The sequence below is a fragment of the Gambusia affinis genome, linkage group LG21, assembly GCF_019740435.1.
Source record: "Gambusia affinis linkage group LG21, SWU_Gaff_1.0, whole genome shotgun sequence".
Taxonomy (NCBI): domain Eukaryota; kingdom Metazoa; phylum Chordata; class Actinopteri; order Cyprinodontiformes; family Poeciliidae; genus Gambusia; species Gambusia affinis.
This window is the reverse complement of record NC_057888.1, coordinates 22,763,302-22,907,480: the sequence shown is the minus strand read 5'-3', so window position 1 is coordinate 22,907,480 and position 144,179 is coordinate 22,763,302. Positions and strand designations below refer to the sequence as shown.

General features: G+C 38.4%; 3 long non-coding RNA genes across 4 annotated transcripts; 2 read left to right on the top strand and 1 right to left on the bottom strand.

Annotated features, from left to right (window-relative positions):
* The first annotated feature begins 26,133 nt into the window (after nucleotides 1-26,133).
* LOC122824217 lies at nucleotides 26,134-26,777 on the top strand. 2 transcript variants are annotated; one of them, XR_006369462.1, is made up of 3 exons: nucleotides 26,134-26,329; nucleotides 26,409-26,597; nucleotides 26,689-26,777. It is a non-coding gene; the product is annotated as an uncharacterized LOC122824217 (long non-coding RNA). The 2 variants fall into 2 exon arrangements; XR_006369461.1 differs by having other exon boundaries at nucleotides 26,134-26,597.
* Nucleotides 26,778-58,636: 31,859 nt separating this feature from the next.
* On the bottom strand, nucleotides 58,637-67,268 carry LOC122824357. Its single transcript, XR_006369484.1, has 3 exons — nucleotides 64,913-67,268; nucleotides 59,422-59,519; nucleotides 58,637-59,347 (listed from the first exon to the last, which is right to left on the bottom strand). It is a non-coding gene; the product is annotated as an uncharacterized LOC122824357 (long non-coding RNA).
* Nucleotides 67,269-98,265: 30,997 nt separating this feature from the next.
* LOC122824304 lies at nucleotides 98,266-105,560 on the top strand. Its single transcript, XR_006369477.1, has 3 exons — nucleotides 98,266-98,351; nucleotides 104,681-104,773; nucleotides 104,905-105,560. It is a non-coding gene; the product is annotated as an uncharacterized LOC122824304 (long non-coding RNA).
* The last annotated feature ends 38,619 nt before the right edge of the window (nucleotides 105,561-144,179 follow it).

The following is a 144,179-nucleotide window of genomic DNA, read 5'->3' as shown; positions in this document are numbered from 1 at the left end:
GCATTCTCTTGTCCATTTCAACACATCAGGTGAAAAAAGAGCTATGGAAGATCAAGGTGTGGAAGGCTCCAAGTCCAGATGGCATCAACCTCAGGCTCCTGAAGTGCTGCACACTTCAAATGTGGCATCCTGGGATACATGTTCAACCAGAGACTGAAGCTGGGGAAAGTAGTTAAATAGTAGCTCATGTGGGGTACTGATTAGTTACTAAGGGGTGTCAAACTCCAGTTCTGGAAGGCCACTGTCCTGCAACATTTAGATGTGCCTCTGCTGCAGCACACCTGAATGGAATAATTAGGTCATTAAGGAGCTGGAGAACTTATCTACACAAGGTGGAGGTAATTCAGCCATTTCATCACAGTGTTTTGTACCTGTGGCACATCTAAAACCTGCAGGACAGTGACCCTCCAGGACTGGAGTTTGACACCTGTGGATTAGTACATCTAATGGACTTCAGCCAGTGGTTTGTAGCTGCAGGCTCTTCCTCCTCAGCAGACAGAATCTGTTCTGACCCTTTCTATAAAAACCATCAGCAATGTAAATCCACTCCAGTTTATTGTCCAGGTGGAAATCCAGGTATTTAAGAAAGCCTATTACTTCAATATCCGCTCCCTGGATGTTCACTGATGTCACTGAGGTGGGTCTCACCAACCTCAGCGGTGAGACCCGCTGAGGTGGGTCTCACCAACCTCAGCGGTGAGACCCGCTGAGGTGGGTCTCACCAACCTCAGCGGTGAGACCCGCTGAGGTGGGTCTCACCAACCTCAGCGGTGAGACCCGCTGAGGTGGGTCTCACCAACCTCAGCGGTGAGACCCGCTGAGGTGGGTCTCACCAACCTCAGCGGTGAGACCCGCTGAGGTGGGTCTCACCAACCTCAGCGGTGAGACCCGCTGAGGTGGGTCTCACCAACCTCAGCGGTGAGACCCGCTGAGGTGGGTCTCACCAACCTCAGCGGTGAGACCCGCTGGGGTGGGTCTCACCAACCTCAGCGGTGAGACCCGCTGGGGTGGGTCTCACCAACCTCAGCGGTGAGACCCGCTGGGGTGGGTCTCACCAACCTCAGCGGTGAGACCCGCTGGGGTGGGTCTCACCAACCTCAGCGGTGAGACCCGCTGAGGTGGGTCTCACCAACCTCAGCGGTGAGACCCGCTGAGGTGGGTCTCACCAACCTCAGCGGTGAGACCCGCTGAGGTGGGTCTCACCAACCTCAGCGGTGAGACCCGCTGAGGTGGGTCTCACCAACCTCAGCGCTGAGACCCGCTGAGGTGGGTCTCACCAACCTCAGCGCTGAGACCCGCTGAGGTGGGTCTCACCAACCTCAGCGGTGAGACCCGCTGGGGTGGGTCTCACCAACCTGAGCGGTGAGACCCGCTGAGGTGGGTCTCACCAACCTGAGCGCTGAGACCCGCTGAGGTGGGTCTCACCAACCTGAGCGCTGAGACCCGCTGAGGTGGGTCTCACCAACCTGAGCGCTGAGACCCGCTGAGGTGGGTCTCACCAACCTCAGCGCTGAGACCCGCTGAGGTGGGTCTCACCAACCTCAGCGCTGAGACCCGCTGAGTTGGGTCTCACCCACCTCAGCGCTGAGACCCGCTGAGGTGGGTGAGACCCACCTCAGCGCTGAGACCCGCTGAGGTGGGTCTCACCAACCTAACCTCAGCGGTGAGACCCGCTGAGGTGGGTCTCACCAACCTCACCGGTGAGATCCGCTGAGGTGGGTCTCACCAACCTCAGCGGTGAGACCCGCTGAGGTGGGTCTCACCAACCTCAGCGGTGAGACCCGCTGAGGTGGGTGACACTAAAGTTCTCATTTTAAAAATGTCTCTAAAATCTCTGATTTGTGAAACAGGTCCATAAAAGTCCAGAGGTGGAGAGGGCACATGATGACCCCAGGGTGATGACTTCACACCGCCAACACCACCAGCTCCTTTATATATCTGGAATATAAGTGAAAAAAACTAACAGTTTTAATCTACATAAGATAAAAAGAACAAAAGCTATTACGAGTTAATGCCGCAAAGTTGAAAATATGTCATTTAAGTACAAAGCTGACATTAAACAAAAAGTTTAGTCTTTTAATGAAAAAAGTAAAATGTCCATGAAATGAAGCAGAAGCATCCCTTTGTCGCTGAGAAACATCTGACTGATCTCAGAACAAACTTCTAGATAAAGGTGCAGTTGATCACATAAGCAGTGAGTAGACAGTGGATAGCTGGCCTTTCAGCTGGGAGATAATCACAAACATTTTACTCGACCAATTAGGTGTATTTAGAAATAGCTAACATGTAAGTAAAGCGCTAATGAGCCCACTGTGTTTAGACTCTCTGCCCTCTCTTTCTGTCCACCAGCAGGATAAACTGAAGTCCTAATTTGACAGATAAATATGTACTGCTGAAGTGACATTTAAACTTCAGAACAGACTCAGCTGGCCTGTTATTGCTGTTGTTTGAATGATCTCTCCTCTTCACTGCTGACCTAATTTAGCAATCAAACAACAGTAAAGATGAGGCAAAAATCTGTTCACACACTTGAATCAACACTTGGACATTTGGAAACTTTAGAGAAACAGCCTGACTAACCATTATTTTCACACATGAGTGGTCGAGGATTTGGATAGTATATCATAAAGCAGAAAAATCATCAGCCAACAGAGTTTTCACGCTCTGTTGTGAAGTACTGTTGACTCCAAGCAAGGCTGTTAGAAAAAATGGGTTTGTGGAATTAATTGGTAAGAAAGAGCTTATGTTAGAAAAACCTATTGCAAAATGCTATGTAGTGCAAACCTAATTGGTCATTTAAAAGTACTCAACATTCCCTTTAAATCCTGCCATATGTAGCATGACGACATCAAAATAAAATTAAAATTGGCAAAAATTAAACAATTCAAACTTTAACATACATAAAACTGCCCTTACAAAAAAGTCCCATGAAAATCATATGTGACTTTCACATTTCTTTCCAAGGCTCAAACAGCCCATCTCAGGATCTTTTTGTTCTAACTAATAGGTTTGATTCTTGTTGAGTGAAGTATATAAACTAGATGCTCCTGTTCTGGGTTGTTGGATAAGTATAAGTATTCCATAATTTATAAGCTAGAAGGAGTTTCTCTGAATAATAAACTAAGAAGTATAATAAACTAGACAGACAGGGCAAAGAAATGACACATCAGGAAAAATAAGCACATGTATCAAGTTTTGAGTACAAGCAATACAAGTTTTGAGAAGAAAGACATGAAGTCCTGCTTTCAAACTGAAAATGTGTGCTCTTGACTTAAAATTTCTCCACAGCAATTCAGTTAATATGTGGGACATTGAAAAAAAATACATTGTTTAAATAAAACACAAGAATTGCCTGATAGAACTTATCAGAGTAGGGAATACTTTTCAATGTTACCGCTGCCTACAGTCCTCAGACATCTGCAATGGCACCTTCAGTTGGTTTTTGTATTTGTGCTCAGGCATGAGTGCCATCAAACTCACGCCTGACAGTTTGAGTTTGGTTTTTCATCGGTCTGGACTAGGCAGAGTGAAATTAGAAGCTTCTTAGTTGTGTTTCACACAGATTCTGGAACAGAAACTTCTTGGATTATTTCTTCCATGACTGCGGTGCCTGAGCCTGCAGTCTAGTGGCCTGCATCACTCCCTGTACTTGCTTGGCCTGGCAGCTGCTGTTCCTGTGAGAACCTACCTCCACTTTGGTCAAACTAGGAAATTTTCACAGTTATGCACCTCAAGTTGATGTATTTGCACTAACTTCTATTCCACACACGCACAGCCACGCATGGCTAATGGCTAGAGTCGCCATTTCACCTAACATTGGTAGAAAATCAGAGTAAAGGACAAGAACAGCACCCATAAACAACAATGGCTGGGATTCAAACCCAGGACTTTCTCTCTGTTAGCCAAAAGTGAGAACAACTGCTATGCCCAGCAGCCACAGCAAAACTACAAAGTCACAAAACTTGCAAGAGGTCATTTCCAACCCAGCTAGAGAGGATGCCTTCCCATTTTAAAAAATCTTCAAGAAATGATGTATTCAGTAAATGTAACAACTGCACATTTCTAAATTATTTAGTAAATGTTTTAGATACAACTAAATCATTTCCCAAACCACTACGAGGTTTTTTTTTTCCATGTTCACCATGGTGAATTATTTAGATGTAATACACAGGAGTGGATCTTAAGATGTGCATTTGGGCATGAGTGGTGGTGTATTTGTGCTTAAATAGATGTGAGCTCCCCTCTGCGTATACAGCTCATCTAATTCCTCATCGTGTTTCATACAATAAAGGCTCGTGTTTTGTTCTATCATCTGGGCTTTGTGAAGGTTACTTACGCCTACGTACCTCCTGAACTTCATATCCCTTAGAAACAAACCTAATTAGTAGGAAGTGATGTTTGCAGTATGAGCTGTACTGAGCTGTTGAGGGGGGTTAGAAAGCTGGCAAACAGATGCTGATTATCACATTATATTTTTATAATGATTAAAGGGGGAGGAGTTGGGTATGAATTGCTAACAGATAACACTGTGCATGCCAAAAGTCACTTTTTCAAATGGATTATATTCATACATGACCTCAAGGCTATTATTATTAAAAGTAGCAAAGAAACTTCAATAACTTGTAGGACTTTACTATTCCTAAATGAACTAAAGACAAGTGAACATACCAGGAGTGGCAAATTACCTTCAGTGACAAAGCTTACAGATGCTTTCAAAAGTATTTATACGCCTTAAATCTTTTTATATTTTGTCACATTGCAACCACAAGTGAAGAGAGAGCTGAGCCAAAAAGCGAAGCTCTCGATTTACCGGTCGATCTACGTTCCCACCCTCATCTATGGTCATGAGCTTTGGGTCATGACCGAAAGAACGAGATCGCGGATACAAGCGGCCGAAATGGGTTTTCTCCGTAGGGTGGCTGGGCTCTCCCTTAGAAATAGGGTGAGAAGCTCAGTCATCCGGGAGGGACTCAGAGTAGAGCCGCTGCTCCTTCACGTCGAGAGGGGCCAGTTGAGGTGGCTCGGGCATCTGGTCAGGATGCCTCCTGGACACCTCCCTGGTGAGGTGTTCCGGGCACGTCCCACCGGGAGGAGGCCCTGGGGAAAACCCAGGACACGCTGAAGGGACTATGTCTCTCATCTGGCCTGGGAACGCTTTGGGATTCCTCCGGAGGAGCTGGAAGAAGTGGCTGGTCAGAGGGAAGTCTGGGCCTCCCTTCTTAAGCTGCTACCCCCGCTACCCGACCCCGGATAAGCGGAAGAAGATGGATGGATGGATGGATGGATGGATGGATGGATGGATGGATGGATGGATGGCCAACCACAAACTGAATATATTTTATTGGAATTTATGTAAAAGACCACACCATACTTTTCACACTACACTTTTCAGTTTTTTATTTGCAAAAAAATGTATCGGATTATGTAAAATTGTCTTTATACTTCACAATAGTATAAAGACAATTTATACAATTGTCTTTATACAATTGTATAAATTGTACAATTTATACAATTGTACAATTGTATAAATTTTAAAGATACCACAGAGTGTTTTAATGATACACTCTGTGGTATCTTCAACATAAAATTCACATAAAATGGAAAACAGACATTTGCAAGTCACTGTAAGTGTTTGTGACCATCACAAAGTTTAAGTGAGTTCCTTTTCTCTAGTCTAATTCTTTAAACTTTTGAATTCTGGAAGAGTTCACATATTTAATACTGGAGGATTCTCTCCAGATGGAGATGGTGAGCCTGTGCCCAGAGAAGAGCTAACAACTCATTGAAGAACTTCCATATTTTCTCTAGTGTCAAAACAGTGGTAAAAAACAGACCAATGGATGAGAAAAGGAAATGGATAAAAAAACAAACATCGGTTAAGGTGCGGTTTGGCCACTCCATGCGTTACACCATGTAGTGAGTTTTTAGCAGCTGTGGTCAACCCTCTGCTGAGGTTGCCAAATACTCAGCAAAAAAAACCTCGAACTTTTGATTCTGAAGCAGTTAAAAGATGTAAACCAATAGCCACACATGAACATTAGTATTTTTTTTATACTCTTTAACAGTTTTCATTACAATGAAAAATTCCTGGATTCCGCGTCTCTTCAGCTCGTTGTAGGCTTCCCGAGCGCTGGAATATGTGCGGGTTCCTGATTCCCAGTGGATCCTTATGTTGGTAAATGATGTTTGAAAGCCTATGCCCTTTACCTTCAGAGCTTTCTTGATAGGATATATTCTCTGCGCTTCTTCACTATCTTAGGTGCATAATCCTGATCAAAGTGTATATTTGAAGAGCCACCAGGATCTTGCCTTTTTTCCACACTTCTCTTAAGATCTTTTCTTTTGTGGAAAATTCCAGAAAGTTGACAATAATGCATCTTACCAAGATCCACCCACAACCGACCTAGAAAATGTGGCCTCGAGTCTCACAAACAAAGCCCATTGTTTCGATGTAAACATGGCGTCTTCCACTTCGACTGATTCTCTGCAGTGTATTTCTGACTGGATTAGTGCATCATTTCTACTGTATTTTTACAATATATCAGCTACTACAATGAACAGAGGAACTAAGAAGTTCATGTCATCCTTTTTGGATGAGATCAAGGTGTTTGAGCCACGTGATGCCTTCAATATTGTGCATGTCACAGCAAAATGCTTTTGCTCGATGAGGAAAACGGCAGATCCGCACACCTCTACATCAGTGGTGGGCACTCCTGGTCCTGGAGGGCCGGTCTCCTGCAACTTTTAGATGTATCTCTACTTCAACACACCTGAGTCAAATAATGAGATCATTAGCAGGACTCAGGAGAACCTGATTGCACTTGGGAGGTGATTCAGGTTGTTGGACCAGGGAGACATCTAAGAGTTGCAGGACACCGGCCCTCCAGGACCAGGAGTGTCCACCCCTGTTGTAAGGTATTTTCTCAATTCTTGTCTAAAATTCATTTAGATATTCATTTGATTACTTTCATTTATGACTTACTGTTTAGCAGATAGTATGCATACATGGAGTTATTAGGATTGTAGTGGTACATCTATTCATATAGCTGGTACAGCCCTGATGTTTCCGCATGTACATGCACCAAACAAGTACAAACTGAATATCAATATAGCTGTGGACAAGATTGCTGATGACTGTTGTTCTTGCAAGGCTGGGTAAGTCGGGCATTCATTGCTTTGCAGGTTACTTTTGAAATCAGTGAGTGATTTCTGTGGTTTGTTGGCAAATGTTTGAGTGTGCCTAGGCCAAATACATTGTACTTGGTGCTAGAGTAGCTAACACAAGGAACAGTTTAGTCCAATGCCTTTTCTTGTAAAATAAAATCTTTAGTGCATGTCAGATACAGTACACATTGCATATTGATCTGTTTAGCTAACATAAGACTGTGTAGCAGACAGGCTTCAAGGTGTAGTAGTTGTATCAGTGCTGCTATTATGCTGTACTTAACTAACAGGAAGCGTGTGCTTATAAGACGGCCACACACGTGACCACGTAGAAAGGGCATCAGCCAATGAAAAGCGGCCCCTATGGTAAGGTCCATAGCCCTCGGTGGTGAGTTGGGGGGTTTACTTGCCAGAGTCCGATGTGCTCGCTGTATTTACAAGTCAAGGTCTCTGATAGTTGTAGCCGGCTTTTCAAAGCGTCTCAATATACTGTGCAGTGGAGTTCCCCTCCTGACCTTTAGGCACCCCAAAGACACGTACATCGTTTGTTCTGGAACGGGACTCCAAATCAAACACTTTAAGCTGTGTTTTCCTCTGTTGTTCAGTGCAGAACCACAACGCCTCAGTTGCCTCCTTTGCCCAGTTCTCCAACTGATGAACGCGGGCCTCCGCCTCATCAACCCGCTCTGCCAGGCCCTGTACCTCAGTGGCAATACTGTCCAGCTAACCGTTGAGCTCATGTCCCAAATGGTCAATATTTTGTTGTAGCTTTGCATTATCCCCCTTCAAGACAATCTACAAATCGTCTATAGCCTTAAGGATTCCTACTGAGTCCATGTTCGTTTCAGTGCTCTCAGCTCCTGAACTAGCCACGTTGTCACTAGCTTGATTCAGACATGTTCTAGTTTTTGCACCCGGGGCACATTTATCCTGAGCTTCGGGCATCTTTATCAATTTTTTTTTTATGACTCAACGTGTTTCTCCTCCCGTTCATAAGTTATTTTGTCTAAACAGTAAATAGATTAGCAGGTTTTCAAGGGGATTTTCTTTTATTAAGGTGGGAGAGAGGCTCTGACACAACAGCCTACTCCATTTGCTTCCGGAAGTCCCAAACGTTGTATTTTTAATCCAAATTAAAAAATAAAATTCACATCACAAGCTAATATTATGTAGTTCCGGTGTTTCACAACTTCAGCTCACCTTCATGAGGGCGTAGTGTGCAATGCTGCAAGCTATAAGGGCTTGAATTGACGTACAGGTGTTGTGCCAAACTACTGTAGTTATCCCTGAGAGAATATGTTTGGCACAACAGACCCTGTTTTCCCTTGTAAGTGAGGAGGGAGTTAAGATATGGTCATGTACTCTTGGAGATTAGATTTGTTAGATTAAGATCTGTGGGTTGTGTTGGGATTAAGTTGAGAATGTGTCTCATGGGATGTGCTGTGGTGGCGCAGGGGTTAAGCACAACCCACATAAGGAGGCCTTAGTCCTCGACGCGGCCATCGCAGGTTCGATTCCCTGCCTGGCGACCTTTGCCGCATGTCTTCCCCCTTCTCTCATTACCCACTTTCCTGTCAATTAACTATCAAATAAAGGCCAATAAACCCTTACAAAAAAAGAAAAAAAAAAAGAATGTGTCTCATGGTTTATGAGACTGATGGTGTGTTCTGTTAATATTCCGTTACGCTGTATGGTGAGTCTTACTTTTATTAGGGGCATTGTTTTTATATTTTATACTCATGATTTGCCACTCTGATGGTCACTTGGTTTGTCACCTCCTTTTTGTCCCAGAAGGACCTCAAGAAAAGTCTACTTAATAAAAACAGCTTTCCTCAGCAATAACATTTTAATCATTCCAAGCCGATCAGTCAACTTGATGGGCTTGGTCAACTTTTAAGCGCTTTGTGGACAACTGTTGGCACAGCATTTGTTTTTAGCTTGTAAAGGTAACAGTCAGCTGTTAGAGTCTTTGTCATTTTTTTTGTATAAATGAGTCAAAGTCTTCTGGAGAGAAATGTTAACAGCACAAATGTAGGTCCTTCAGGTGTTCAGGTCTCTCTCTCTGCGTTCTTTTTTTTATGTGGGTTCTAAATTACAGTCGACAGTGTGGAATTATTTACAATTACACCACTCAAATGCAATATAATAAAAGAACAACTGAGATAAAGTTAACCTTTTTGTGTTTATTCTGTAGATTGCAGTACAAAACGAACCCATATGTGTTAACACAGCAGGTAAAAAATGGCGACTTCCATGAGTGAAAAATATAACAAAAGATATAAACTTTTTGAAGTGATTGAGTTTTGGCATATCACAAACAGCATGTTTTAGTTAACAAAAAAAACTACAGCAAATTTAGACCAATATGTTAAATGAATCTTGGATCCCTTCATAATGAATGGAAATCTGATGAATTTGGTTGACGTTTATAGTGTCATAGCAAAGGTTGCGAGTAGTTTTACCTATTAAGTTATTTTTGATTGTAAATTTAGAAAAATGTCAGAAAACATTATTATTTGCAATGAGCTATTCTGTGGCAGTTAAAAAGAGGAGAACTAGTTTTAGACATTGGCCTAAAAGTAACAAAAACCCATAAGAGCAAATAGGTGTATTGTATGTACTTTCTGGTGTCACTGTAGCTTTACACAGCCTTTATACTTTACGCCTAACTATGCGGTATCCTTTAAAAAAACAACTTCTCTTTAAATGCAAGAATATCAGTACTGTTATAACTAAACACACTCGAGAACAGAAGCATATTACCTTGTATAAGTCATAAACAGATGGAATTCACAAACGCTCCTTTCGGGAAGAATTTGGCCAGTCCTGTGCTGTTTCTTGTTAAAAGTAAATAGCATCAGTGGGGCCTGGAGGTGAAATTACACTATATCATGGTTGAGAGCTCATTAAAAATGGATATGAGTGGTTGACTAACAGTGGCTCCCAGGCTAGAAACTGTCAATGGACCCGCCACTTTCCTTCCATGTTGTAAAAAATTCAAGCTGATGTGACACAGCGGGCACGTTGGTGCCAGACATTCACCATGATTTATGCTTCTCATTTCCAGCTGAGAACATTTTAAGTGAAAACAGAGGGAATTTGGCAGTTTTATACCATGGCACTGCAAAAGAAAAAGTGGAACATTGTCTGCTAAAAGAGATTCTTAGCACTGGTAGCATAAAGAGAGAGATGGCTGTATGGGGCATAAAAGCAAAACACCAAGAGGATAATATGGAGCCATCTGTGTTGAATGCGCTGCAACACAAGAAACATGATAAAATACTATTGGGTGAACAGAACTTACTGCAGTCATCATTGTGATCACAATGCTGCTTTTTAATCCATCATTGTGATCACTAAACTGGGATTCATTTGTCAAAAATGTATGCAAGTTTGGATTTCAGAATTTTTTATAAAACTAGAAAGTGTGCATTTCCTATGAAAATGCAAGAGTGACTGCTGAATGCTTTTGGTAAAAATGGCATAAAGTGTTTGAAGCCGAGATGTTAAAATATTAATGATAGCATCGCGGCTACCAATATGTTGAATCACAGTAAAATATTCCATGCAATGTAAAAGCTAAAATTAGATAAAACGTTAAGCTAGCTAAGAAATTTATGCTAGCATCTAGGCTACCTCTAGCATGTTGACCTACAGTGACTTAATCCATGTTGAGTGAAAAAATCCATGTAAAAGCTAAAACTAACAGTAAAACCCAAACAGTTTATATTGAAATTCTCAACTCTACCACAGGAGGGAGCTGTTCCTGTTTTTCCATTAGTTTCTACGGGGATGAAAAATTCATAAAAAGCTGAATATTATATGGCGCAAACAAAGAGGGGGACAAACGCAGCAGTCAGCTTAGTCCATCCTCTCTGTAAATAGACAGTGGTGAGGAGAGTGCATTGCAAAAAAACATACATACAAGTTATACCTGTAAGAGAAACAGTATCTGGCTAAAGATTAAAGATACTTTACAATTATAAATTATTATGGATCCTTTCGGTAGATTTGTCTGTTAACATTGCTAACACTAAGCCCTCTACCTCTTTGAGTGCTGCAATACATTGCAAGCAGGCAGAACCTAACATACATACATATCATACCAACATTCTATTGTCTGGAAAAATGACTTTTTTTTTAGGGCTTTACACTATAGACATAAAAATCAGTAAAATGTATAATTTTGGACAAATTTCATTTAATTTTAGTTAAATTAAAATAGTTAATTTCAGGGTAATTAACTGTTAACAATATTACATTATTTTTCTATGAATTTCACAATTTCTGAGATTTTCACAATAAATTTACGTTTTCTACATTTCATCACTGTAAATATTACATGATATGTATGTTTCTTGAGTTATGGTAATCTGATATTATACGGTAATATAATGTTTGGATGTTACAGTCTGTAACTGTTTGTATTTATCTTTTTTTTTTTTACATAAATTTTTCAGATATGTTTTACAGTGTATTCTGTGGAATAAACTCTCCCAGCACAATAGCCAACATTGAAAAATTCACTTTTATTGATTGGTTTTTTCTCTTGACTAAAGCGTCAAACTGACAACTCTGCAGCTGCTGTTTTGTTTAGTTTTTTTATTATTATTTCTAATAACAGTTGATTCAGAAATTTCACTTTTTTTATTGTTCATTGAGTCTCAGTAGAATTTTTGTTTCAGTTCTGTCTGGTCTTATTCTGCATGCCAGACGTTCAGGGCAGCACTGTGGAGAACCCTCTCATACCTTTTAGAATGAACAGTTAAAGGGTAACAGTCAGTTAGACAGCTGATTAAAATGTTCTTCCATCTTAAGCCTAAATCAGGAAACAGTGCCCTTTTCTGGTTTCCTCAATGTCTACTCATTTAGCCACTGCACCAGCAAATAATTTGCATATCAGTCAAAGCTCAGGCTGACATTTAAAAAGCTTGTAAAAGCACAGGTTGGAAGTTATAGACAATAAGAATTGAGCCAACATTTTCACATTAAAATATACGAATATTTTAAGACGACGTGGCATCTTAAATATCCTAACTTCATTTACACAACTTGAACAAAAAAGGTTGTGTGTTTGAGTTATTAACACTGTAGTGAGGTCTTCATTCTGTTTTCCAACCACCAGATGCTGCTTGTTTGCCTCTGGATGGTTGAAAAACAACATGATGCCACACTTTGTCACTGAATTCAGATTTATTGCTTTCATAATGCCTTTATTTTGTTTGTGCCATTTCCTCTAAAGCTTTTACTTTTCAACCTTCTCGTCTCTTGTTTGTCACCTGGGGAGAATGTGTCTGCCTTTTTAAACACCAATAAAAAAATGGGTCTTCATTCTTTTTTTTTTTTTTTGGTCTTTTCTCGGTTAAAATTATGCTGAAATGTTGTTTTTTTTATCAATAAAAAGGTGTTTGACACCTTTTTATTGGTTTAAAACATCAATAAAACAGTAGACACATGACCTATGCAAGTAAAAATGAAAGACTAAAAAAGATTCTACCTGAAAGGTGGAAAAAGTCCTTTAACAAAGAATCTTAGTTTCCTTGCTGCTTATAGGTCTACAGATTGATTACACAACTGTGTGACGTAAAGTCCTAATGCTTTGTAGTTTATAAGGTATAGATAGCTAAGAACATTTCTACACCAATTGGATACAAAAATCAACTTAAATATCCACTGGGAAGTTGATGGCAGAAATGAAGTTGATGAAATAATTCTACTATTAAAGATTTTCCAAGTGTTTGTTGGTAAGACCACAAGAATATTAATATGCTGATTGTTGACTTATTCCAGTTGAGCTGCTGTCTACGTAAGCTCCTTTTCTGCTTTTATCCAGTCTGACAGGATCTGTCAGCATCCTTGTTGTGACGTTCTATGACACGGATCATGTACATGACCTTTCTACCTATTTGTTGGATGTTATTGTCTACTTGGCAAAGAGAGGTCTGGTTTGTCTAAAAGAATTTCCCCTTGGGGAGAATAAAGTCTAAAAGTTTGACCTGTTTACTACCTCACATATTGTAGATCTGTTATTTCCTATCATTCTCTGTATCATTTGGTTTGTAAAACAACTGGCTGCTATTCACGTCTCTAATTTTGCTTATAATCATTGATTTTTGTTGTTTACGCTGTCGCCTTGCCAACATCCTAGTTGCTTTTGGTCATAAATCATAATGACTTTGTTTCATAAATCTTGCTCTCTTCTCAATTTCTTTCCTAAGGATCTCATTGATTTCCTTTTTTATTTTTTCCATTTGTCTCAGGATTGATTGGCTTCCTGTTTGTTTGGTTTGCAATCTTCCTCAAGGCAGGTTTTCTGGTTTAATTTATATCTGGTAATTCTAACATGATTTTCCGACGTTGTAAGAGCAATTAAGCTCTTACAATTTCTCAATGGAAAAAAAAAGAGTAATTGTGCTGGAGCCTCTCCTGTTCCAGCGGTCGTCTTACAAAATGTCTCAGTAAACAGCAAATGGAAAGTATCTAATTGTATTTCATGTTATTTTGCTCAATTAGAACAACACGGCACACATCCAGAACAACCGCTTATCAACTTGTAATAGTAGACTTTACTGGTGCTGAATGATAGTTCATGGCTCATGCATCTCTTCCAAAAGATGGTGCTTGCTGATTGAAATTTGATTTATGGACTGGGGCATTTTATATAGGTGGTCCACAGACAAAAAAACTACCACCTGCACTGGGACAAGAAATAGCTAATTTATAGACTTTAATTAAAAACCGGGAAAACACAGCGGGACAGTGAATTCTTAATTAAAACAAAATCAAAATTTGATAAAAGTGCAGCAAACATTAACTAACTTGTTCAAAAGAAAATACAGTGATGCCGAAGATACAAAATTACTGCAGCTGCTACAAGATAAAATTCCTCATAAACATGCCAGCAGAGACGGAAAGAGCACAAAAATTAGGCTACTATAGTTCTTCCCAGGACTTGCAATCTGATGTGTTTTTGTGCTTAGCCTGTCAACCTCTTTCCCATGTTGCACACATGATGCAATGCACAATACTGTCATTTGTACGTACATTAATTTTTTCATTTATGGGAAAACCAAATCCTTTATCATGCATTATTGATAATCTCATCCCAAATGTAAGTACTCAAAAGATTAATATTTACAATTACAGCTTTCTCATTATACCATTTGACCTTCAAGCTGAGCCTCTTTCTATCGATCGTGCTAACCACTGCTGACACTGACCTTTCAATGGAGATTGCTCACCACCACCCAAATAAGAAAATTAAGCAAATTTAGCATAGTTAGAACACAATCATCCTTAGAACGATGCCAGAGGAATAGTCTGAGGTCTGACAGGTTGCAATGTCAGTGTTTCCCAGAGAGACTTGATTTTGGGGGAGTTGGGAGGAGGGGTTGTTTTTAGGATGCATCGATTTATCGCCTCAGCTTTCTTTAATTTTGGGTGATCGATGGTCGGGCAATACTTGCATGGGAAAGTGATCTCACTTACCCAATTTTTTCTACAACCACAATGGTCCACAAGGATTATGCGCTTAACAATACTCAGCCTACTGTTGCCAACAAATTGGAACAAGCCAAAATCAGTCAGGCTTTTTAAATATTGGAGATTCAATAGCAAACTGAAATTGGTGAACCCTTACTTTCTTTTAATGACAGCAGTCAGTCTGTAAAGTGACCAGTTAAAGGAAAGTGACCTGTTAAGGTCAGATTACAGGAGACTTTATTTTAGACACGGTGTTGCCACAAGGTTAATTTCACTGATTTCACTCGTGTGTTTGAGGAGGAAAAACAAAAACTTCCACAGCGCTCCGATGTAAAGATGTAAAACAAAAAGATTTATTCCACAGTTTCTTGTGTTATCCTTTACAAGAGCAGTCAAATCTTAAATAACCTCCACAAAACAAACTACGGTTGAAAAACCGTGTGGCTCTGTCGATTCTCACTTGCAGCGACCTCGCTTCCTAACCTCTCTCTCCCCTCCGTTAACACTCAGGCTGCTCACCTCATTTGCATAAATTGCAAAGTGGCCAATGAAGTTATAAGGCATACAAACTTAAAATAAAACACTTAAAACATTATGAATTTAGCTACATGCAATAGAATAATGCTTCCTAAACCTCAACAAATCCACTTATTAAATTATTAATTAAACAAATAAATTTTTACAGTAACTGAATATTTTCTACATTAACTTGGCCTCCACAGACACTTTTTGGAGGGACTACTGCATGAGCAGTTTCATGTTATTGTTTTGACATTTTCAGGTGTATATTTTGCATTGGCAGTGAGTGTGAGCTACCACAATATCCATACACACTAGTAACAAGAGAAAGCCTCCCTTTCATACGAAATTCTTTGTGCTCACTTTGAGGCCTTTACATTTCAACCAACTTCTAAGTTGTTTTACACTGGGATGCCATCATTTTTTCAAGATTATTGGTATTGTAGATGCTGCTATTTTAAGTTTGTACTCCGTTTGTCTTTCATCTGTGCTTATGAATATTATTGGAGTTAATGTGTTAACTTAAGTCCAGAAGTAGGGCGACACCCCAAATCACACCTCTAATTTTCCATATAGCCTATTTATACCCAGCTCGTCTATTCATTTCGGTCTGTTACAGAGAAAACTATCAGCCCATGTACCTCTTTACAGTTCTTGGGCATCACTCTCCATTCTTCATCCTTCCAAGCACCTCTACCACCCAAGAAAATTAATCAAATCGCCTTACTACTGTCGAACATCCTGCTCACCAACAAATGTTCCAAACAGCAGCTGCTTACTCTTCTTGGCCATTTGAATTACGCCATTTGGATCAATCCTCAGGGCAAATCTTTCATTTCTAATCTTCTGTCAAAAGTAGCCAGCACCCCTTCTCTTCATGGTTCTATCATCCTCAATCGCTCCTGCAAGACAGAAATGTGTCTCTGGCATATTTTTTTTTTCTTCTTGGAATGGTATATTTTTTCTTTTGCAATGACTTTCTCACTCATCCTGACAACATTCAACTTTACACAGATGCGCTCCCTCTGTCGGTTACATAGGCAAGTGGTTTGCAGTCATGTGGCCTGAAGAATTTGAGTCTATTCAGAACAAATTGATCACACCTTCATCTGCACTTTTTGAACTTTACCCCATCATCATTGCAGCAATCCTTTGGGACACGAATGGTCAAAAAAGTCTATTGTCATCTACTCAGACAATATGGCAGTTGTGGAAATTATCAATAAAGGTCAATCTCGCTCCCCAGAAATCATGCAGTTCATTCGCAGACTTACTTTAGTCTCTCTCCAACACAAGTTTTTGTTACAAGCAGCTCATATTCCGGGACCTCAAAAAAACATTATTAATGCTCTTTTTGCTTTTAATTTCAAAAATTCAGACACTTGGCTTCAGACTCAGAAGCTCATCCTACTCCAGTTCTTTCATGTTCTTCAACGATATTCAACCAACTTCCTAGTTATTTGACCTCCTCAGTGTTTCTCAGAAACTATTCCTCAATAGCTCAGCTCCTCGCGCCCTTTTGGAATCGCTTTAGATATTTTCATATAGCCTATCAACTCCAATTTTTGTCTTTTGATGCCTAATCATTACGCACTTTCATTCAGTCCTAAAGATTATTACTTCTACTATCCAGATTTACCTGTCTGGTATTAATTATTTCTTTAAGCTTTTAATGTGTCCCTCTATTTCTCACAGCTTCCCAAGCTTCTCAAAGGGTGCAAGAGGCAAGAACCTACAGGCATTACTCAGCGAATGCTACTTACAGCAGGTCTCCTCTGCAGATTCATCCTCACTTTGCGCTCCAGTTATTTATCCACCTATATAGATCAGACTTTAGAATCCATGTTCCTTTTAGCCTTCTTTGGCTTTCTTTGTTGTTAAGAATTTGCTCCAACTTCATCCAAGCATAATCCTTTCATTCATCCATGTCTTTCTGACATCTCCATCCACAGACACGACATCCTGATTTTCACTCTCCGAAGAAGTAAAATGATCAGTTTGCCATCTCTTGTCCTATTTATCTTTTCCGTCTTAATTTCTTATCCTCATCCTTTGAATCAATAAATCTTTAAATCTATATCTTTGTGGCATGGTCCTTGCTACTGAAATGAGTAGATGTGATGTCATTCATATAAAAGAGATACTATTGTCTGATCCCAGCACACTGACAATCATCTACAGGAACATTCATCCTGACCCATGGAAGTTATCACTGACACTAACTCCTTTGTGTCATACTACATGCTTTTGAATAATGACATATAATGGAGTCAGTGTTTGTGTGTCTCATGGTGCAGGTTAAAAAGGTAATCAGAGTACTGCTTACTGCCAGAGTGCTTGAGAGCTTTATGTTGTTGCATAGTAAATGCTAATTAAATGAAATGTCAAACCCAGTTCACATGTTATTTATGATCATGTGCATATAGAAGTGTGAATATGATTCAGTGCCTTTGACTCCAGTGGTGTCTTGTCTTTATTTTTCCAGAAACACAGGTATGACCTTCTGAAAAGCTACAAAGGAATGACAGCACTTGGACGTCCAGCTGAATGGCGGTGCAGTAAGTTGTGTCTTGGCGTGCTCCTGCGGGGTTAGCTGTTTTTTGTTCGATTATTACCTGGCATTTTTCTTGACTTCCACTTCAAGCAATACGTAATCTATACAGTGAACACTATCTTTCTTTTTTGGATACTAAAATACCACCAAAGCCTGTTAAAGGAATGACAGCACTTACATTTGAATCTGTTATTAAAGAAGCAAATAAAGTCTTGTTTTTCTTCAAATAGTGTCAGTGGAAATGGTGAATGTTCAAATAGCACCACACTCTTCAAAATCAACTTTGGTAAAAACAGTGCTACCCCATAAATCATAAATCATGACTTCAATCAGTAGTGAGCTTTTTTTATGTTTGCATGGCACAAATATTTACTTGATAACCTGAGAAACATGTTTCTAAAGCTTTTCTTGTTTAAACTGGAAAAAAGAGGGTAATTGATCTTGTTGGTCAGACCCTGCGGTCAGTGATATCAGTAACGCGTTAATGACATCAGACCTCTTTTTTCAGTAACGAGTAATCTAACACGTTGCTATTTCAAATCCAGTAGTCAGACTACAGTTACTTATCAAAATCATTTTTGCGCTACTGTCTTCTTTTGTTATTTAATCGTATTTCCTCTACTCGTCTTGTCGAGTGACCGACGTCTCTATGCAACAGAAATGTAAACAATGGAGGGAGATGCACATTTTGTTGGTTGAAAAACTGGAACTATGTGGGGGCTTTAAAATCCTTCTTAGAGTTTTCCAGACAACAGTGGACCACACAAATTTCTCACATTTTTTATTTACAATTTCCTCTTCAGTTCAACCTTATCAGTGGAGACACATTGTTGATGTTACCATTATAAAATAGCTGACAATTAAGTATTGACAAAGGTCAATGTGATTTTCACAGGAGGCGGAGCGTTGTTGTTAGCAGCTGCTGAAAGTAACTCAAAAGTTACTTTTAATGTAACTTAGTTACTTTCCAAATCAAGTAGTCAGTAATCTAAATAAGTTACTTTTTCAAGGAGTAATCAGTAGTCCGATTAAAGTTACTTTTTCAAAGTAACTATGCCATCACTGCCTACAGTACACTTAAACACTTCTGTTCTTCTGGACAATACAGTAGGAGCTGTTCCACTGTTATTATTATTCTTTGACAGTTTATTTCTATAGCACATTAAAGAGGTACTTTAGTGGAATACAGAAGTACACATTCATTAAATCAAGAATTATTACTCACTTTAACATGGTGTTACGTCCAAAATGGGCACAACATATTTGAGGACACAGAGGCAAAAACGAGGGTTCAAAAATGATTTTACTTTAAAATTCTCTTGAACTTTTTTTTTTTGGTTCAGCTGCTTTGATTTTCGGTGAAGAAAAAAGATAGAGTAAAATAACATCAGTCACCCATGTCCCAAAAAGGAGAGGAAAAAAACCACAGAAAAAAAACGAGGCAAAAGTATTAATGTCATGTTACGTGTTTTTCTGTGTATTTATTTCGTGTTTCTGTGTCTCTGAGTCTCCGTGTTGTCCTGTCTCCCCTTGATTGTTCCCAGGTGTTTCTCGTTTCCGTGATTATTTAACCCCACCTGTGTCCTTTGTTCCTCATCGGGTCCTTGTCTTAGCTCTTTACGTGTCTGATGTTTCCAAGTCCATTCGTTTACCAGTTGCTACCAGAGAGGGAAGTCTGGGCCTCCGTTCTGAAGCTGCTGCCCCCGCGACCCGACCCTGGATAAGTGGAGGAAGGAAGGATGGAGGGATGGATGGATGGACAGACACAGACTTTTTTAAACATTAGCACATATTATATCACAGAGCTAACTAAATCAATCAATCAATCAATCAAAAAAGAGATTTCTGCTTCAACATAATTTCTGATGGGGAGCTGAAAGTGAGTTGTTGGCCTGTAGAGGATTTGGAGAGAGTGACTACAGGTCATAGACTGATGCAGCTCAACTTCTGGAGTTTTTATGGGATCAGAAAACCCTTTGTTCAGTGAGTCTTGACTTTTGATCAGACTTCTTATGGCACAATGTGGGTTTTCTGTTCAGCTTGATCAGACTGAATAGTATTTAATAAAAACAATAGTAAACTGCAATTGATTATATGTTTATATCATTATTTTGGAAATCAATATGTAAAAGTAGATTATGATGGGAATTTTTCTTTTATCCTGTCAGTCAAAATAACAGAAATCAAAAATGTTCAGAGCAACATATGCTGGACACCCATGCTCTAGTACAGTGTTTCCCAACCCTGGTCCTCAAGGCACACTGCCCTGCATGTTTTAGGTATTTCCTTGCTTCAGTGCAGCTGATTTCAATTGATGACTGATTAACAGGTTGAATCAGGCACATTAAAGCAGGGAAACCTCTAAAACATGTAGGACAGTGTGCCTTGAGGACCAGGGTTGGGAAACACTGCTCTAGTAAGTCAACATTATATAGTTGTTGATATTTTATGGTGACATAAGTAAAATCTTCCATAATATCCATAAAACCACTGAAGCACTACATTGTGTTGCAGATATGGAGATATGTCCCTCTTGAAGACCTCAATGGGGTTTTACCTTGTTAAATAAAGGAAATAAAAATAAAGGAAAAAATCAATGCAACCACAACAAACATACACACACATGGCCATCATGTGTGTGTATGTTTGTGTATTTAATAACCAATGAAGGAGGAGAATTAAAACGGGACTAAACTCTTAAATATATAGGTAAAGAAATAACAGACAGAGACTCAGTTCTGCTGATAGGCCATGGCGAGTTGGGAGATTAATTACACACTTCCACCGATTCGTCTTACAGCTTGATCAGTACAAAAACCAAAAATCTCCCGGTTTTCTTAACATCACCTTTTTTTATACAATCTCATCTGTAATGATGTGAGTTGGAAAGTTTTGACCAATAGCAACACTGCCCGTGATTTACGTAAGGGTAGACTGACCATACTCAGTCTGGCACCCCCTAGACTGAGTATGTGTTGGACTTCCTCGAAAATATTCCGGCCCTCTTGATCTCAACATCTACTCCATTTCAGAATTGCCAAATAAGCCAATTCAGTACAGGTTGTTATTCTTATCCCTCCCAAGTCATATTTGGTCCAACTTTGCGCTTCACAGGCAAGAAAAGGGAGGGTGTCAGGTCAGTTTGACCCAAAGAGGTGCCAAGAATTCTTCCACAAAAACAACTCCATAAATAGTATTTCCTCTCTTACACCAACAGCAAGCAGTTTATTGTCCAGGCTACAGAAAACTTTCTCTGTTTTGTGCAAGTATAACTTTATTTCACATCAATCAGTGGAATCCTCCCTCCTTTCCTCTTACTGTTGTTAGAATCCATTTGAACAGCACTGACATACTGTCATACAGTTGTCCAGGGTATGCAAGTGAAGCTACTTCTCCAGGGAAACAGAAGAAGCTGCATTCCCACTGGGCCTTAATAATTATGGTAAATTTGTTCACCTTACTCCAAGGCGACCTCACATTTACAGTAATAATTTTGAAACACCAGTTCTATAGATGATGCCCTTTCCTTTCAGCCCTGAATCCCTGGAGTTTAAGCCTCGTCCCCAGTTGCAGTGTAGGACAACTTAGAGCAATCACCTAAGGGACATGCTCCTGGTCCTCTAAAGTCAGAAGTAATCCAAGTAATCTGAAAATTGACAGAAAAGCTCTGTAACAAGATGCAAGTCACAGAGAAGTGCAAGTAGAAAGCGAAAAAGCAGGAAAAACAGGCTAAATTTTTAATAACAGAAAATAGAAGAAACAAAAGCATTACTCAGAGTAGGACTGTTGTAAATAATTATTTTATTAATCAAATATTATATTGATTATTCTAACAATTAATCAAGTAACCAGATAAAAACTTGATACAATAAAATATTGGTAAATAATTCCATACCAGCAATATTACTATAAAATATCAACATAGGCTTAAATTTTCAGATATTTGTTCTTCCATGCAATCATTTATCTATAGTTTAGAAAATTAACTTGTAAGAATAATAGCTCACATTTTAAGTTAACCTGGACAAAAATTATCCAAAAATCTTAAATTATACTCAATTTAATAATAAAAAGGCACTCTCACAAAGACACTTCTGTCCAAATGTCTATACTCCAGTCTTTAGTTTAAGCATTCATCTTCAGTCAATTTAGTAGATGAACTCTAACCTCATCCAGCAATGAATGGCTTTTTGTCCATGTTCACGACTGGATTTGGTTCCTAAGTTATAGACAGAAACACGTTTACCAGATATATACTGCCACAATGCACTCCGCCACCACTTTGTTGAGACAAGGATGGTGGTAAATCAGTTTTGTGGTTTGTCCGTAAAGCTACACTTATGCTAAGCATCAACTACAGAACAGCAATCCACAATGTTGTTTGACCACACACATATACAAATACACCCATCACACTCTTCCCTACTGTTCGCTCTTCACCGCCACCAGGCAGCAACTCTAAGAGGAGAATGGCTGTCATACTCCAGGCATCACACCAGTCAATTTAAGGACACCTATTGGTCCCAAAAAAATTCTAAAAATCTGGACATTATCATAACTCAATAAAATTCCCCCAGACTGAACTTGATTATTGGACGTTATGCTGCTAGCACTTAGCTTTTGTCAACAACTCATATGCAGAAGAGCGCTGCAAAACAAATTATCACCCAGCTGGGACACAATGCACTAAATAATAAAACATAATTTAACAAAGACTGCCACAAAGTTAATAAAGCATTTACATATACTATATTTTACTTGGCATGTTAGTTCAAATCTAAGGAAGAGGAGTAGGGCCACCGGGAAAAAAATAAAAATAAAAATTCTGACTTTAAAGTCAGAAATCTGACTTTAATCTCAGATTTCTGACTTTAATCTCAGAATTCTTTTTTTTGTTTTTCGGTGGCCCTAATCCTCTTCCGTACAAATCTTTTTGATCACACAGTTGTATTTTTACAGTGAGATGATTTTCAGAGAGCATTTATTTAATACAGAAATCATCTGTTAATTGTTAGGACTAAATAATTGTGTGTTTTACTCTATCTCTTTTAGCTGCTTGCATGCTCAGGGACACACATATGCCTACGCATCAGGCAGTGCCCTCTTTAGGGCGGAGCTTTGACAGAGGCCTAGAAAAGGAATCAGAATCTGTTAGGCGCCATTTTCTGTTTCCCATGAGGAAGCCTGGCGATGGACCAGTGCTGAAACGGTGAGCTATTACTCTGTTGTTCCAAAACAATGTTATCACTTAATTGATTTCAAAATATTGGGCTGATGATTTTAACTCTATTTTCAAGGTCATTTGAGACGATCCCTCCCACAAAAGAGTCTGGGGCAACAAATGAAGTTGACTCCATGCTTTTTTTACCCACAGTAGTCTGATGTTAGCTGGCATATCCAACATTTTTAGCCAAACAGAAGTGTCCCTTACACTACGCTCTTTCTACTGTATTTTGACTGCAGTCTGCAATTTGTTTTTACAAACACCAGAGGGAACTCCTCTCCTTACTTAACATGAGCTAGATGTAGAATTTGTGTGGAAGTAGAACACATGACACAGTTGCACTATTGAGTCTTTAGAAGTTACAGCTAATTAGAATAAGTTATTTTATAAACTTATGGAGAAATCTGCAAAGAAAAACATACTTTAAATCTTCAAAAGAATCTATAGATTAAATCTGTCAGTGGTGACATGATTAAAGTTTTTTAGTAGTTTCTTTGCACAATTGGACAAGTGAGAATGACTTATCTCAGATGTTTAATGATAAATAAGTACAATACTTTTCAAGTTGGTATTTGATAAGTTTTCAATTATATTTGTCATAATGTCTGCATCACCACTAAAAAAGTGCAATGTTTGATTAAATTCATCTTTTAATCCATCATATTACATGCATAAGGGCATTTTGTGCTATGATGTCACAGTAGACGGTCTTCTGCATTTTAGAGATGCTGAGTTGGCAAGCCTACATCCATCAGAAATCTGTTCACAGTAGGTGTGGTACCTTTGCAGTAATAATTATGTCAGGATCGGTGGTTTGTTTTGTTTTTTCTTTTTTGTTGTTGTTGTTTTGGAAGCCTGCCGCTTCCCACTTCCTCCACCAGATGCCGCCTAGGAGCAGAGCCCTTGGAGAAGCGTGTGGTCGAACCCGGAGACACACCTGTGGCGCATTTGCTGACTGAGGCTGGGGATATTTAAGAAGCGGCGAGCTGACACTTCCTTGCCTGAGTGTTTGTTTACCTTGGTAACAAATCGTTCCAGAGTAAGGCCCTCTGCGCATCTTCCCAAGATAATCGCCTCCTTTGTTTGTTCCTTCTCGTCAGGTCTACCTGGATTCCTCCGGAGTTTTCTCGAGAAGAAAAGTTCTGTGGATCGTTTGTTCCGGACCACGACCAGCCGCCAGCTCGCTCCCCACTCAGTCTGTCTTACCTGTCTGCCCTCCAACGGTTCACTACCTCTCCACGCCACCCTGGATCTGTCGCTGCTCCCAAGAGAACTTCCATCTGCTCCTAGTAAGCCTTTCCCTCCCCTACATATATATATTTATATGTTCATCCACCTCCCTGGATTTGTTGAGTCTTAACCGCTTCCTCTCGTTGACAGTGGCTGAACTGGTTATCCCTTCCTGACTTCGGGAGTTGTTGGCGATAAAGCTCGCCTTGGAAGAGTGGCGTCACTGGCTGGAGGGAGCTGAACATCCTGTAGTTGTCTGGACTGATCATAAGAACCTTTCATACTTGCAATCCGCTAAACAGAACAATCCCCGACAGTCCCGCTGGTCAGTATTCTTCTCCCGGTTTAACCTGTCTATTTCCTACCGCCCAGGATCCAAGAACGTCAAGCCGGATGCCCTTTCCAGACTCTACACGCCTGATGACTCAGACGAGGGCCCAGCACCGTTGTTACCCCCTAGTTGCACTGTAGGGGTTGTGACATGGGAAGTAGAGGATATAATCCGTGAGGCCCAACGCCTGGAGCCTCCACCTGAGTCCTGTCCCCAAGGGAGGATCTATGTTCCCACCTCCGTCCGATTCCGCTTCCTAAAGTGGATACACTCATCCAAATTCTCCGGGCACCCAGGTATAAGTCGCACTATCGGTCTAATTAATCGAAGGTTTTGGTGGGACTCTGTTCACAAGGATGCTAAGGAGTTTGTTCTCGCCTGCCCCGTCTGCTCGAGAAATAAGTCATCCCACCAGCCTCCCACAGGTTTGTTACAGCCCCTTCCTACCCCCAAAAGACCCTGGTCACACATCGCCATAGACTTCGTTACTGGACTACCCCCGTCTAAAGGTATGACCACTATTTTTCCTGTCATTGACCGTTTTTCGAAATCTTGCCATCTTATTCCTCTCCGCAAGCTTCCCACCTCTGCTCAGACCGCCCAGTTATTGATTAAGCATGTCTTCAAGCTGCATGGCATGCCTCAGGAGATCCTGTCAGATCGGGGCCCCCAGTTCACATCACAGGTTTGGAAACAGTTCTGTTCTGCATTAGGTGCCAAGACAGCTCTCTCTTCCGGTTATCATCCCCAGACCAACGGGCAAACCGAGAGAATGAACCAGGAGATGGAGGCTACCCTACGCTGCATCTCCTCCTCCAACCCCGAAGACTGGGCTCAGCATCTCCCTTGGGTCGAGTACGCCCACAATAGCCACATCTCTTCTGCTACTGGGTTGTCTCCATTCGAGGTCTCCCTGGGGTATCAACCACCTTTATTATCCGTTGATGAAGGCGCGATTTCTGTCACCTCAGTTCAGCATCATATCCGCCGTTGCCATAAGATCTGGAAGGAGACTGTAACCGCACTCAACCACACAGCCGCACGAAACAAACGTCTGGCCGACCGCAAGAGGACACCGGCCCCGGTCTATACAGCTGGTCAAAAGGTTTGGCTGTCCACTAAGGATATTCCCCTAAAGTCCTTGTCCAGGAAGTTATCACCTAAATTTATTGGCCCATTTGAGATTTTGTCGGTGGTCAGTCCGACAGTTCTACGTCTTTGTCTGCCATCCTCCCTACGTATTCATGCCACCTTCCATGTCTCCCAGGTCAAACCAGTCCGGTCAAGCCCCCTTTGCCCTCCAGCCGAACCCCCTCCTCCCGCCCGTGATGTTGATGGTCACCCGGCATACTCTGTCCGCCGGATTGTGGACTCCCGTCGGCGAGGTTGTGGTTTTCAGTACCTCATCAACTGGGAGGGCTACGGCCCGGAGGAACGTTCCTGGGTTCCCCGTTCCTGGGTTCCCCGTTCCTGGGTTCCCCGTTCCTGGGTTCCCCGTTCTTTTATTCTTGACCCCTCTTTGATAAGGGACTACACCGCCTCTCTGCCATCCACCTCTTCTCGGCCGCCAGGGGGCGTCCGTTGAGGGGGGGGGGGGGGTACTGTCAGGATCTGTGGTTTCTTTTGTTTTTTCTTTTTTGTTGTTGTTGTTTTGGAAGCCTGCCGCTTCCCACTTCCTCCACCAGATGCCGCCTAGGAGCAGAGCCCTTGGAGAAGCGTGTGGTCGAACCCGGAGACACACCTGTGGCGCATTTGCTGACTGAGGCTGGGGATATTTAAGAAGCGGCGAGCTGACACTTCCTTGCCTGAGTGTTTGTTTACCTTGGTAACAAATCGTTCCAGAGTAAGGCCCTCTGCGCATCTTCCCAAGATAATCGCCTCCTTTGTTTGTTCCTTCTCGTCAGGTCTACCTGGATTCCTCCGGAGTTTTCTCGAGAAGAAAAGTTCTGTGGATCGTTTGTTCCGGACCACGACCAGCCGCCAGCTCGCTCCCCACTCAGTTTGTCTTACCTGTCCGCCCTCCAACGGTTCACTACCTCTCCACGCCGCCCTGGATCTGTCGCTGCTCCCAAGAGAACTTCCATCTGCTCCTAGTAAGCCTTTCCCTCCCCTACATATATATATTTATATGTTCATCCACCTCCCTGGATTCGATGAGTCTTAACCGCTTCCTCTCGTTGACAGTGGCTGAACTGGTTATCCCTTCCTGACTTCTGCTCCGTGTTTTTCTCCCCAACCCTGTCCCCTCTGTTCAATAAACTTTATTATTGTTTGCATACGCGTCTCCTGATTGTGTTCGTGCATGTGGGTTCGTAAACTGGAACCAAACATGACAAATTAGTGGTCATAAATAACTTTAAATGTTTTGGGTAATTTTATTGTGCTTAGATCTGCATCCAAATGGACCATGCCAGGCGTACTATCGTCAAAGCTAACTATTGTTTACATTTTCTCCAGAAAACATAAACACTTTGTTCCTAAACAAAAGCATCCTTTAAGGACTTTAGAGCCAAATACAAAAAAGTTCAATTTCATACACCACCCACTGACTAATGAAGGAAAAACCTTTAATGTCCAGAAGCATTCCCACATGGTGACGGTCTCCAACCAGACGGTCTGGAGGACGATGGTGAAGGAGGTGAAACCCCTGGTGAGTGCCTGGCGGGCATTGATGACGAACGAACCTGAGAGAGAGTGGTAAAACCAGCCCATGGAGAATATATATATGAAATCCCCTGAGAGGATTCACCTGACGGCAGCGGATGACTTGAATTCCGTGGAACAGAGCAGGTCTGAAGAGCTGCCAATGGTGGTTCCTCTGGAGATCATCCTGATCTCTGGATTGGAGCTGCTGAGGGAGAGCGATCGGCTCAGGCACGCCACAGATGGAGTGGCCGTGTCGGCTGATGGCTGTGGAGAGCCGGTAAGGAGGTCAGGTAGGCTCAGGGACTCGGAACAACTGGCAGTTAATTCTGGGGGGCTTGGAGACTCTCTAGAAACAGATGGCCGTATAGAGCCAGAAAGAAGCTCTGGGGGTCTCGGAGACTCGGGAGAAGCAGCAGTAAGCTCTGGGGGGTTCGAAGGAGGGTGCAGCGAGGGAAGGTTTCATGGAGCCAGCAGAGGCGATGGAGCAGTGAGGCGTTGTGGCGCATCAGATGGCAAACCGCCAGCAAAGTTCCAACTGGGGAACTTCTCCTTCTACACTTGGAGAAGTTCCTTCAAGTCTGGAAGGAACATGAAGTCCTCTCGTTGCTAGCAGGAGGAATGCAAGGTGACGCGGACGTTCCACCAATCTTGCTGGAAGCGGAGAGGCCCAGTCCCAGGCATGGGCAACACCAATCTCATTTCCGCCAAGATCACCTGGGGCTCTGCACAGTCTCCTGGGCCCGGCATTCATTACCTTCCGCCAAATGGGCGGCGTATTGGAAGAGGGTAATTACATATTCGCCTGCTGCTTTCTTCCCCATATGGGCGGATTCTTCTGTCAGGAAATGGTTTGCAGATAGGGAAGAAACCAGTTTGAGCAGGTAAAGTTGTCATTTAATAGGCAAAACTCTCTATTTTCGCCTTTTAAATAAATAAACCCTCTTAATAACACCACCAGCTCAATCCTGAGCCATTGATAAAAGGCAGGATGGGCCTAAAAAAATATAGGCTTTCTGCAATGAAACTGGGGAGATTGTATTTTCGTATTTGAGACTATCTGACCATTTCTAGATTTAAAACTAATCACAACAAATTCCAACTTCTGGTTTTTAACAACCAGAACAGAAAGGAATGACTAAAATAAATCAGTAAAATGCCAAACTGAATGACATCCATGCTAAGGATGAGTATATGCAAGACAAGGCAGTGGATTTGTCATTTAAGAAATTACAAATGGAGTTTCCTCTGCCCTAAGTTACAAAGGATAGGACTGCTCAAAGTTTTCATGCAAATAAAAAAATATATATATTGAATATGTCAGTTTTATTAAAGAGATGGAAAGCTACCCCATGAATGCTGCAAACAAATTATCTTTGTCTCAGTATTCAATTCAACATTTTTTTTTAACATGGCAGTTATATCTAATATCAGATGAAGCAATATTAACTGAATTGCTACTTATGTGAATGATAATGAGTTTCCTACTTAAATCCAATTTTAAGAGCCTCTAATGGCTCCGTAATGTTGGCTCACTCTGCAAATTAACAGTCACACATGGCACTGTGGTGCAAATAGAGACACTTTTCTCACTAAACTTGATGATTTTCTTCTCTCAAGAAATATTAAAAGCCAAAGGGTTTGGAGATAATGGAGATCGGAGTAAATGCTAAAGAAAGGTGCTATTATGGTTCCTATTTTTCCACAAGCTTTTAGGTTTACTACAACTGGCAATATATATTTGTCAAACCCTTAGGAGTGGTGTCGGGTATACTGTAAATCATTACTACCAGACTTGCTCCCTACTACTCAGATTTAAAAATGTCTACCTGTGTTTCCTTAAAATATATTAAAAAAATACTGGTGAACAGAACTTTATAAAAAAAGTTAAAGGTATAGCAGCCTTTACCTTTTCACTCTCAGAACTCACTCAGTACTAATTCTTGTGGTGGTGGAAAGGGGAGACAAATTACTAATACATTGTATGTTTTTTTTGTTTCTTTTTTTGGACTACATACTGCTGCTCTGGGAAATTATAGATAAAACCATAAAAGTCAGTGGTCAATGATTTAATCAATAAAGTCATCCAAGGACATCAGAAGATGTGTCATACTGATAAAAGAAAAGAAATTAAAGAGGACATAAAAACAAATCCATGATTTTTGCCCTGAAATCCGTTTTTTGTTATGTATGGATGTACACATCCATACATCATCCATACAATGTATGGATGGAGAGAGTAGTAACACCATTGTGATGCATTTTGTCATCATCCATATTTCTCTGGGTGTTTTTGGTTTGTTATGTTTCATTATGAGATTCACCTGTTCCTCATTTCCTTGATTTCCCCTGCATGTATTTAAGTTCACTTATGTCTTCTGTTCGGAGCTGGATTCTTAGTTGTGTTTGCTCTATCTCCTTCTTGCCTTGTAGATCTTCTGTTGACACTTGTCACTTTTGAGTTCACCTTTTTGAACTTTGTCCACATTAAAGAAAGAGAAACTTACCTCACTCAGGGCTCCAACACTAAGTCTCCTCAACAAATTTACATTTCATGACACATTTATTTGAATGTGTGGTTCTGCAGGTTCATTAGGTTTTATAATATGAGGTTTTTGTAAGCTTTTCACATGTGAAACATCTAAAGTTTTGTATCTTTTTCTACAAAGGATAGGATAGAAATGCACCACAAACAAAAGCAAAACAGGCCAAACATGGGCTTTCCATCTCTTTCCATCCCTTTCAAATCATAGACAGAAACGTACAAGGAAAGAAAGAAAAAATATATTAATAAATTTGCAAAGTGTTTGGACTAATTTTTACAGGGTAATGAAGTCCTCTGAAAGCTTTGATTGTGTCTTTTTTGTGTCTTGGTAGTCCCATTTCTACCTTACACAAACAAACATGAACTATAAATAAACCAGTTTCTGCACCAAATAGTGAAGAATATATAAACATGTTTTCACTGAGCATCTTTAAATGTCAATTTGTGCAAATTTTATCTGATATTTGTGATTTTATACAAAATAGACCAGGCAAGGCAATTTTATTTATATAGCACCTTTCAGCCAGAGACAGTTCAAAGTGCGGACACTTTGCATTGTATATTTGTATATTTATTAGGGGGGAGGATATACGGCAAAGGTCGTCCAGACCAGGAGTCGAACCCGCGATGTCCGGGTCGAGGACTAAGACCTCCAAATGTGGGGTGTGCTGACCCGCTCCGCCCCATGATTCACATCATTCACATGAAAAAAAAGGGGTGTGAACCATATGTGTTTTCATGTGGTCACATGGGATTTTTTTTGTAAGAATATATATATATATATATATATATATATATATATATATATATATATTTTTTTCATAGATATCATAAAATATCTATGATGTTGTAATTATTGTGAGGCACTTTGGTCAGTTAGGATTATTATAAATGCAATAAATAAACTTTGGTATACTTTTAGTCTGGTCAAGTCAGTTTGTATCCTGTTTTTATTGTAACTTTATGTTTGTCTTTTGCATAAAATAGGTCATGTTTGTATTGTTGTCTGCCTTAGGAAAACTGATCAAAATTATCTTTTGTGCCAACTCTTTCATATCAACATCGATTTTTATTTCTGACATGTTGTTTAATATGCATTGTCCAATTTTTAAAAATTATTTCAATGTAAAAAAAGAGAATTACATTACAGATGGATGTCAGTGTTAACTAGTCAGATGTACTCCATTGTTGACATATAACATTTCAAAAATATGAATATATGTTGAACATTCATTAAATATATCTTAACTGTATAACTATAATAACACCTTCAATATTTTTGTAATATGGTTATGACAGGCAATGTAATGAAAAATGTGACCCACGTTTGCACATGTGAAAACGTGATTATTTTCGTGGATTATGTGAATCACATGTGGCTACTTGTTTACATGTGATTGTCTACACACCTTGATGACCTTAAAATAATCAAACCTGACCTGGTTGTAGTTAATTTGCTGATCCAACTCCGTTTTCTTTTTCAGTGAGAATGAAAGTGTCCAACTGATGATATGCATTTCATGCTCTTGGGGACACAGATCAATGCACAGTTAAATCTTTATGTGACAAAAACTGAGGCCATTTAATATTTACATTAGAGTGAGGTTTTCCCATCCTTTTATTTTTATTTTGTGTGTTTTATGTTATTGTCATGGTGGGTATGCTGAGCTTTGAAGCAAACAACATTCTGCCATTTTGTTCTATCCACGCTTCAATCAGCCTGACTCTTGCTGTTCCTAACAGGAAATTGAGGTTTAAAATATGTATTATGGTTTGTTTAAACCATAAGCTGTCAACAACCATGGAAGACAATTTAAAAAGACCAATGTCAAATTGTTTTCAAAATGTTCCAACAGTCCTACCAAGGTTATTCAAATGACAAAGCTTATGAAAGCTATTTTTTTTTCTCTTTTTTTTAGTTTCTGAAACGTCTGCCATCTCTCCAGGTTCATTTTTATTAACTTCATGTCTTGATAATCTTGCAAGTTTTTACTGACAGTATGGATTACTTTCTCTGCTTATAGGAAGTATGTTATTTTATCCAGTACTATTCAAAATAATGGAAGTGGTTTTTGTTTCATGAAAGTTTCAAATCATAAAGATAGCTGAGTAAAAATAAAAGCACTTCTAAAATTATTCATTTATTAAGGGAGAAACACTGTGCCAACCAATCTGAGTCTTTGTGAAAACATAACTTCCCCTAAATCTAGCTGCCATCTATATTAAGCATAAAAACAGTACTAAACAGATGAAATGGTCTAAGGCAGTGTTTCCCAATTCCAGTCCTCAGGGATTTCAACAATATTTATTTAGTCTAGTTCTTCAATTCCATATGAATTTTGTAAAGTGCCTTAAGATAAAAAATTGTTGCGAATTAAAAACTAATCAAACGCATTTACTCACTTTTTGTGCTGTCAAATTCATATAGACTATACATAAACTTAACTGCAATACAGCAGTTAAGATTCCTAAAAGTGGCATTACAATGTCAAAGCAGAAATTGGCCAAACAAACACACATTCCAACTTTTTGACCAAAAGTAGATCATATGAGTTTTTTTTAAGTGTTAATAATGAGTCAGTCTGGTTTTATTAGGGGAGTTCTACCTGTTCCTCAATTTCTTCACTATTTCATCTGAAACAGAGATTGTTCAAGCTTTACCTCTTCAGTCCCCCACAACTTGAAGCAGCATTCCCCCACATCTCCATTAGAGGTGTCTCTTTAGAGTAGCTCTGCTATTTACCGACACATGGTCTAGAACTTTCACTTATCCAGACTGAGTATGGTTAAGGGCCATGGTGTGATCCTCATTACAAAGTTCTTTGATTGTGGGCAGAGGTCATTTATTTTTTCAAACACTACTCTCCAGCACTGGTCACAAAGATTGTATCTGTTTGTTGCTATACAGCTGTATGCAATATATAAACTACCCATGGAAATCACACACACCACAACTAAAATCCTATATGGGGTTTATCTGAGCAGGTCTCTAAGTACATGTGTGAAGTCTCTTCACATTGCTCCACACACACAGATATTCACAGATTAGCTGAAGTCACACACAGCCCTGAGCACCGAGAAGAGGTTAATGAGGCCTGTCAGCACCTCGCTCTGTCCCAGGTTTATGTGCTGCCACCAGCAGTGTTGTTCTGATACTCGTACTATGACACACACTGACGTTCATTTTGAGATTTGGTAATTAGACTGCTCTGATACACACAAACACTCGGCTGTATTGCCATGTATCAATTAAGGCATCTAGCAGTTTGGTAATTGGATACAACATCAGGAGGAATATACTTGTCAGAGGAAAAGAGAACATTAAGAAGCTGTAGGAATGAGGATGTATTGAGCCCCAATAAAAATATGTGTGTGTGTGGGTGTGTGTGTGTGTGTGTGTGTGTGTGCGTGTGTGTGTGTGTGTGCGTGTGTGTGTGTGTGTGTGTGTGTGTGTGCGTGTGCCCCAAAGACCATTAGCTCTAATTAACAACTATACTTGTTTAGAGGTTGTTCTGCTTCTGTAAAATAATGAACAATCAAATGCTAATTATCCCATTTCTCCTCAAGGAATCTGTCCTAACAGTCTTCTTATAGATAAAGCAAAGACAATGCATTGCGAATATTTTATTTGGTCAACGTTGTGAACCAAACAAAATATGTAGATCATCCCAGAAAAGATAGCTTAGAAAACAGCTGACTCCAGCTAGCCATTTTGATGCTATCAGAAATATTGTGAACATGCTCTCCATACAAAATACACAAATGCTTTTACATTGATGGGAATATAACAAATACCAACAAGAGCAGCTCTGTTTTTCACCAGCAGTGAATTTACGCTCCAATAATTAAAACTGCAATACTTAATATAAAAGAAAAGAACTCCTCTAATTCCTTCATAGGTTTATTATCGTATTCTTCTAATACTGAAAACTCCTAGATTCTCTGGTGTAGTGTGTGTAGTCTGAGCTGCGCACCCTGTGAGCACTGTCTGTGGAAGTTGAGACTCCAGTCAGACTACAAGATTTCATAGTCGAGTGAACTCACTTTCTGCGCTTCTGAAATATGTTTAATCTTCCACAATTAGCTCAACCTTGAGTCATCTTTACCCATGGTCTGAGCTATTTCCTCTCATGTTTGTTTGTTCATTTTGGTTGGATCGGTTAATGTACTGGTGTTGGGTTGGAGGGTCAGGTTTAACTAGTCTAAAAATTTCAGTCTCTTGTTTTTTGTTTCAGTTAGGTATCCAAACCAGTGTTGTAAATGGCCTCAGAATTTTCGAAAAATATGTGTTAAACATAACTATTTGCTTTCTTACTTCAATATTAGAGTAAGAAAGCAAAGACACCTTGTGTCAAGTCTGATACTTCCCAAAACAACTTGAATAGTCTACCTCTTAGAGGAGTTTTTGAGTGTAGTTTAAAAAATATATTTCAAATAAATATTTTCAAGTTTTAGGTTATTTTTATTTTTGTGAGATAGATTTAGTTCACATATCTCTTTAGAAGAGACGTTTCATCACATTTTGCCTGCAGAGAAACCCAAACCAACCTTTTAAAAGAAACCCCAGAGGTTTTAAACCCATGCACAATATGCAATATTAAAAAAGGTGGATGTTTCTGGAGTTTCAAAAAGAATATGTGTGTCTAGTGTCAGGGTATACTTCCTCCTTCCTGTAGACATTAGTAAGTTTATCTTTATCTCGCCTTCCAAAGATGAAGAGAGAGCTTGCAAAAATCTGAAGAAGCCCCACTCCCTGCACAAAATAAAGAATAATATGGCTTCTGTTTACTCAGGTATAAGCTAGAATTCACACCCCCATCTTCACTCATCTCAACTGCATAAGCTGCAAGAATAATATGCAACAGTATATTAGACGGATGCCTGGCACTTACAAATGTCATGAGATTAGGAACGACTGGTTTCATATGAGATGGGGAAGAAGAAGAAAAAGAAAGACTAAATAAAAGGAAAAGTTTTACTGACAATACAGACATGCAAGCTCTGCAAGTAAACTGCTATTTCATTGGTTGAAATAGATGGAGATATTTTGAAATAAAGTGAAAACTATTTGTGTTTTCCTATTTATTTATATTAACAGGTGGCAGTTGACTAGAACTAGTTTTCATGTGGAAACTTTCTCAGTCTGTCTGCCCATTGAACCTGTTATCAGGCTCATGACATCTGTAGAAGCATAAAGCAACTGAAAACTGTAACAGTATTTTGGAGAATATCTTAATCCCTTTAGAAATATTATTTGTTGTCTTTCTGAAATGTGATGTGAAGTTTGTGCCATCTGGTGTTCAGGTTAATGTGGTGGCAATGGTAGCCTAATGATGAATAGTCATACTTTGTCGTTTAACTGTACATTTAAAACATACATATTGTGCAAAATTTTGTTGTACAATAATAATAAGTTTAATAAATAAGTAAATAAATAATAATAAAAAGTTTCAATTATATATACAATAAAAAGATAAATGTGAGTTTAGTAGTCTTAAGGTATGAAGCTGTTATGGAACCTGGTTGCTCTGCATTTGAAGCTGCTGAACTTTTATCCAGAACAGACCATGCTGAAGGTGGAAGGATCTTTGTGACTGGCCGAGCTCTTTGTCAAGATATCTCAGGATCCTCCCATTTTTCCCATGTTGGCCATCTTAGTTTAACAGTAACAAAACCTGAAATTGCCTTTGTGCTAATGAAATATTTAGCATAAAGTAAACCCTACAAGATGTGGTGGATATTCAATTAATGTGTTGCCTCAAAGTTCTCTCATATGTGTAAGTAATCGTGCTTGACTTTGAAGAAAGAAGCTGGTTTTGACCCATTGTTTTAACCAATATAAATAGAAAAGAAAAGAACATTATCTTTGTGACTTGTAACCCAAGTCACAAAATTTTAACCTGGGAAAATTCCAAGAGCATGTTGTGAAAACGAGGAGGGCAACTGTTAATGGGTGTTGTCCATGGGAGCTAATTTCACTCCAGTCACTCGTAAATTATCCCATGGAAGGAAGCAAGGCAAGCCATATGAACACACTGAGAGAGCAGACTATTTAAACAGTCTGGAAGGTTCCTTGGCCTTTTCCCTGACCTTTCCAAAAACATAGGGGTGTTTTTTTCTAAAACAGGAACATTTGTAGTTGTTTTAACTCCAGTGACCACGTGGAAATAACATTTTAGTCGACCCTAAACATCATTTTTCAAACTGGTTCAAAAGAGAAAGTGTCACCCTCCTGTATTCATGTGAACAATGAAAACACTGACATACAAGTCCAACCTCTAACCTGACCTTTAACCCCAAACACGTCACATTTGTGATGCTGCAGCAGATAGTCTACAGAAGACTCAACTCGTGCCAACGACACCTGGATAGGCAGTGACTGTGAGCTGCCTGGGCACAGCTGTGAGCTATGTCAAGGAAGGAAGGAATCTCAGTCCTAATGATTCAGTCCTCACCACTCTCTCTATATATCGCCAGTTAGATGTGTTGCATGTTTCAAACTGTACAGATATGCTGCAGGTCAGTATGCTCTCTATTTTTCCTCTGCAGGAAAGGTGAGGATGGGAGGAAGGAATTGAATGTAAAAAGTGAGCTCTATTCACCAGACCAGAACTTAGGAGGGACCAGGTCAAAGTGTCTGACCTGTAGCCCCAGGAATTTAATGCCGGAATTTACCGGCTCTACTGCAGCACCATTGATGAGGAGAGGGTGTGATTTGGTTGATTTTTGTTTTTAAATAGCAATTTCTTTGTTGACATTTAGACTTGGATTGTCAGCTTATGCAACATTTTGGAATCCAGAGAATGCCTCTTTTATCACCACTAAATTCTAATCCTCTATTTCCACCTTCACTTATTGATAGGACTTTTTCAGTGTGGAAAAGCCATGGCCTTTTTTCTACGAAAGATCTATGCTTAGATGGTACCTTTGCCTCATTTGCTTAATTGTCTTCAAATTTTAACTTACCGGCTGCCCACTTTTTTAGATTTCTACAAGTTAGAGACTTTATTTCTCATTGTTTCCCAGGCTTTCCAATAATTCCTGCCTCCAATATGGCTGATCACCTGTTAGAAATTATCCCCACTCCAAAGGGTACAATATCAAAGATATACAACCTCTTAATGTCCAACCTGACTTCTGGGCTTGGCCATCTTCAAGCTACTTGGTCTGATGATCTTAACACAGAGATTGATAATGAAATGTGGCAAACTATTCTAGAACACATTCACACCTCATCAATTTGTGCCCGACAGAATTGTTCAGTGTAAAGTCGTCCATAGAGTACACTGGTCCTAAAGCAAACTGGCACAAATCTTTCAGGACGTGGATTCAAGTTGTGTAAAGTGTGGTTTGGAGCCAGCCACTCAGCCATATGTTTTGGACCTGTTCCTCCTTATCTCAATTTTGGAAATCTGTTTTTGACTCACTTCAATCAATCAATCAATCAAATTTTATTTGTATAGCACATTTCAGCATCAAGGCATTTCAAAGTGCTTTACATCAAATCAAACACAAAAACACAATGCAACATAGAATCAACAATCAAAACACAACATCAAGTCAGATTCCGTCAATAAATTTGCAATTGATCACATTTCAAATAAAACTCTAAGCAAGTGGGGTTTAGTTGAGATTTAAAGGAAGTCAGTGTTTCAGCTGTTTTACAGTTTTCTGGAAGTTTGTTCCAGATTTGTGGTGCATAGATGCTGAATGCTGCTTCTCCTCGTTTGGTTCTGGTTCTGGAGATGCAGAGCAGAACCAGAACCAGAAGACCTGAGAGTTCTGGAAGGTTGATACAACAGCAGCAGATCTTTAATATATTGTGGTGCTAAACCATTCAGTGATTTATAAACTAACAACAGTATTTTAAAGTATATTCTTTGAGCGACAGGGAGCCGGTGGAGGGACTTTAAAACTGGTGTTATGTGCTCGATCTTCCTGGTTTTAGTCAAAACTCCAGCAGCAGCATTCTGGATCAGCTGCAGCTGTTTGATTGGTTTGTTGGACAGACCTGTGAAGACGCTGTTGCAATAGTCAATACGACTGAAGATAAACACATGGATGAGTTTCTATAGATCTGGCTGAGACATTAGTCTTTTAATCCTGGAAATGTTCTTCAGGTGATAGAAGGCCGACTTTGTAACTGTCTTTATGTGGCTCTGGATGTTCAGGTCAGAGTTCATCACTACTCCCAGGTTTCGGGCTGATCGCTGGTTTTTAGTTGTAATAACTGATTTTGTAATAAATCACTTTCTGTAATCACCTTGACCACAGTACACCCTTCTCCACTCACTGTTGTATTTGGGGTCCTCCCCAAAAACCAATTGTCACCCCATCATGCTGACCTTATGGCCTTCCTCACGCTACCGGCTAGACTTATTATACTGATGCATTAGAAACTGGAAACAATTAGGCATACTCTCAAAGGCTCTGAAATCACATTTTCAAAAATCTGGTCACACTTTCTGGACCATGTTATGTCTTTGACACTTGATGTGACCCCATGAGTGGTGCTCTCCTTACTTCTCAGTTGTAATGGTATACACCCTTTTAGTCTTATAGCAATTTTAGTAGCAAAGGATACATTAAGGCCTTTAGGTGCCCTATTTGAATTGTTTTCTGTCTAATTTAGATTGTATTTACTTTCTCTTACCTCTGTTTGTTTATTCTTTATTTATCTACTTCTTATCCACATATTTGTGGTTTTGTTTTAATTTTGATTCTTGTTTTGTCATTTATTAGTTAGTGCTTATTGTCCAAAGTACTGTCTAATGTGTGACTTGAATGTCTCTGTATGATGGTCATTGTTTTGTAAAAGGTCAGAAATAAATTTGAAAAAAAAAATACTTTACTTTTTTTTTTGTAAAAAATTTTTACACGTTTAAAAAAGTGAAAAATCAAAAATATTTCAAACATGAAATAATTCTTGTGTGGAATAAAATATAGCAGAAAGTTTTATTCAAAACCTTATTTTGAAACAAAATGACAAAAGTAGCATAAAAACACTTTGATTCTAACATATCTCCACTTACCGAAAACTGTATGGTCAGTCACTCTTTCATCAGAGGGTTAATGATGGGATTTGTACTGAACCTTATACCAACTCTGACAGACTGAGGTCTTTGTGTCAGGAAATTCAGCAGGTAGGTCAACAATATTGTTGTATAAGCTAAATTAATGAAAAAGCAGTGTTTCAATAGACATAACTAGGAGCGAGCTAGAGCATAGATGTCAAACTCCAGTCCTAGAGGGCCACTACTCTGCAACTTTTAGATGTGCCTCTGCTTCACCACCTGATTAAAATAATTAGGTCATTAAGGCTTTGGAGAACTGATCTACACAGGAATGAGGCAATTAAGCCATTTCTTTCCAGTGTTTTGTACCTATGGCACATCTAAAAACTGCAGGACAGCGGCCCTTGAGGACTGGAGTTCGACACCTGTGATCTAGAGTCAACACACAGCTTCAGTTATTACAGCTAGAAACTTGAGATCAGTTTCTAGCTACACCCAGCTGTTAAATCTGGGTGTAGTGATGGACTTTGTTACTGACTTTATATGTCTCTGAATTTTCAGATCAAAGTCAGCCTTCTATCACATTTCCAGGATTAGAGAACCAGGATCTAGTGAAACTCATCTATGCATTTGTATACTTAAAATATCAAAGATCACTTAACAGCTTAGCACCACAATACATTTAAGATCTACTGTTGTTGCATCAACCTTCTACATCTCTCTTCTGGTTCTGGTCTGCTGTGCATCCCCAGATACTAAACATGGAGAAACAGCATTCAGCTTCTATGCACCACAAATCTGGAGTAAACTTCCAGAAAACTGCAAAACAGCTGAAACACTTAGTTCATTTAAATCTAGAATAAAACCCAGCTGTTTAGAGTTACATTCGAAACATAAAAATTGGAACATTAACCAAGTGATGATTTTGATTATGGCACTCATCAAAATATAATGTTTGTTTGTGGTTTTCTCAATTTTTGACTTAATGTGTGCTCTATGACTTTGTATTTTTGTGTTTTTATGATGTAAAGCACTTTGAACTCCCTCATTGCAGAAATATGCTGTACAAATAAACTTGACTGATTGCACTATTTGAAAAGTGATTTTTCTTTTTTTTTAAGCAAGATGTCCTGTTTTTCACAAACCTGGGACCTGCAACATTGATGCTTTCACACAGTTTCTACAGAAACACTTTACTTGTATAATTTTAGCTTTTGTCTGAAGATGTCTCTTTGCATATCTGAGTTAGCAAATTTATTTAAAAAGCAATCTTGCTCTGTGCTGATTAAAGACAGATATGCAATTAATTAAGGATCATTAGCAGCAGTGTTTTAAGGAGTAGCACAAAAATTTAGATCCATTGTTTCACTAGTGTCTTGCGACAGACTGGCGACCTGTCCAGGGTGACCCCGCCTCTCGCCCGGGACGCAGCTGGAGAGGAACCAGCAACCCTCCCGACCCCATTAGGGACGAAGGGTGTTCAGAAAATGGATGGATGGATGGATGTTTCACTAGTGAACACTGTGCTTCATGAGTTGGAAGAAAGGATGTTAAAATTTACAAGATTTAAGTTCTCCTAACTCCCTGAGTCTTTTGACCTTTTAAGCATATTTTGCTCTTGTTGTCTTTAGGTGTGTGGGTAATAAAGGATCTCTCAGGAATACCTTCTCTAATCTAATCAATATGAAACAGGGAGAGTTGTACCAGAGACATAAAAGACCAGAATATGAGCTGTGGGACTTTATACACACTCTTGTTAGGTCTCTGAAAAGGGCATCATCTAATAACCCAGCTGTAGGTACCTATCATGGAATGTGAAAATCCGCTTTAAATTTTATGGTTTTGAAAGCTGCAGTATGTAACTTTTATTTAAAAGAAAACGTCAAAAAAATATTTTTCACATATTTGCTAATACTGTCACTATAGAATGGCAGTTTTGTTTGAAACAAAATGAGCTCCTCTGTCTTCTCCCAGTCCTAACTACAGAAATACACCGCTCATTCAGTAACAACCAATGAGAGCCATGAGGAGGGTCTTAGTGCTGTCAATCTGGCTTGTGTACATGCTGCTCACAACCTCCCCCTTGCTCTCTGCTATGCTACACAGCATTCATGGCTTCATATACCTGAAGCGATGAATCCTCAAGCTAGTTAGGTGTGAGCCAGTCTATTACGGCTCTGATCCTTTCTGGGTCTGATCTAACTTGCCCACCTTCAAGGATGTAACCTAGGAAGCTGATTGATGATTTATGAAACTCGCATTTCTCAGCCTTGCTCTCGGGTGGAGCAGGCAGGGTGAGGTGCAGGCACCCTCTGGTGGAAGACTGGCAGCAGAATGGTGACAAGATCCCAACAGCCTGATGAGAGTGATGAGTTTACTATTAAGATCAGATAATTTGCAATGATAGGTAGGATTTTTTTTAAAAAGAAATATGAGGGTAGGATATCCAGACAGCAGGAAGTTGAGCTTTGCAATAAGACAAAGGATAGATGGATGAATACCAATACAAAGACTTCCATTCTGTTGACCATTAACTTCTCTCACAGCCTACTTTCATATATGGCCACTGTCACATAAAGGCCACTGCAGCTGCTGGAAAAACCCAGAAAAACAAATATGTAGAATGTTGGGTTTTGGTCCACATTTTTAAATTCAAACAATGTTAGGAAAATTTCTGTCTTTTAGTCAGATCTAACTTCAAGACGAAGAGCATTATAGCTGCTGCATGTTACTTTTATTTAAAAAAATGTTTTTTATATATCTATTAATATTGTCCCTATGTTGTGACAGTGTTGTGTGAGACAGATAAACAATAAAAAATATATATATTTAAAAATTTGATGTTGCTACTTTTGCCATTTTTAGAAATGAAATGCTCCCAGTCAGAAACAACCAATCAGAGTCACAAGGAGCATCTTAATGTTGTCAATCATCCATGTGCACATGCTCTTAAATGTAGTAATGAGTGAGAACTCACTGTTCCAGGAAAATTGTTTATCTGCCATCAGCTAACTCATAAGCTGATGAGTTAGCTGATGGCTGAAAAGATATTTTCAGTATGGGAGGATTTATATTGGGACAATAAGGAGTATTTCTAATGGGATATTTGGAAGGATCTAACATGGGACAATTGGGAGCATTTACCATGAGACATTTTGCAGGATTTAATATGGCACATTTGGGAGGATTTATTATTGGGACATTTTTTTTATGTTCTCATTTTAGACCTTCTCTCAGAGGTGTTGGTCTGCTTAATCAGTTTTTGTTATGTGTTACATAGAAGACTGTTGCCATTCTTACATGTTTTGGTTATAAAAGCGTGCAGCAGTGTGCATGTGAGCAGATAAGAGATATAGGGGAAAGATATAGCAACTTTTTATACATAACACTGGTGTATAATGCCACATGTCCCCACTGAGTTAGCCTAAAAACGACATACAAACTCAAAAATGTCTCAAAAATGTGCTGCACAATTTTTCCTTCAGTACAACACCTAGATCCATTTACCTATTCCAAAACCTGACCAAAACTACTCTGAGTCATTACCCTCAGAAATAATTAGATTTGGTTACGTATAAAACATGCTTTAATGTTGAAAAAATATCAAATGTTACAAGTCAAACAAATGGAACAGAATTCACCATCCAGCACTGAACTTCACTCAGCTCACTTTAGTGTTGACAACAAATGAGGCATAAATATTAGAGCGAGTTTAGCTTTTATTCTTCTCATTCTCTTGCAACCCTGAAGGGTAGTGTAATCAGTTTCACTACTGTTTGTTACTACGCAATAGCCAGCAATACTACGCGCCCTTTCCTCTCAATTCCTCGGGGCTGACTACTGACCAGTTCTCTGTCTAACAGGTCCGGAAAATCTCTTAAGACCTGGGTCTTACCCTGAACAAGATCTTTGAGATAATCTGTTTAAACTGGTGGCGAAAGAAATTCGTCCAGCACTCACTACCTTCGATCCAGAAGTTATGGCCTTCTTCAGTTAATAAATAATCAGCGGAGTAGCCCAGACAGCTGCATAATTCAAATAACCACTTCTGTTAACGGCAGTGTTCTTTCTAAAATGTAACAAGTACTTGTTAACGGCTGGATAATCTTTAGTGACTAGGATGAATCAAGTCCCAAGGCCATGATTTTAAACTCACCAAAGGAAAGTCTGAAGCCACCACATTACTAGAATCATGTATACTAGTTTTACTATAAATAGAAGAACTTTGATTCAAATGACTCAATTAATTTCAAGGTCCACAACCTGATTAGAATTTTATATTATATGCATTTATTAAGCAAGCTTTAGCAGGGTAAATGACAGGCATACAGAATTCACTTGAGATTAACATACAAAGAAAATCAATAAAATTTAGATCAATTTAACTATTTCCTAATAACCTCCCTACACTGTCATCTTTCTATCAAATAAGGCTTTGAGGTGCAGCAAACTCATACCCATCCATGGAATTGGATCTCGGCAACGGAAGTCCTTGGTTAGAATCCTTCCACTTGTGACCGTGAAAAATTAATCCTTTTTGGAAATGAAACAAAATTAACTGTCTGTTATATCCAACTGAACAGCTCTTGATCGGAATCTTTATCTTTAAAAAAGTAAATCCTTCCTCGGAATTGAAATAAGGTGAACTGTCTGTTATATCCAACCGAACAGCTCTTGATCGGAATCTTTATCTTTAAAAAAGTAAATCCTTCCTCGGAATTGAAATAAGGTGAACTGTCTGTTATATCCAACCGAACAGCTCTTGATCGATCCTGTGACTTTTGTTCAATTCCCCAAGTCTGTGCGATGTATTTTGAGATCGCTGGGTCGAGTGCAGAGTAGGGAAATCCAATGAGGAACCAAGGCAGTGGGTCGATGGATCTTCGTCCTATTAATCCAGAGTGAGGTGAGTCTCGCTTTCCTTGGTTCCATCGGCGTAATCCTCTGCTGGTCTTCTTGCCGCTCTTGTGTTGAGCCTCAGCTCCGGAGACGAAAGAACGCCGTGTTCCTTCAGTCTCGTGGCTTTATACCTTCCTTTTCTCTCTCTCCAAGACAAAGAACATCTGCGCACGCAACCCATGATGGCCCAACCAGGCCCCCACCTTTAGACCTCATGAACTTGTGACATGAACTTTGTCTTCTTTTCCACGTGGGCGGTTAACTTGTAACATACACCTGGGCTCTTTCCATGTGGGTGGTCGACTTGCGCAAGCGGGAAGCTCACCACATGGCTTCATCCTCCATCTCACCTCTGCGATCCGAGAGCTGCTAACTTCACACCTCCGCCCTAACCTTTCTCTGATCTTATCAGGCAGCTGCATTCTCCAACCCCATAAAAGTCACATTTAACTTATTTTACTTTTCTAATTTATCAATCATTTACAATGTTATGATAACTATAATTTATCAGCTACTCTAATCTTAATGTGTTATTACAAATGTTTTCTGAAAAGAAACCAAGAATAATACATGATCCAAATTACTTGACATCAAAGTTACAGCTACTTGCTTTAATACAAGTATTATGTTTATTACCAGCAACCCAATATTAATAAAAGCATTTCACTTTGAATCTGATAAGATTCATTCTTTGCAACTTTCATGCTTGGAAATACTAGCTTTAACTATCAAAATCTGCAGCTGGAAACAAATTATTTATTTTATTCCTTTAAGTCTACTGTTGGGTCTAGATTTCTCTTAAGTAATTCATTTTAAAGATAACTTTATTTACTAAAATAACTAAAACCTCCACCTCTTCTTGACATTTCCTTGACTCATGACAGTTTGTAACTATTTTAAAAACTTTCCGAGTCTGCAGCTGCAAGCAGCTCTCAGCTCTCATCGGCAGCTCTGACATTCTAAACACTTCCTGTCGCTGCAACACAGCCCTATTTCTTCTCCTGTGTAAAACTTCAATTCCTTACATTTTACCAACCATAGATTATTTGATTTTGGTTCATCGTTACAAAGAACATACTAAACACAGGGATTACACCTTAAGAAATCATTATTACTCAACACAGTAGTCTGTGGCAGTCTCCTAGGCATCTTATGATCGTTTGTTCTGCTTGGGCCTGGACAGATCTCACACACCCCAGATTTCTTGACACTACCCTTCAGGTAGTGAAACATTACATTGTTTATGTAATGATTACATAAACAATGTAATCATTGTTTATGATTACATTATCAATGTAATCATATCATAGGATATGGTTATGATTAGGCAGTATCAGTATGTGTGTGTAAACAGATAAGAGAGATAGAGGAAATCACAGAATCATTTTATTCAAAACATATTACTTTTCTTTTCAGTTATGCCATTTTATATAAAACTAAATGGGGTCCTGTAATGTAAATCAACAAAAACGTAAGAAACTGTAAGAAAATCACAGGTGTTGAAAAAGTAGTCTGTTGGTATGGGTATACCAGACAGGATCATCTACACTGTGTAAACAATTCTAACAAAAGAGTTAGTATTGAGGATTCATTTTATTGTTGGATGACTGCAGCGCTCTCGGTCAGTCCAAAATTTTAATAACCTCTCAAACCTGAATATTTAAGTAAGTATAAGTGAGATTTTGGCTTTCTCAGGACAATATTTATGCGTTCACAATTATTAGGCAACTATTAGTGTGCAGAATTATTATACCACTGAATTAAAACTGAAAATGTTCCCATCTCACTTGTTATTCGTTACAGTGAGAATAATAAACATGCAACTCAAATCACTGACCGGTATTGCCACCCTTCTTTTCAGCAACAGTTATAAGCTTTCCGTTCATGGATCCTGTCAGTTGTTGATCTATTGACGATCAATTTTTTTCTGCAGCAGCAACCACAGCCTCCCAGACATTGGTCAGAAACATGTACCGCTTTCCTTCACCTTAAATCTCCCATTTAAGAAGAGCCCACAAGTTGTCCATGGGCTTTTAGACTGGTGAAGAAGGGGGCCACTTATCATTCTTTCATCTTCAAGGCCTTTACTGGCTAGCCACCTAACGGAGTACCGTACTTTGTTACATTCGATGAAGCATTGTCCTGCATAAAAATCATGGTCTTCTGTAAAGATGCAGACTTTTTCCTGTACCACTACTTGAAAAAACAGTCTTCTAAAAACTGGCTGTAGGTTTTGGAGTTTATTTTGAGTCAATCTTCAATTCGACAGTGTCCAATTAGCTCATCTTTAATAACAGCAGCCTGTACCAGTACCCCGTGTCCACCTTGCAGGCGTTGGATGTGAAGTGGAGCTCTGTGCCTGTTACTGATCCAGCTATGTGCCCATCCATTATCAATAACATCTGGCCTGTCAAGAGTCACTATCATCTCAGCAGTCCATAAAACCTTTAAAAAAACATTCTTCAGATATATCTTGGTCCAGTCTTTCAGTTTATATTTCTTGTTCAGTGGTGGTTGGGTTTCTTCCATGCCTTGACCAGGTCTCTGAGCTCTGAACACTTTCATACTTCTGGGCACTCCAGGTAGGTTGCAGTTCTGGAATATGACAGTAACAGAAGAAAATGGTAACTTCACTTTTGATTCTTCTCAAATCTTTGCCAGTTAATTTACTTCTTTTTTTTCTCAACATATTTCTTGTGACCCTGTTCATTATTTGCAGTAAAACATTTGATGGTTCTGTGATCACACTCCAATATTTTAGTAATTTCAACAGTGCTGCATCTCTCTGGATAACATTTTATAGTTTTGCACCTCTCAGTCACTTAAATCTTTTTTGTCCCCTTTGGTCTGAGGAAAAGAAGCTGCCTAATAATTTTGCACACCTTCATATTGGGTGTTAATCTTTATAAGCCCCTCCCTCCCTCATTAAATAAATACAAATTAGCTGATATGTTTATATTCAATAAACATTCAAGTTTATACAGCTTGGAGTTTTAAAATATGCATAGAAATAATAATATGGTTCAAAACTAAAACTTGCCTAATTGTGCACACAGTCTAAATGACCACAGAATTACTGTTTTCCAGCATTGTAAACTAAAAAATGCAATGTATTTCTTTAAATGTAGACAGAGGACAAATGTAATGTTGTTATGTTAAGATCTTCATCTTAACAAAAAAATTGATTAATGAAAACACAGAAGAACAAAACAATTTACTTCTGACCTTTTTACGTTACATTTTATTCTTATTTCTTTTTCCAAGTACTGCCTTCAAATTCCTCTTTAAATTAATTTCTTATATTTTGCTACAAAAAATACCAAAGTGTGTTTCTAGATCCTGGATTGATCTCAAAGTAGCCTGTTTTTCAACCACTCCATAGTCTGAAAGGCTTCTTTAGGCCCCTTTGTATTGTTAAGTGCAGTGTGTGAAAAAGCGTTGTGTGTGAATGAGCCATTAAAATTCCTGGCCCAACCTGCTGTGGTGCTGTTGAGCATCTACTCGACACACACTCACACCAACGCACTTTATAAACACATATTCTAAATCTGTGTGTTCTTAGGTCTCTAAGGTTAGAATAACCAGTGAACCTAACAAGCACGTTTTTGGACTGCCATAGTACCCAGAGAGAATCCATGCATGCTCATGCAAGCTCTATGATTCATAACCAGGACTATCTTGCTGCAGGCTAACAATGCTAACTGTACCACTGTGCAGCCCACTCAAAGGTCAGACAGCTCAAAACTCTTGGAATATTTTTGTAAACCCAAGAACTTCATTTCATACACTCCAGGCCACACTTAAAAAGCTAGATATAAAATTTTATGACAGCATAACTGGAATTGTAAGGTTTGCAAAGCTGCATTTGTAATACTCAATATTTCTGAACAGTGTCCCAACACAATATCAGTCCAACCCCTTCTCAATAGCTACAAGGCCTGATGGTTTGGTTTGAGCTTGTTTTATGACAGCAACAAATGGACACATTTTAAATCAACCATACACTGATCTCCCTAGTTTAATATTCTAAATTTAAATGTAAAGCCAAATGTTTGACAGAGATTGCTTAGAACATTATCTTAAAAGTCAACAGCCCAGAGTTCAACATTATGGCTACATGCCAATCTAATTAAAATATTTGCAGTCCAGATTCAGATATTGACGTATTCACAGAAATCACATAAGGAGAACTATAATTTCAAATTACCCTTACAAGTTTCAAAATGAGAGAAGCCTCTGTTGAGGGAAGTTAATACATAGTTGTTAATATTGGTAAAAACATTTACATATCTCTACTGTGCTGGCAGAGAGAATCAATTCAGCTGTACTGAACTTCTACTCCCCACTCATCCTACAACTGCAAAATTGTTTTTAACTACAAGTTTTATCAAAGTTTTAAACCTAGTGTGATGTTGCTACAAAGCATTTCCCTCACTAAGGTACCTGGTGAAAAATAAATATACTAAGTATGTTAAAATTTAGCATACTTGAAGCCAGACTAATCATCAGTGTACTTGAAGTGTGTTACTTTAGAACAACTAATTTTGTACTTAGTGTATTTTATAAGTAATTAAATTGTAGAAAATCACAAGTGTGCTAAGTGTACTATCATATGCTGTTTTAGAACAACTAAAGTTATACTTTGTATACTTTAGTTATACAGCTTTTTGTGTGATGTAAATGTGCTTAATTAGGATATATTAGGGGTATTATTTTTGTGATCAAATTACATTTAAAATATATTTAGAATGTCTTCCAAGTACATAAGCATTACATATTTTAAATTCTTTAGTATTTTAAAGACTGTATGCTCCAATTCCACTTTTGGTTTATTATAATTGTAATGAAGTACACTTTTCAGTTACTTAATGTCTTTTATTAATCTGCTTTCCCACATTGTACATTACATGCTTCTTACACACTACAGTACTGCAAACACATCAGGTACCAGAACAAAGAAGGATCAATTACAACACACTTTCCAGGTGAAATAAATTACATTGTGTATTCAATATATTCACATTTTTCAAGAGGACATTGCCAATATACTATCATAGAATTGTACAAATTGACAGTATATTCAAAGTTTATAAACAACATGCTTATGAAAATCAACACAATAAAATAATAGGTTCAGCTTGGAGGAAATGTGAAAAATATTTCACCAAGGACAGAGTATTATTTTAATACAATGTCTCAGTATTCCAGTGTTAGTCCAGACAAACTGACATTTCTCCATCCTAAGAACATTGAGGATCAACAACAGAACATTCCCATGAACTGCACCACTGCACTTTACAGAAACCTACAAAAAAGACCAATAGAGCAATTAAACAGAGAAAGCACTTGCATTTTAGAGTACAGAAAAATGGCAGAGGAAAAAGTATGACTTACCATTTTAGGATGTTGTGGACTTCCTGTGCATGTGGCATCATCAGAACTGATAATGATTGGGACCGGATGGCTGGGATGAAAAAAACATTTCTGAGTGTCCTCTTTGCCTGTTTATGTTAGAAGTAGAAAATCAGTTGATGCTGGCATTAACTATGAAGATGTTTTAAGTGTGGACTTAAGGGAGACAAACTACTTTAAAAGCTTTCCATCCATGATCTGAACGCTGACAGGGTGGTGAGGGGAGCTGGTGGTGCCCATCTCCAGCAGTGTGGTGTAGTAATCTTGTGGAGTCAGAGCCTCTTCTGAGACAGGAAAGTCTTCAGGTTTTCAAACACCTGATCTCTGGCTTCCTCTTTCATCTCAAAGAAAGATGCAAAAATATGTTGATAAAAACAATGATGGTCGAGTTATAACAATAGCCTACATTCTTTGAATTTTGACCCAGTCAAGTCAATGGTTTGTGATATTTCTACAATATACTGCTACACTGTTGTTTATGTCACAACCATTATTTAGGTCTTTTATATTACTTGGAATATAAGACGTGAGCTGTAAACTTGAGGTCCTGAGTAAAACTCTTCTTACATTTTAGACTTGAGTAAAACTATTCCAGTGTGTTTTTAAATGTTCTCCACACCTTACAGTCAATCAGACTGTAATGACTGGATGTGTTCGGCATGGATGAACACCACAATCAGGGGAGGCGTTTACTCTGTATGTATTTCCTCGACTGCAGACATTTTCAAGTTACGCTTGCCAAATCAAAAGGCATGGGAAAATTACAGTTTTCTTATTTTGTTGTATTAATAATGTAATTAGCAGAGTGAAAACTAAAGATAAATCCCTCTTGATACTGATAGAGATTGCTGAAGCACTCACTGAAAACTATTAAAGCACTCCTGTGTTATCTTGAAGGTTCTATGCATTCCTTTACAGTTTAAAGGGAAATATTAAATTATGGTATTTGGCCCCTTGAGTTTGACAAATGTGTATTAGGAGATTGGATTCACTCAAGTTTCTTCAAACTGTTCACATATATTTTTGGTTCTGACCTAGGGTTTTTTTTTGCACAGAACAAATAATGTGCTAAACAACACTTCATTCATTTCAAGGATTGTACTTCAACTTTTGTTTGTTTCAAAGGAAATGACACCAAACATGAAAATATAACTTTCTAGTTGTCCTTTATCCTCTCAGAAGTCTGAATCAAACTACAATAGCTGAAATTGGGGGAAACATGGGAAAGAGATGATTTAATACGGGGCAAACCAAAACTAACAGACAACACACTGGGAAATCTGCATTATAATCCATGCCATGGACTGAAACTGACATAAAGAAGATTTTGAGAATAAATGCAGCATGTTGAGAGAAGGCTTACACCAACCAGGCCATGGTAAAAACTTGCTTGAGAGAACTAAAATGGATTTATTTTCCTTTCAGTTTCTTTTCCTTGCACCCCATCTCTCCTCCAAGGTTAATGTGACACTTCTTGATGCATTTCATTGACTGTTAGCTATTTCATCAAGAAGATACTCTGTCAAACCCATCTATAAAAGAAAACAACCTTTTCTTACCTTTCCTCCCCATTTATCCCTACCAACCTCCTCACCTCTTTTCTGCTACTTCCCACATTCATCTTTCAAACAAAATGTATTTGAGCATGGTTGAAGGGACACATTTATCAGCAAGTGCATTTACGCACGTCTCAGGAAAAAGAGAAGATTTATTACAGTTTCCGCAAAACGGCTTGAAGGGAAAGATCAGATACATTTGGTGTGGTGAAATGGGGGGAGTTACTTTTTTGACATCCATAGTAAGTCAGCAGCAGGAAAAATAAGATGAGCATTTGCATGACTTGGAACCAAGAGATAGGTATCCTTTTTACCTATTTGATTTGATTTGTTGGTTTTTTACTGTTAGCAGTGGTAATAAACTGTTGTTTCAAGACAGGAAAATCTCTTGGTCGGGGCATTTTTGAGTAGAACTTGATTGTTCGAATCATTCTTTGGCTGAATTCTCTGGCTTCGCCCTGTTTTTTATTATATAAATGTGGGACTTCCACTCAAAAAATATTTATATTGTGAAAATGTCAATATTTTCTGACACTTATTTAAAAATTTTAAACTCTTGATTCATCTTGTAATTTTGATGACTATGGTTTTCAGATGATGAAAACCATAAATGCTGTCTCAGAAAAGTGGAGGGTTCACTCTAGGAATTTTTCATCCAAGAATGGCCTTTGAGTCTGAAAGTGTTTTGCTGAGGTGTGGTATGTTTATGGTTGTCTGTGATAGGATTACTTTGATACATGTATGACATTGTGTAATGTAGAATTCGGCATTGTAATATTTGTGAAATTAAGATTCCTAACTTGAAGAAAGTCATAAAAATCACTTTCCTCCCATCCTGACAGTTTATGCTTCTCACTAATAACTAAGTCAACGGGCAGTTCTGACAAGTTTTGGTTTTTCAGGAAAGAAAAGCCACTATGATCCATGGTTTTAATTTTTACGTAGTTCAAAATGTTACTAAAACAAATCAATGAGCCGTCTCTGCAAACATTCCTCCTGCACTTTTACCAACGTTTAATTATCTGAATCGATGACACATTTGTTGTCTTCTGTCCTTGTTAATGTTATATTAAAACACTTTACAAAACCATTTCAGTTCAATCATACACACATTATAATTGTTACCAAACAGTACAGTATGTGAAATTAATTATTTGACGTAGACTGGAATCTGCATGTAGTCAATGACTCCATGCAGTTTGTCAATGACTTGCAGTATTCATTCCTCCTGGATGAGATCATAGCGATAATCGCTTGCAGAGCATGAATGTAGCAACAGTGGAGAGGAAAACCTTGTCTTTAGCAGGACAAACCTCCAGCAGGACCAGAACCTGGATCAGTACAAGCTGCCATCTGTCAAGACTGACTGGAGGTTTCTGAAGACCGAGCAGAATGAACAAATCTTAAATATTAGAATCCTTGCAAAGCTGCAATAACAATAAGGTATAAATATGAGATGAGATTTTTTTTAAATTTAAAGAAAAACACTGGCCAAACAATTACATGATTCTACACCAAAGCAGGAAAAGGTGTCTATAAGTTAAGACTAATTATTTGGTAATTTAGTAATAAAGCTGCCATGTAATTAGGGACTGCTTGCCTATCAGTCTTAGTGTTTTATGTTTTAGAGGACAAACAAGAGAGATTTTGGAGTTTACGTTGGTCAGGAGCTAATAGGATAAGGATACATATGTTAAGAGGTCTTACTGTACTTACTAACTCATTGAATTTATCCACTAGAATACAACACTCTATTTCACAGGTGTCAAACTCCAGTCCTGGAGGGCCACTGCCCTGCAACTTTTAGATCAAATCAAATCAAATTTTATTAGTATAGCACATTTCAGCAGCAAGGCATTTCAAAGTGCTTTACATCAAATCAAACAAAAAACACAATGCAACATAGAATCAACAATCAAACTATGACATTAAGTCAGGTTCCATCACTAAATTTGTTATTGATTACTTTTCAGATACAACTCTATATAGGTGGGTTTTCAGTTAAGATTTAAAGGAAGTCAGTGTTTCAGCTATTTTACAATTTTCTGGAAGTTTGTTCCAGATTTGTGGTGCATAGATGCTAAATGCAGCTTCTCCTCGTTTGGTTCTGGTTCTGGGGATGCAGAGCAGAACCAGAACCAGAAGACCTCAGAGGTCTGGAAGGTTGATACAACAGCAGCAGATCTTTAATGTATTGTGGTGCTAAACCATTCAGTGATTTATAAATTAACAACAGTATTTTAAAGTCTATTCTCTGAGCTACAGGGAGCCAGTGGAGGGACTTTAAAACTGGTGTTATGTGCTCGATCTTCCTGGTTTTAGTGAGAACCTGAGCAGCAGCATTCTGGATCAGCTGCAGCTGTTTGATTGATTTGTTGGACAGACCTGTGAAGACGCCGTTACAATAATCAATGCAACTGAAGATAAACACATGGATGAGTTTCTTTAGATCTGGCTGAGACATTAGTCCTTTAATCTTTGTAAATGTTCTTCAGGTGATAGAAGGCCGACTTTGTAATTGTCTTTATATGGCTGTGAATTTTCAGGTCAGAGTCCATCACTATTCCCAGGTTTTGGGCTGATCGCTGGTTTTTAGTTGTAATAACTGAAGCTGTGCACTGACTCTAGTTATGAAACTGTAATAAATCTTCTCTTTTCCCTGAGACGTGCGTAAATGCACTTGCTGATAAATGTGTCCCTTCAACCATGCTCAAATACATTTGGTTTGAAAGATGAATGTGGGAAGTAGCAGAAAAGAGGTGAGGAGGTTGGTAGGTCCAAAGATAATAACTTCACTTTTTTTTCTGTTCAGATGGAGAAAGTTTTGGCACATCCACACATTTATCTGTTCTAAGCAGATAAATGCTTAGAACATCCAATCACAGATGTTCAGTGATTGGATGGGGTCAAAGGTCACCTGGTGACATCATAATGTAGAGCTGTGTATCATCTGCATAGTTATGGTAGCTAATATTATTTCCTGTTATAATCTGAGCTAGTGGGAGCATATAAATATTGAATAAGAGGGGTCCTAGGATTGAACCTTGGGGTACCCCACATATGACCTTTGACCTCTTTGATGAGAAGTTTCCAATTGAAACAAAGAAATCCCTGTTCTTTATGTACGATTCAAACCAGTTAAGTACTGGACCGGAGAGTCTGACACAACTCTCCAGTCCATTCAGTAATATTTCATGGTCAACAGTGTCAAAAGCTGCACTGAGGTCCAACAGAACCAGCACTGTGGTTCTCCCACAGCCTGTATTTATATGAATGTCATTGAACACTTTGACTAGGCCAGTCTCTGTGCAAAAAACTATAGGGTTTGAATGTCTGGCAGAATGTTCTAGCTGTGGTTTGAGCATCGTTTTAAACCAGAGCAGATTAAAGGTTGGTAAAAATTGGGGAGACTAGCCCTTTAGCCATTTACTGAATCGTTGGCTGCATTTAGAAGCCATTAGCTTCATATACAAAACAAAGTCAGAGTATAAAGCTTTCTGTGAGAAGGTGTCATGATCAAATTAATTGCATGACGCTATGGACGAGTTTACAAAAACAAAGTGTTCCGGACAGGGAGAACTTCCAGGTCAGACTGCTTGTCAAAGATGAAATCACAAAAATTGAGCTGTTATCCGATTTTTGTATAATAAACAAAAAACGAGTCTATTTTTGTTTTTTCCTCTTTCACTCCAAACGAATAAATGAACTGCCTGGAAATACACAGACCCCTTCAGGCTACAAAAGCCCAACTTTGTTTACTCTGAATATTAGGTAGAAAGCTGACTTGAGCCAAACAATCATGTGTGTGTTTGGCCTAGCATTTGATGCATTTTCAGAGCCACTTTCCTAACACATAATATGTGTGTTTCTGTCCATCTTCCTTATGTTTTTCATGTCTGACCAAAGCTTCTTCTTCCACTTGTTTGTTTCTGGTAAAATGCAAACAGGCTGTAGGTTCCTAAATAATGAAGCCATAAACTTGACGCTCTCCGTCTTTCCCATTCGGTTCACTTGATGACGAAACGACAAAAAACCAGACTGGTTTTAGACATGCAACTTTAAAAGAAGGCTTTATTATGGTCCAATATAACATATTTGTATGCACTGGAGATTTAACTAGTAATCCTTTTTATCCAAATAAACAAATTATCATAAGAAATATAAACAGAATTTATCCTAAGGTTCTGAATGAGCAAAACTGAATTTAGGCTTCTACACAGGACCTCTTATGGTTTTCTTTTAATAATGGCTTTCTTCTTGCCACTCTTCCATAAAACCACATTTGTGCAGTGATCACTAATAGTTGTCCTGTGGACAGATTCCTCCACCTGAGCTGTGGATCTCTGCATCTTGTCCAGAGCCACCATGTGCCTCTTGACTGCATTTCTGATGAGCGCTCTCCTTGTTCAGCTGGAGGTTCAGATGGACAGCCTTGTCTTGTAGGTTTACAGACTGTTTCCATTTCCAGATGATGGATTGAACAGTGAGATGTTGAAATCTTTTTCCAGCCTCGGCCTGCTTTAATCCTCTCCACAGTTTTCTCCCTGACCTGTCCGCTGTGTTCCTTGGACTTCATAATGCTGTCTACTCTCCAATATTCTCTGAACCTCTGAGGCGTCAAAGAGCAGCTGGATTTCTACTGAGATTAGATTACACACAGCTGGACTCTGTTTAGTCATTAGCAGTAATCAGGAAACTTCTGAAGGAAATCGGTTGCACTCAGAGAAAAGGGGGTTGAATACTGTTGCACACGGCACTTTTCAGGTTTTTATTAATAAAAATTATTTGAATAATGCATCATTTTATTTCCATTCACGCTCCTGTTGTGCGGTTCACATCCTCTGTTGAAATTGGTTGCTTGTCATGGTTTTAGTGGCTGGTCTGACCGACATGCAGAAACCCTCTGACAACAAAACCATCTGAAGGATTTATTTACAAAATGTGAAACTGTATGAGGCTGCAGCAGGAGCATCAGGGGAGCAGAAGGTTCAGCATAGCTGAGGATGGGACAAGGATATAATTAAGGAAAGGTAAGGAAAGCTTTCCTTTCTTTGAGCTTCAGTAATCTAAAGTGATAGGAAAAATTTTAGCAACCAACAGTCCACATACAGTATGCAAGTAAGTTGCTTAGTTTTTTTCTATCACTTTTAGATTACTAAAATGTCTCTCCCCATGAGCAACAGTCACTGGCAATGTGCAAAATATACGTGGAGCAATCCAGACTTCTCAAAAAATGCTATGTATTACATCATTTTAATAATAAAAAATGTTTTCTCCATATTTGTTAATGCTGTCATCATGTCGTGCCAGTTTGTTATGAAACAGATAATCTGTGAAAACAATCAATCTCCTCCACCTTGAACTACTATTGCTAGCTAAAGTAATGCAATGCTCCAGCCAAAACAACCAATCAGAACCAGGAGGAGGGACTTAGCGCTGCCAATCAACTCATTCACTCACTGCTAAATGTGCTAATGGTGGAGAAACAACTTATCAGTACATGAAAATCGTTTATCTGCCATCACTGGTAGCTATGCATAGAATGAGCTATTCGTAGGATGAGCATTCACGACAGGCTGCACTAGCTACAGCATAGCGCAGAGCAATGGGAGGGAGGATGAGCAGCCACATGAGATTGTGATTTTCTTAAAATTTCTATGAACAAAAAAAAAATTGGAGGGCCCCTTGCTGGTCAGAGATCCTTAGAATTGTCCTAACTTTTCCCCTGCATAAACAGAGGCACCTATTTATGCAACTATGCAGTTGATTCTACCACTGCTGTTGTCGTCTCTGAATTTCTGTGATGCATCCGGTTACCTCCAGACACATGTGGCTGTCTCTCTAAGGTTATCCATGGTCAAGAAAATCCGAGATCATCCCAATTCCCCATGCTGGAGATTTTAGTTTAGTAGTAACAATAAATAAAGTTTTCTTTAAAATGAATCACTCAAGTGACATCTAGACCCAACAGTAGACTTAAATGTCAATAAAATCAATTTGGTTGTGTGTGTTGTTTTTGTGTCCTGTAAACTTTGCTTTAGTTCTACTTTTTTCTATATAATCATAAGAAATCATAGTCAGACAGAGAGAGAGTCATGAAATAGAAAGAGCAGGTTTCCTGGAAAAAGAGGAAGTAAGTTTCCAGCTTGCAGATTTATAAAACTAGTTGAGACTATTACTTATTTCAAAGTATGGAAGTTTTAAAGAATGAAATCTAAACATTTTGAATAATTAGATAAGATTCAAAGTAAAATACTTATATTAATATTGGTTTACTTGTAATAATACTTACACTTACATTAGTGGGTACTCTTACAAGTAAAACAAGTAACTGTAACTTTGGTATCCAATAATAAGAATCATGGATTATTCTTGGTTTCTTTTCAGAAAACATTTGTAATAACTCACATTAAGCTTATAATAAGAGTAACTGATAAATTATGGTTATCATAAAATTATAAATGAATGATAAATCAGAGAAGTTAAAGAAGTTATAAATGTGATTTTTACATTGAACTTGAAAATGTGTAAAATGTGTGACTGTAATTAAACTTCACTGATATGTTGGAGGTGGATGGAAGGTGAAAGGTTAAGGGAAAAAAGGGAACTAACAGGAGAGCAGAGATGGTCAACGCCTTATTTGGAAACAGGTTGTTGAACAACTTAAACTTTTCAGAGAAAAGGTTGTGCAGGCAATGAACGTAGGAGGAACATTGAGCAACCAGAGACATTAACACAGACATCAGGACACAATGTCTCTAAGACAGTGATGGACATGAGATCATCTGTCCAAGCAGACCGCCAATGAAATAAGCACAGCATCAGTGCTAGCCAATGCAAATGCACCAAAAGGTGGATAAACCCTATAAAAGGTGAGAGCAAAAGAGGAACCTTTGGTTGGATCCTCCAGGCAGCTTCGACTCAAGATGGAGATGGACAAAGAACTCTGCAGCTGAAGAAGAGCCGGGGCCACAGAGCCCAAGACTGTCCTGTTCATGGGGACCAACCAGTCAGCCCAGCAACATGTGGCTTCAAATTGCACTTCTCTCATCAGCTGGGTTCAGACCACAAGACGAAGATGAAGACCAAGGTAAAGACAAAGAACAAAGACAAAGAAGAAGAACTGGTGCCTTCCTTCCTGCCAGCACCCAAGTCCTGTGTGACCTCACCACCCATGCGGAGAAGAAAGCTCATCAGACCTACAGAGATCCCTGCCTTCGTTGACCAACATCCTCCACCTGCTGCAACACCTCCTTCATCATCAGGCCAGGTCTGTGGTTCAAAAAGCCAAACTCTCTCCGTCTCTCTCAAAGGTTCCCTTTTTAGTTCTCAGTGTCAGCATTAGGGAAAGATAGCAGAAATAATCAAATAAGAAAAGTCAATCATCTAGTCTAATGAATTAAGCTGTACTGACCCTTGCAAAATTGCCTTACTAATAAAATATTTAGCATAAAGAAAATCTAAAAGATGTTGTGGACATTCAATTAATGAGTCACCTTAAAGTTCTTTGATGGTTGTAAAATAGCTCTGATGTTTGATTCTGGAGAGGAAGAGCTGGAAAATGTTTATTGGTTGCTGATAGCCCAAATTTAAAACATCATCCTTGGGACTCGCCTGTGTCACTAAAACCTACCTGGTTCAGTAACAAGAGCAAGTTGTAATAAAGAGAAGGAGCGACCGTTAACAGGTGAGCTCTGTGAAACCAGTTGACTGCAGGCTGATCAGTCTGGCTAATTCACAGAAGGGTGGGACACCTGGATGGAGGTCGTGAGGAACCAGGCGAATCTTTTCTCAGAGTTTATTCAGTTCTGAACAGGGTAAATCCCAGCAGATTTAGGAAACTTATTTCACCCGTTAGACGGAGAGCTGATAGCACATCTTCCCTCTCAGAGGAGGAAGTATTGCGCAACATCCCCCCCTTCTCTCTCTACTCTCTCACTCTCTACTTCCTCTTCTTGCCAACTGCCGATAAAATAATCAAGAAGAACTGTGAAGAGAACACACAGTTTGATGCAGAACCAAATGTTTTAACCTGAGGAAAACCCATAAAAATTGAACAGAAAATTAGTCCAGTCATTTATTAAAGGTTAAAAAATCCCAGCAGCTGCAGTGTGCCACAACAAAGGGAAAGTAAACTGGTAAGCAAGCCTAAAATAACTTTCAGCCACTTATACTCTGCTTGCTCCTTTCTCTTTATATTGGCTTTACTCTACACATAGACCTGTTGCCTTGGCAACAAACACAACACCTCCAGTAACCCACAGAGCAGAGAGTAATATATTGACCAGTTGGTTTCCTAACTTTGGAGTGGTGTCTGGTCCGCTTGCATTCACACTGGATTCAAACTGCGTCACAGTTCATGTTAACCAAATGGAGGCTGAGGTTTTATGACGGACCAGAGTTTGCTTTTTTGGTCCGCATTAGAGTTCACACCTCCCCAAACAAACCAGATTGTTTAGGCCAGTGGTGGGCACTCCTGGTCCTGGAGGGCCGGTCTCCTGAGAGAAGAAGGATAGTCCATCCTGTTGTTGAAGAAGCAAAGCTAGTATTTCCACAAATGTTGAGTTTGACTGGGAGTGGATATGTAGTTTAGCTGGTGATCTGTCTTCCCGTTTACTTTCCAACAGATGAAGATAGAGCATCAGAGGGTTTACTAGCCAAGCAGATGAGTGATTAGTGGAGGATCCAGCTAAGTGGTCTGTAGGAGAGCCAATGAGACTAGAGAGTGAGGGACCAGGAGAAGCTCCAAATGATGGTGGAGGTGACATGAGGGACTGGTACCAGAGAGAGACAGTTAGTACAGGAAAATTGGTTTTCTTTAGCAAAAGGTAACAATGATCCAGTTTACCACAAAAAGTGAGATATCCATCTGTTGTAAGCCTCAGGAAACCTGCTTCTTTAAATGCTGCTGAGTGCTAGCTGGAGACCTCACCCAGTGGTCCCACCCTGTGGAGGAGGTAGGTAGAAGAAACACAAATACACACATCCACAATCCAGCACACAACCAGGAGTTGTGTGCTAATCAGCAGACTCTGATTAGTTTTCTGAACGTGGTTGGAAGAGCAATACATTGCTAAAATAAAAGATAATCAGAGATTTAACTCTCAGATAAAGTATTCATTTTCCATTATAAAGAAAATGAATACTTGGTGTTTTGCTGAACAAAGACCAAATGCTTTCTATTACTGATCAAAGAGTTTTATCAATTCTGATCTGTTTACTTGTAGCAAAAACTAAATGCAGAAAAACTGAAAAATAACTACATTTGTCATCGGTTTATGCAACTGTGGCGTGAAATATAATTTTAGAAGTCCAGGCAAATTCTGCATTAAATTGTCATTAAGCAGGGCGTGCTGTGGTGGCGTAGGGGATAGCATGACCCACATTTGGAGGCCTTCAGTCCTTGACGTGGCGGTCGCTGGTTCAATTCCCAGACCCGGCCAACGTTTGCCGCATGTCTTCCCCCCTTTCCTGTCAGCTTACTTTTTTAATAAGGGAGACTAGAGCCCGCAAAAAAGAAACCCTGGCGGGGAAAAAAAAAAAAAAAAAAAATTTCCATTAAGCAGAGGTGTTTTGGATTTCTTGTGGAATTATGAAATAAAAAAAGTAAAATTCTGAGATTGTCAGTTTTCAGATGGGGACAAATAAAACCAATGAGAAAGAGATGAAGATAGATAGAGAAGTAATCAACTAAATGAGAACCCCTTAGAGGTGCATGCTTTATTGAATTTCCCCTTTTTCATTGCTCATCTGCTACAGCAATAACTGACAAACTACATGCTGACAAGCCATATTTTAGAAGATTAGTTTGTTATTTTGCAATTGCAATAAATAATATGAAGGAATCCACCATTACAAATCAAGGGCATAGCTTGATTTAAAAAAACCAAAGGGGAGTGGAGAAAAGCGCTGACCAGATAAGTTTCTGCTGGGAACACCAGAAGGGTATTTATCTGTTTCCCACCAGCAGAGATGAACGGAGGCAGTTTAGAAGGGAAAAGATATGAAAGTGGGAATTACCAGAAACAGAGAAGAGAGTTGAAAAACAAACCAGAGGGTGTTTGGAGTGTGGTATTGGTGACTCGTCTCTCTCTGCTTGCTTGAATTGCAGTGACCTAGAGCAATTTTTGAACAAATAAGATTGCTTTTGTGTGTGCATTATTTTCTGTTGACATTTGCTAAGCGTTAGAGCTCCTGGCCACAGGAGATAGATGAGGACCCTTAAATGTCTCTGTATGAACCAGGCCTTTCATGTTACCTTTAGAGCAGCAGCCCTGTTTGTGTAGGGAAAATGGAGAGACATAGTGTGATTGCCATTCTGTAGACATGCACTGGAGCTCTGTTTCTGACAGCAAAAGGTAAAGGTTATTGTGCTGCTTTTCTCCCTCTGTTGCGGTCTACTATCTTTGAGGAAAACAGTCATAAAATTCTTAATTTTTCTCAGTGGTAATCCGGTGTACTGAAGAGACAGTGAGTCTTTAGCAGATTCCTGATGATGTTTGATGTTTCTGGAAACATCAAGAAGTCCCCATACATTGTATTCAAAGTGTTATACAAACTGAATGGTTGATGGTGTACCTTGATGGTCATACACTTCCTGAGCTTTTTTATTAGGTAAACCTTTATAATTATCAACAGAGACAAATCAATAATGAGGAGAAAATAGGTTGCTGAAGGTCAAAGCGGGCCTCAGAATAGGGAAGAAAGACAATTTAAGTGGCATGAGTGACTGACTGTGAAGTCAGATTTCCAGTAGACTTGTGCTCTGGCACAACATCTGACAAAGCTGATGACAAACAATAGAAAATAGGGTGAGAAACTAGTTGCCTCACATTCTCTACTGTTATAAGAATTGACCAAATAAGGGACACTGATGTTTCTACTAAGTTCTTCTAATACCCAAAATCAAAATTAACGTTTGATTGAACTTCAACTGTAGGGCAGTCCATCATTTTTTTCTTTTATCCCCATAGTCTTCAATAAGTCTTTAACTGATTGGTGATTCTCAAAGGCATCATTGTAGTTTTACAATTAATGCATTTGAAAACAAGTCCCAGTTAAATTTAGTTGGATTGTCTTGATTTACGACTACATTCTCTTAATTATAATTTTTTAACAAGTAGCATGAGTTTGATGAAATTCACTGTACGTCATGAACAAAAGAATGTCACAATGTTTAGGCAGATTTGTGTAGTTTATCCGGAACAAACACTAGTTGTAAATTCACTTGGGTCAGGATAATATTAATTTATTTATGTCCATAGTTTAGGACATAGAAATTCTGAATTAAGTTTAAAAGTTTCCTTCAGAGGTGTCGGTGTTGAGCCTGTGTCAGTCTACCAATCCGTCCAGAGTGTCTCTTGCATATTGATTACTATCCCACCTCCACTGAGCTCTGGTCATTTCTATACAAAGTTATTCTTTATATTCAAAGACATATGCCTGTTTTTCCCACAAGTGTAACAGCATTTGAAACATAGAATTACATTAAGTCAAGATTTATTCTTGACTTAAGGTAACTTGTCTATTATAAGGAATGTAGATCATGAGCCCGATGGTAGAAAACTTCCTTCACATTATTTTCTGGCTTGTTTTCATTCTCCAGACTCTTCATTAATTTCCATTTAGTCATACTGGTAAATTATATTAATTGGAAGCCATAATGTGAGGCTAGCAGGTGCTCTGCATAGGGACATCATGCAAGCCTATAGCTCACAGTTTCCCCATTTTTCTCATTTTCCCTTTATATCATATATCTTAAGTTGAAAACTCATAAGGAGCACAAGTAAGCTGAATTGTATGATATTTTACAGCTATTACAATTAATACAATGAAAGTGTATTAAGTGAGTGTACTTCAGCTGAAAGACCACTGGACTTCAACCAATGATAATATTTTCACTATTTTAAAATCAACTGGTACCCAGTAGAATCATCACACATAGAGGTGGCCTTCAGCAGGAAGTTTTCTTTTAAATTATAATTTCTGTTTTGTTTTTTTTAATGGTTTCATATTTTCATAGGGATTTCTCTGCCAGTTTTTGCTTATTACAATTACACAAAACAACACATTTTGTTGTTTTGTGTAAAAATGATAATTAAAAACAGTCTGGACTAAAGGCTGGGTGGTTTGAACAGTGAATTTCCAACCTTAGATTGCATTTCCCTCTTGACTTGTCCCTCCTATCCTAAGTGATATTAAAGCTGCAGTATGTAACTTATGTTTTTACATATTTGTTAAAATTGTCATTATGTGGTGATAGTGAGTATTGTTTGAATAATTATGTTTTGTTAACATTCTTACATAAGTAGTTACCAGTTTGCTTTTCATTTAAAGGTTTAGTATTCACACCCCAGAGAGGAAGAATTTGTTAAAACGTGTAAAAGACAAAACTTGCTTTTTCCCTAAACCTTGAAGCTGCAGCTGCTTATCTTGGGATACTCCTTAAACTGCTTGTGTGTGGAATGAAGTTCTTCCTTGTTTCAGAATAGCCCCCTTCTTTTTATTTAGCTCTCTCCCACATTTCACTCCCGACTCCTTTCTTTCCTCCTGCTTAATAAAAAGACAGGCTCTGCTGCAGGGAGTCAGAACGCATGGTAAACACCTTGGAGAAATGGTTTCCTGTGTCTTCTCCTTCTGCAGAAGCTTGATAGGTATTTCTCATAAACGTTGTCTGTGGTTATCTTTTTTTTTTTTCTTTTTCAAATTCTGCTGTTGTTGACCTATAAATGTATACATTTATACATCAACAACGATATTTTTATTTTTTCCTTCAGGGGGTCTTTTTGTGGGCTCTAGTGTCCCTTTTATGACAGTAGGCTGACAGGACATGGGGAAGGAGAGGGGGGAAGACATGCAGCAAACGCCGGCCGGGTACGGGAATCGAACCCGCGACCGCCGCGTCAAGGACTGAAGGCCTCCAAATGTGGGTCACTCTATCCCCTACGCCACCACAGCACGCTCCTGTGGTTCTCTTTTTATGTAGGTTTGAGAAATACCTATCAAGTATGGTATGAAAGATAATCTGTCCGAAAAAATTAAACTCTTCTGCCTTCTCACAGTGCTATCTAGAAACAACCAATCTCTCATAATCATCTTCCCTTCCCAAATGTTTACGAAGTCACGTAAGGCATTACTCCATATTATGATGCAGTGAGAAGGTATAAAACCCATGAAAAGAGGAAGAAGTGGTTCTTAGTCTCCAGTGCTGAAGTGAAGCCAACAAGAAGATGCAGACAGAAGATCAGCAGAGGACTGCGCCCTGGAACCAGGAGGAGGTGAAAATTCCACACTGCTAGAAGGTGACAAGACCCATCGACCCTTAACCCTGGTTGCCAATTCGACTGCCGATCTACACTCAACCTACAGATCTCAAGGCTGCAGCAACAGACTTCGTGAATGGACAAAGGTCACTGAGTGATGAAGGTCTTAGTATTTGGAGGACAACAACCAGTCTACTTTGCTTCTTTTCAGAAGAGGATTTTGCCGTACAAAGACAAGACTATAACCAAGGACATCAAAACCTTCTGTTGCTGAGATCACCCATCATCTGGGTATGAATTGAACTGCACCACAAAGCCTCGCTCAGTAAATTAGTGACACAATGTAGGGAAAGAAATTAGGATAGGTGCTTTAAATAATTTTATTTTTATTCTTAATTTGTAATCATTGATAATTAACCTGTCTGTCATTTACCCCAACTAAAAGTTTGCTTAATAAAGATGCATTATAATTCTAATAGATTTGTGTACAGTAAAATTAATTGAGTCATCTATTGGTTTTGGTTCTTGTATTTATTGTAAAACTTATGAACATGTTTCTAGAAATGTGGTGGCTTAAAACGTTCCTTTAGTGTTGGTAAATAATGACCGTCGGGCTTAAACCCCAATGTACAGGCACCAAAACGGGGGGCAACAAGTATGCCCACTCCTCCCTGGAGCCTCTCACCGTGGGTAACTCCAGAGTGGAAGTATGTCCAGCCCCTCTCAAGGAGACTGATTTCAGAACCAGAACTTCTGAACCTCACACACTAACTCAGTTGCAGAAGCTCTTGGGACATGGAATGTCACCTCTCTGGTGGGGAAGGAACCTAGGATCAGATCGCCAGGGAACCCTCCCTCGGCAACCACCCATCCCAAACTGCACCCAACCCCTTTGACCCCTCCCACAGATGATGACCTTGCTTCATTGACTATCCCGGGTTTGTTTGTGTTAGCATTATGTTGCAGTTTCTATCTATTTATATGTTTAGTTTAAAGCTACTACTTCTGGATTATTGGTTGAACTTGTTTATTTTGTTTCAAAGTATATTCATGGTATTTGTGTTCCTTTTTACTTACCATTCTCCCTTGTAGATCTGCAGCAGGTCAGGAGTGTGGGAGCGGCCGGCCCAGTATTTCCTGATTAAATGGCTGAATGATGTCACTGATTACCTTGCTGGGTTCTACCAATTAGAGGGTTCCTTGTAGCATTGCTTTGTTTGTTTTTCTTTAAAGTAATTTTGGAGTTATCTTGTATTATAGGGTTTATTTTGCAGACTATTTCATTATGTTGAGGAGTTTTTTAATTAGATTAATAATGTTATTCTTGTTTCTGTTTATATTTTGTTTCTTTTTTATCTGTTTAATTGTGGTTTGCTCCACTTATGTGCAGGTGTGTTGCCAATTGGTTTTAAAAACAGTGTTTTGGAAGTTCAAGGGGGAGCGGATGGTTATCAGAGTTAAAAACCAAATAAATAAAATTCATCAGAAAACCCTGAAACTGGTGGCTGATGCAGTTTATTTCGTCCACCTTGAGGATCCTTGACCACACTATCTTACAGTGCCCTGGTGATCCATGTCTGAGCAAGAGAACACCATATCCAAAGCTGTTTTCCATCATAAAGGGTCAATGAGACATTCAAATCCCTCCACCATGATAAGTTGGCAGCCCATGTGCTCTTCTTTTTATCCCACAGGGGAAAAAAAAGGAAGAGCACAGTTTGACAGTATATACTGATCTGACAGAACACCAGAGACCAAGGACCTACATTTGTTGTCTCAACAATTCTCTCCAGAAAACTTTGTCATTTGTAGAAGGGAAATGACAAAGGCTCTTACAGTTTTTATCCGCAAAGCTCCTAAATCCCGCTGCCACCAGCTAGACAGTAAAAAACGCTGGGAGAAACATCAGACAGACAGCCTGGAAGCACCTCCATTTGATCTTCATCTTTATTACATCTTGTGATTTCTAGATTCCTATCAATTTCAATGAGCTCTGTTTCAATCTGAAAATGTGATTTGACTGGATTTAGCTAGATAATTTTTTGGCATGAAACCCAAAATTCCTGGTGGCACACCTTTCCAGGGATAAGGTATTTTAAAATTTTATTTGTCAAGTACAGCATTATAGCAAAAACTGTACCCTTTCAATTAAATATGTTGGGCTTTCTCTTAAAAAAAAATAAGATTGAAAATCTTCCACCAATGCCCTCAGCTCATAGGTGGAAGAGAGTTGGACATATGGAGACAAATCCTTGAGTGCGTCTGGTGCCAGATTGAGTTGCAGCTCATCAAACCCTAAATAACACAAATTCAAATACAATACTTCCACTTGTAATATAAATGTAATGTAAAAAGTACAACAAAATCAGATACTAACAGCTCAAACTTTCAGCAGGTATCTTCCATGAAGTGCCACCATTCCTCACTTATCTTTGTCACATATCAAGTTACTTATACTAAACAATTGATCAAGGAGCAGCAGCTGAAAACAAAATTAAAAGTGAGGAAGGCACCAGCTTGGGCCCGTTAGACCAGTGGTCCCCAACCACCGGACCAGTCCGCGGACCAATTGGTACCGGGCCACGCAAGAAATAATTAAATATGTCCATTCTATGTATTGAGTCTAGAGGAGCTTTTATTTTGAAAATCCTAAACAGGATGCTGTCGGTTACGTCTTGCGCGCCAACATGCAGCAGAATGAGTGAGAAACAACGGCGTCGGTCTCGATCCTTATAACGCGCGCACCACAGAAAATTTACGAAGGGTTGACTGGTCCGCTGTACTAAAAAGGTTGGGGACCACTGCGTTAGACAATAAAAAACATTTGAAAAGTTTTGAAACACATTGAAATATTGAATAATGTACTGGTTATAGGTCTGAGAACAAACACACAAACTGTATGCTTCCACTTGTACACTCAGTTACATGAATAAGGACACGCCAATGAATATTTCTGAGTATTTGTCTTAAAAGTTAGTTGACAAATGTAACCACACATTTACCTATGAAGCTGCAGCATAGGCACAAAACAATGCAGTTATTTTTCAAGAAACACAGTTCAGATGAAAGTAATATCACCAAACGTACTGGAAAAGTGCTCAGAGATACACAGTAGTAGAATTAAATTCCACCATACAGTCAGCAGCAGGCTGCAATCAAGCCAGCAGCAAAGGGGCTGTGTAGTTGGGATATACCACTCAAGTAAAAAGGGGAAGGAGAATCGCTCAACTACTTGTACATGTTTTTGTGTCAACACATTATGCACAGTCTGTAAAATTATTTAGACAAGAGAAAGCTTAGCATTACTCAACGCGGTTTTGGATGGACTAAGCCGGCGGTTTTCAAAGTGTGAGGCGCGCCTCCCCTGGGGGGCGCCAGAGCACTTTAGGGGAGGCGCGGTGCGAGGGAAAAAATAAACCGGAAAAGATATCTGCTTGCTGTCTACTGATGTGAGAGAAACGTCTTTTACGCACACGATCAACTCTGTGGATTTAGGAAAAAGTTGGTACTGTGGGGTGCGCGTGTGGAGCGGGGATCAGTGGAAATGTTTCCCCCCTTAAAGGATGTTTTGGCCAGTGATGTCAGTAACGTTATTGACGTCGGACCACTTTTTTCAGTAACAAGTAATCTAACGCGTTGCTATTTCAAATCCAGTAGTCAGACTACAGTTACTTATCAAAATCATTTTTGCGTTACTGTGCGTTACTGTCTTCTTTTGTTATTTAATCGTATTTCCTCTACGCGTCTTGTCGAGTGACCGACGTCTCTATGCAACAGAAATGTAAACAATGGAGGGAGATGCGCATTTTGTCGGTGGAAAAACTGGAACTATTTTGAGTTTCTGTCGCCAAGTCCGATTATTATTAACGGCTTTGGGCTTCATTTTTTTAAAGTCGCTTGAAAATTTAATGAGTGGCGGGTTGCGCCTTTTTGGGCTCGTTTTTGAACGTGAAGTTGCTCATTTGGGCTTGGAAATAAGCAGAGACTCATAATAAATCCCAGAATTTGTCCGTCATTAAGGTAGTTTTAGTCAGTCTCTTCCTGTTCATCATTTCCCGGATGATCCGTCCCGCTGTGTCTTTGTTAATGTCAACTTAATTTATTACCTCTCAATGACGTCGAGCTTCGCGTTGCGCTCCAGAAAACTGCAAACATCGAGACCAATATGAACAGCGCAATAAACGTGAAAACAGCCACGAATGAACGTGTCCGTAGTTGGCAATAGTTATAATGGCAAGTTAGCACCGTTATAATAATTAATATTACGGTAAGTGTCACAAATCTGTGCAACCATCTGAGCTGTGGAGCTTCAGGAGGAGCTCTGTACGCTGCGCTGACACCAAACGCAGGGCCGTAACAGAATCTGGAGGCTGGGGGGAGGGGGGCTTTAAAATCCTACTTAGAGTTTTCCGACAACAGTGGACCACACAAATTACTCACTTTTTTTGTACAATCTCCTCTTCAGTTCAACCTTATAAGTGGAGACACATTGTTGATGTTACCATTATAAAATAGCTGATAATTAAGTATTGGCAGGAGGCGGAGCGTTGTTGTTAGCAGCTGCTGAAAGTAACTAAAAGGTTACTTTTAATGTAACTTAGTTACTTGCAAGTCAAGTAGTCAGTAATCTAACTAAGTTACTTTTTCAAGGAGTAATCAGTAGTCCGATTATAGTTACTTTTTCAAAGGGGGGGGCGCGGCAGGCATTGTGCTCCTTGGAGGGGGGCTCACCCTTTCATACTTTGAAAACCCCTGGACTAAGCTAATGCAATCAGATCTAGCTTACGTAATTTACCCAGAATACATTGTGCCGTAAACATCGTGACATCCATGCTTTATTTAAGTTTATAAAAACCAAACACCTTACAGTATTATTACTGTTATTTTATATATATATATATATATATATATATATATATATATATATATATATATATATAATATAAATATATAGTTACAACTAGTCATTGATCCCTTTTAGATGATATTTAAAATATTCAGTATATTTGGTCCTTGTTTTATGTGACAGTCTATAAATTCTACAAGTTTTCAAAGCCATTTACCTCTCCTTTTATTTCCCCTCTCTGCTCCTTGCTGTCTCTGAAAAGTGAGGTCAGCTCACCCCAATGAAGTCACTCGCCAAATATTAGAACATTATTTGAGGATTTACCTCTTTATATCCAGCCTCATGCTGCTGTTATTGCTCAGATTTATGCTGCTGGACTTTCATTTGGGTGAAAGGTTTTCTGGGGATTGGATTTGAATATAGATGCACACAGGTGGATGAGTGTAGCTCAATCTTGTTAAGTCAGTCAATTAAAGTCTCGTCATAGATGTCTATCGAGGCTATTATACTGGGTGTGGAAGAAATGCAAATGAACAGAAGAAACATAGCACAGCAATGAAGATAAAATGTTTTTCTTAACTGTGTGTTTTCTAAAGATGAATGGAAATACAATGTGACAGCAGATGTGGGGATATTTGGAAATACCGCTCCTCTACATGTTAAGATAAGTTAGAAATAGTTTAATGGCATAGCTCATCCTATTTAGTCTTTGTTAGAAACTCAATTCCTTTGTACTCAGATACCTGAAGTGTAAAACCTATTAGAACTGTAAAGCTTTGTGTAAATAAATGGTAATATTACACCTGAAGTTCATATACAAACTAAGCAGTGGGACAGCTCCTAAACCCAGTAGTAGCATTACTGGGTTTAGGAGTAATTCTATTACTCCTAAATAATAGCAATATTTGATGTTCTTTGATATTGGTTTTTAATATCTGAGGTATAAACAAACAGTGCAACTGCTGGCTTGGGGTCTAAAAAAAATTATTTCACCAAATGGTGTGTTGACAAAGGTATTTGTTGTACAGTAATATTGTTTACTAAAAACGCTTGAATGCATGTTAAAAGGGTCATCATTAACAGCTTGTGTTTTAAACATTGCATGTTTTACACAATAAAATATAAGTCATTTCTATCCTAATTTTAGAACTACACCAATAAGATCCAGGTTTAGAATCCCAGTCTAGGATCTTTCTGTTTGGAGTTTGCATGTTTTTCCTCATGTGGTAGTCTAAGTGGTCTGGAACAGCCCACAAAATGTGACTGTTTGTTATAGAGATATTTTTGGTGCAAAAATTCATCTTAGGAAAGGTGACAAGAATGGTGAAGAGCTTACTGCCAGGTGGCATTTTGAACCGGAGGCAGTGAATGGAGTCCAGGGAGAAGTGGTCAGTGTGGAGGTTTCAGAGGTGAAGGATGATGAATCAAAGAGCTAGGGAAGGGATCAGACAGTTGGACAGATCGCTCTGAGGGGGTGAACAAATGAGGTTGAAAATGGTATTAGAACAATACAGACAATCTGTAATTAGAAGTGGTGTTGGCAGGAGAACCAGGAGCACAGAGTTGGTATATTATTGGTTTGTAAAATCAAACTATATTTTATTTCCTTTTTTGTAATGTTGTAAATTTGCCATAAATAAAGCTAATCTGATCTGAATATTACAAAACTGAAATTAAACAGGCAAACAACAAACTTTTTTCTATACTTGATCAATATTTGCAAGATCAGTATGTGGGCTGTTGTCTATCCACAGCAATAAATGGGTAAGGTAAAAGATACACCTGGACAGGTCACCAGTCTGACGCAACCCCACATAGAAAAATGGGCAAATGGAGCATCCTATATGAGCTTTGAGAAGATTGGCCAAGTCTGTTAATGTTGGTTCACTCCTCTCCTCTTCCATGTCAAACACTCCACCAACAGCTGCTTGTTCCTCAACAGCCACTCTTTCATCCAGCTCAGAACCGGGTTCTCCTCTTGTTCGTCCTCTTCCCCTTCCAGGCATTTTGGAAAAAGATCCCACTTCTGACACCAACTGTGAGGAACCCGACTCAAACGAGGACAAAAAAAGAGTTCAAATTAGAAAAAATTCAATTTAATTCTTCCAAAATAGCAAACAAAACATAAAGATTCAATGCAAAAATAAGTCAAAGAATAAATAACAATTTTGGGCCCAATTTAACTGAGGTCAACTGAACTCTAACTGAACACAAACAAAACTGACCTTCCTAAGAACAAAAGGCTGCTTAAATAGGGGTGGAGGAACCTAAATCTATCACTAGAGGGAGGCATAACATAACAAAAGAATAAATAAATACAAAATTAACTAAAGCATTCTATGAAACAAATAAAGCAAAACTAACTTTTACTTAACAGAAATAATAATAAGTGAATATTTAAGTGACAAAATGAACTAATTAAAAACAACTTGAAACAAGTCTCGCCCTTCAGTATTTCAAGACAAATAGTTTCCTCCTCCAGCTGTTTTGAATCAGCAGCACCTCAAACAAAAAACAAGTGTAAATAAACCATTCAGACAGACATTAACTAAAGTGTGCACCCATTAGGAAATATATGTCTAAATGAAATAACTAACTTAAACATATAAACTGGAATATAATATGAAGAAAATACTAACACGATGTGGTGGAGGCAGGAGCATCCACCACACTGAACTGAAACTACTATGGAATTAGACAGTTTTCTAACCTTATATTTGTTTCAGATCATGTGTTCTGAAGGTGCAATTTTTCCCACTAATTCTCATCCAAACAAACATGCTAGACCCCAGTCTGTAGAGGAGCCTTGCACTGAGCAGAATCTTTAGATCTGTCTTGATCAAGGCGTCAAACTTGTGCTTTGATGTCCTACATGATTAGCTTTTAGGGAAATGCTGGATGTTTCATAAAAATGTGTTGGCACACTCAGCAGGGAGCCATTTAGGAGGAATCACAATCAGCACAGACCACAGTAGGGGACAACGCAAGAGAATTTGACTCAAGCAAATGATGCAGAGCTTTGTTTGTTTACAAGGCTGAAGTCAGAAGAAAACTATATCAATGGATGAAAAAGAAGCTCTAGATTGTTTTTATTATTGTGGATGTTTGGGAGTCATGTTAGTAAGTAGTTTTTATGGAATACATAAAATAAGAAAACCTTTGTATTATCTTAGAAATCTACAATAAAAAGGTAAATAAATATAATATTAGATCACATGTTATTCTCAGCAGTAGAATTGCCTGCCTGTTATTTTCCAGAGAATCAAGACAGCGTGTGTGTGTAGCGTTGTGATGGTACATGGATTTACATGTACCATTATGTATTCTGACCAGAATACACACCATGCTGGAAGGACATTTTGTACTAACAGGACAGGAGTGGCATCCTGCTAATTTTGAAAACAAAATGTTGATCGTCAACAGATCAAGAAACTGACACACTCCATGAGTGGAAGGCTTATAACTGTTATTGAAAATAAGGGTGGCTATATTGGTCACTGATTTATTTTTTAAATGTCAGAAGTGTTTGTCTATTTTAAATTGTATATTTATTTTTCTCACTTTAACAGAGTGAGATGGGAGAAGTCTCAATTTTAATTCAGTTGCCCAATAATCTTGTTGTACACATAGATATTGTGCTAAAAAAGCCAAAATCTCACTTTTACTTTCTTAAATATTCAGGTTTGAGAGGTTAACATTTGGATTGACCGACGGCGCTGTAGTTGTTCAACAATAAAATGAATCCTCAAAACTACAACTGTGCACACAGTCTATGTGTCACTAGTAGAGGCCAAGCTTTTCCGTTTCATGATTGTTGAGTTTGCACCACAGAGGCTGTTTGTTTTTGTAGCCTAGGCTTCATCTGACAAAGCCCTGTAGTGCTCATTCACCTGTAAATGGTCTCCTCCATGACCAAGTGCTAGATATACCGGACTGGAGCTGAGCAGAGTTAGAGAAGGAATTTGATAGTTGACCATTTGAGTCTGCAATAAAATAGCATACTACATGACTACAAGGTGAGCACGACATCCACGGGCTAAACCTCTGGCACACTAACGCACTGGCCTGCTGAACACATACCGTACAAACTTGATCAAATTCAGACACGGAGCCAAACGACCTTTTCAATGTGTAACAGGTACCAAACGACCTGTTCAATGTGTAACAGGTACCAAACGACCTGTTCAATGTGTAACAGGTACCAAACGACCTGTTCAATGTGTAACAGGTACCAAACGACCTGTTCAATGTGTAACAGGTACCAAACGACCTGTTCAATGTGTAACAGGTACCAAACGACCTGTTCAATGTGTAACAGGTACCAAACGACCTGTTCAATGTGTAACAGGTACCAGGGTTCCAGACCCGTCAGCAGCAGATGCAGCTGCAAAACAGCATGTAAATGAGCACATGGGAGACGCCATCTGTGTTATTCCAATTTCTCTCAGCTTATTTATTGAACAAATCAGCTCATTTAACTGTCAATATAGCCCAATTTATAGTTTAGTCATTTACTGTATATATAGTCTATGTAGACATATTCCACCATAAACATCAACACTGGCTTTTCTTAAACCGGAAATAATCCCATCAACATCATATTTTTGTCACAATTCCATCAGGTAACATGTACCTTCAATTCACTGCACTTAATATGCATATTTAATCACACATAGTGACATATTAGTTATTGTAAACAGGCATAACTATCTTTGAATCCAAACTACTTTAACTAAGTGAATGCATCAAATCACAGTTTAACTTTCCAACACTATTTTTAATACACAAATAAACCATTGAGCCTGATAACAGTATATTACTCTCATACCATGGAATATATATATCCCAACTTCCTTTACAACCGGTTACTGTTAGTAATTCGGTGGTTGCACTATGTAACCCGCTCTTACCTGCCGCTACACTGTGCTAACCAACTAGCATCATGACATGTTGGGTACTTCCTCCAGTCAAGCTGGCTCCGAAACACAAAAAAAATCTTCCAATATCTTTAACAGATTAACGAATTTCCCTAAACATTCCTCGAACAGAACTAAATGCTAAAAAGTACTTTGTTAAAATAAACTTTAGGGTTATTCTCAGCTGGAAAACAGGATGTAAATGAGCACACGGGAGATGCAGGCTGTGTTAATCCAATTTCTCTCAGTTTATGAGAAATGGCAGAACTGCCAATTTAGACTCTCCATGCGCCACCTTCTGGTGAAACACCGCCACTACACCCTGTTGTTAACGGGTCATTAACCTCTGCTATGGCTTAGGGTTAGTTATGTTACCACCTCCACGCCACTAGAGGCAGTTTCAGGCCCAAAAAGATGCGACTAAGGAGCAGATTTAGTAGTACACCGAAAGCTACAGAATTTGTTAAAAACTGTGAGCTGCGCTGAAGTAAATAAAAGAGAGAATTTTTTATCCATTTTGAAACAAGAATTTAAATTGTTTTAAAGTAAAATATGTAGTTATTTTAACTTGATATTGTGAGTAAAAATAATAGAGAAGTGCGTGCTCTTTAACTAGGTGAGGGAAGTTTTTTCTTGCATATTGTGAAATATTTTATTTTTTATTTTTTTTGAATTGCAGCATTAAATTAAAACTCAATTCTAGATTAATGAACTTAAAAAACTTCTTCTTAAGAAGAGGGACAAAACACAAAATATATATATATATTTTCAAATATCTGACTAAACTAACATGGGCCAAGTGAGCACAACAATGCATGTTTTCCTGGTGTTTGCTGAATATTTTTTATCTTAAACATTGTAGTAGGTGGATGGTGTTTGTAAAATCCCTTGTCCTGGAGCAGAACTCAATACATTATAATAGTTTAAAACAAATAAAGGAAAACTAAGATAACATATTACGACAAATAAGTATTCAAATAAATACTTATAAAAGTATCAATAAATTGAATTAAAATTCATTTTTATATATTTTCAAACTGAATTTAAATTTGTCCCAAGATTTTGTCAACACCATCAGACAAAGAGAATATAAAAAAATCAGGTATTATTGGGGGGCGTCAGAACTTCTGAGGACCCCCATGACCACTTCCTTTCTCTTCCTTTGCTAAGAGGGCTGTTCAGCTCTGGTTAGCTTATGCTATTCTTTAGTTTTTTCTTCTGCTTTATTCCTAAGTTGTTCATCACAAACATTATGTGTCAACTCCATAACTGACAATTTACAACATTTTGATAAAAATTTTGTGAAATAAATGCTTAATTTTGGTATACTGTAATTTCTTGGACCTGATGAGCTACAATAAGGCCTTCAGAATAACATCATCTAAATTGAGGTAGTTTGGCATTTCGTTAACTCCGTCAGATGTCAACACAGAGTTTTTAACTCTGAGGGTGTGACTCTTTCAGTGATTGTGTTGACAAATCTCACTTAAATGTGCAGTTAATTTATTTTAATGTATTTTACATAAATGGCATTACTTCACATGCATCAAGTATTTGTTTTTAATCACTAGTTTGTCACCACCTTCAGTTCTTCGCCAACTCTGTCTTGCACTGTCAACTCTGACAGATGGACTTTCTGTTGTTTTTTGTTTTAAATAATGTATCTTTTGGCGCACTTGGTAGAGCTGTTGCCTTGCAGCAAGAAGGTCCTGGGTTCGATTCCCGGCCAGGGGTCTTTCTGCAAGGACTCTTCATGTTCTCCCTGTGCATGTGTGGGTTCTCTCCGGCTTCCTCCCACAGACCAAAAAAATGACTGTCTGGTTGGTTTCTCTAAATTCTCTCCAGGTGTGAATGTGTGTGCATTGTTGTGTGTCTCTGTGTTGCCCTGCGACAGACTGGCGACCTGTCCAGGGTGACCCCGCCTCTCACCCAGAACGTAGCTGGAGAGAGGCACCAGCCACCCTCCCGACCCCATTAGGGACAAGGGTGAACAGAAAATGGATGGATGGTTAATATATCTTTTGTTTCTTAACAAGAATTTGTCTGCAAAACTATCACTAATAGGGTCATTAAAAAAATAATTTTATATTTATTTTTGTTAGATGGTGTTGACAAAACTCTGGGTCAGGTCCATTAAAAATTTAATTTTCAAAAGATTTTTGCAACTGGGAGCCTGAACCGTAGCATCTTTACTTTTCCAAAACATTATTTATCATATTTGAATACATAAGCTTGAGGAATAATAAAAGTATTGGGGGGGGGGGAATTTAAACCCATCTTGTCCCTATTCTCAAGAATCACAGCAGGGTACATGGTGTAATTTGATACAATGCAACTCATAATGCTGAAAACATTCATCATTTGTAAATGTAGTCTGCCACTCTGCAGTCTTTTTCTTTTTTGTTTCGGGTTTGATTTGTTTATGTGTACAGTGCAGCACCACTGACTTTTTCCCATTTTACATAATAATCAAGGATGCCTGCCAATTCTCATGGATGTAATCTTATTCTTCTGATTGCAGTCCACATAGAAGTCTCGGATTTAAAATTGAATTTACACAATGTTACTTGTATTCTCTGTTTTGCTGCTACCATCTCTAATATCCTAATGACATGGAAATTGATAATTATTCTGCCTCACACACAGCAGACCAACATTTATTGAATAGCTCAGAACAACATGAATATCTTTCAGAAACAATTTGCCAAATATTTCTTTTTCTCTAGTCAGGTTATTTGTGTGGGCCAAAGGTACAATTAGATTGAAATGTTGCAGTATTAGGTTTGCAAAAAGCTGAAAGCATTGAGCACACATTGAGGGTCAATGTTGTGGCTGAATGTTGAATCACCAATGTGAGCTTATCACATTGGACAAAGGTGAATCGGTTCACCTTTAGCGTTCCGATATTAGATGCTGTTATTTTTATCTTCTTGTAATTATGATGGCGCTGAGCAACAGCTCACACACAAACACAAATATTACTATGCAAATTTACGATGTTCTATGCATTAATTTATACTGCAGGCATGGATAGTTAACTTATACAGTGCATTTTCGATCCATTCAGCAAAGTGAGTTATAATTAACTTGGTAACACACAAAAGCATATATAATATAAAAAATTCAGATAATTTGAGGTAAATGCAAATTAGTCCAATAGAACCTAAATCAATGTTATCAAATTCAGATGTAAATTCAATTCTATCCTCTTCAATACAATACTGGCAAGTTGGGCATATCAAACAATCATCATTAGTAAACATTGGCTATCATAAGACAATAGCATTGTTTTTTCTCTTGTGTGCTACCCCCTCCACATAAAGAGCAAGACAACTGTGGAATAGAAAGACCTCAATTTAACATGAAAAAGACACCAAAAAAAGTGTCACTGACACAATAAAACCACTCACATGATTTAAAACGATGAACTATTACGTTTCATTATATGTACACAAAAGCTTTTAATAGTAAATATTTCCCACAGAACATTATAAACGCAGAAGGTTGCTGTTTTTGTCTGTTGTAACTCCAAATGCCGAAGCGATCTTGTGACCTACTGAGGGTAAAATCTGAATGTAAACAACTAAGGCTGAGTACATAGAAGTAGAGGAACACTCAAAAAATAGAAATGTCACTGTTTTATTTTATTTATGTCACAATGTCACTGTTGTTTACTATAAAACAAAGCACTATGTTCCAATTACTCAAAAACCATGAGTTATTTGTGTCAGGTTTAGTTGACTGTGTTAAGTTTCTGCTACTCAACTCTGTAATGTAAAATTGTAAAATGGAAAGCACTTACCATATTTTTCAGACTAAAAGCTGCTAATTTTCCCCCACACTTTGAACTTTATAGTCCAGTATGGCTTTTCTGTGGATTCCTCTTCAACTACCAGGGGTTTCTTTAGCAGAAAATTAACCATTGAAAGTCAAAATTGGAAAAAAACGTAGAATGTGCTGATTCTCATTTAGAACAAGCACATGGCAGTACAAGAGGGAAATAGAACCACTGCACGTAAGTTTGGCATGAACAAATCCATGGTTAGGCATTGGAGACGGAGGACTGCGTCCTTAATAGCAGATTTATTAAGGATGCAGCTCTCCACTGTGTCCTTGTGGAAAACCAAGAGCGGCAGAGATCCCAGTGACTTATAGCCCGGTGCAGTTTATGTATGTACATTTCCATTTTTGTTCAAAAAATTGTAGGTGCTATAGTAAGGTCAGCCAGTCAGAATCAGAGCTGGAGCTGTTTTTTCAGTATTCTCTTTCACAGCTCAGCTTTACAATGTCAGTGTATAAATATGCTATAAATATGCCACAAGTCAATGCCCCAGTATGCTGAAAATATTTTTTCTGAATGTGAAGGATTCAGGGGGGTATTTTCTATTATGCTGTTGGATCATTTCTCAATTATCCTTGGCTTTAGTCTGTGTCTACCTGATCAAAAAATTAAATACTCACATCAAAAAGATAGAAAACATTGTCTTTATTGCTTTCTTTGATTCCCAAATATATTAGTGTGTCTGTGTGAGAGAGAATGTCTCAATAACAGCCATTAATTTAAAATACTTTGTAAAAAGTCACTTTATGAAGTTACGCCACATTCAATATGGCAAATGTGCTATTGCAGCAACGAGCTGACCCGCTAAATGAGGCGTCTACATATTCATGTCTATGGTAAGTCCTAAGATAGCCAACAGGCAAAAAAAAAAAAAAAAGTATAAGAAGCAGTAGGTTAACGTTTTCATTGGACGTGGAAAATCAAGCAGAAAATGAACACAACCACTTTAAATAAAGGTAAATAAACATGTTTTTTATTGCCAATACTTCATAACAATTAGTGTTTTGTATGCAATAAATTTTGGTGAAAGCTGAGGTAGATTTTGAGGGGAATTTATTCTTTCTGTTTTGCGAACTTTGTTCCCAGGTATCTTTGTAAAGCCAGAAAAATTGTTATGATTCTGATTAGAAATATAAGAAATACTACTGATATAAGTTGGTGTCGCTTCCTCTATGAAGACTGATAGCCTACATTACTGCTGCTAGTGTCAAGAGTTGCGGGAGTGGAGGTGGAGGCAGACGCTGAGACACAGGTAGGATGACTGAATAATGATTTAATGATAATAAATAGTCCAGAAAATCCAAAAACACAAAAGTCCAGACAGCACAGAGAGTGGAGGCAAAACCTCTCTAAATGTGACTACAGGTAACTGGACAAACATGACGAGGACCCAACGAGGAACAAAGAACACGGGTGGGGTTAAATACACAGAGGATAATCAGGGAGACAAGAAACACCTGGGAACAATCAAGGGGAGACAGGACCACACAAGACAGAGACACAGAAACTCAAAATAAACACAGAAAAGGAACAGATCCTGACAGCTAGCTCTGTTAAAACTAGGCCTGTCATGATAGCAAATTTTGCTGAGCGATTAATTGTCTCAAAAATTATTGCAATGAACGATAAGATTGTTTGAAGACCTTTGTACACTGATTTAATGGAAATGACATAATAATGCATGTGATTTCCTACCAAAGATAGACACACTAGATTTTCAAAAGAACATTTAACACTGGAACTGATAAAATAAACAAAACAACCAAAAACAAAAATAAAATGGATTCTCAGTCTCCATTAACAAAAATGTACTTAAATAAAAACACCAAAGTGTAAATAAATACTGGATTCAACCAAAAGAGTGCAGATTATGAAGTCTGTAAACCATATTGCCCTCAGTAATCATTAGACGTAAATAGAGAAGATGGAACATCGACTACCTGATGCAATAGTTCACACTACACGATTTTTTACCCCATCCTTCCCCTTAAGACAATCGTAGAACGTTGGGTGTTCTAGGATTGTCGCTTGTGATTTCATAACCAATCATCCTGTAGTGTGTGGTGTTTTATGGTAGATTGTTGTGGCCGTTCTGATCTAAATCAGGGGTTTTCCCCACTGGGAGCGTTAACGCAGCCTGTTGAATGTGACAGGCAGCCAATCAGAAAGCGCAGATTCTCCTCCGTGCTTTCTGAGGGGAAATTACAGAGGGGAATCCCAAACAGCAACCCGAAGTCCAGCAAACATTGGAGATGATATGTGGAAACAACATTAATGTTTATAAAACATTTTGTGCAAAGAATACAGAAATGACGAGGGGAGGAGTTGGAGTGAAATTGCTACACAGTTGATGAACCCGGTAACTTTTCAGCTGTTCTTTGTTAACGTGACATAAATAGGTTCTAATGATTTTCATTCAGTCAGAACGTTACGCTGACACTAGAGCCACATGCACTGCAGGTAGATTGTAGTAAAGCATTGATTAATGCCTGGTTTTAAAATGAGTTATCTGGACTTGTAACCATTATTTTGTGCCCATTGTTGGACACCACACTGCACGATGGAACCCAATGGAACCGTTATATCTAGGATTTCTGTCGGCTAATGTGTGATCTCTCAGGGTTTGAAAATGAGCCGACAATCGGCCGACAGCTCTAAGATGGTGTAGTGTGAACTGGACATTACACTGAGGAAATGAGGAAGGGAGGGTCAGTGGAGAGCAGCGGAGTTGAGCCTTTTTTCATTTAGTGTCATCAACAGAAAGAGAAAAAGGCCGGAAGAGATGATAATGCCGATAATTAAAATGACTTTGATAGTTTTAATTTATGGTATGATATATTGATTTATCATTTATTGTGACAGGCCTAGTTAACATCATTAGTACAGTTAGCTACAGTAACACATTGATATTTACCATTGTGTATCTACATGTCATAAAGCTGTGAAAAACTGTAAACCACTCCTATAAACATTATAATTTTAGAGTTCCTGCCTTTTGGGAGCGGTCCCCTCCATTGAATGGTGATAGTGGTAGACTTTGTGATTTGGCTGTTATTTCTAATTGAAAGGCTCATTAAACTTTGTCCCTGGTTGAGGTATTGACCGCTGAACAGTGGAAAATATCTCTTCCTTTTAGTTTTGCATATATTTGTGTAGTTGGTTTTAATTATTTATTGGTTCTTAATAAAGGTTTAAGTCTTTAACTGGTGGTGCCACCATGGCGGCTACCCATGCCGGCATGCGGAAGCATCACAGTGTTCGCTTTTTATTTAAGGAACAAAGTAAGTCAACAGGAATGTTGAAATTGGAGTTTCCTAAAAAAATGGATTCAGCAAACACTGAAGTTTCAGCCAGATGACCTGAATTGTATCCTAACCCTTCCTTTCAACAAAGGATACAACGTAAGTTTTTGTTCCGGTGCGTCATTCAAAAAATTTTGGACACGATTTGAAAATAAATATGTAAATACCCAGTTTTCAGCCTTTGACGTTGAGAAACTGACTGACAACTTCCTAAAAACGGTGATTGTCAGGATGTTCAATGAGACTGTCAGTGCTGAAGACTGTATATGGCTGGGTAGATACTGCACTGTGAAAGGCCAGGCTATGAAGGCACGGGATGCGGATGGCATCTGGAACTCCGCTTGGCAGGTCCCCATCTAGCAATGGGATGACCCCCAAGGCTTCCAGGGTCTGAAGCATCTCCCATCCATGATAGTCCTGGGGGAGAACAGAGGCTACATTCACTATCAGGGCCAGGGGAAAAAAATGTGCCGCAAATGCAGTGAACCTGGTCATCTTGCTGAAGCATAAAGTTTTTTTGCGGTAAATGTAGGACGGTGGGACACATGTTTGATAAATGTACTAACGGGCGGAAATGTAATCTGTGTGTCAAACAGGACCACCTGTTCAGAGACTGTCCAAAATTCTTTGCAAATAAACTGAAATGAGGAAAAGAAACGGAACAGAGGCAAATGAGCGAATCCTCTAATTGGAGGAGAGGAGGAAATGACAGAAAACAGGCAGGTGAAGGAAGCGACCTGGGGGGGATGCTGATTTTAGGTGAAGCTAGTTCGGACTCTGAGGAAATGTAATCAGACAGCAGCGATGATACTCCCCTCCCTGAAGCCCAGCTAGCAAAGAGGCCGGCAACAGAGTCACCCTCCAAGATCACCAACACGATGGAGAAGAGAGGAAGCCTGGAGGAACTCTTCGGTTCATTTGGGAAGGAATCCATGACCTTCCTCTCTGACTCACCCAATGAGGTCCCGTTTTGAAACTTTGCTCAGCAATCAAACCCAGAAGAGTCAATAAAGGTATCAGCTTTAGAAAAACACCCAAAACCAAGAGTCCAAAGGGAAAACGGAGCTCCTGCACCACTATGCGAGGTTGAGGAAGAGCTTTGTTCACAGGACACTCTCTGAGCCCAGGTTTTAACGACCTCCCGACTTTTAACTGTTTTTTTATTGCTTTAATCTTCTAAAATGTCTTACCTGTTTTTCGTCACCGTACTCATGACTCTCACCTTCTCAGCTATCAATATTAGAAGTGTGAAGTCATGAGTTAGAGCTCAGAGTATTTTATCCTTTTTAAGTTTTGTACAGTTGGATTTGTTTTTATTACAAGAATGTGCACTCCCGTTTTTAAAAACCTACACCTGTTGGAAGGATTTGTAGCCACGGCTGTCTATATGAATGGGCTGGAATAAAAATAAAAATGATGGCGTGGCCATATTAATAAACAATCCTCGCATCTTGGTGAAGGGGAGCACCGTTGTGAGAGAGGGACGATCACTTTTAGCAAGTCTGACTTTTAACGGACAGGAATTTAACCTTTGAAATATTTGTGGCTTTAACGACAAACATGACAGGTATGACTTTTTAGAGGAACTGCAGCCCCACATGCTAGGAAGAGAACCATTGTTAATTGGGGGGGGGGTCAACTGTATTTGAACCAGAAAAGAACTAGACAGGATTTTAAGATAGACAAGACATTGTTTTTATTACAGAGAATCATTAGAGATTTAAAACTAGTGAACTGTTTTAAAACAATGCATCCTGGAGAGGAGGGCTACACCTGGGTCAATGATGATGGCTCTAAGATTGATTACTACTTCATAAGGGACTGAACCCTAACCGATGCTAGATTGTCACCGGCTTTCTTTTCCGATCTCCTTCTGTCCTGCATGCTTTCACTTCCTTCAAGTGCGAAAGTGTGTGGAAACTTGACCGCTCCCTGCTGGAGGACCAGGTTCTGGTTGGCCAGTACTGCGAGTGGCAGGCCCTCCAAGACCTGTATGAAACATGAGCACAGTGGTGGGAGATGGTGAAAGGTAGGACCCAGACCTTATGTTGACAAGCAGGAAAAAATTCAAAAAAACAAAAAATCTTTTCTGCATGATGGGGCTGCAGAAAAGATTACTGAGGCATCACATTGTAGACCAACAGGGCGTGGATTTAAATAAAGAAGTAAGAGAAGTAAAATAAAGAAATGAACATTTTAGCAGAAAAAAGAGTGAGGGAGTGATTTTAAGAAGCAAAGAGAGAGAGAAATAGAAAGAGAAAAATGTACAAGATACTTTTTTAAAGAAAATAGTAAATAATCCATGTTTTATTTCTGAACTAAAGACAAAAATGGAAACATTATATCAAACAGAAAAAATTGAAAAAGTGATTGAAAAGTTTTATAGTGAATTATACAGAAAAAACAGTCAACAAAGAAAATTTTAAAGAAACCTTTTTTGGGGAACTGGGGTTTTTGGTCCTCTTTTGTGGGGGTTTTCTGTTGCCTGCTGCTTCCCTCTCCTGCCACTAGATGGTGCAAAGAGGCTGCTCCCACTGGTGGGCGTGACTGGGTCCTACACACCTGTGATTCATCATCTAATCATCCAGAGCAGGAGTATATGAGGAGCAGGCTGCCAGCACTTCAACACCTGAGTGTTTGCTATTAATGGTATTCTGCGCCCTTCTAAGCTTGCTCTCAGTGTTTTCTCTGAAGTTGCTTCTAGTTAGTGATGGTGAGATGAAGCCTCATGAGGCATTGAACCACTTGAGCCAACTGGTTCGAGAAAGGGTTCATTTCTTGAAGCTTCATGTGCACACGAAACCACCTACTGGCCAGGTGTATAATCACAGCCCGCTGTATCTTAACACGTGTGATGAATTGAATTTTTGTCTATTATGGCTCTTGGGAATGACTTCACAAAAGGTGAAGAAAAAAAGAGACAAAGATACATATATATATATATATATATATATATATATATATATATATATATATGCAGAGAGAGAGAGAGGGAGACACAGAGAAAGGAGAAAATCCTATCCTGTCCCACAGCTATCTTAAAAATCCTAATATAAAAATTAGTCTAAAATCATTAAATATTAATCCCAGAAAAATAAATAAATAAAGGGGGAAGGGGAAAAAATTCATTTAGATCAATACCTTGCTTATTCCAGAGCAAATCTGCTTATGATGTGTGTGATGATGGTATTGGAGTTCAAGGTAACTCACATATCCTTAATATTAGAATTAAAATTAAAAATAGGATAGCTATGGGACAGGATAGGATTTTCTCTTTTTTCCTTTCTCTGTGTCTCCCTCTCTCTCTTTCTCTGTGTGTATATATATAAATTTTTTTTCTCTCTCTCTCTTTCTGTCTGTATGTATCTATCGCTTTCTCTCTGTCTCTCTGTATATATCTATTTTTTATTTTTCTGTTTCTCTCTATCTCTAGATCTATATATCTTTCTCTCTCTCTTTGCCTCTGTCTTTTTTTCTCTCCCTCTTTCTGTATCTGTGTGTCTCTCTGTCTGTCTCTCTCTCTCTCTCTCTCTCTCTCTATATATATATATATATATATATATATATATCCAAACTCTGCTATCCAAACTATCAAAACTCTGTCCACTCTCTCAACTGACCGCAACTCGCCTACAACAACCCACATTTTGAATGAAGCCTGTGGGGTTTCCAAACCCCGCGCCAAAATCTGAGCCACTTCCCGAAGCAGTCACGTGGTACAGCCGGGCAGCGAGGCTGTACGTCCGCGTCATCGTTTTCGGCTCCTCCCCTAAATGAAGCAAGCCTCGATACACGCTTTACGGAAACGCCCCCTCCATTACTCGACACACGCCTTGAAGCCTCGGCACATCACGTAACATCACTACTTCTAGTAATATATTCTTGTTGCCTCTCTCTAGTGATGGTGAGATGAAGCCTCATGAGGCATTGAACCACTTGAGCCAACTGGTTCGAGAAAGGGTTCATTTCTTGAGGCTTCATGTGCACACGAAACCACCTACTGGCCAGGTGTATAATCACAACCAGCTGTATCTTAACACCTGTGAAGAATTGAATTTTTGTCTATTATAGCTCTTGGGAATGACTTCACAAAAGGTGAAGACAAAAAGAGACAAAGAGAGAGAGAGAAAGAGATATATAGAGATAGAGAGAAATATATATACAAAAAAATCCTATCCTGTCCCACAGCTATCTTAAAAATCCTAATATAAAAATTAAGAACTTTAAAACTAACTAACCAATCCTATTTATAATAGTGAGATTATTAGTAAAAAGCTCAAATTAAATAAATAACCCAATTATAAGTCCTGAAATAATAAAGTCTAAAAACATTAAATATTAATCCCAGAAAAATAAATAAAGGGGGAAGGGGGGAAAAATTAATTTAGATCAATACCTTGCTTATTCCAGAGCAAATCTGCCTATGATGTGTGTGATGATGGTATTGGAGTTCAAGGTAACTCAAGTTAAATCAAGTGGTGAAAACTCACATATCCTTAAAATTAGAATTAAAATTAAAAATAGGATAGCTGTGGGACAGGATAGGATTTTCTCTTTTTTCCTTTCTCTGTGTCTCCCTCTCTGTTTTTTCTCTCTCTCTTTTTCTGTCTGTATGTATCTATCTCTTTCTCTCTGTAAATATCTATTTTTTATTTTTCTGTTTCTCTCTATCTCTAGATCTATATATCTTTCTCTCTCTTTGCCTGTGTCTTTTTTCTCTCCCTCTTTCTGTATCTGTGTCTCTCTGTCTCTGTCTCTGTTTCTGTCTCTCTCTATCTCTCTCTCAGAGGACGAGGAGTTGTGGACGACGTGCGGCGACCCGTGCTTTCCTATGACTTCCTAGTGAAACTGCCCTATTGGGTGGGGGAAGTTGTAGTGTTTATTTATATATATATATATGTATATATATATATATATATATATATATATATATATATATATTCTCCCTACCTGTCTCAAACTAAATAACCACAATCCAAACTATCAAAACTCTATCCACTCTCTCAACTGACCGCAACTCGCCTACAACAACCCACATTTTGAATGAAGCCTGTGGGGTTTCTAAACCCCGCGCCAAAATCTGAGCCACTTCCCGAAGCAGTCACGTGGTACAGCCGGGCAGCGAGGCTTCGGACGTCATCGTTTTCGGCTCCTCCCCTAAATGAAGCAAGCCTCGATACGCGCTTTAGGGAAACGCCCCCTCCATTACTCGGCACACGCCTCGAAGTCTCGGCACACGCCTCGAAGTCTCGGCACACGCCTCGAAGTCTCGGCACACGCCTCGAAGTCTCGGCACACGCCTCGAAGTCTCGGCACATCACGTAACATCACTACCTCTCTCTCAGGTGTTTCCTTGTGACACTCTGGAAATACCTCTGTGAAGCCGAGTTCCATGGCTTCCCAGATTTCTCCCCTCGTGATGCCGTGGTTCGTTACCCAATGGTTGCCCGAGTCCTTTCTTCGTTAAATCATTCCTGGATTCCCAGCTGGCATTTGGTTCGCTTTTCGTTCCTCCTCACCTAAACTTACCTGTCCAACCTCCACCGCAGTCTCCACCATCTACCAAAGAACTCAAACCGTCAAAACTCCTCTCTGGAACCCAGACCACTTTGAGGACCTCCACAAGGAGAACAAAAAGGAAAAAAACTAGAAAATTCCTTAAGAAATTTAACTGGGGCCTGCCAAAGTGTGCCTGTTGTTTTGAACCCAGCATTCTGATGCTAAAAATTAGCATCAATGGTAAAGAAAGCTGCAATTTAATCAATAGCATCTGGAGAATGACAAGAATATTAACTAACCTGGGTATACATCATTCAGTATGTTAAAATTAATGAATCAGCTAAATGTAGCCAAAATGCTAATGTTAGCGTAAATGCTGTCAGCAGCATGTGGGGCATCACTAGCATGTTGTCTGTAATTGACTTACTCCTTCCAGAAACATGGTTTTTATGACTTTGACGTGCAATTTGCTTGGAAAGTTTGACGTTTGGGCATTTTTGTTTTTGTAAAGGTTATTTAAGTCATTGTATTCAATGTAATATCACTGTGAGGCTAAATATATCGGTTATGTTTTTATATCAGAGTATTTTTCACTTTGGTTGCAATACTTGACTTCTATGTAACAACCAAATATTGCTGTTGCAAAAATCTATATTATGTTTTGCTACAGTTTGTCAAATTAAATTTGACAATAAAATAAAGCTTTTTTACAATACATTTGTATGTTTTTTAAATTAGAAAAATAAAATATTTTTTGAGAGTTTGGTAAATTAAGTTGCAAGTTCACATTTACACTTTTATAAATTAGCAAGATATGCAGTTTCATGAACTATTGTAAAATGACAACTTTTTGTAATTCTATTACAGGAATACTGTAGTTTTATTATGATAAAATTGTGATGAAATCACAATAACCATGTTTCATAATTACTGTGCTATTTTAAAGAAATTACAGTAAAATTATAATAAAAATTACAGTAAAACTAATAGAATTACAGTAAGGCTATTGTAAAAAAAATACAGTAAGGTTACTGTAATTTCTTTACTGTAAAAATTACAGTAACTGGCTGACAACCCTGCTGCCAGTAAGTTAGTGTAAATTCTACAGCGACTTTTTTATAGTGCACAGCTAGTGCTGTACAGGGTGAGCCGATGAAAACTAGCGGAAGAACTTTGCTCTCCCTAGCCACCATGAAAGACGCTATATGGATCTAAAGAAACTTCAAGTAAGCAAGCGCATGCTTGCTGCACCGTGGCTGTAATCTGGATGGCAGCAGCTGGAAGGACAACAGCTGCAGGTGGCGCGCCCAGGACACAGCCACAAAGAAGAATTGCCTCTGAGCCCATTTGGGGGAAGGAGCCGGCGGTCCACAAACTGAGGTTCCAACAACGGCACCCTGACTCTCCCAGTAAGGCCGGTGGGAAGGAGCGTCAGGCTGGGGGCCCCTTTTGGAAGAATGGGACAGCTCTGAACTTTGCAAGAAGTGACCCCAGTCATGCACAATATGTAATATGCAGAAACTTTTAATGTAATTTTCTTATCTTCTTTTAGTGTAGCTTGACAATATTGCTTTACTGAAGAAAAAAGTGACAATGCAAAAAAAAATTAACAATGTCATGATTTTAATGGTGAGTATCAATAAATCCTTTTGAAACAAAAGAAAATCACTGCTTTCAATATTTTCTGTTTAAACTTGACCAGAAAAATAAATAAAAAGCAGGAGCCAGGAACCGTTTCAGTCAAGTATTTTTTTAAAGTCGTTTCTAATTAAAAAACTTTCTTGATTGGTTGTCAATAAAGTAATTAAAAAATACTCAGATTTGAGTAAAATTAAAATTTTACAGTACTTACAAATTTCATTTACTACATTAAAAAAGTAGTAAATTTATACAAACTTCAGTTTTGCTTGATCTACTGGACAAAATTAAGTTCACTTTACTTGAATGTTTTCTTTCATGTAACAAAATAAGTACTTTGAATAAAGAAGAGTCTTGCTTGATAAACATAAAAAAATTAAGGCAACTATTTGCATAATTTACTTGAGTAGATAGGGCAAAATATTTTTATCAGTACAGTAACAGCTTGTAAAATGTGAATGAAACCTTGTTGTTACTCCCGGAGTTTAAGTATACACTATATGCACTTTTTTTTTTATCTCAGTCAAAGGTCAAAGTCAGAATTTATTCGGATGTATTAAGACCTACATTACAATATTTTAACCAAAAGTCCAAGTCCAAGCTGCATCTGCATTGAAAAGTAAAAATAAGGTTTTAATATTAGCCTTAAAGCAATAAATCTACTTTATAAGTACATGAAGTTGATCCCAGGTAGTTGATTTCATTGTTATTTATAACCTAATGCTTTCCAAAGTTTTTCTATTCTATTAAAACAAGTTCCTTTCTAATGTCCTTTATTTGGCCATTGTCTTTATGGAACAAGATTAATTAGCAAACAAACTAAGTCGACAAGCCTTGTCAGATTAGGTAGAATTAGTGGTTACCCATCAGAGGAAAAACAGATTAAAGACCAAGCCAAAAGCAAACATGAAAAGGTCTGTTTATCACTCTTATTTTGTGGGTGGGGAATAAAGTGTGTGCTAGTACAAAAGTGTGAGAGGTATTTCATTTCTCAACTAATGAGAAAAGAACAAGTAACAGACAACTGATTTTGTATGCTAGCATGATTATGAAAAGGTCTATTTGACAGAGGTGGAATGGGAGCTTTGTTTTCTACTAAATGATAATGACTCTTTATTTCAAATATGATAAAAGTGTAAAATCACACACATGAACATACAATATATAGAAACACTTTTCCAAGTTGCTTACAAACTAATATAGAGGGCACTATTCTCAACCATTTGTACATACACTTATGAATACAGTAATGGGGCTAAAATTCTTTAGGAATTTTAAATGATTTATTTGATCTGTTCTACATTTCACAAAAATAGCAGCTTCGTTGAAGAGTAAGACTAGAGAGCTGAGTAAGAATCAGAGCACAAACAGACCTTGTGACCAAGAGAAAGGACAAACACAAAAAAAGTTTATTATTATGGAAGAACAAAATGCCAATAACAGTGCAAAATTGATAGAAACACAAGTAAGTACCAAAATCATAAACATTGTGTTATGATTCCAGCCCTTCAGCTCTACCTTGACTGTGCTGATTACTCATTACCCTCACCTGCTCTGTGCTGCTCCCTATTTAAACAGCTGCTCGTCACCAGCTCAGGGCGAAATCATCTATTCCCACCGTCACAGCTTTCAAACCTTGTCTCATGTTCCAAACCTTATCTCATGTTCCAAAGGGTTTTCTGATCCTGCCTGTTTTTGACCACAGATGCCGTGATACCCTCAGTCTAAACTAACACTGAAACATGTAGTAGCTCAATGTTTAATAGCCAAAAACAGCAGTTGCTTTTACCTTTCGTAGCTTAGGAGATTTAACACATTAATGATATGGCAAGGTGGAGCAAGGACACAAGGTCATTGACATCAACACCCCTAGAGATTGGGTCCATATAACACAAGATAAACTAACTTCCTGCCTAACTAAAGAAACACATTATGAGATACAGCAATCCAGATGAATAAACAGACTGTTATCCTGTGAACAGCTGAAATGTGCCGTACTCCCAATGAGAGGGAAATAACTTACAAGCCAACCCACCAAAGCTCAAGACTGAACAATACTGGAAAGCTATATGGAAGAAAGAAGTGAAAAAACTAATCTTAGATCCTAAGACCCAAGAGCTAAGTAGGAACTAAAACCTGAACAAAACTTGGTGACTATCACAATTACAGACATCCAAAAGAATTGTACAAAAATTGCACAATTCTTATACAATTCTTTGCAAATTCGACATTGGACATGATCCAAACCTGGAACAATCCCGTCCAACTACGGATCAAGAACATGTCTTTCCACAACATAGAAGCTCCGACCAGGCGTCATAAAATAAGCAGACACAAGGATCAACACATGACAGAGGCTTCAAAAGGAACTAGCTAAAAACAGATGAGCCAGAAAAGCACACCAGTGATAACTGACTACCTATTTTATTTTTTTTTTTTTTTTAAAGAAAGCTTATGCCTCATGAACAAACATATATTTTGGCATGCCTAAAACTCTACAGGGTTATGAACACTCTGAAAGCCTTGATTGAAAACTCCAATTTCAACCAATTGTTCAAGTCTACATCTTCAAATGTGACATATATCAAGAAGGCTGTCTTACCCACTGCTCTGTTTCCTCAGCCAGGTAATAAACAAAGGGCATCTAAAAAGGTACCGAATGTATAATATACATATATATATAATTCTCCCACTTGGGAATGAATGAATGAAAAAATAAAGTATAGAATTAATACATCTTCATGAGGCCATGGCCTTAGATAAAGTGTGCTGTTGCTGTCTCTTGTGTATTGAGTCGGTTTTGGAGGCTTAACACAGTCATCTTTTAACAATGTGGGTTACATTTGATGAATATCAATAAACTACAGGAATTAGTGACAATAGATTTCTTTGACCTTTGAATGATTAACAATAAAAATGTTATTTCATGAAAGCAGAGCTTTATTTCAAATCAAAAGAATTCCATATCATTAGTGTATTTGTCAAAGCTGTAAGCTTGTTCTATTCTTGGCTCTAATAACAACTGCATATTATTTAGAGCCACCATGGGTCCCCACTAATAAGCACCCATAAACCCCCTCATTATAATGCAAGTGGAAGCCCAGTCCAATCCTTACTGAAAATGAACAAGAATACCATGAGGGATTCAGAGGCCTAATTCATCCCTTCAGTGGCAATAGGCGAGTCTCAGCCAGCTAGCTAAGGGAGCATCATTTATGCTAACAGGAACTGTGGAGACTAACGGGGCCTGTGGAGGGGAAATATCATTAACATAATGCTTCATTTATATGGCAATCGAAGCAGGCACACAAACACACACAGATAGACACACTTCCTTTTTGTTATTTGAGAGGAGGAAACATTTTGTTTTTACAGTTATGTGAATTTCCCTTTCTACCTGACATATTTAATGCCATCTGTGTTCATAAATTAAACTATGCTGTTCACATCCTTTTGAAAATGTATAAATGCATTCACATTCACATCCAGAGTCATTGTAAGTATGTCAGACAGTGTTGGGGGTGGAACCAGGCTCGGTCCCAGCTCTTTGTTTGATGCCTGTATGGCCTTGGTTCCATTTAATGAGCTGTAATGGCAGTCCAGAAGGATTCTAATTAATCTGAACACACATAAAAGGTCTGTCTCTTCCTCACTTTTTCTCTACCTCTTTTCTTGTCATTGCTGACATCTCTCTTTCTCTTTTAATCCCCCTTCTACCTTCATGAGGTCTATTTTTGCTTCCAAAGGTCTCGCCTTCCTTCCTTTCTTATTTCCTTCAATTTTTTTCGTCCTCCATTTTACCTCCCTCCCTCCAGTCTGAGGTGGCTTCTTAATTGCACCAACCCACCAAAGCTCTGGCTCTTATAAAGATTACATAGCTATTTACAACAGCAACAGCAGCCAGAAGTCATCCAGGACCCTGTTAGCCACCCATCCTATCCCCTAACTTTAAGTGCCCAATATTCAGCTCACAAAGGTTACAGCACTGTTTTCATCAGCCCCAAGTGAAGACACTAATGAATGGTTTGATGCTTGCTCCTTTGCCTACTAGCACTGTGAAATTACCCCTTTTAAAGAAAATAAAATTATCACTCTTCCTTATGTGTTCACATTTGAGTTGAGTTCTTGATTAGTCAAGACACTGAGCTCAAAAGGATTACACCCGTTGGAGAACCAGATTAACGTTCTGTGGCAGAACAGATGACAACTGTTTATTTGCAGTACATGAAGAGCAAAGTGAGACAGAGTGGAGGATGTTACATCATCCATAAATTGTATGGGGGGTTCCTAAACATTAACAATTTCATAAATGCTACACTTTCCAGAGTTCTGACTTTCTTTTGCCCTCTTTAAAAAAATGAAGTGCAAACATTTGCAATGAAACTATGGCAGATATTTCTACACCAGAAAGGTATGTGCATGTCAGAGTTGGGATTAGGGTTGCAAACTCCTTGAAGAATAAATAAGGGACACCTCTGGCTGACCCCATTACCTTCATCCCAATGGCATTTTTTTCTTTCTTGCTTTGAAATGAACTGTAATTTAATTGGATGCACGTCTTTGAGTGATAAAAATATGCTTGGAAAACAAATTAATTCATTGCTAAATTATTTGATGATTATGTCAATATTTGATTAATCACTATTAATCTGATTAATTGCTTCAGCACTAAGCAGGACATGTCATAATTCAGAGAAACAATTTGCGTTAATTTCCAGTTAAGTCAGGAAACTGGCTTAACTGGAATAAATGTTTCCAATATCAATTCTTTTATTAAAAATTACTTCCTCAAACTCAGAGGAAGATTGGATGTTGAGGACAAAGGATACAACAACCAGGATGGTTGACCTATATGACATGTACATATAGGTCCACACACTCAGCAGCCCCGTTTTTCTGAGTGTGTGGAGGTTTTTAAAAGACAAATAAAACCATTTTTTTTTATTTTCCCAGGTTTCTTATGTTGGTTTTATGTTTTGTATGGTTTTAAGATTGCTTTCTATTGTAAAGTACTTTACAATTTTATGTCTGTGAAAAGCACTTTATAAATAAACTTGCCATTGATTATAGATGTACTCCTGCAAAAGAAAACAGAAAACTAATTGCAGAATCTTTCATACATAGATGATTCAGATCATTACTAATCAGAGCTTTAAAGTTTAGACAGGACTCTATAAAATGTCATAGAACATAATATGTAGTTACTTTAACTAGATGGGCCTTCAACGTCTGAGCTGCTGCTACATCAAGGATCTCTTGAAAAACAGGTAATAACATTCTTCAGTAATAAGGACGCCATCATTGATAATAATAGCATTGAAGCTTGTCATCTTCTTCCACAAAAAATAAAGGTGTTAAACTGCCCATTTTAATGCGGTTTACCAATAGGAAACATAAAAATGCACTCCAAAAAAAAAAAAAACAAGGGAGGAAATTAAAAGGATCCAATGTCTATGTAAATGACAAAAATCAACACAGATATAGTAAAATGAGCACGTTTTCTCAGAAAACTGCAAGGTTTATGCCAGATTAAACAGTTCACCAGAGGAAGCCAACGTCCTGCCCATCAGACAAATGGAAGAGAATATAATATATAATATATATAATATAAATATCAGAGAAACTAGAAGACAACAAGGCAACTTCTGCTCAACTTTATGAAATCCAGTAATAAATTGAAAATATACATATGAATGTACAGGGGTTGGACAATGAAACTGAAACACCTGGTTTTAGACCACAATAACTTATTAGTATGGTGTAGGGTCTCCTTTTGCGGCCAATACAGCGTCAATTTGTCTTGGCAATGACATATACAACTCCTGCACAGTGGTCAAAGGGATTTTAAGCCATTCTTCTTGCAGGATAGGGGTCAGGTCACGACGTGATGCTGGTGGAGGAAAATGTTTCCTGACTCGCTCCTCCAAAACACCCCAAAGTGGCTCAATAATATTTAGATCTAGTGACTGTGCAGGCCATGGGAGATGTTCAACATCACTTTCATGTTCATCAAACCAATCTTTCACCAGTCTTGCTGTGTGTATTGGTGCATTGTCATCCTGATACAATGTTTAAACCATTGGATGCACATGGTCCTCCAGAATGGTTCGGCAGTCTTTGGCAGTGACGCTCCCATCTAGCACAAGTATGGGGCCAAGGGAATGCCATGATATGGCAGCCCAAACCATCACTGATCCACCCCAATGCTTCACTCTGGGCATGCAACAGTCTAGGTGGTACGCTTCTTTGGGGCTTCTCCACACCGTAACTCTCCCGGATGTGGGGAAAACAGTAAAGGTGGACTCATCAGAGAACAATACATGTTTCACATTGTCCACAGCCCAAGATTTGCGTTCCTTGCACCATTGAAACCGACGTTTGGCACGAGTGACCAAAGGTTTGGCAATAAGAGCCCGGCCGTGTATATTGACCCTGTGGAGCTCCCGACAGACAGTTTTGATGGAAACAGGAGAGTTGAGGTGCACATTTAATTCTGCCGTGATTTGGGCAGCCGTGGTTTTATGATTTTTGGATACAATCCGGGTTAGCACCCCAACATCCCTTTCAGACAGCTTCCTCTTGCGTCCACAGTTAATCCTGTTGGATGTGGTTTGTCCTTGGTGGTATGATGACATTACCCTGGATACCGTGGCTCTTGATACATCACAAAGACTTGCTGTCTTGGTCACAGATGCGCCAGCAAGACGTGCACCAACAATTTGTCCTCTTTTGAACTCTGGTATGTCACCCATAATGTTGTGTGCATTGCAATATTTTGAGCAAAATTGTGCTCTTACCCTGCTAATTGGACCTTCACACTCTGCTCTTATTGGTTCAATGTGCAATTAATGAAGATTGGCCACCAGGATGGTCCAATTTAGCCATGAAACCTCCCACACTAAAATGAGAGGTGTTTCAGTTTCATTGTCCAACCCCTGCCGGGTTCTCCGGCTTCCTCCCACAGTCCAAAAACATGACTGTCAGGTTAATTGGTCTCTCTAAATTCTCCCTGGGGTGTGAGTGTGTGTGTGCATGGTTGTGTGTCCTGTCTGTTTTCTGTGTTGCCCTGCGACAGACTGGCGACCTGTCCAGGGTGTACCCCGCCTCTCGCCCGGAACGTTAGCTGGGGATAGGCACCAGCAACCCTCCCGACCCCATTAGGGACAAAGGGTGGTTAGAAAATGGATGGATGGATGGACACCCAAGTTGTGACAAATGCAAACAAAACATTAAAGGAATTTGGAAAACTTTATACAGCTTGAAAAGAGAGAATTCTTCCGAAACTACTCACCCTGAATATTTTATCTATAATGACTAAACCCTGAATAAAATGGTTGGTATAGTGAAAAGATATAATGAATATTTTGTAAATGTGGGGCCTGAGGTAGCAAAACAAATAAATGAAACCTACAGGATGGGGACAGTCTGGAAAATTGTATAAAACCAAATACATCATCTATGTACCTGATTAATCAATGGACTGGAATGAAATTAACATGTCACTTATTAAGAAGATAATCAATGACATTGCAGACCCACTGACTTACATCTGCAACTTGTCATTCATAACTGGAACATTTCCAAATACAATGAAAAATTCAAAGGTTATTCCTCTATTTAAATCTGCAAATAAGCATATTTTGAATAATTATATACCTGTGTCCCTACTTTGTCAATTCTCTAAAATACTAGAAAAAGTGTTTAGTAAAAGGTTAGATCATTTTATTGAAAAGCAAAACATTCTGACAGATTGTCAATATGGCTTTAGAGAAAACAGATCAACTTCAATGGCACTGATGGCGTTTCAGTGCTTCTCAATTCCAGTCCTCAGGCCCTCCTGCTCTGCATGTTTTAGATCAGTGGTCTCAAACTCCAGGCCTCGAGAGCCGCAGTCCTGCAACTTTCAGATGTGCCTCTGCTGCAGCACACCTGAATAGAATAATTAAGGCTCTGGAGAACTGGTCTACACAAGGTGGAGGTAATTAAGCCATTTCATTCCAGTGTTTTGTACCTGTGGCACATCTAAAAACTGCAGGACTGCGGCCCTCGAGGCCTGGAGTTTGAGACCCCTGTTTTAGATGTACCTCTACTCCAGAGCAGCTGATTCAAATGACTGCATGACCATCAAGTGCTGCAGAAGCCTGTTAATAACCCACATATTCAATCCAGGTGTGTGGCAGAAGGAAAACACCTAAAACATGCAGGGCAGGGGCCCTGAGGACTGGAACTGAGAAACACTGCGTGAACAGAAGAAATCACAGACTATATAGATAGACAAAAGGACATTTGCAACTGGTGTATTTCTAGACCTTAAAAAAGCCTTCGGTACCATCAATCATAATATCTTACTAAAAAAAGGAAAGGTATGCAATTAGAGGGGTAGCATTAAACTGGCTTATAAGCTACACTGGTCAAAGGAAACAATTTGTAGAATTAGATAATCAGAAATCAGATTTACAAATGTCCCTTATGAGGCATATTTCTTATATAAAAGATTTTTAATGTGTTTAGTCTGCAGGACCAATGATGACTGTACGTGGCAGTGCACATCAAGCACAGGTGTTGTTTCCTCAATAAATAGAACTCAAATTAAAATGTAAATGTTGCTGTGATATGAGTTTGGTGTCACTGATCTAATCTCTGTTACAGGACCTGTAAAAAAATATTAGCTGCATGAAACTTTAAATTTAAGAAGTGTGGAATCACTTCAAATTTCATAAATTTAGACACGATTTGGTACATTGTTGAGAAAATATAATGAAAAAAAATCTCATTATGTTTTCCTCAACAACGTTCCAAATCTTGTCTTTACACACACAAAAAAAGTATAGTATGGTGTATTATTTTTATTGTGTTTTAAGAATTAGCAGAATTAAGGATAATAATAATAATAATAATTAATAATAGAAATGTTAGATATTGCAGCTCTGACAGAAAATAGAAAATATCAACCCCCTCAGTTCTGGAGTGCAATGGTGTTATTTATTATTATTATTATTATTAGTAGTAGTAGTAGTAGTATTATTAGTATTATTATTAGTATTATTATTTATATTTTTTTAAATAAATGTTAACACTCTAAATACAGAATGCATTATAAATACCTAAACATTTCCACCAATTACAGGAGGAATAAAAGAAATAGGGAGACATGAAAAGCAATATGATCAATAATAATAAAAAAAAACCATTTACAATGTACACATATCAAAATATTAGTGAGTCCACATTTGAACTATTATCGTTTTGCTTTTTTTCAAAGAAACTTAACTGAGCAAAAGGCTAAAAACAAACAAATACATGATGTTCACAGAAGAATGCTACACTAGCATGAACAACGACCAGAGTTGTCAAACAAACACAATCAAATATTCACACACACACCTACATGTTTCCACATGCAATGTGCCACCCATTTACACAAAGCTCCATCTTAGAGCAATAGTCTCCATCCTGTTTGTTGGAAACAGGCAGAAGATCTCAGCATGGCCGTAGGTTTGGGTATGGACGGTCGTGACACGTCACGACCAATATTCAAGGGATATAAAATAGTCCCGACCAATTTTTGCCATATTAATTAAAAAAACAAAACATATGTATTTTTTGACAAAAACAAAATAAATAAACGAAAATCTACATTAATTAGTTTAATATTTCAATATACTACGCAGAGGTAGCATTCATTTTAAAATTCGCTGTTATGAACTATGACGACCCATGCCGCTATTGGCTCAAAGAACGTGGATCTACGTTCTTTGATTGGCTGCAACAGGCGGCGGCCAGCTGGACATACGCGGAACGGAAGCTTGGTCCATGGAGCTGAAAGTGAACGCGTCTCCTTCTGAGTTTGACATTTATTATGAGTCTCCGAGACCAAAAGAGAAAAGGACGACAGACATTAGAAGTTATTTCGCTACCTCGGCTGTAAGTACAGTGAGTGGACCCATAAATTAGATATCTATCATGTTAAATATTAGTACTGATGCCAAGCTTTCAATTTACTTCCAAGTCTGACGAAAGCACTGAAATAAAAGCTTGACAGTTTTAACTTGATTGTGTGAACATTTCACACTCAAAATAATTCAAATGGATGAATGAAGCAAACTTGAAGAAGCTGCTTCTACCATTAACAATAATTCTGAGCATATGAAGTCTAAAGTAGTAAACAATTATGTTTAATTTATGTTTTTTGAGTTATGGTAAATTCATGTATTTTCTATGGTAATATTATGCTTTGGATGCTACAGTGTGTAACTATTAGTATTTTAATTGTTTTTACTGTAAATGCTATGGTTTTATGGATGTTTTTACAGTGTAGATTTAATATGTTCAAGTGTGAACATATTTTTGTGAATGAAAGATTTGTAATGCATTCATTTCAAACTCAGGCTCTGAAGCGAATGCAGCCTGGTGTATCCACTTCAGTCAATGGCACCCTCTGGCTTCTCAGCTGGCTATCAACAGCAGGACGCAGGTAATCGGCTGCATGTGTTAACCCATCTACAAACTGAACAGCAACATGAAACCTGCTCTATGCTACATACCACAGTATATATGTATTGTGTGTGTGTGTGTGTTGTGTGTGCATGGGTGTGTATTTTAAATCTTTTAATGGGCAATATCATGTAAAATTGACTTTTTTTTAGCTGTACATTATGTTATAATGTCATTTCCTCATCTAAAACCTGGGGTGTTGCATGAAAGACAACACCCCAGGTTTTTTGAGAAAAAAAAACCTAGGGATTAAATACCTTTAATCTCCATGGCAACCATTCGGCTGTGCAAAACCCCTGGGTGGACTGAGTGCCTCTTTCAAGGCATAGCTCCTCCTATGAACTGCAGTTTGATGCTTCCACCTCACAGAGCAAAACTCCACCCTAAGCCCTCTGCCCCCCCACCCTCCCCTTTGACTCTCCCACTCCACCCTCCCCTTTGACTCTCCCACTCAACTCCCTCAGACTAACCAGTGGCAAATAGCAAACACCTGGTGGAACTGCGCATCTGCTGAGCTCATTATCGGGAGTTACTTCTTAGTGCAACGCTGGCAAAACTGTCGTTTAAGGATTAATAGGGGAGCCATGTTGAGACGACTTCCTGAAGAAGTTTCAGTAAAAGCAGGAGTTTTTCAAGAGACAGAGACCCAATTTCAAGGTGTGAAATTGCAAAGTAAAATTTCTTTTAAGCCATATTGGATATAAATAGCATTTGAACTGAAAGAAACATAGTTACTTGGTTGTACTGTAAAATGGGACTATGTGTCTGGAAAAGACATAATACTGCCCCTTTAAGATAGATTATGATGGTGACTTTTATAGAATACAGACAAATTTGATTAAATGCCAAGAGTGCATTCACTATCATGACATGTAAATAGGTTTATACACCGGAATGTTAGAATGATACTGACATTAAAATCACCATGCAGAATACACACATAGCTAAGGACACCCACACACACCGTTCCGTTCCTTTCTCTTTATTCTTCATTAGTTACCCAGAACTTGCTGAATTGGTGGTCTGCACAGTGTCAAGACTGTCAAGTTCATTCTTGTACGAAATGACCGTGAGTTAGTTCAAGCAACTCTTTTTACTGGATAAATGTGAATCTGTGGACATCAACAGACAGTGTTCTGTATATTGATACATGAATATTTATGATGCAGTATGAACTGAAGCTGTAATAATTTTTGTTCTATTTCTGTATCACACCAAACATTAAGTAATCTTAAGCTCAGTGGAAAGCTAGCATGCTATTGGAGGTACATTTAATGATTAGTCTGTGTCATATATGACGTGTATAATATAAATGCAAAACTACAGGATTAAAATATTTTTTCTATAGCATCAAACATAAATGGGAAACGTAGCAAGCTGTTGTGTTTACTAAAACACAATTCTTATCGATCCATGCGGGGATTCTGAAGACTGGGTATCATGAAATCTTCAGCAAAAAAAATGAGAAACCTTTGGTCTCAAACAAGAACCCAGAGTTTCCTTAAGCAGTATTCTGTATTTCACAGAAGGAGGGATTTCTTTCATTTTCTCTTGACAAAAGCAAAGGAGTTGGATTAGCTGTGACTGTTTACAACAGAAGGTATATTTGTCTTTAAATTTCAGACAATAAGCTGTTAGCTGTAAGTTTTTATCCATATGATTCGTCCAATAGAGTTCACTATTTAAGTTGTTGCTTGCTCTGCCAGCTCAATTGTTGCTAAGCAACAGAGACAAGTAATGTGAAACCACAGTAACTCTTACTAATTTGTTACAAAAAGTATCTTTTTTAGATGTCAGAACACCTCAAACCTTCATCTATGCAGTCAGTTCAGGAATGAGCCTAATTTTAAATGTGCTTGTCAGGATTCATTTATTCTTTTTTGTATTGTTATATTTATTGAGAATTCACAACCAAATAAAATTTAAATATGTACTATTAGTGTACAACTAATTGAGTATATTCTATGTTTATTTAAAAAGCAAGTTGCAGAAATAAAACTCACCCACCCCATGTGCTGACTAGCAGGGAAAGATGGGACTCTCTGTGCACATTTATATAGAAGATTTACTGCAGTATTGTGTATATATATTTATTGTATTTATTTTTTGGTTTCCATGTATGTTTGTGTCTTGTGGTGTTCACTTATTTTTCCTTCTTTAAAATGCATAATATTGAAAGCAGTTATTCTTTTGTATTGTTTTTATTGATTACTGACAACAGCTCCAATAGATGAACCTAATCTTCTGGTATTATATGACATCTAGTCCTTTAACTGCATCAAGTAGTGCTACAAGTTACAACAACATTTAATTTCCCTTTGGTTATTAATAAAGTATTTTTGAATTTGTCTTTAAGTGGTGTGTTAACCAGCAATTATATGTCTAAATATAAAATAGAATATAACTGATGCCATGCATCAGGTAGCTAAAATTAATTGGTTTGGTAATTGCTGATGGGCAGACTTTAATTCTTGTTCTTTAATTCTTGTACCAGATCCACCGTACATCATTGCCTTTTGAACAGATCCACATCCACACAGTGCTAAAGTAGGAAGCTAAATGATTTTGAAATGTGGAAGGTTTAAACTGCCTGGAGCTCACAGGCATGCATGTCCACAGCTGCTGCATCACAGGTTTCCCACCTTTTAAGGTCACAGGTTTCATGAAATGATCTGGATTCTGTATTCAGCTTGCTGAATATTATTTAAACTGAATGAAAATTAAATGCAATTGAACATGCCATTATTATTGTTTTTAAATCTTCCAGGTAAAACTAAATCATGACGGTATTTTTGATGCCATCAGTCAAATTGGCAGACATTGTGAATGTCGGTCATTCTCCAGCCCTGAGCTGCACACCACATCTCATTCACTTAGAGACAGGGTGAGAAGCTCATCTGGGAATATGAATGCATTTAATTTATATAAAAACATCCCAAAGCAGAATGATGCTGGCCTGGACTTGAACCTGAGACCTTCTTTCTCCAAGTTTACAAGAGTAACAACTGTGACATAAACACATACAGTACAGATTACCTGTTCCTCAAATCTAATACTAAACAAAAATGAATCTCCTCCTTTTGCTAAGGGGGAAATCTGCTTTATATTCTGTCCACAAGATCGCACACAAAAAGTCTTTGAATCTCTTGAGGCCTCTGTTGGACGATGATAACAAGGAAAGCTTATTATCTATTATATATCCTCAAATCCCACATCACATCTTAATTATAACCACCTTTCCATTACACATACAATACCAGGCTTTTGTTATGAAAGCTCTAGCCAGCATTATGAAAAATCTCATCCCTCACTGTATCATCTTTCAAGGAATTGGGCCTCTGGCAAAAGATTAAACAAGATTAGCTATCTAACCAGTTTAACAAAGGCCCTATAATTGTTTAATGGAGATATTGAAATGCACACCACATTGTGTTCCATAAGCTAAGACTTAATAACTGTCTACAGTCTAACAGTCTAATGAAAGCCATCTTTTATAATCTCTAAATAGGGTACTATAGGAGAAAAACAGGGCTGCTAATAGCATTGAAATTTTTATCGGCTCATTTTAATAACATATAAGAAGCAACTGGAAGTCAACCAGAGAATGAATAAAGCAAACATTCCTTCTTCGTCCATTTCTGTCATTGTGTCCAATGGAAAGACATTTCATTAATATTCCACCCACTTGCTGAGCTCATAAGAGTTTATTTTCAGTGCAACACTGGTAAAAATGTTGAAAGGGTTAATAGAAGAACAACTTTGTGAAAACTTCTTGAAAGCAGAGAATCAGAAAGAGAATGAGTTTTTAAAGAGACAGAAGCCCAATTTGAAGTTATTAAATATCAATGTCAAATTTCTTCCAAGTCATATATGATATATATGGCATTATGATAACAACTCAAGGCAACATAAGGTGCTTTTCCTCTGGCAAGTCCCACAATAACCGGTTAATGTGCAGTTTGGTTCTACCCCAGGTAGTGAGTTTCTCCTACGGTAGAACACAGATCTGTTCCTCAGTTCTGTGGGACATGAATAAGCTGTGAAGAACTTTCCACAGAATATTCACAAAGTTCTCTCTCTAACCACTGATCAGCCAAATATTGAGACTTTAGTTGTGCATATTATAGCCAATGATCTGGCAAAACAATAATCTGAGATTCTGTGAAAGGACTTTAATATTCTTCTGAAAACTATGGAAAAATTAAAAATGAAATTATTTCTCAAAGGTCCAATTCTATCACCTCAATGGGGAGACAAAAACACTCCAGTTTATGATGTGATTGTTTATCATATCAATGGATATGATAAACAAATGGCTGATTAAAACCTGCTCTGTCAGCTCAGTGACCTTCATTGATAACCTCTGGATCTATTGGCAGTGCTTTCACCTTTTTGGAAGAGGCGGATGAAATCTTAATAAACATGGGATAAAGCTACTCCCTGCAAACCTTTTTTATTTTATCAACAAGGATAGCAATGTCATCATTGCTTCAGAACAGGCTCAAGGAGTTCTGACTAGGATGGATCCCTCTGTATATCAGGAGCAAACTATTCCAAAACAAGCTGATAAATCGACTGGAGACAGAGCGACTGGTTCCCTTCCTCCTTCTCCCCTCCCTCTCTGCACACCCACTCATTCACAGGATTCACAAGATACCTATGAAGAAATGTCTTCTTTCTTAAATTTACAGATGGAATGAATCAACAGGTTCTACTTTGGACGTCTCTCCTTAGCACTCATGTAACAGACCTCACTTCATTTAAGCCACCTGCCTCTGGTTTCCCAGAGGATCCATCACTCTGCGTTTCTGAGGTCTGAGGCCGGGGTCCAGATATTATCTTTACACCCGTCTTACTCCAGAATGTGTCTGGCCCCCTGGCACTGCAAAACAGGACAATACCTGTCCGGATCACTACAAGAAAATTGACAAAAAACAGAAACATAAAATACAGCTGACCTAATTCAAACCTCAGATCGAAGAACTTTTGGGCTCCAAGTCACTAAAACTTAAACTCTTTTAAATCCCAGATCTCTCTGTGCTAAAGCTCTATTAATCAATGATTTCATCACTGAGCATAATATTGATGTTATGTTTCTGACAGAAACATGGTTGAATGACAATAATGAACCGATCGTACTAATTGAATCTGCGCCTCCTAACTACAATTTCTTAAGTGAGAATAGAAAACATAAAAAAGGAGGAGGCGTGGCTTCAATATTTAAGAATACAGTAAATAGTAGTAAAATTTCTTTGGGTCACTTCACCTCTTCTGAGTATCTTGGAATTGAGATTAAAGGCCTCAAACAAACTAACACTAACTTTATACTAAACTTCAACATACGTGGAAAATTTCTTTACTGACTTGAATGAACTTCTATCTCTCATATGTATTGATTATGATTGTTTAATAATTGTTGGTGATTTCAACATTCATGTTGACAACCCCCAGACAGAGGGGCTAAAAAGCTTTCTAATATATTAGTGAATTCTGGTCTAACACAACATGTCAAACAAGCAACACACAGTCAAGGACACACACTGGACCTGGTTATCAGGTCCAGTGTTATGTAGTATTATGTAGTTCCAGTGTTTCACACTCTCAACACAAAACTGCAGCTCTGTCAGGAAACTAACCAAAGCTGCACCATTTCTTTCTCCTTTATTGCTGTTCATATTTCAGAGAGCAATACTAAGGAATTGAATTGCTAAGGAACTAGGGTAGTTCAGTCAAGAAACTGAACCACCCTGATGGAGCTCTGGCTATACAACAGTCACCTTATGCAGTCAGGCAATCTCTCTGTTTAAAGTGTGCAAAAAAACAAACAAAAGAAAACAACTAAACAAAACATGAAACCTTTGTTTCTCAGTGTGCTATCATCTTACCTTGACAGCACAAACACTCATGCCTACAGATGAATTTTCCCACAGCTCAATACATTCATTCTTTCTGGAAACATGATGAAACTTTCTTGCAAGTTTGTGCAATGTTTAAATGTTCCTTTTCTTGTGAGTGCTGAACTGTAAACTATGTGCTTCTGTTTGTTCATCCTGCTTTCCATTACAGCTCCATGCTGTATAATCTGGGGCAACTATATTCTACTACATCCAATATGTCTTTTTAAGAATTATTTGGAAGAACAACTTCTCTATAGTACAAAAACTTGCACTGCTTTGCATACAGTGTATCAGATGCTGCCTTGTGGCCAGGACTCCCTTGAAAAAGAGGTTTTTAATCTCAAAAGGTTCTAATATTGTTAAAATAATGTTATAATTCTAGCATGTCTGCCTGCTCTGATTCCCTCCTCAGCGCTCACCGCTGCAATCAAGTTCATCTGATCCACCTGCACACTACAGTGCTGCTGTGCAATCAGGTTCATACCATCCACCTGCTCATCAACAGGTATATTCAGACTCAGACAGTGCAAGATTTTTGAAAGCCCTTTAGTGGGAGTAGATATCCAGCGTTATACTTCTATGCATGACCACAATTTTGTCCATGTTTTGCCTCTTGGATTTCCCTGCCTTGCCTAGCGCCGGTCAGACACTCTACTGGTTTCTGCTTCCTGGACACGACCCTGTTTCAGCCTCTCGACTTCTACAAATTATAAATAATTTTATAAGTTTAATTGTACATAAGCAGAATAATATAACATGGGATAAATATGTATTATTAAAAGCTTTTGTGTACATGAAGTGAAAGAGTAGTTCATTAAGTGGTCTTAGATTTTTCCATTTTGGTTTCACAAATACTTTTGGTGTTAATCATGATGTACCATATAAACATTCTTTTAATTGACTGACAAAATTAGAAAGTGGACCCTTAAATTATGAACAGAGAAGGCATTATTTAAATAGACATGGATAAAAGATAAGATAGGAAAACAATACAAGTGTATGGAATTATTTTCAGAAAATGGTTCCGCTGTTGATGGCCCAATATTCCAACTTGGCAGCCTGTGGTTTGAAATAAGTTTTCTGGTAGAAGGTGTCTTGCTTATTCTGCCAAGTAGATCACCAATACAGCAGTCATATCTCTCTTCTTCAGCCCCTTCTTTATTTATGTTAAGAGGTTTATCTTTGACCCTCCTGCACTTTTAAAAATTCTGGCTATGGACAAATTAATATTGGGTGACCAGGGCAAATGCTACAGGCAATGAAGAATCCAGGGTCATGAAGAAACAAAAGCTGCTACACCAGACTAAGGTGGAAGAGATGAGGATTCTCAGAAGGGAATGTAGATCAGCTTGACTATTTGACAGCCTAAGGCTATTGCAATCCATTTGCAGTGCAGAATCCTGCATTCCAGCAGGAATGTGTGTAAATAATGATGTTAATGTTGAAATTTCTGGTGAATAGTAATGACAGTCTGCATTTTAGCAACAGTAAAAGAGAAAATTGGAAACAACAAAAAAAAAACTTTATCAATGCCTAAATTTTACTGCAAGATCTCCCCCTACAGTTCTCTAAAATGAATCTATGTTCTGATGTGATTTTAATGTTTTATTGGTGGTAATTATTTATTCTTTTTTGGCCACTGAAAAGATTTTTAAATTTCTTCCCCATGTACAGCTTGTTAAAGCGTAATATTTTTCTACCTTCTCTGTTCTAACTATAATAAACCACTGAACATTCTATGATGTTTCACTCTTGAATATCCATCATCTTTGCCAATTTATTGCTGTCATTATAAGGAAAAAGTTGTACAATGGAAGATTATACATTTGCATTGAGTTGTGGACATATGGTTGCTATTGAAGGTAATATATATTTTTCTGTGACGTGTACCTTACTTAGCAACTCCTCGCTGATGCCAGTCATTACAGATGCAGCATGCCACTCAGCAGCACTCATCATGTACATAAAGGTGCTACCACAGATATTTGAAATGTGAAAACAACTTCTACACAGTTGTCGGTTATGCTATAAATTCTTGGAGTCATTATCCACTAGAATATTTTGAATTTTATTTGCAGCATAAATGTCATGTAAAATGAGAACACATCAAAAAATGTTAAATTGCTATGCAATTTAAAAAAACAATTGCTCACCTATTAATGTTCTGAATACATCACAATATTCCACAGTAAACAAATTTCAAAAGGACATTAAGGTATCCTGAATGGGATGTCCCATTCAGGATTTATGATGCCCCAAAAGTGGACATATAAAAGGAAATCTCTTCTGGGTGAAGAGTATAGATTCTCTCAGATTATCATGTTTTTAAATTCTATCTTCTCACATGTAAATCCTTCACTTGTGTTCTATGTAAAGTACACCTGCAAGGCTTTGATCTGAATTCATGGTTATTGTAGTTCCACAGACCCTCTTTTACTTCTATTCTGAGACTCGCTTTAGAGCAACTCATTTTACTGTATTTTTTTATTTTTTATGTGAATGAGACATTTCATGCCCAGCCTCCCTCCAGGTCACAGAGCATTTCATTCCACCCCGTTTGGCCATTTTTGTATCTTAGCAGTGATACATTATCTACCAGAAGAAAACATTTTTTTCTCAAGTTTATCAAATATGTCAACAATGAAAGACTTGTCCATCCGATCTTACATGTTGGAGTCAGAGTCTGACCCAGAGCAGGAGAATGAAGATGATGAATGCAATAGTTACTGTATTTACACCCTCTCCAGCCTCACCAATTACCCATAATATGGAGCATACACAGCTAATTTGCAGTGTTAAATAAAAACTTAGAGTTAAATTTAACACTGTGTCCGAGTCTTTTGTGGGTCTGAATGGTAAAGGCACATATTTTAAGGACTGAGAGTAGGTAATGAAGATACAAATGGTTTGATGTCAATAGACAGAAAATGGAGTAGATGAGCTGAATGGAAAGATTTGAAGCAATTCCAGACCACAGGCTGATGTAGTGTGAGGAGTCAGGCTGTTAAGGATGGATTCCAGAGAAGCATTGAGGAAGTAGAATAACCAGGAAGTTTTTGGAATATTGTTGGATGAGTTTCTGAAGCTGGAGCCAAGAGTCTGAATTTCTGAAAAGAAAAGCGAGATAGAGCATCAGCATAGTTGTTCTGAGATCCTGTAGCATGAGCTGTTCAAAGCAGGAACTGGTGTTGGACAGAAACCAGACTAAGTCTGTGAATAAACTGCATAATTTCTGCAGAGCAATATTGGCCTTTGTTGATGATTTCTATAATTAACCTATAGAGTTGAAAGTCATTGGGATGAGTGAGAAAGTTGTTGTAAAAGAAAGATATGCCATTCTATGAGGAAAGAAAATGGTGTCAGAGATGCATTTCCATTTCGCAGGAGCGACTGAAGATGAGCATACCATGACGATGCTGACTGCGTTTGACAAAAGACTAGAAAGCTTTCATTTATGATTCGAAATAAATCATAAACTGAGTAATGATTCAAATGGCATTGTTCAGATGGCTGAGAAGTGTAAGCAACTGTTGCTTGGAACATTTGTAAGTGAGTGAGAAGTTTGACAGAAGTAAAGAAATTCGATTACTCTTTCAGGGACATAAAGATTCTTAGAGGGGTGAGAAGTTGACAGTAATGCCCAAGAACTCTAAAGACATGGATGGGCTGATCATTTATCTTCAGAAAGAGGGACAGCACAGAGTCTGTAACAAGGAGATGATGGGGAGGTCACTATCAGGAAGTCACCGAGAAGATAGGTCACGTAAAGAAACTTGTAATTATTGAGAATCCAGTGGCTGGATGGGATGGAGCCCCACAAAGACTACAAGAAAGAGATGTGTGGGCAGCAAAAATGCAGCTGTACAATTTGAATCAAAGGGAACCCCAGTATGTCCACTGATGGAATTGTAACTGCTGCCTGGGTAGCAAAAATAATGCAATCCTGATAGAAGAGATCCATGATGAACTCTTAAAGGTGACAATTTCAATAATCACATTTCCACTGAGATTTTTATTGCTTTAATTTGCAGAGCTTCGCAGGAACAGAACACAGTAAGAAATCCAACAAAACAGAAAGAAGTACAGAAGTTGCAAAAATCACCAAATCGTGTTTCATTATCTCACCGTATAGCTGTGGCTGAGTGAACTTTTTGAATGTAATAAATTTTCAAGGAGACAGACAGAGCTTTCCATATGGTAAGAGAGCCCCTCTCTCTCTTAGGTTGATCCATTTGTTCTATGTGCTGAAAGCCATTTTTTTTCTGATGGGCAGATGTAGCGCCAAAAATTTAATTAAAAATTCTTCAACTCGTTCTTGTGAAAACCTATGAAAATTCTTGGGTCTAACAAAAAGAAAGAACCTAGCTTGAAGTAACAGTCTTGAGAGTAAATTCAAATTCTGAAACTTCAACCTTTGGCTCGTGGTTTGGCCTCATGAAGGATGCAGTTCTTCAGTCTGGTAAAGGTCTTCATGACCTCTTCTTCCGATAAACACACAAAGTCCCTGAGACAGAATATTAGCAAGTGCTTCTGCTTTATACTGTTTTGGGTAATGCCTACATAACGTTTGTATGAAGCATAAAAATCATCCCTCTAAATAGGAAAATTTATCTTTGTCCCTCTGCTGTCCTCTGTACTCTCTGTCTGAAACAATGCCCCCTTTTCTCACACCACATCTGAGTCATCTTATGTCCCTTATCTTACAGATTAATACATTTTCTAGATTTGCAATCAAAACATCATTTAAATAACAAAGGGATTGGTGGCAACTTGTGAATGTGCCATTGGGTGGAGTGCAGGAGTGCCGTTGGACCGGGATTGGTGGCAGTGTGTGGAGGATATGCTGGAAGTGCCCCAGTCAATGGTTCTTCTGACCCGCACAGGAATAATACAAGGCATCAGGGTTTCAGACCGGCAGCATAGTTCCACTAACAAACCATAGAACCAACAAACATAGGAAGAACAGGTGAACTTAAATAACTTGTGGGGATAATCAAGTAACAGAAAGCAGCTGTGACCAGTAACGGGTAACACAAGGACTAAGTTAACCAAATATAAACTTAAACCATAATAATCAGATAATGTCAGAATCCACAAACCTGCTCTGTGGGGCACCTCAGGGCTAAGTATTAGGGCATATTATCTTTCTTTTTTACCCCCTCAATTCAATATTGATACAATTTTCATATGCTTTATCATTTCTGTGCTGATGATATTCAACTATATTGTTCCTTCAAACCTTCTGAATATTACAAATTGTTTGGTATTACCAATATCAAATAGGCATTTTTTGAAGGTTAACTGATATAACACTGAAACCTTAATCCTGAGAAACAAATAGCAGAAATCAAGCAACACTCTTCTGCTAAACCAAGCCTCAGAAGACCTGGTATTATTGTTGAAATGTCATTGCAGTTTAATTCTCACGGGTTTAGCAGAAACTGTTTTTTAATAAAACATATTTCTAGATCTAAATCTCTTGAATCAAAAGATGAATGAGAAATGATTATCTATACTCTTATTTCATCTCATCTGGAGTCCTTTTACGTGTTTGAATGAGGAGGATCTGGACAGACTGCAGACAGTTAAGAATACTGCTGCAGCACACAGTGCTCTAAAACAGTACACCTCAACCACCAGTGCCGGTCTGTGGCCCCACAAGAAGTAATTAAATATTTCCGTTTCATGTATTATCTGAGTCTGGAGGATCTTTTATTTTAAAAATCCTTTAACAGGACTCTCTTGGTTACGTCTTGAGCCACATTGAGCCCACAAGCAGCAAAATGAGTAAGAAACAGATCAGTTATCTTTGGAAAGTTTATTTACGAAGAGGAAAAGGCCCAGAGAAGAGACAGGAGAATGGATTTATCCCGGTAGTTGATTTCCACATTCCAACCTCACACTGCATAATATGCGACAACCGGCTCGCTAATGAGGGAATGAAACCTTCAAACTACTTCGCCACATAGAGACCAAGCACCCTGTGCATAAGCAACACTTTGGGTGTCGTTGTCTCTCATCACTCCCAGATGGACCGTCTCGTTGCAGAGAAACAAGCTCAGGGCTCCCATTTATCATGGGATAAATCATGAGTTAAAATTTTCACAAAAGTAAAATGTTCCTGTTTGTGGCACATCTATATCTTATTTGAAGGAAATATTACCATAGTGACCAGAGTCAAGAGAGCATTAGGGTAGTGGTCCAGACAAAATGAGAAGAGTGGTGCTTGTGAGACATGACATGACGCCGGCTCCGCCCCCTTGCGGAAGTATAGCAGTCCTCCGACAACTGCACTGTTATTAAGGCAGACTAACGGACCTCAATGCGTTACCCTAGACATGTTTTGAGTCATTTTTGCCCTATAAACCAACACTGAGGCAAAGACGGCGGGCAAGAAAATTCTGTAACTAGTCCTACGTCAGATCTGAAAGGACCTGAGCGGGAAATAACAGAGAAATCAACAATGAAGTCCAAGAGGTCAAATGAGGGACAAAAAAGTCTGATTGGATTTAGGTGTGAATGCTGCGGGACAAAATATTGCTTAAATAATATTGGCTTGTGAAAATCTGCCCTCAGGAAAATACTTAGAAATAAACAGTAGTATGAAAGGGTGTTTAAATGCCAATATAGCAGTTTGTGCAGTCTGTTTTCATGCTGCCATATTTGGAATCAACACACAGAAACACACAGCATAACTACCTTCACTTATTGATCTGGAAATGATTAGATGTATAGTATTGTTATTTTAATTTAACTGAGTTGTGAGCTGTCAGCCCTGAGTCGTTAGCACGGAGCTATCAGTAATTATTGTTATGACAAAAACTGGGACGTTTACTACCGGTTACCTTCATGGTGCTGACTAATGTGGTAGTTCCCGTCCATCAGTTTCATTCAACTGGACGTGAGGTGGGCTGCAGTCTGTGATCCATTTCTTGCGTTATTCCAGACTCCTTTTTAATTTTGAAACGTAATAAATTGTATTACACCCTCTGTATGTGACGGCTGTCGGGATTGCATATTACCCACTGAAAATTTGGACCATGATTATCTATTATTTTTCTCAAAATTTCTCTGACTGCAGCATGTTTTCTATGATAGATACTGTGAATATTGTTGGAGTGCTGTACTTGGAATACTGATTGGTCAGTTCCTGACAAGTGCCCTGAAATGATTGGGGGAGGATTGCTCTATGTCAGCATGGGGGTGGAGTTGGCGTCATGTCGATTGTTAGCCGATTTTCCAAACCTTTGTGACCACACACGACACAAGCCAATAAAAGTACAACAAATTCCATCGGTTCGTGTGTCCAGCCACACGGCAGGAGCAGCACACCACACGAACCGGTTCCACTCACAAACATCCTGATTTCAGAAGAAAATCCAGTAAAACCCCCAACATACCAAACATGAATTTAGAATAATCAAACATGACGATGGAGAAGCAGCATTGATAGTTTGTGGTTCATTTTAAGCCATAAAAGACGAAACAAAAAGAAACAAAGTTTGATAAAAGAGGCGGGAGCAGACGCTCTATTTGCTGCTCTATGATTTGGAGGTGAGTTATGTTTTTTCATAGTTAACATTTTTAACTGAATAAACATAACCACATATAATGAACATATATAATAATGACCTTTACATATAGTAATTCCACATTTCACCTCTGATGTCCACCGGACCCTCAGTTGCCATGCCAACTGTTTGGGATTCCTCTCCATGCTTATGGCACCGTGCTTTCTGATTGGCCACCTGTCACATTCAACAGGCTGCGTTCTCACTCCCAGACAGGAAAAGCCCTACAGGTTGCCGTAATCGGGCCAAGACAATGTTGAGATCGGGCATATTCAACACACCACCAAGAAACACACCACACACTGCAGGATGTTGTAAGACTGTCATAAAAGGAAAATCGGGGCAAAAAAAAAAAGGTTTTAGCAGGAACACCAACATGCAGAAACATTATCTAACGCAGGGACCTGGTGTTGGACCAGGGAGACATCTAAGAGTTGCAGGACACTGGCCCTCGAGGACCAAGATTGCCCACCCCTGATCTAACAGTTCCTGCCTCCATCCCGGGCCTCAGCAAAATTGCGAAGTCTTGACCAGTCCATTGTAACAAAAAGGTTGGGAACCACCGTTCTTAAACAGTCCACCTCTCATGTTTTTTGGGCCCTTCTTCTTCCAACTTTACTGTGGACCAGTGCAGAAGGTAAGGTCCATGAAGATAAACACAAAAAACCTAATTTGGCAAAACGTCTCCTAATCACCGTTCTGTTCTCAATCATATATAAAAAGCAAAGGGGTAAATTAAACTGGAGACTACAAGCCAGTCCTGTGCTACACAACATCTGAACTCAAATATATACTTTAGGAAACATTGACTAAGATTCCTATCAACACATTCCTACACCATCTGGACAGTGTTCCCATAGAGCTGAGGCTGTTAAATAGTAGCTTCATATTTCTACACAGAATTGACCCAAAACTTTTCGTAATGTACAAATGGTTAAACTGACAATTTTGGAATCTGAAGATGCCTAGAAATGTCATAGAGGTCTTTTTTTCTTTATATGTAGACTCTTTATTTGAGCTCTGTGGACTTTCTTATTGTCCTGAATACTGGCCTGAGAGTTGTCAAATGTCAGTCCTCGAACAAATAATATTCATGCTAGTAAAGATAGACTACCTGCTGAACTGAAACATGATCTTTAAAACATAGTTTTGTGTCTTTGTCAAGCTGAAAAGTTCTGCATTGTTAATGAACTAAAAAGACTGACTCCTAAAACCAAACGGCAGGAGACACAGCCTCTTAAAGACGATGAGAGTGCAATGTTTTTATATGTCTGTACATGTACAACAGGAAGCAGAGCAATACAAGGCAGGATAAAATAAATTCATCAAAAAAGCTAATGTGGCTATTAGAAGTTACAAAAACTAACTGTATGAGTCTTTAAGCTGTTTATCTCTGGTGTTAAATAGTAACAAGGAACAGATTTGACACCAGGTGGGTCATGAACCTGTGATGGACAGACAGTGGAGGATATTTTGCCCAGTCCACAGGTTGCGAGTTACCAGCAAGGGACAGAAAACAGTAGGACGCCTCTGTGTCAGCTTTGACCTTTAAATTAGACAATGATGGTGAAAAACACATCTCCAAAGTTAAAATATTGTAATCTTAACTGTCTAGCTAGTTCAAAAATAACTAAATATGTTATTTTATTTTTAATATTTTTTTTATTTTTCCAAACTCATGTCAAAAACACACATTACACACACACTGAAACACAACAAATGCAGCACTCCTCCTCCTGTGTTGCTTCCTGAGGTCTACAGCAGAGCTGATTGACTCACCAATTGAGGAGGCCTCCCTTTTCAAAATCCACCACGTTTTGACAAAAGATGTGACTGATTCTTTAAGACAGCTTGCCACTTTGCCCAGGTGTTTGATAGCATTGTCTTACTGGTCCGGTTTTGTTTTGCTAAGATCTTTGATTTGGAACTCTGATTGTTGTTTTATTTATGCTTTTGGTTATAAAACCATAACTTTTGACTATTGTCATATTTCACTTTTTATTTTGTTAAACCAAACAACAAACCCAAAACTGTTAAACTTTTAATGTCTGGTTTCTTTAATGTTACTTCTTCCCCCTGGCTGAGCTGGATTGTAACACCAAGGTTATTCAAATTGAAGTTAATATAACATAATACTTGTCAAGTTACTTTGATAAAAGTACTGAAAAACTGATTGTGGAATATATTGTGATGAGCAGTGAAGCTGTAACTCATTGAGCTGCTGAGAGAAAATTATTCCTTTTTCAGTTTTGTGTAGAAATAGTCTTTGTGCCTATTTTCTGGATGCTCTACACCAGGGGTCTCAAACTCCAGTCCTCAAATTGTCCTGCAACCTTTAGATGTGCCTCTGCTGCAGTACCTGAATAGAATAATTAGGTCATCAAGGTTCTGGAGAACTGATCTACACAAGGAGGAGGTCATTAAGACATTTCATTCCAGTGTCCAGTTCCTGTGGCTCATCTAAAACCTGCAGGACAGCGACTGGAGGACTGGAGTTTGACACCTGTGCTCTACACCAGTGGTTCCCAATACCAGTCCTCTGGGCCCCCCTGTCTGCATGTTTTAGGTGTTTCCCTTCTGCCACACACCTGGATTGAATCTTTGGGTGATTAACAGGCTCCTGAAGTACTTGGTGGCTGCAGAAGATGTCATGCAATCATTTGAATCAGCTGTTCTGGTGTAGAGGCACATCTAAAACATGCAGGCAGGGGGGCCTTGAGGACGGGAATTGGGAACCACTGCTCTAGACCATTGAAGTGATTGGAACTGATGAGTATTAATCTGTAGGGATCAGGAAAAGCCCAATATTAATTCAAATTTTCCTTTTTCAAAACTCATTGTGGGTAGATTCTGTATAATCACCCAGCCCTGGAAAACACAAAAGTTATGAAAAGTCAAAACTGAATATGAGTCTTATCATGAGTGGATGTACACTTCAATCCACAGCTGGAATAAATCTTCCCTTTATTCCAACTCTTAACCCTGATCTTAAATAGTACTCCTCAAAATTTCACCCAGGCAATGGATTTGTTTCCATGACAACTCATTGGACAGATGTGAAGTGACCATGACTTAATATTCTATATACTCATTGGAAATACAGCAGTTTCACATATTTTTGATGTGAAACTAGACAGTCTACAGATGGATAGCATTTTTATGTTGGGTAAATGACATGAAAATCCTTTTTCTGTAAGACAAGGAGAATTTTTTAATCAAATTTAACAACCAATTAGAACCACATTAATCCAAAAATAAATAATATAACATAGCAGTTAATCAAACTTACTAACAAAGAATTTTAAAATGATGGTGGTCTAATAGAACACATCCTACATCCTGAAATAGCTTCTTCAGGTTTTATTGATTATTTTTGTATTGTGAAATATTTTTATTTTTATGTCCTCTGTTATGACATCCATCCAGTCATCCAGAGCTGCAGAAGTCTGTTCACCACTCACTTATTCAAGTCAGGTGAGTGGCAGAAGGGAAACCCCTAAAACATGCAGGACAGGAGTCCCCGAGGACCGGGATCTAAAGCCATGGCTTACAAACTTTGGCATATTCCCTACTTTAGATTACACAAGCTCCCTCTTGTGGTTGGTGAAAGAAATGTTAACATCCTTATATTCAAAAGGCTGGCTAATAACCTCATGGCTGCTGTTTGTTTGCTGTGACCATAAACCACTTAAAACATTGCTGATCTTCTCTTGACTCTTTTCATAATTTATTTGGATCAACTACACATATACATTTTCAGATGGTGAATGCTCAGACTGCAGTTTTCTAAGCTGAACACAAAGTGTGTCTCTGGGAAACTTGACAGACCTGAGGATACAGAGGAGGAAATTCCTTTCACACTCAAACACAGATCTCATGTTTGAGTGGATGTAGAAAGTCTAGAGAAGAAATGTGAAGTGTAATTTGTAGTGCCTTCAAATTATTCTAGTGACATATTGCACATCTTGTATTCTCTTTGGGTCCTTTTTGTGTTTACAGTGAGCTACCTGCTTAAGACCTGCAATACTTTATGGGGTCTAAAGCATAAATTGAAAATGTTTTCTTTTAAAGTAAGGCCTAGTAATTGGATGTCAATCAGGGTGAGTGTTAGGCATGTCATGGTATAGAAAGGATAATTGTGCCTGCCTACCCAATGAGAAAAGAGCTGCGAAATCCTTCATTTAATCAATTCATTATCAGTGATAGAGACATGGGGTAATTCCATGTATTCCATCTATTCTGGTGCTGTACAACCTCCTGTAGGCAGGATGTAAAATATTTCTTATAGTATTCATATGTGATTTGTATGCTTCTTGAAGACAAACAGGAAAAAGTTGATAAATAAACCTAAAAATGAACAAATGGTGTTTTTAGATTTTAGAAAGTTGTTTTAAAGTAATATAATTTCAGATTGGCGCGGAATTTCAATTCACTTCCATTTAGCCTACTGGTTAGCACCGATTTTCAACCAAACTTAAGACACTTTAAAGGAGAAACACTTCCTTATCCACCCCAGTTTTTTAGAAATCCAGTTTCCTAAAAAGTATTCAGCTTAATTTGATTTATTCATATTTTACAGAGACCAAAGACCAACAATTATTACTTGTCAGTTATTATAATATGAAAAATGCAATAGCTTTTTTCCCTCCAAATGTCTTCATAGAAATGTTGAAACATCTGATGCAAACATTGGTTAGATTCTAAAAATCAATTTGATCATTTTAAAGTACAAAAGTTTATCCATATCTCAACAGCTTGCAAAAATAAATATGACAAAAAATGATTTAATTTGTCATAGTTATGATTTTGTGTTATATAAACGAGCCTTTTATAAAATGTTGCCAAAAAGGTTCATAAATGCAGACTGTAATGTATAGCAATCTGTGCATCAATATTTTTTTATGAAACATGATTAAACAGTTTTTGTGCCATTTCATCCTCAACAAGAACTAACTCTAAATTTCATATACAATTAAACACAAAATAATCTAAATTTCTGCCTTAATTCTGTGTAGTGTTTTACTGCACTGGTGCATCTTCATCAAAAGTTTTTTTAATTAATTCACATATGTGACAAGTGTTCTTTTTAAAGCAATGCTTAAATACACAAAGCACCCAACATTCAGACTGTTTTAGTTTTACAAGCAGAAAAGACACTTTAAGTTGATTTAAATTTTATTATATGGTTTTTGGAGCTCATAATTGTCATGATGTTGTTAGTGGAGAGGTGGACCCAAATGCAGAAAGGCAGAGGCAGCAGCTGAGTTTTTTTGATGATTTAATGTAGAATGGTTGAAATGATAATGGGCACTTACAAAAAATCCTAGATAGTAACAAAAATTAATCCAAAAGAACATCAAACCAGGCGACGAACCCCCCCACCCCAAAAAAACCAAAAAAAAAACCAGGGAAGCACAGAGAATTGAGGTAAATGAACTCGAGGATCTGAAAAGGAATAAAAGCGACTGAGAGGCTTAAATACTGGGAGGAGGAGAACTGGACAAAACCAGGGCTGATGAGCTTAACTGACTGCAGGGGGGAGTCGTTGGCACAGGAAGCAGGTTGAGGGGCGGGGAGAAGGTGGCACAGGGACGCTAAGAAGATCTGCTGGGGAAAACAAAAGGGAGGAAACGGGGAACTGAAAAACACTTCTGATAGAGACTCTAAGAGTAAAGAAAATCTGATGAACTAGGAGAGAAAGACATGAAGGAAACCGTCACAGAACCTAAATAGAAACAAGACTGATCTAGCAACAATCAATTTAGAAATGTTAATATCCATAATGAAGTTTCCACTTTAGCTGGAGTTGTTAAGCAAGTCAATAAAACCTGGTTCTCCAATATTAGAAAGATTCTGGTCCAGACTGGAGTTGCTTGAAACTGATAAAACTGGTCAATTGTTGTTTATTAACACTAACATATACAGCAAATATACTGTCTACTTCTAAAAACTTAGATAAATGTTACATGTTTTATTATTAGCCATGGCTGCTAATTAATTTGCCAATAACAAAGGAAATATTAGGGCTTTTGGTAAATTTCTTATCATTCAACATCAACATCTTTAATCTAGCTTCTTCGTTCCAGATATATAGAAGGTCCATGCTGATAACCATATTGATAAATAACCAGAGACAATCTGTCTGTCATGTTACTTTGCTGTTGCAGCTGTCGGAGCTTTACTGACCTTTTTAAATCCCTGATGAAAATCACAGCCTCAGCCTTTAAGACAGTTTGCCCAGTTTGTGGTGACTGCTGTGTAGCTTTTCCTGTTCCTCAACTTCATAATCATACTCATATCTCTCTTTACACTTTCACCAAACACAGTCACAAAGGATCTTCTTTGGAAATGCTTATTGGTGTCAAACTTGGACTGCAGCTCCCAACTGTTGTGTGTGAACTGGGAAAGATGAGAACAGCAGTTTACACTGATTTAGATGCAAATCTAAAAACTGTTTTAAAAAGTATGTTTTTAAAGAAAAAAATACATTTGGTTGTCATTATGTTGATTCATTTGATGGTGTGGTGTAAAACAAACACAAAAAACTGCTGCAGAAATCAAGGCTCAGCTTTAACCACACTCCAGGATACCTGACAAACTGGTTAACAGAGCTACAAATATGAGCCAGACCATTCTTTAGATATCAAGATATCTATATCTGAAACTTAAACAATTTCTCACTCGTATAAAGCACCAGGCATCTAGTGGGAGCTGGAGGCAGAAGAGTCACGTTGCTTGCGTCTGCTGAAAAGTGAACATGAACTCTTTGCAGTTTTAGTACTATTCTAATGACAAATTAATTTGAAAACAAAAACAATACTTGTTGGTGCATTTTATTTTCACAGCTAAAAACAGATCAGGTTCAGAATAAACACAATGGCTCCACTGAGACTCCTTTCTGGTTCAGCATGTTCTCTTTTCTTTTTTTAAATCCACTGTGAAAGCATCACTTTGCTTTTGCTTTTGACACCATTTATGTTGTTTTATCTGTTGTTATTGCACAGCTGGCCTTATTCAAGAATATTATCTTATTTGTATTTAATATCAGCTTTTAGGCTTTTATTTTTTTTGTTCTTCATTTATTCTTCTGTGCAGCACTTTAGTCCTGTGCGGTGTTTTAAAGTGCTTTCTAAATGAAGCTAGATTAGATTGGATTGGACCTAAGTATCTACATGGGACCCATCATAGGAGTTGTTCAGATTCAAGGAATTGAGATTAGTCCGTCATGTTTTCCTTTGAAACATTTGAACATATTTTCTGTAGTTGCAGTAGGATGTTTCGAGTGCAGTTTGGGGCTTTCAGGGAAAGAGGAGTTTTCATCGATGGTTAACGCTATTCTTTAATTGAATGAATTATAAGCAGGAAATGCTTGTCATATTCCATTTTCCCTCTCTGTACAAACAGCCCACAGCAGAATTGTTGGAGAGGATCTTAGAGATGAAAGAGGAGTGGAGGGGAGATGGAGACGGTCGTCCGCTGAGGATCGGACTCCCCCATTCAATCTGTGCAATCTCCACAACAGCGAGAAATAGATTGCTTTTTAAATAGATTGCTTAGCTCCCTATCTTGGAGGCACTGATATGGATACATTTCATAGCAGCCTTTGTTTAAACGAGCATATTTGACAGCAGAGGCACTTATCCTGCTAATAATAAAGGTACAATACTGTTAGCGTTGCCATCATCTTCCCATTTGGACATTAAAAACAAATCTAAAAGGAGATGAAAAATACGTGTTGGATTTATTAAAGTCAGCACCCACAGTACTCCTTAATAAATAGGAGGAATGAGCTGTGAGGTCGAAGCTGCCTTTTGGCCCACTGTTGTGTCATCAGGGAAGAAGGGATGAAGGCATAAGAAATCAAGACAAACAAGAAGAGTGTTGATCTTCTCAAACATCTGAGAGAGCAGAAATGCAGCAGATTTCCATCTGATTAAAATCACAGTCAAAGCATATCGTTGTGTGTTTGAGCAGTGGGCCGGGAGGTTAGGTGAGGGTGGAAGGAAGCAGGGAGCCAGACTTCTAATCCTGCTTCAGAGAGGAGACGGGAGCAGTTTGGGTGCAGGGAAGCTTCCTCTCACTCTGCCTTTATTAAACCAACACAGAGATGATTCAGCTGCACAACAGCAGTGTAAAATATATTTGATTAACATTTTGCATCAAGGAAAACTGTAAACAAAATCAGTTTTTCAATTAAAGGGAATTTAGGATCTATAAAAGAATATTGATTATCTCAGCCCTTGTTTGGACTTGATGAGTTCGGATGGTTCTTATTAAATTAAAAGCATAAAAGTATTTCAAAAATCACACCATTTTTAACTTGCCAAACACAAATATGATTTAAAATGAGTTATGTCACAAATTAATCATGGCATTCTTACTCTTATAAAAATAAAATAAACTTTTGCATTTCATCAGTATGAACAGAAATATTTGGCCTCTTTTTAATGTTGAATGATTTTTGTATAAATCATTTATTATTAGTTCTTGCTAAATAAATTTGACTGGACTTGACATAGCTCACCTTACAGAGCAGAATGTGACTTTAATTGGGCCAGATGATTTAACCAGGATTGTGGTTGGAGTCTGGATCCAGGGCCCAGACTTTCAGCTCCATTTGCTTATATTGATTAAATAAAATTTAAAATCCTTTATGATAGAAATATGGTGTCATTTGGCTACAATGAACAAGAAAAACTCAAGCCAGTTGTAAAAGGTATTTAATTATCTTGAAAATCATATAATTTTATGTCTCCATTATTGTTTTAAAAATCTCCATATTTCTAAATACGTTGAATGGAGATACCCAATTTTTTTCTTACTGAAATAAAACAACAATATTCTACAGTAATAATCAGTGGATATCATAGAAAAATGCATAGTAGATGGTTCGCCTAATTTTATGTGGATATAAAATGTGTTTACTACAAAAATAAATCAGTAAAAATAGTTTTGATTGAAGTAGCATTTTTTTAATCAGTGCTATATTCCAAACTGCTGAAGTATGAAATGAGAGTACATGTCTACCTTCAAAACCAGAGCAGAAGAAAATGTCAGAGTTTTATCTGGAACTTCAGACATTTTCACAATAGCTGGATGCTAATTCAGTGATAAATCAAACATGCATGTGTTGATACATGCATGCATGTTTGCATGCATGTATCAACACGCATGCAACCCAGCCTGCATGGAGCACATGATAGTAATAAATCAGCCTGCATGGAGCACTGATGTGTTTTTAATGGTTTACAGAGAAAACAACGAAGCTCTGTGACAGAGGAGGGAAATTTATTAAACCCTGAATCCCAGAAACAAGTTAGAGAAAATACTTCCTTTCCTTTTGAGGCCTTGAGTTTGACCATATTCAACAGAAAGCTAAATATGAACGGTTTTAAAAGCTCAACAATTTTTTTTATATTCTAGTGTTTCCTTCTGACAGAAGCTTTCGGATAAAAAAAATAAAAATAACATCACTTAATAGTGTGAGATAACTCTCTCTCCAAAAACAAAGAAAAAAATCATTTACTTTTATACATTTGTATTCAATGTAAAATCAGATATTTTTGTAATTTCATATTAAAAATATTTATTTTACTCTTCCTTCCTTATTTAAAAAAGTTTCTGGGTTTGTTCTCCTACAAAACAGCCCAGTCAGAAAACAACGCTTAATTAATTAAGCTGAATATTTCCTGTGGCAGATTTGCCGAATGAGCCTAAGTTCTGTCCTTCCCATCATTACAGGCAATTTCTCTACAGTGTTCTTAATAAGTAATGAGTGGCCTGAAACTGGCTCCACAGCCTCTGTCAGCCTTTAAACTCCACCTTTGTTACATTAATAATGAGAAAAAAAATTAGCTTTCAAAATCTATTAGAAGAATTTTATGACAGCATAAAGAACAAACGGTTTCCTACCTTTCTTTATTTTGTCTTTATATATGTTGTAGTACTTATATTTTTTAGATTAAACAAACATTTCAGAAATGTTATGACACACATAGTGAAATGCAACCCCCCAAAAATCTTAGAGAATTGTTGTCAGAGCTGTCTGTTATGTTAATGAATGTGATTTTAACAGGATTACATGAGATAAAATGTGTTAAGATGCTCCGGGTGTCTGGAGCCTCATTTCAACAGGATGTAATCTGGTAATCTGAGGTTCCCTGACATCAGATTTTCTATTGACTGGAAATTAAAAAACTGGGAAATGAATCTTTTTTTTTTTTTTCTGGCATTTTCAAATTAATATAGTTAATACATCGGAGAAAATCATTATTGCCCCTTGAAAGGGTAAATTCAGCAATTGTTTTAAATTAACCGGAGATTTTAATATCTGCTGGCAAAGCAGAGAAAAATTCTTAGTGTAATTTAAACTCAAATTATCTGAAAACCTTACAAACATTTCAATTTCTTGGAGCAAGATTTATTTATATCTGTTTAGATATGTTACAAATATTTAGCATAACTGAAATCTTTGAGAACCAGCCTGAAAGAAATCTTTAAAAAGTAACCAATAGGAACATCAGAAAAACAGGGGAAAAAATTCATTTAAATTTTATTGAGGATGTCCGCACAAGTCTTGAAAACTTTTCTAAATACAAATACAAAAATATATTTTTCAGTTAACATTTGATATAAAAATTGTAATTAGTCATAATTAATTTTAGCACATGTGAAGTTTGAAATTTTATCCCAGATTTAAACTCTCAAATGTGTTAACAGATAACCAAGATACTCATCCTCTGTTTTTAGCAATCAAACCTGGTGAAAAATGGAAACAGGGTTCTTGCTGTTAGTTTTTGGTTTAAGGGGTTTTTGGTGACGGGCGCTACAGTCGGATCCCAAGGTTTTCTATGCATAAATAAGGAGCAAATGTTAGCAGCGGCTTGAAGAGGTGACTAAGCTGTCATTTCTTTCCACTTAGCGATTGAAAGCTTCACATTTCTAAAAGAATTGTTCAGATTTTCTTTTATTTACACCCATATGTTCTTGACATACATAAAGGGGATAAAAACATCCACATATGGTTGAAATGAGTAGAATGCATGCAGCAGTCATCCCCAGTTCTCTTTATAACAATCATCATAATCATTATCATCTCCAGCAGTATTTAAACACAACCACAGCAGCTCTCTGCCAGCAAAGTGAAAGAACGACACTGCCTCTATCAGCAACTCCTAACTTGCTGATTTATCAGAGCCTGCGAGAAATTGTCCATTGTGCTTGAAATGATGCATCAACAGAGAATTTTACAATATGGCAGCACTTTACAACAGTTTGGCAACAAGCAGAGACGGCTCAAAAACAGCCTGGCACTCACAGAGTGACACTAACATAGCACTTCATAACACATCTATTTTAATCCAAAGCTTTTTTTGTGTTTTTGTAAAATCCCACATGTTTTCAGTCATTCACAGTCTAGTTCCTATTAGTGTGTTAAAACCTCCTGCCTGTGTTATTATTGCATTTTGACTTTAATGTGAATCCATCCCATCCCTGTACGGTCAGCCCAGGCCGGCTGCGGCTCAGGGAGTGAGAGCATAAATGCAGAAGACGTGGTTGTCGTAGCAGCAGTGATGTCAGTCAGCGGAGGCCTGTTAGCAGCAGCAGTAGAAAACAAACTCACAGCAACACAAACACACAGGAAACAGTATGAAGATGTTCACACCACATCATTCCTCACAACACACACAACACAGGAAACATCTCTGCTACTTTTTTATTTGATTTAATTTTTTTTGTTTCGATTTATTCAATTGTTATATTTTTATCACCTCCCACAGAAAGTTAAACACACCTCTTTGTTTTTTTCCACTTGCGGGGAAAAAAAAAACTGTATAGTAATTATAAGCTAAGCTCAGAGCTAAACATGTAATTGTGCTGTTTGAATAATTTAAAGCTGTAATGACGGGGATGATTTATGTAATTAGAACCACAAGCATGTCAGACAGGCTTTGTTGTTAGCGGCAGGACCGGCCCCTCCCTGGGAATTATTTCTGAAGGAAAAGATGCAGACTCATTCCATATTCCACAGCTTTACAGAACCTTTCCATGAAATGATTTACACTAGAATACACACTCCACTATAGAAATCTGCTTTGCATGATCATGGGAGGTGACATATGTGAGGGCATGGCTCTATGAGTCAAGTTGATCCTATTAGGTGTTTAAATGGATTTTACATGGGTGTGAGGGTTGAGAATGCACCATGAGACAAGGAGAAGGGAATCCATATTCATGCTGCATCTTCCCGACAACACAGAAAAGGCTGCTTATAGACCATATGAGTCAGGCCCAATTGTTTATCTAGACACCTCTTTCCTCAATGCATAAATTGAGCTGTTGACTGCTCATGGTGGACATTTTGTTTTCTCGGCCGTAGGCGTGTGTGTGTGTGAGTGTGAGAGAGGGGCTGAGCAGCATTACATGGTGCTGTGCTAAATGGCATTTGAGCTGTCATTTGCATGAAAAAGGGGTGAAAAGAGGGAAAGTAGGAGACAGCTTGGCTGAGCTCGGCCCCAAAACATTCACTGCATGTTCTCAGATAAACGGAGGATTCACTCTGAAATCAGAATGAACAGAATGTCACTCAGTAATATCTACATGTTATCAGTCTGCTCATTTGAACCCATGGAAGAGTGATACTTTTTAATGTACACTTTAGTATTATTATCTGGATTATATAAAACCATCAGGAAATTCTTAAGCATAAAACCCTATTTATTACTGTTAGTTATTATTGACTGATTATTTAAACTTTTTCTCTTTAGCGTATTTTCACAAATCAGCTCAACTAACTTCAAATCTTTCTGTCCAAATGAAGTGAGGTTTTTCTAATTTATAGCAATTTAGTTCCTGAAATTAAACTGACTTATTTTAATCCAGATCCAGGTAGTGTCATGTTCTAGTTTTGGAACTTTATTGGCTGCCGCTCATAAAATGACACAACATGTATTTTAGAGCTGATCCTGTAGATCAGGACTCTATCTGAAGTCCTTCAGTCACTATTCTACTTTTCCAGTCCTTGCTCCAGAACACCTGACTCAAGTGAATACATTTCCTCATCAGCCTGCCAATCAGCTCTTCAGAGGCCTGGTAGTAAGTCTTTCATTTGATAGATTGAAGAAAGGATCAACTAAGGGTCCTAAACGTGTCACTCATGCTGTGTCCTGCAGTTACTGTAGAACTTTATTCATCCACTTTAAGAAACCGGCTTTAAACTGAACTATTTGACTGAAAAGATGAGGCTGATATTCTTGTGTTTTCTGCTAATGTGGAGGTTTGTAGTAAAAGTCCCATTTATGTAAATGTGATCCCTGTTCTAATCCACATGAGAATACATGTTTTTAGTGCTTTATGTTAAGTGCCACAGCAAAAAAATTAATAAATTAAATAAATATATTCTCTGAGGCACTCCAGGCTAAAGCAATGCAACATGTGTTTCTGATGATCCAGAGGAGCTTGAAGACCAGCCTGATTTTTAGTAAGCAATGGAAAAAGTTTCCAATGATCTATGCTGAAATTAACTGGTGGAAAGATAAAAGGGTTGCAATTCCAACATTTGTCAAATTTTATTAGGATCTAAGAAACAAAATCAGACAATTTGTAAATGTCATTGGAACCTTAAGAAATCCCAGCATGTCCAATCAGACACCACCTGCTGTCCAAACTGTCTGAAAATTATATTTTTATATTTGAATATTCTCTTCTTTATTACTGTTTAGTTTTACACAAAATTAAATCCAAATTAAGTGCAAGCACCGAATCCTCGCTTTGGGCTTTGTTCTGTTTTCACATCTCTTTGCGGTTCCGTTCAGAATATGTGTGTAGTGTGACTGAATGAAAGATTTAAAGGGAAGCACCAGACAAATTCATTCTTCTTATAAGCAGTTCACTGCTGTAGAGTTTCCTCCCAAATAAAGTTGATTTGAGCTTGTATGATTTAAAAAATAAAAACTAATTCTAGAATTTAGATTTTTTAATTGTCTTTTTCTGTGTTCATATTTTAATGAGCTGGATTAAAATGTAACTCCAAACACAACTGTGCTGTAGTATCTATGAGTATAATCAAGTGTTAAAAATTCTGAAATGTCAGTTAATATGGATGTTGGTTGGAGTAAAAACTAGCCGCCTGTTGCATGGCAGACCAGAAAGCCACCATGAGAGCTTTCTGGTAGCAAAGAGGGCCTCTCAGCATGAAAATCAGTAAAGAGAAGAATGTTTTTTTTCCCCATTTTTTATGTGGCCAGGGCCAAGATTACATGTTCTACTGTGTGGAAATCTGGACATGCAGATACATGCATAAGCTGACATGCATTTTGGAAAGAGACCTTTCTCATGCAGACGGAGCTACACACCCATGGTTTGCTCTAACGTGAATCAAAAAGCCGGTTTTTGCTTTGCGAGATTGATCTCAAGGCAACAGTTTTCACAGACTGACACACACAAAGCACATTATGCTGTCCATCACCATGGAGACACAGACACACTGACAAATGTATGGGGGACAGACCTAAGCACATTTTCAGCCTCATACAGAAACTAGCAGACAGGAAATGAAGGCAAAAAAACACTGCAGTTTATTTTCCCTTTCTTTCTGAAAGGTGCTGTATGTGGTTGTGGCTCACCTAACCTGACAGACCTTGACGTCTTAGAGGGTTTGGAAGGTGAGGCTGGATGAGGTGGGGTGGGTGGGTGTCTGGGGCTTTGGGGTGTTGCTGGTGTTTGGCGAAGAGGGGACTCTCCTCAACTACGCGTATTCTTAAGCAATAACAACGTGATCCGTATTATCCACCCAAGAATACCCGTCACCGAAGAGAGTCTTTCAGTAAACACAGGGAGGTAAGCCAGAAACCATGTGAGTAGCGCCACTGCCTTTGCATCATCATCATCATCATCATCATCATCATCATCATCATCATCATCATCATCACCACCATGGTCACCGCCTCCACCATCAGCAGCCCCCCTTCATGCTCCAGAGGCAAACAGACACATGTAGATATAGAACAAGTGGGGCAGTTGCATTGATTGAAGACACCTTGCTGTAGTGTGAGGCAAGGCTCCATCAATGGCATCTCTGCACAGGAGAAAATTCATAACGGAGTCTGAGCCAGTGGCATGTTTCAGAGGAGAAACAGAAAAAGAATAAAACGGTGAGTGCCTGAACGCTAAAGTTGACTATATTTTCTTTTCCTTCTGTGCGCAGACTTTTTAGGGGGGTGGGAGGAGGATGAAGAAAGTATGGAGTAACCTGGAACCCCATGGCCAGCCTCCTACCTGGGCCATGACCATGCAGCTTGGCCCCTGCTTCCTGGAAGGCCTGATCCAGCGGCGCCATCAGGGTTTGCTTCTGCTGCTCAGATCTGTCTGAGGTTATGAAATCTGATGAAAAGGATCGGCTTCATGGAAAAATATGTGGCAGTAGATGGTGTGGCTGTGGGGGTGGGCGTGCACATGCAGGGATGACGGAGGGTTGGGGAGGTCAGATGAGAGCTGCTGTGGTGTGACAATAGCTCTGTACTCTCCATTAATAACACCAGCAACTCCAGCCTCCCTCCCCACCCTGCACCACAATGGAAGAAATCAACACAAAGATTATGCCGCGGGAGGGAGGGCGAAGCGCGCGCAGGGAACTAATTTGTTTGATTATACACTTTTTTCTTTGTTTGTGGCTCACCCATCTACACTCATGCTTCCCTCTGGCTAATTACTATTGAGTTGGAGGATTTTACAGGAAAGCACCTTCTTCCTAATTTAAAATTCATGAACAATTGTTTTTTTTGTATTTCCAGCGAAAAAATGGCTCTAAATTTTGTAATAAATACTATCATTTCACTCTATCTTTATTTTGAAATTAAAACAATGAGTTTAAACGCCTCAGTGAGGTTATGAATAATGCATAAAAAGTTCAAGCAAATTTATTCTGTCCTATTTTAATTGAACCAACCAGCTGAATACGAAGTGTACGCTCCAGCTGAGCTGATCCAAAATCATTCCATTGACTTGTTGTCCCAAATCAATATTTACAATTACTATACGGATGGTTTAGTGGGAGGAATGAGCTTGTTGTTGTGTTTCCTCTGTTCCAAATTAGATTTATATATATATATATATATATATATATATATATATATATATATATATATATATATATATATATATATATATATATATATATATATACTGAGAGATTCAATTTATAGAAATAATTTAAATTAGTATTTTAAAAAAACTGTTTCAGAAATGTAACTTTTAAATGGCTTAAATAAACTTTTCAAAATTCTCTGGCAGCAAAGGGGCTGAAGTGGAATGGATGGACACACTATGAAACAGGATCACTGACCCAGGATGAGGGGGCAGGTCGGGGTCGGGCAGTGGCAAAGAGAAGGAAAAAACAGATAAAGTGAGAAAGGTGACACAAAACAGCGAATAAATAAAAAAGCCAAATGAGAAAATGTTGTTTTGTTTTTTTTGTGTTTTTTTTTTTGCCTTCTTTCTTCACTCAGCTACCTGGCCTGGCCCACTCCACCCCCAAAACACACATTCACACACACCGAGTTCCTCCCGGGTTGCATAGTGCAGGGATTTACCACCCACAGTCAAACACCCACACACACACACACGCACACACACACCCACACGCACAGACGTTAGACAGTTAGTCGGGCCCAACCCAGGCCATCTGCAAGGTGGGGGGATGGAACCTGAGGGCTTCAACTAGAGATCACTGCACACCCATACACACGCATGCACACCCGTGCATGCGTGCATGTGTGTGTATGCCCACACCCACACGCACACGCCCACACCCACGCACACAGGCCAGCCCAAGTATCATTGATTGTTCAGAGGAAGCCCCCCTGAGACGCATCACATTACTCTGTGAGCAGAGGCAACAGCTAAAATCAACACCTGGACTTTTCTCTTGCCTTCTCTTTCATTCAAGCTCACACACAGACACACACACACACGCCCACACGCACCCCCACAGGAAATAAACCACTACAGGTTGATATAAATATAAGCCAGAAAAAAATCTCTCTGTTTCTTTTGCACAATCCTCCATTTACTCATTTTACTAAATGTGTCTGAAGTAAAAACATTCAGAATAATGTATGTGACAAAGAAAAGTAGTTCATAAGAGTGAAAGAATTTCTGTAATCCCCTAACAACACCTTGAAAGTCAGACTGAAGTGGTGGAGAAACAGAAAAGGAAAAGGTTTAGTCCCCAGTGTGCCGGCGTGGCCTCTTACCCTCTTCTCTGCTCCCATCTACCCGGGTGTTGCCTCCCCTCAGCTCCCCCAGCTCTCCAGATAGATCTCTTCTAAAATTCACTCCCCCTTCATTCCTTCTCCTCTCCTGCAGATGCCTTCCTGAGGGTCCACAGCTAACTGGGGGGTTGCGATCACCCTCCCCCTCCCGTTTCCAGGAAGCTTTCCCAGAGGAGAAAGGAGTCGGAGGATCCAGCAGCGGAGCGGTGGTCCTGATGCTGCGGCTGCTGCTCACACAGAGGGATGAGCTACTGCGAATGGATGCTGAACAAAAGATCTTCTCTTCTTTTACCTTCTCTCTCTCTCTCTTTTTTTTCTCTCTCTTCTGTACCAACCACGGAAAAAGCCAGTTGTTGCTCCGCCACGGTAAAAGAACTGACAGCTGGCAAGGAGTTGGTGGAGCGAATGAGAGAACAGAGAGCAGATGGATAGAAGAGAGAGAGAGAATGAAGGAGGGAGACTGTGTGGTGTGATGTAGCATCTGTGAGAGAGTGATAGAGAGGTGAGAGAGGGATACTGAGGTAGAGATGGCCAGGGGGCGGGAGGATGGACAAAGTGGGAAGAGGAGAGAGATGAGGATAGAAAGGTGGGGTGAGGCGTATGAAGGGAGAGATGAGAGAGAGAGGAAGAGGATAGAAGGAAATGAAAAAAGGAAAGATGGAGCTTTCCAAGATGCACCTCTGTTGAAAGCCGTCAGCCACCAGCAGTCAGACGGAGCCGTCCCCATGCTGAGGAAATTCACACAATAATTACATTTGAGCCTCTAACACACACACACCGGCACACAACACACACACAAGCACCAGTAATGGGGGATTAATTGATGTGGTGTTGTTTTTGCCAGAAGAACAAGCTCACTGAACATTTTGTTTAAAAAAAAAGCAGATGAATGGAGTAGAAAGACAGGAAACAACGCCGCTCCTTCAGGAGTTTATATAAAACAGAACATGTACGCTGAGAATGGAGGAAAATCAGATGCATTGACACACACACCCACACACGCACACACACACTCCATCATCAACTGTGACTGGCGGGAGTGGATAACAAAAGCCAAACACACACATCCATCAAAAAGAAGAGATCTATGTGTGCAAAGGTTCTAAACATTTCATATTTCTATTGCTGAAAAAAAACTAAACAGTGGAGGGTAAGGCAGTGTTATGAGTCATAAAAGCGGTCTCTAAGGGAGGAGACACTCGTACTGAGGTTTGGAAGCACTGTTGATTCATAAAACCAAATTAAAATCTTAGGTTAAATCCCTTCAGGTTTCCATCACTTGCTTTTGTTTTATGATTTTATGCCAGTCATTTTTGTTTGAGTTCATAAAATTATTAAAGCAACAATTAGTAATCCTTCTCAAATTAGCTCACATTTGACAAATGTTTGCTAAACAAGAATCAAAAATGACAACAAAAAAAATGTCCAAACTCTGACACATTTTCTGTAGAGCTGTAGAAGAAACTATTCCTTTACCAGCAGTTCTAAAGTCAGGATCTCCCACCTGTAGGTGTCCATGCAACACAAAGGCACACCTGACAGCAGTGTCTGCATGAGTTAATACAGCTGTTGCTCTGCAGCAGCAAATGAACTAAGGGGGGAGAGAGACAGAGAGACAGAGAGACAGACAGACAGACAGACAGACAGACAGACAGACAGACAGACAGACAGACAGACAGACAGACAGACAGACAGACAGACAGACAGACAGACAGACAGACAGACAGACAGACAGACAGACAGACAGACAGACAGACAGACAGACAGACAGACAGACAGATAGATAGATAGATAGATAGATAGATAGATAGATAGATAGATAGATAGATAGATAGATAGATAGATAGATGACAGCAAGAGTAAAAATGAAAGCAATTTCCTCAGGGTCTGTTTAAGCTGCTCCTGAGCCCAACTGGCCGCTTAAATCAGTCTTGTCAGGCTGAGCTAAATGTGTTACAGTAGAGAGAGAAGATGTCCCTATATTTAAGAATAGTAAGTTCATTCAGCTCATTCCTCTTTTAGACAATAAGATATTATGAAACACACACAAACATCCAAGCAGTCTGTGTGTGTTAAGTTTTCAATAAGTTTTTAATTTATTTCAGTTAACTCTGCTGAAAGCAAAAAAACACTCTGACATATTTAATGCAACATAATCTTATGGTTTTTATTTCATTTCTCATTTGCTCAACTTGATAAAGTTGTCCTATGCTAACAAGGAAACAACAGAACAACCCAAAGGCAGCTTCATTTCAGCAATTGTCTTGTTGAGGCAACAGGAGCGACGGAGCAGCTTCATGTCTGACACTTTCCTGGATACCTGTGAACTTCCACGTCGTCGGAAATTAAAATTCTGCAGCAATCATGACTGCCTCTGAGGGGGAGTAGGAGGACCAAATAATCACCAACAGTTGCACCTAAAATGGGGACGCTTCCTTAATGTATAGTAGACAAAGTCGTCTTAGGGGCTGACGCGGAGCAGCTCTGTTTCCTAGTGGAGTAGTGCCCTCTACTGGGAAAATGTTCACTCCATCTACTGCTGGCTCATTGTTCAGGGAAAGAATAGGCTGCTTGTAGAGGTAAGAAAGAACAAATGAAGAAAAAATGAAGAAAAAATGCAGGATAAGCCATGTATCTGACTTCACATTCGATCACAGGGATGATGTGGCAGAGGATTAAGAACAGGGGACACAAAAAGATGGCCCAGTCTCATGTTGATGCCTTCTTTGGCCTAAAGAAGGCAAAATAAACCTTCTTTAGGCAGGTTTCTTTTATAAATCCAGGTTTTTTTAGATATTCACCTATGAAGGAAAATAATAGACTAATATAAAAATATCTTGGCACCCCTAATTGTCCAGCATTCACATCCCTATCAAGATAGACTCAAACGGGCCTGCAGCCAGTTTCACAAAAAGCACTGAAATGGCTCTGAAAGGCTGCAAGGCCAAACATTAGTACAACATGTGCAGCAACTGTAACAGAGTCAGACAGAAACAGGAAAAAGGAAAATCTATAAGCCATTCGAAGCCAATTAATCCCATAATGTTGCATGTAGCAGAATTGAAGCCCAGAAAAAGCTGCATTTTCATTTAGTTGCTGATCAAATAAAGGGTAACCACTGTAAGAGATTCTCTAAGAATATGATAAATATTCTTCACAAGCCAGAATCCATTACTCCAGGGCCACCAAATTATTATACAGATATATTACAGATCTTTAAAATAAGATCTGTAACAATAAGAAAAGAAAGGTTTGAAATATCTAATTACATTAAATTTACACTCCAGTTTATTTAAAAATATACAAATCACTGGCAGATTTAGAGTAAGAGCTGACAGACTTTATTTAACCAAGAAATCTGTTTCTATATGGAAATGAGGCAGGCCTAAAATTGTTTCTGCTTTCATTCCTTTTAAAAACAATGACGTACAGTATAGTCAATTGGAAGTGTGGATGTCTCACCAAAGCTTAAGCAAGATGCATTTAATATGTTTTAAGAGTCATGTCAGTAACCATCTGTGGTGGCGTAGGGGACAGCGCGACCCACATTTGGAGACCTTGAGTCCTTGATGTGGCCGAGGTGGGTTCAATTCCCAGACCCATCAACATTTGTCGCATGTCTTCCCCCTCTACATCCCCCTTTCCTGTCAGTCTGCTTTCTAATAAGGGACCTAGAGCCAACAAAGACCCCCTGGAGGGGAGGAAAAAAAAACTCATGTCAGTATCCATAAATTCAATTTGCTTTTCTGATCATCTGAGTCAGATGACTGCAGTTCAGCAAAAACCATCAATTGAATCAAATGTTCAATCAATTGAACATGCAGGGATGTGAGCATTGAGGACCAGTGTTGGAACCACTGATCTAGAGCACTTTGAGCACTTTTTTTCTAAAATGTGCTCTACAAATAAACTTGAATTGACCCTGAAGTTTGGAAACACCCCTTTGCTATCTCTAAACTTGATCTTCAGCTGCTTCTGTACACATCTGAATAACTCTGCCTCTCTTTCTGGATGCTCTTTTTTTTCTTGATGGGTGGTCAAAGGTATTTTTTTAGCGAAGCATCTCATTGTTCTGATGGGGATAATGTCACCCATTCAGTGTTTCTTTGATCTCCGCCATGTGGCTGGCAGTGAGTATCCCAGTCTGTGGGCTTCTTTAGCTTTTTGTGACCATCTTCTCAGTTCTTTGTTACAGGATGCCTCTGAACAAGGTTTGATATTATTACAGAGGAAAATTAAACTGTGATCTGTGTTTTCCATAGCCAGTTTTGCTCTGAAAATGTATGAAATCTATATTATCTCTGATGGAAAAAATCATGTTAATTTTTCCATCTTAGATTACTTTTTTCAGCAACAAGTAACCTAAGAAATGACTTGTTCCATAGTAACAGCACCATAGTTACTGACAACAGAATGCAGCACTGCTTCAGCACACAGAGCGTTGAAGCAGTCTTCATATGACCAGAAGCTAAGTGGCAAAAATAATCAAATCTGCTGCTGACTGGCTGAGGAAGACTATACTAGTCATCATAAACCAATCAGAGGCAGTCTTGGGCAGAGTTCACACATAAGCACAGAAGCACAATACGTGCAGATCAACAAAGAGAGACAAATACCCCCAGCTGTGACCCGCAGAATGGGGCACAGACAACCCAGATAATCTAAGACATGTATAAAGATAACTGCTAATTTGAAAATAACTAGTAACTATAACTAATCAGATTTTAAAAGTAACTTGCCAATTAATCTCGTTGTCTCTGGAAGAGCAGCTGACAAGCTGTTGAAATGTTGGAACAGAGAGCGAGGTCAGTTTAAAATGACCAGATATTACCACAAACACATCGGGCCATTTTGTCTGTAGGTTTGCAAAAGCTTAACTGATGATATTACATATCTGCATGTACATTATACACATTTTGTATTTGCTTTTTTGTTGCTGCTCTAACCAATTTCACACAGGGGATAAATAAAAAGACTGTCAGCCTGTCTGTCTATTTGTCTATCTGACATTATCTATTGTTGACAAACATTGCTATAATCCACCTTCTTTTCTTTTCCTGCTGTTCATTCTACTGTTTGTCTGCTCTTGCAGTTATGAATTAGGAATTCTGTCAGAAATGTTGGAGTTGGGCTATCTCTTAGTGAAACACTTAACACTAACAGTAGTGCAATTTTAGAACTTGAACTTGCTGGTTTCTATGGCAATCAAGTTATTTCCTCATCAGGTCTCTGCTCGTCCTCTGCAGCTCCTTCACCCTCAGTAGTCTTCCAACAACGCTCCGTTCAGGAAGCAAATGGATCTCACACACCTCCAGTGAAGTTGTCTGTACCTCCATGGAACGCCACCAGGATCATTCCCTCCCCACTCCACCTCTTTACCTTCACAACAGTTAACCTCCGCTACTGTCTGCCAGAACTTCACTCTTTCTGGACTTGACCTTTCCCTGAATTATATATTATGTTTTATTTTAAATAAACTCTTTACCTTTTCCTTCTGTGTCCTGCTCAGGGAGGTATCAGAGAACATCTTAGGGTAGATTAGTTCCTTAAGATGCTACTTATTTCCTGTAAATCTGTGCAAGGAAGAAAATCCCATTTTATTACTGTGGGGGACAATAAAAAGGGAAAATTTTAAGAGCAATTTTGGGTTCGGCAAAGTTGCAGTGAAATATGATGTAAATTGTGGTTGAAAAAGTTTTTAATTTGTTCAAGCTGCAAGACCAAAAATGACTAGTTCATGCTAAAATCAATTCTCAAACACGTGTCTTTCTTAGTAAGCAAACTGAGACCCATAAAAGTCAAACTAAAATTTAAAAGTTTGGATGTGAGTTTGGGTCAGTGGCACAGATATAATCTCTGGTTCACTTTTACAAAAATTTAAGGCTATAAAAAAAAAAAAAAACAAGTTGTAATGAGTAACTCCACTTGATCAAATTCCTCATAAATATTGATTTATTGTAGTGGCTCTCAATAGAAGTTATGTGTTTTTTTAAATTGTAACTTGCTAAGTTGCTTTGTGTTATTATTATTATTATTATTATTTTTGGTTTTGCCATGTTCTGGATGACAGAGAATCTATAAGTAGGCAGAAATAATGAAGATCTGGGAAGTATCATAACTGGGAAGTATCCACTCTCAGACATGTATGAAAGAATCAAAACAACACTCCAGGAATGTTTTTAAAAAGGAAATAATGTGCTCAAAGCCACTGTGCTCAAAGCACAGTGGATTTTATAGAAAGATATTCAGATTTTTTTGTGTGTGGTTATAGAGGCTCTATGTTGAAGATGGTCAGAAATAAAAGCAGACATTTCTGTTTTTCACTCTTTCTTTGCTCTCGGCTCCCACACACTGAGCTGTTGGCTAGTTGTAGTACTTAGTCCCTCCCGGTTTAAACTCTTCTCATTAACATAAGAGTTAAAGAGCTAAATATAAGTGAGATATTTGCTACCTTCGACAAAAAAGTTTAAGTCTGTTGAAGCAATGTAGCCAGTTTTGCAAGTTTTGATTTCCAAGTCATAACGAGGCAGTGAATTATGATTCAGTAAATGCAATGAAATAACAAACTGCAGTCTGATTTATGTTGTTAATGTGTTTCTTCTTATTTTGCTTTACGTTTTTACTTAAAGGAGGGTTTTTAGTTTGTGCTGTAGAGCCACAGCAACAGCTAGCTCCTCCCTTCAGCGGGAGCCGGTACCGTTCTACTCTTTGGACTGAACCATTGCTCTGACAATGGAGGGGGTGGACCTACAAATTCATTCTTATTTTTTTCTTTGATCAATGGTGGATTTACTTTGTTCTCTAGATTAAATGAACAGGATAGTCCACTGTAGGGTGACCAGATTTGGGTTTCTGAAAAGGAGGACACTTCTTTATTTGTTGGCGGGGGGGTAGAGTCGGCGGACAAACCTGCGCCAACGGGGAGGGGGTAACACTATGTAATGTGTTTTGAGGCAGTTGACCAAAATCCCAGACGATTTTGAAATTCCCCCCGGACATTTTTTTAGGTCTGAAAAGTAGGACATGTCCGGGAAAAAGAGGACGTCTGGTCAAAACTGTCCTGCTCTAAATATAAACATCTATTAACAATATAAGCGTGTGACAAGGCATTCAATTTCTCCTTCCATAAACTACTTTACTGTATATTTATACTATTAAAAAACAGTCAGTAAAAGTATGGAAAGGACACTATTACCAGGGCTGACCCAAGGCATAAGCAAACTAAGCAGCCACTTATGGCCCCAGGACCACCAGGGGGCACCCTCAGTCGAGCTGATTCCTTTTTTTCAGTAATGATTTCTATGTCATTATAATAACAAAAAACACACAATTTCATCATGAAGTGATTTGCTTTTACAATAATATATATTTGATGATGTGTGTAGAAATAATTTATGGACATAAAGAAAACAAAAATGCTCTTGGGGTCGCCCTGGTGGCCGTGGTAGGTACCACACGCTTCACCGGTAATTTGAGCTGCAGTGCAACGTGTGGAACGCATCCAGTCTTCCAAAGCTCAGGTAGAAGATAAGTTAGCAAAACAATGTCTCAAAAAAGGACTTATCCTTCAGGGAGAAAAGAAAAGAGGAAGAATAGAAAAAAGCCAAGATAATGGTTTGTTTTAATATGTCTTCGTATTGTAATGTTTATAAAAAAGATTTGTGAAGCTGATAATAGAAAATTAGCTTTATAGCGACCTTGAACGATAGTTCAACAGCCAAACATTTATGCTAGCGTCTTAGTGTGAAGCTGAGCTTTAACTTGAAATTAGTTGATTCTCCTGCTTAGCTCTGCATATTACTGAGGCTTTTTGGCTTCAAAATGGTGTTTGATAACATTTGATAACAATTATTAAAACTTCTCAATGTTTGATATTGTCTATCAAAATGATTTACATCAGGCTACATAGCTGCTGCATTAATGTATCAATGAGCTGTGGCTAAAGCAAACAATATTTCTGTAGTTTGTAGTTATGTGAAACGTCTGTTAAAATCATTTGAAGGTTCACAATCAACCCAGTACTAGTCAACATTTTCAAGGTAGAAAAATTCACCTGGTGTAAAAATTTAATTTACACCAGGCTTGAATTTACGCTGAAGAGAAATTAATTTAATCATAGAATGTCATGAATATGGGTGTAGGGCTGCACCGATTGTTGTTTTCTGGCTGATCCCCAATTCCCAATCTTTAAAAATCCTGACCTGCCGATTTTGATTTTGGCCGATATCAATCTTTTTGTCTGAAATGCCACTGAATACAGCAAGAAAGTCACTGAGTAGGCAATAGTGGGGTGAATATTGTTAACTGTAAACGTTCAGACATGACCTGGTGGGCCGGTCTGTCAATCAAACCTCTCACTGTAGAGCAGAAGAGGACAGAGACTGATTTTTAAACATTTGCTGGTGAAAATAAAATCAGTGGACAAGATGGGCTTGTCCACTGATCAGCCAATCACCGATCCCCCAAAAATAAGGAAATCGGCGCCCAGAAATCCACTAGCCGATAAATGTATCTTATATTATACATGTATATAATATAAACAGTGCCATCAGAGATGCAATGAGTTTATAGCAGGTGTGCGAATTATCTAATATTCTAACTGTTGATTTCACCCGGTCACATTAAAGGGCCCCAAAACCAAATTTCACTTAGGGCCCATGGAGGCTTGGGCTGGCCCTGGCTATTACTATAAGATTCTGAGTTTTATATTATGTTATAACATTATTTCCTTTTTAAAAACATTCCTGGAGTGTTGTTTTGATTCTTTCATACATGTCTGAGAAATCCTTGAATCTCCCATGGCAACCTTTCAGTATTTCCTAAACGTTTTCTTTTACAAAGCTATTTCCACCAAGCTCCTTCTCTGAGCTCCAGTCTCCAATAAACCAAACATCTTTTGGAACTCATCATGCAAACTACCTCTCTTGTTAAACTAAAGACATTTGTAATTGGAGGCAGAGTATCGGAAAGAGCAAGATCTTCTTAAAGAGACAGAGATCAGTTTCAACTTGACTTGTCATGTCAAGTTTCTTTAGAATTATGTTTGAGATATTCAGCATTCTTATAATGCTGAATATATCAAATGCTTAACATATCTACTTAATTGTGCTATAAAATGGCACTATCAAAAATAGACAATGTCCCTTTAAGGAAAATGTGATCAATAAGAGCAAGCTGTATGCAGCATAAATGATGGACATACTGTATCTTAACAATACAAGTAATGACAAAATGGCATTTGCTCTTAGAGGTCAGAGTATCATTTTGTTGCAAAAAATTGCTGTAAACCTTTGTGTTTTGTTTGTATTATTTCTGGTTGTAGCAACCTTCTTCTTCCACATAAAGAAAATACAGCATTTTAATAAAGCTAATATCAGTTTTGGTTGAAATACCATTTCAGGAGTACAGGAATCTTCATGATACAATAGGGACTTTGACAAAGAGACCCTTCAAGATCACTACAAAAAGGAGATGCAACACAAGAGGTTGTCTTTGTCACTGTGATAAGACACTGCAGCAAAGTACATTTCTTCCTTCTATTCTCTAACAAAATAGTATCTTTTGTCTCACAAAAAATAAGAAAAATAGACTCTCGATGTATAAAGGCGTGGGGTGTGGATCAGCAGTGCAGTTTTCACAGTGTGCAAAATGACAGGCTCTAAGGATCTTTACCTTGGGAAAAAATTCAGAACAGAAAACAGAAAAGAACTGAGTGTACTGGCATAAGGTGAATCTAGTAGGCGGTGTTACAAACTGCCAATCTAACAGGAAATGAGATTTCAGTAAAAAAAACTAAGAGCACAGATAAAAAAAAAAACAACCTGCATTTCCACTGTGGATCTAAGCTCATACAGAAATGGAAAGGGCAACTAGGTTTTTGCAAACTTGTTCAAAATGTCAGTTAAGATTTAATTACTTGCTAAGCTTACATAGATACAATCAACAACAGAAATATTATTTTTGTTATTACTTATAGTAGCAGTGGTAGCACTAATGTAAAAAAGTCTTCTGGAGCAAAAATCAGAGTTGCTTGAACTTTATTAGGAAGCGCAGTGGCTCACTGTGTTAACACTGACTTACCATTATTCAGCACCAATTCTACATCTGGTGACAACCTGTTAATTCCTGGGAAATGCCCATCCTGTTGTAAGAAGCTTAGATTATATGCTAAGAAGCTCCAGGCTCCCTGTAGTTGTTGTTTTTTTTACTAGTTGGTTTTATTTAAACACTACTTCGTACACTTAAATGCATCGTATGTCAGCTTAAGACACTGGACAAGACAAATTCAGTTTATGAATCAGGAAAGGCATGTGACAAAAACTCTGAATTGGTGAAAAAACTGAAAATCAAAACAAAATGAAATTTATAAAACATTGTTTTAAAAAACATACTGAAAAAAGACGAAAAAAGTGGATCAACAAATCTATGGCTCAGACGCCAGAGTTTGCAGCGACCACTTTCTAACAGGTATCGTTTAAATTGTATTTTATTAGACAGTTGCTTAGAAGGACAAGCATTCATGTGTAAGTCACAGTGAACTGTCACTACTTTTTTCACTCTTTCAGGTCAGACACTGTTGCAGTAATCAATGTGATTACAGATAAACACATGGATGAATTTCTCTAGATCTTGCTGAGACATTAGTCTTCTAATCCTGGAAATGTTCTCCAGGTGATAGAAGGCCAACTTTGTAACTGTCTTTATGTGGCTCTGAACGTTCAGGTTAGAGTTCATCAATACTCCCAGCTACACAATCACTTCAGATGATCAAGTTGGTTGGTTAGATCGTTCCTCTTTATGTTCAAAGATAATAACTTCAGTTTTGTTTCTGTTCAGCTGGAGAAAGTTTTGGCACGTCCACACATTTATCTGTTCTAAGCATCTGTTCAGTGATTGGATGGTTTCAGAGTCACCTGGTGACATCATAATGTAGAGCTGTGTATCATCTCAATAGATATGGTAGCTAATATTATTTCTAGTAATAACCTGAGCTAGTAGGTGCAAATAGATATTGAATTAAAGGGGTCCTAGGATTTAGCCTTCTGTACACTTTGATGAAAGGTTTCCTCACCCAACAGTCTGTAGTTATATGTATGTCATTGAAAACTTTGACTAGACCAGTCTCAGGTTTTTCAATAATTTAGCTGATGAATGGAAGGTTGAAGGTTGGCCTTCATGTGACACCAGGGAGACAACGTGCTACCCTGAGCCTCCAATATCCCCTTTGTCCCCTCCTCCCCCTCCACTGGCCTATCCATTGCAGCTCCAAATCACGATGAATTGTACCTGGGCAGAAATGATAGCTAAAGATAGTCAACTTAAGTTTTTTGATGTGTACTTTTATGGTATATTTGCAATAAAAAGGCAGAACTGTTCATAGTGAAGCAGGCAGTGCTTGCTGCAGCTAAAACCATCTATAGAGTTTAAACTGTTGAACCTCCTTAGGAAGTGTTTTAATCAATCAATCAATCAAACTTTATTTGTATAGCACATTTCAGCATCAAGGCATTTCAAAGTGCTTTACATCAAATCAAACACAAAAACACAATGCAACATAGAATCAACAATCAAAACACAGCATCAAGTCAGATTCCGTCAATAAATTTGCAATTGATTACATTTCAAATACAATCCTAAACAAGTGGGTTTTTAGTTGAGATTTAAAGGAAGTGAGTGTTTCAGCTGTTTTACAGTTTTCTAGAAGTTTGTTCCAGGTTTTTGGTGCATAGATGCTAAATGCAGCTTCTCCTTGTTTGGTTCTGGTTCTGGGGATGCAGAGCAGAACCAGAACCAGAAGACCTGAGAATTCAAGAAGGTTGATACAACAGCAGCAGATCTTTAATGTATTGTGGTGATAAACCATTCAGTGATTTATAAACTAACAACAGCAATTTAAAGTCTATTCTTTGAGCTACAGGGAGCCAGTGGAGGGACTTTAAAACGGGTGTTATGTGCTGTATCTTCCTGGTTTTAGTGAGAACCTGAGCAGCAGCATTCTGGATGAGCTGCAGCTGTTTGATTGATTTGTTGGACAGACCTGTGAAGACGCCGTTACAATAATCAATGTGACTGAAGATAAACACATGGATGAGTTTCTCTAGATCTGCCTGAGACATTAGTCCTTTAATCCTGGAAATGTTCTTCAGGTGATAAAAGGCCGACTTTGTAACTATCTTTATGTGGCTCTGAAAGTTAAGGTCAGAGTCCATCACTACTCCCAGGTTTCGGGCTGATCGCTGGTTTTTAGTTGTAATAACTGAAGCTGTGCACTGACTCTAGATCTATAACTCTAGATCTATAACTCTAGATTGTTCCTCTTTAGGTCCATAGATAATAACTTCATTTGTGTTTTTGTTCTGCTGGAGGAAATTTTGGCACATCCACACATCTATCTGTTCTAAGCATCTGTTCAGTGATTGGATGGGGTCAAAGGTCACCTGGTGACATCGTAATGTGTCATCCACATAGTTATGGTAGCTAATATTATTTCCTGTTATAACCTGAGCTAGTGGGAGCATATAGATATTAAATGAGAGGGGTCCTAGGATTGAACCTTGGGGTAACCCACATGTGACCTTTGACCTCTTTGATGAGAAGTTTCCAATTGAAAAAAAGAAATCCCTGTTCTTTATGTAAGATTCAAACCAGTTAAGCACTGGACTGGAGAGTCCGACCCAACTCTCCAGTCCATTCAGTAATATGTCATGGTCCACAGTGTCAAAAGCTGCACTGAGGTCCAGCAGAACCAGCACTGTGGTTCTCCCACAGTGTTTATTTATATAGATGTCATTTTAATCACAGGGAGCCAGTGAGGCCTTACTGGCCTCACTGGTCCAGTAAGGTCCAGTAAGGCCAAGCTTTTCACATTTTCTTTTCCTTTCATGCCACTAAATTGCATAACTTAGACTGAACTATGAGGCTTGGTACACTATATTGCAGTGATGCCCTGACTTAGTAATTTTGATCTAAATTAATAGTTTTAATAATTGCTCTAAGCAATTATAAATAATTATTCATATCCAAAACTAGATGACCTATTATTGCACAACAGAGAGAAGTGTGCTCATGCTCTGAAGAGCGCTGTTAGCCCTTAGACCACAGTGTTCCAAACTGGTTAGAAGAAATTTTCCACCCACTTTCCATTTTTTGGGTAGATTTGTACATTTTACTGCCAATAGCAAGTTGTGCTGCTGCTAATCATTTAGCAGAAGGTGGAGATGAAGACTAAGAGCAGAGGAGACCGCACAGGAGGGAAGTAAAGGAATTGAACCATACCTGAGTGATGCTGCGCTCATCCGATCATTAGTAGGCAGTTTTGAAGGCAAAAGGCAGTTCTATGTGGCACAGATTAAACAATATTACACATACATTGTAAAATATTAAGTTGAAACTGAAAGTCCACCTGCTGCCTTTACAAATTCAGGAAAAGTCATTTAGAATATTCCTTTTAAGTCAAAAAATAAAGTTCTCTACAAGTGTCAAGACACATTTTTATATTCTTATAGCTTATTTAATCTTGAATTGTGAGTTGTTTTAACTTAATAGTGTCATTTAAGGCAAATACCAAATACAAATGCAAAACAGCAGAACAGACTTTTAGTAACACACGAGAGGCAGGTCAATTTAACACACTTCCATCTCACTTCACAAAAAACACACTGCTAAGTACCCTGGAAAATAAAGTAGATAGTCCACTCCCAGCTACTGCTAACATAACCAAACAGAAATACTTTCACAGGCTTTCAGAGTTAACATGTGCAGCATAATGGACAAATCAACAACTAGATCATCTGCCTATGGAACCCCCCTCCTCAAAGTTTGCTGCAGAATGAAGCTGCTCTCAGACTGAGCTCCTTTCAGTGCTTAGTGGGAGGGGCTTGAAGCAGCACTTCCTGCTCACTCAGGGCAGATACTGCAGAAACGTGATGCTTTCACATGTTGTTACCAAAATCTCTAATGACAATAGCAACAAAGTCACCAGGTTGGCTACAGTGATCTGACTCCATCTGACAGTTAAACTAGTCAGATCACAAAGAATCCTTCCACTGATGAAAGTCGCCCTGTCTTTTTGTACATGCATCTTTTTACATTAAAATTTTAATGCATGACCCTTCTTTGTTGCATAAGTCAGTTAAATTCACCATCAAGACTAGCATTTTTTAAAATATTGTAGAAAATATTTTAACTTTTGAATTCAAATTGAACAATATTTTCATTCAATATTAGATAATCACTGATGTATCTTGACTCTGAGAACATAACAGTATTTCACTGAAATTTTATGTGAAAAACCAACACAAAGTTGTATACAATTGTGAAGCAGAAAGAAAATGAAAAAGGATTCAAAACCATTATTTTTACAAATAAATAAATGAAAAGTGTGGTGTGCAAAAGTATTCTGTCCCCCTGAGTTGATACTTTGTGGCACCACTTTTTGCTGGACTTCCTCATCAGCTTTTCTTACCGTAGCGCATCTTGTACAGACTGTCAGAACGTCGGGCAAAGACACATGGTCTGTGCTGGCTGTAAGTTGTATATATTTTTGTACCCTAATTGTAAATAGTTTAAATAGAATAATATTTTTCTTTCTGCAGACAACATGCGTGTCTGGTAATCCCTCTTTACTGAACATAACAGAAATACCATACAGTTATCATAAGAAGAAAAGTCAAACTCAAGACTCAGCAAGATGAGGAATAGGAAAGCTGATTACTGAACGCAACGCACAGAATATTTATATGTTGGAACACACGCAGGACGGTTTGACAGCCTGATTATGTTAGACCAGCACCGGTCTACAGAGGAAACTCTGCGATGCAATGGAATTTATTGTAGTGTGTGAGACATTATTATTATTTTGTGTACAGAAAATGAAAGTACAATAGTTAATCTTTTTAAATGAACCATTGTGGTTTGATCGTGTCAGTGACACGTTAAGTATTTATGCATGAACATTCTCAGAAGACAGGTAAGCTATCAGATTTATTTTGCAATCTGAGTCCTGGAGAAGGGAGCCAGGAACACTGTGGAGAATCGAGTAAAATCACAGAGACTGTATAGAAAATGCAAA